General features: G+C 37.9%; 1 protein-coding gene across 2 annotated transcripts; it reads right to left on the bottom strand.

Moving 5' to 3' along the window:
• Positions 1-2,728: 2,728 nt before the first annotated feature.
• LOC110672318 (5-oxoprolinase 1) lies at positions 2,729-7,309 on the bottom strand. Of its 2 annotated transcripts, none has more exons than XM_058135781.1 (2): positions 7,037-7,309; positions 2,729-6,840 (listed from the first exon to the last, which is right to left on the bottom strand). In XM_058135781.1, exon 2 carries the CDS (start codon positions 6,798-6,800, stop codon positions 2,994-2,996), a length of 3,807 nt encoding a protein of 1,268 aa, XP_057991764.1. In that variant the 5' UTR covers positions 6,801-6,840; positions 7,037-7,309; the 3' UTR covers positions 2,729-2,993. The 2 variants fall into 2 exon arrangements, with proteins under 2 accessions (XP_057991764.1, XP_021690750.2); XM_021835058.2 differs by having other exon boundaries at positions 2,729-6,828.
• Between the last annotated feature and the right edge of the window lie 136,870 nt (positions 7,310-144,179).

Genomic DNA, 144,179 nt, shown 5'->3' with positions numbered 1-144,179 from the left:
TTTCAAAAAATTACAAAACTGCCCCTGGTCACTTCTATATAAGGGGGCACCTATCCAAGGCAAGGGGAAGCCACTTTAAACCATTCTTCAAGCTTCTTGAGCCCAAGCTTCTCCCCTTCAAGCTTCTAAAGCCAAGAGAATCCGAAGAAGGTTCTGAAGGAGTTTCACCCCAAGGTAAAGAAAAGAGCAAGAAGGTTACTTCCCATTCTGCCCTAACTCTACCTCACCTACAAACCTTGTAACTTCCTTGTAGTAGATCTTAGGAAGCTCATATTGAGCAACCTTTGTAAGTCTACCCGGAATTACATCTCCAAAACCTTTGTACAAATCTTACAAAATTTATAAGATTTTGAAGTAAGTTTTCTTCAATTTCTTTTACAAAATTTCAAATTTATTTTGCATGCATATGGTCGGTTCAATCGCCTGATCTGCATAACATAAATATATATATATATATATATATATATATATATATATATATATATATATATATATATATATATATATATATTCACAACGGACTGGCTCTGCCGCCTATTGAATATATACATGTATATTCATATTTAATTTTCAAGCTTAATTTTTATTTTGTTAAGTATATATATTCTTAATGGACTGGCTCTGCCGCCTATAGAATATATATATTTAATCTTTAATTTTTATTTCTGAAGTTCCTTTATTTGTGCATTTTGTTTATTTCTTTAATTATTTATATTGTTCAAGATCTAGATTGTTGCTTCTTCCCTGTTAGCTCATCCCTTTTCGATCCCGGTGCATCCTTGGTATCATATATATATCTCCTTTTAATAAATGGTTTCATTTTTGGGATTATGTCAGGTAATTTAGCTAATTTCTTCCTTTATGATGAAGTAAATAGACTCCATGTGCGTTCTGCATACTGCAAAATCATTAGTGCAATGTCGTGCAACTCCGTTCACCCTTGTGATTAATTCAGTGTATGAATCTTATCAACTGAGCTAGTGGATGGATATGCAATTACAATACAGATTAATGATTCAGGAATTATTCAAGGAGACGAGAGTTGTCACCATGCTTAATTAGTAGTATTGTTCTAGTTTGTGGAATGAGCTAAGTTTTGGCTACACAATCCAAATTTTTGTATATTTATTTTTATATATTTTATTTTATTTTATTTTACGAAAGAAAGGATTTCATGAACTAACAGGTACCTGATACCTCATCAAGAATCTTATTCCTATAAACATGATCTGTAGCGAGAGGATGAGAATGCAATGCAAGAAGATGAGCTACCTTATTACTACCAGACAACATAAGAACTTCAAAATAAAGAGCCATCCCTTCTGCAATTTAGATATCCACTGCAACTTTAAGATGTCTACATGCAGAGAGCAAGATACGTCTAGATAAATCCCTAATCACTATTAAAGCATAGCATTGGTCCCTAATCTCTGGCTACCACAACTAGACTTGCATTGGTTGGTAGGTTGGATGCCAAAACTCTTTTTCATGATAAAAGCATTGATGTTGAAAAATAAATTAAAAAAAAAATTATTTTGCTTCTCTAGTATTATTATGATTAAAATTTATTAAATTTAATTTTTAATTTATTTTTTAATATTTTCTAACTAATATATTTAAAAAAGGGTTTTCTCAATATGCTAAACAAGTCTTAAATATTTTTATTTTTATTTTGATGCGTACATTTTTAATATATTTAGATAATGAATGAACTAAATTAATTTTATGGTTGTTATGAAATGATTTCTAAAATTTAAGCATTGATTTTGTTGGACAATATTTAAAAAAAAAAAAAGAGCTTTTGCATAAATTAGATATTTTTGTTGTCTGTAAACAGAGAAAAAAAAAAAGTGAAGTATGTGGCTTGAGAGCACTACGACATTAAGCCCCGTAAATGCCAAAAAACGGAGAATAAGAAAATGAATTGCATATCTTGATAGACATTATTGGTTTTATTTATAGGACAAAGAATAATACATTTCCACACCACTCGGGATTTTACATTTATATCTAGTTATTTTCTTTTGTATATTACATAAACGTGACACACTATTTAATAACATTTTTGACGAAAATATAACAAATCCCAATAGCTTATATCTGATTGCTAAGGTAATATTTTCTTATTCCTGTATCTTATTCGAATACCTTGTATTTTATCTATAAACCCTTTTGATTTCAGATTTTGGGGCGCACTATATCAAATACATTTTTTTTTAATGTCAAGCGATTTAAAAGATGTGCAGGCTTTGAAATAGTTAATACATAAATGGATATTGATCGAATCCTCATCTTAATCTTTTTGGGATGCCAAATTAGAGTCATCGTTCCTATCTTTATCCTTATCCTTATTTTTTAAAATAATAAAAATAATCAATTAATTAATTAAAAATAACAATTAAACTAAAATGAAATAACAATTAATAACATAAAAATAAATTATTCCTACTGAAACTGAAAATCCAGTCGTCTGACCTCCTTGATGCCTCCCATGGTTAAATCGTCTACATTATTGCTTTTAAATGGGTACTTTTATTTGCCATTCACAGCACAAAACCTAAATAAAAATATCCAGAGAACAAATGGGGACGTTAAATGAAATGCAGTTGTAGCCACTCCGTTGAAGAAATACAGTGAGTTTTTGATGATCCTTAGTCACTCTGTAGAAGAAATCCATGCAACAACTTTAACTCCAATGTCACTGTCCAACTATAATAGCAATGCCAAGTTTAGTTTCAGAAAACTCATCATATCTTTTATTTCTTAAAACACTAGGATACATTATGCCAAGCAAAGTTTAAGCACAGAAATGAACATAATGTAGTAATAAAGAAACGAAAATTTTGATCTTTTATTTGTTTACCCGAGAACATGCATACGATGTAATAACTCCCAAAACTCCAGACAGCCAGTTCTGCCACCACCAAGACCACCATAAAAGCGAATTCAGCAGAAAGATAATACTCATAATGCAGCACTTTGCCGCAACATAATCAAGAACCCCATCCACCACCACCTGGAGTTAAAATCTGAAGAATTTCCCCAGCCTGCACCTCAACTGTGTTCTTACCTCCAAGGTAAACTCTGCGTTTATCTTTTGTAATCAGGTAATTAGCCCCACGTGCACCGTCTTTTCCTCCTTTTAAACCTCTTGGTGCGTGAACTCGCCTCTCTGAAAGAATGCTCACTACAACTGGTCGTCTGAACTCTATCTCCCTTATGAGCCCATCACCACCTTTATTAAGTCCACTTCCCCCACTGTTCTCTCTAAGTCCAAATTTATGCAAAAGAACGGGACACCTCTGCTCAAAAATTTCTGGATCAGTCATACGGGTATTAGTCATATGGCACTGGACTCCACTCGTCCCATCCCAGCTTGGACCAGCCCCACTTCCACCCCCAATTGTTTCATAATAACCGAAAGTATTATCCCCAAAAGTGAGATTATTCATGCAACCCTGAGAGCAAGCACAGGCCTGAAATGCAGTAAGTACAACATCAGTTACTCTTTGAGATGTGAGAACATTACCTCCAACCACAGCAGCCTTCTCACTTGGAGAGAGGAATGATCCTGGAGGAATATAGATTTTAACAGGGGCTAAGCAACCCTGGTTGAGAGGAATATCAACATCCACCAAACAGCGAAGGCAGTATATGACTGATGCAGCTGTTACTGCCTCTGGCGCATTCCAATTGCCATACACCTCGGGGCTAGTCCCACTAAAATCAAAAACTGCTTCCCCTCTCTCTGAATCAATAGTAAGTTTTAGATGTATCACAGACCCATCATCCATGTAATCATCTTCCTCGATGGTTACAGAAGTATTCTCTTCAAATCTAGCTGATTGAGACGAAACTCTAGCAGCAACTGACTTGAGCATTTCTCTCACTGCTGCTTCTGCATTAAGCTGCACATAGGTCATGTATGCCTGAACAGTGTCCAAACCATACTGCTCAATTAGTTCTTTGATAAGGGAAATTCCCCTCTGGTTTGCAGCCACTTGTGCATGTAGATCTGATAGATTATCTTGAAGGCGGCGGCTTCCTGGGATTTTACGAGCTGATTCATCAGAACATGGGAACTTCAGAAGTTTGATGATTCCTTCCTCTTGAAAAACTCCTCTTTCCACAAGCTTAAATGCTTTAATTGCAGCTCCTTCTTCCCATATAGACTTTGAAAATGGAGGCATACTTCCCGGAGTAATACCCCCAATCTCTGCATGATGCCCTCTACTTGCAACAAAAAAAACCAGTTTACCCTTATCAAAAACCGGCGTGATGACAGTTATGTCTGGAAGATGGCTTCCTCCAGCACAAGGATGATTCGTAACCAACACATCACCTTCATTCAGATTTTCACCCCAGTAATTGAGTTGCCATCGAACTGTACTTGACATAGCTCCAAGGTGCACAGGTACATGGGGAGCGTTAGCAACTAGTCCCCCATCAGGACCAAAAAGAGCACAAGAAAAATCTAGCCTTTCCTTGATATTTGTTGAAATGGAAGTCCTCTGCAAAGTCCGTCCCATTTGCTCAGCTATCCCCATAAACCTGTGATTGAAAATTGAGAGCTGTACAACATCTGCAACTTTTTCAGATATTTTCACAGTGCTTATATTAGATTCAATTTCAATTTTAATGTTTCCATATTTGGTTATAATAGCTTTGCAATTGGGCTCTACTATGACAGTACTATTTCCATTCATGATGATTGCAGGGCCAGGAATAATATGTCCAGGCCCCAGATTTTCAAGCTTGAATAGAGGCGCAAGGTGCCATCCCTTCCCAAAGTAAACGTTGTAGTGACCTTCCACTCTTGGGGAACCAGAAATTGGTTCCAAGACCTGCGGCTTCAATATGTTAGTGACACCAACACCACGAACTCTTACATCACAGATAAGAATATTCCTGTTTTGCAGTTTGAATCCATATTCCTGCTGGAATAACTTTACAAATTCCACAGCATAGTCACATACAGATCCATCTTTGTTTACATGTCCCCTTACCATGATGGAAGTATCAGTACCTTCATACCTCAAATTTAGATACGTCTCTGTTGTAATGTTTGCCTCTCTGAATCCTTGAGCTTGCAACTTCTGCTTTACTTGCTTCAATAACATATCTTTTCTGTGAGACGCCTCCAAGACAGATTCAGGACCATAGACAGCAGAATATGGTTCTTGTGCCTCTTCTACAACATCTGCTAATCCCATACCATACGCACTTAAGATCCCACAGAACTTGTGAATGAGAACTTCTTTCATACCCAATGACCTTGCAATGGCACAAGCATGCTGTGGACCAGCACCTCCAAAGCAAGCAAGAGCATGGTTCCGTGTCTCATGTCCTTTCATCTCAGTTAACTGCCGTATCGGACGGCACATTGTTTCATTTGCGACATTGACAAATCCCAGTGCAACATCTTCCACTGTCATGTCCTTTGCAGATGGATCCTGGCTCTTCCTATATGAATTTATTTGCTTTGCAAGCTTCTCAAATTCTTCCCTAGTTGCCTTAATATCTAGAGGCTGATCTTCGTTGGGGCCAAAAATGGATGGGAAATAATCAGGAATAACAAATCCTAGAATAAGGTTAGCATCAGTAACTGCCAATTCCCCTCCTTTCCGATAACAAACGGGCCCTGGGTGGGCACCCACTGATTCTGGTCCTACCCGGAAAGCACCAAATTGGAACTTCAACTTTGATCCACCACCAGCAGCAACAGTATTTATATCAAGCTGAGGTGCTTGTATTATGGCGCCAGCAATCTGGGTTTCAATAACTTGTTCATAAATCCCAGCATATCGGCTTACATCAGTAGATGTACCACCCATATCAAACCCAATAAGGGGCTTTTCTGTTTCAAGTCCGAAAAGAGTCTGTGAGTAACCAACAACTCCACCTGCAGGACCTGATAAAACGGCTTTATGTCCTGAAAATCTACTTTCAGGTGCAAGTCCTCCATCTGATTGCATAAATAGAACATTCACCTTCCCCAGCCCGTCATCAAATCTAGAAATGAACCCTGATAAGTACTCTTTGATGACAGGGGTCAAGTAAGCATCCACACTAGCTGTTAGACCCCTAGGAACAGCTCGAACCATAGGGCTCAAAGCTGAAGACAAGGAAACATGTCTGAAACCCAAACTCACGGCTAAATTTTCCACAGCTATTTCATGCTGTGGAAAAGTGTAAGAATGCAACAATACAACGGCCAAACAGCTAATCCCCTTCTCCAATAAGCCTTCCAGCAGAGGTTTCAAAGCTTTTTCATCAAGGGGTTTCACAACCCTGACAAGCTCACCAGACACTCCTTTAACTACTGATGCTGAAAAAGAATTTTGGTCAACTAGCTCCTCATTGAGAACAAGTTGAACTCTTTCATCAACCTCTACAATCTCCTCATAAAGATTCGAGGGTTTTGATACAGTGAGGTCAAAGATATTGGGTCGGGCCTGATTACCAATCTGAAGCAGATCCTTGAACCCACGAGTCACACAAAGTGCAATCCTTTCACCTTTTCTTTCCAAGAGAGCATTAGTGGCCACAGTAGTACCCATCCTTATCCAATCAATCTTATCAGTGGGAATCTTTGAAGTTCTTGGAATTTTCTCTCCAGTATACTCTTCAAGAATCCTACGAATCCCTTCTACTGGAGCATCATCATAATTTGATGGGTCAACAGACAAGAGTTTCAAAACTCGGCCATCGGGATGGCCAGGGATTTCAGCATATACATCAGTGAAGGTACCTCCTCTGTCAATGCAAAATCTGAGCCTTTCTTCATTGACACTTCCCATATCTAGGTGTATCCGATTAAAATCAAATCTTCAAATCAACATGAAAACCCAAACAGATAAAAACATCATTTTAGTAAGCCAGCCAATCAAATGACCTGATTTTGTGCATCAAATCTAAGTGAAGACCCTGATCATATAACACAAAGTTGGATTTTCTAGCCTTTACTGTGAAGTCCTATCCAGAAAAAGGATTAACGATTTTTCTTTTGAACATAAAATAAGATAAGAAACCGTACCTGGGTTCACGTCGATGACGGCGACCGCCGCTCGAGTAAAGTGAGCTCGATGAAGGAAGCAAGGGTGTGAGCAAGCGCGTGAAAGGGAATGGAAGACATTGACATCACAAGCGATAAGAATTATTTATTATTATCTGTTCTTTATTCAACTTTGAAGATAGGTGCGCAAGGACAGACTCCAAGCGTGGAAGATTTGTCGTGATCGTGGAGGTTGCACTCCTGCGGCGATGCTGCGACGTCGTTGCTTCTTTTGACACCGCAGCATGTTTCCTTGAATTGATTTTTGTTTTTTAAGCAAATTGATTTTATATTTTATTAAAACTAGAATCGCGCTGCACATATATTAAATAAAAAAATAATATTTAATTTTACAGTATATATAATTTATTATTATAAATATACCATATATATTACTTGTTTACTTTTTTTTTTGTTTTGAAGATAAAAGATAATGCATTCACCAAAGCAAATTCAAATTCAAATACAAAGCATGAGAAATAAATGAAAGACGGATAAGATCTTACTCTTTCAGACCAGGCTTAGAATGAACTGTCATAGCAAACAAATGAGTAACAGTATTCGCTGTTCTTCTAGCAAAAAGAACTAAACAAATTGATAATTCCTTCAACAACATGTGACTTTCCTCCACCACCTATAAAATAAATGTTGTCAAAAGAAAAAGCATTTAACACTTGCACTAATAGTAACAAATCCATCTCTACTATGACATTAGAAAGAGCGATAGCTTTAATCCAACTTAATGCTTCCTTCAAACTCAATGCTTTAGCAACCTTCGGATCTAAAGGACCACAGATGAGTTTTTGACAAGCTGAAACAAATGAACCATCTACCCTTTATAACACCCAACCAGCACTTATCCTTTGCACAAAAGAGACTAATGCAGCATCAACATTACATTTTAAGAAATGCATAGGCAGGCATTCCCACTTGACCTCACGTTGTTGGGAAATCTCAACCTACTAAACCCCTCCCGACTGCTTAGGAGACTTTAATTGAGCTCCTAGCCACTAGTTAAAAAAAGATGAAGCTCCACCAACAATATATTTGACAGTAAATTGAGAACGATGCCCAACAACATCATTACTATACTTCCAAAGCATCAAAAACATCATGCAACACATTTGAATTTCCTCCATGGAACACGAGGAAAATTGTAACACCTCCTTATCCATTCTACAATGTAGCCGAGCAAAGGAATGTCACATTCGGTGTCAAAGCACCTAGTCTTATCTTATTCAATTTATTGCTCGATTTCATTTTATTATGATTTAATTTAAGAAATTTTAAATGGAAAAACTGCAAGGGTTTTCCTACTTTAATAATGTTTGATCTGTTAAATCTTTAACCTATTTAAAGAATCTCAAATAGTATAATTGCAATTGCATCAATCCAATATCTTAACTACATTCAATTCCATCATCATAATTTATATTTCCATTCACTTCCATTTTCAAACATAATTTTCTTTTATTTCATTCATTTATAAATATACACATTGGTCCTACAAACCAAAAACTAATTACATCTTTATTAAATTACATCATACAAAAGTATGCTATTGCTATGGGCCATCATCCATACCAAATGTAGTGTGGAGGTGACACGAACCACTACTGTAGATCTACATAGAATCCCTGCAGACACCTATTGAGTCTTATCACCCTGACCTGTGCGAGGAAAACCCATCGTGCTAAGCATTTCTGCTTATTGATGCAATAATAGAAGGAAAGTATAATATACAACTAAAAGTAATATTTTTCATACTTAATTAATATAAGAAAATACACACTTAATTTAACAATGAATCATTTGAAAGAAATAAAGAACTTGTAAAGTCAATGTTTTGTTATTTAGGCACTTGATGATTTTAAGTATTTTTCACCATGTTTAGACATTTTTGTGATCTTTGGAAGCACTTATGTCTTTGGGATCTTTCTTTTCTTTATTTGACATTCAACTACTTAAATTATTTCAATGCCCAAGAAACCTTTTATTAGCCTGTTTGGACTGGATATGCGGGTTATACTGGCGTTGGACACTCGGTGTCTCAGGCTGTCATACCGTCAAACACATCAGTGCCTACCGGGTATACTATGTAATTGGGCATAAAAGCCATTAAGTAAACATGAACAAAGGATAACCACATCGGACACTTGGTGCCTGCCAATGGTATCCAGGCATAAAAGCTAGATACAGTACTGCTAATCTAATCCCTTCTTGGCATGCCAATCTATTCAACCCTTACACTACTGTCTAGGCATACTCGGGCAGGTTATCATTGTTAACAATTCAACATTCTCAACATTTTATCATTATGTCATCATTTCATTCATTGTGAGAGCATGAGTCCCAAACACAATTCCACAAGTCATTCATGCCAATCATGTCATTGGCATTAAGTACCATTCACAATTTAAGCCATTATGTTGATATTTCGTAGTTTTCAGATTTATTGGTTTAACTTCATTAATAATTTTGACCAAGGTATAGCAGGAATTAGGCCATACCTTCTTCATGAGATTTGTAGATCTATATTTTAGATTTATTTTGGCTTTGAAATCACTGAATTTGCATATGTGTAGTTCAAGTTATAGCTATTTTACCAAAACTGGTCAAGTGACCAATTTCCAGTTTCAGGTATTCCAGAATCCAGGCAGATTCTGGACTCATTTTGTCAAGCCATTTTGGATAGGTTACAGTCATAATTTTGTGACACCTCTCACTCGTCTACAGTGCAGCCGAGCAAAATATGCCACACAGTGTGCGGAGCACCATAACTTATTTCATAACAATTTACCCTCCATAATTTATTTATTTATTATTCACCAAGTGCAAAATTTACCAATTATATCATTTATTTACAAATTTGATTAATCAGAATTTTTCATAAATTTTTATAGAAAATCTGGCAGAGTACAGGCTATAAATTGGAAAACAGTTCTTCTGAACCTGTTAAAAAGACACTTCCAATATGGTTTTCAGATCCAGAACTCCAGTATACATCCATATCAACTCAATCTCCAAATCTCAACACAATTTTCAAAATTTTTGTTCACATCACAATTTGAATTAATTTCATGAATAACTCCTCAACATTTTACTTTTCAACAAAATATACTGATAATTACAATAACATGAAATTTCATATATTTACATTATCATATGATTTCATAAGTTTGTAATTACAATCAAAACTAGTACAAAATGCAAAGTACAAAATACAACCCAAAATCCTAATATCCTACCAAGTACACTGCAGATATGAGGTGACTCTAGACTCTGTGCAGATCTGACAAATCACCCGGTCTGAGGTTTGCTGGACTCCCCAGCTATGTCTCCAGTACCTGCGCGTGACAAAAGCGACGCGCTAAGCAATTTTGCTTAGTGGTGCCAATATAAAATAAAATAACTAAAATAAAATGGATATGCAGAATGCATACTGACATTTTATGTAGACTAAATTCCTGGCAATTATTGTAGGATTATTTAATTGAAATTTGATAAGATTTATTTTGATTGCCCGAGTAACCTATACTAGTCGACTAGACTGGATAAACGGGTAAACTGGCACTGGATACCAAGTACCTCTGGCCATCACACCATCGGTCACATTGTGTCTCTCGGTGTGCAATAGAACAACTAATAAGCTGTAACAAACATTGGGCATAAGGCCAAGTATCACACTAATATCAGAATGACTAAAAGCCATAAAATCACAGAATGGCATAATGCCATATACAGTACTGCTAACTAAACCCTATTGGCATGTCAACCTATCCAAATCAATCATTCTAGGCATACTAGGACATTTTACATAGTTAATGATTTAATTATTTATTTTTGTAATGTAGAGGTCACTATTTACTTGGCTAATTTTACTCAAAGGTTGACTTTTTGATTTATAATAGATTTGTTGAACCTAAGTTCACCAAGATACCATATTTTGGTTTATAAAATTATTGGCATTAGTTGCCAAACAATACTTAAAACCAATGGAGAATAATTCAGAAATTTCAGTTTTGAGTGTTATAATTCACTGTTCCATTAGGCCATTCTACAATGAGAATTTGGCCAAATGTTCTTCATAAAAATTGTTCCTTATTGTGTCTAGTTATATTTCTTTTTTTGAATCACTCTATTTGGAGTTTTTTAGCTCAAGTTATGGCCTAAACACCATAACTGTCCAGATTGCAATTTTTCCAGAATTTCTGGGCAGAATTAATTCTATAGTTTTTGTATACTGATAGCAGGTCAGTTTTTGGATATGTTATGGTCAAAATTTGAGTTTTTTTTTCTTCATGAAAGTTGTAGGGCTATGTCTCAGCTTTCTACTAGTAAAATTTCAGGTCAATTGAACTTTTCTACACTGAGTTATGACCATTTGAACAAATACTATTTATTTGGTCATTTTTCAGGGGTAGCATGTTGGTCACTCGGATTAGGGTAGTTTTTAGGTCAACTTAGTTTGGTTTTATGGGCAGGGTTTCTTCACCAAAGTTGTGCAATTATGTGACACCCCTTACCCGTCTACAGTGTAGCCGAGCAAGATATGTCACACAGTGTACCGGAACACCCTATTTTAATTCAATCATTTTTATTCTTCCTAATTTATTTTTTTTTTCATAGTTATAGAGTACAATTTGTGAAATATAATTCATTTTAGTTATTTATTGAAATCATAAATTTATTGAGGTTCCGCAAATTTTATAGAAAATCCAGCAGAGTACCGGCTAAAAATGGAGAAACAGTTCTTCGGAACCTGTGAAAAACACTTCCAATATTTTCAATCAATCCCAAACTCTATTTCATCAACAAAATCCCAATACTTTTTTTTTTCAACAACATTTTCATTCCTCAATCATTCATCTCATATGATAATCATGTAAAAGTCATAAATAAATATTCACTTTTTCATTCATAAACACAATTTCCACTATTTACATTAATACCAAAATACATTACATAAGTTTCAATTACATATGAGAAAATAAAAGTTAATTACAAAATACCCAAAATGAAACCTAGTGTCCTACCAATGCACTGACGTCGGTGATGTGACACGGATACTATGCAGAGCTGCAGAAGGTCTCACCCAGTCTGTGGTCTACTAGGCTCTCAATCGGTCTCTCCAGAACCTACGCGTGGCAAAAGCAACGCGCTAAGCAATAATGCTTAGTGGTGCCAACAATAAAATAAAAAGAAATAACAAAAATAAATATGCAGTGAATGTATTGATGTCTCATTGCAAATAAATTTTCGATGAGTATTTGTAGTCTTACTTATTTTGTACTTGTTATATTCATTATTTCATTAAATTTATCCACTTTCATTTTTGGTTGCCCAAGTAACCTATACTGAATGACTGGACTGGATAAACGGGTAAACTGGCACTGGGTATCAAGTACCTCGGGTCGTTACACCATCGGTCACACATGTGTCTCCCGGTGTGCAACAGAACAGCTAATAAGTTGTAATAACATTAGGCACAAGGCCAAGTATCAACATAATGTCAGAATGGCTAAAAGCCATGAAATCACAGAATGGCATAATGCCATGTGCAGTACTGCTAACTGAACTCTATTGGCATGCTAACCTATCCAAACCAATCACATTAGGCCTACTAGGGCATTTTGCACTTTTAAGTTTCACAATTTTTGAATTTCAAGTTTGAATGTTACTATTCATTTCATTAGTCAACTAAAATGTTGACTTTTGCATAGACAATAGGTACATTGATTTTAATACTCCCAACATACCACATTTTGCATTCAAAATTTGTTGGTATTGGTTGCCAATACCATTTCTAAGCTTAATGTTAATTGGACAAAATTTTCAGTTTTCATGCTTTGTTTTTACTGTTCCATTAGTCATTTTTGCAGTGGGAATTTGGTCAAACGATCAACATAAAAGTTGTTCCTTATTTTGTCTAGTTGAATTTCCTTTTTTGAATCACTCCATTTGGAGTTTTGTAGCTCAAGTTATGGTCTAAAAACCACAATTGGCCGGATTGAAATTTTTCTGGACTGATCATATCTACAGTGCAGTGAACAGTAACTGTAACTCACTTGTTGGATAGGTTCTGGTCATAATTTGGATTAGGTTTCTTCATGAAAGTTGTTGGTCTATATCTCAGCTTGTGTTTGGTAAAATTTCAGGTCAATTGGACCATTCTACACTGAGTTATGGCCAAATGACCAAACACTGTTCATTTGGTCATTCTGCAGAAATAGACTGCAGGTCACCGGGATTGGGGCAAGCTTTTGGTCCACTTGGTTTGGTCTTATGGGCATGGTTTCTTCACCAAAGTTGTGCCATTATGTGTCTAGTTTCATGTCCAATTGGCCTTGCACCAATTAAACTCTACAATTCAAGTTATGGCTGTCCAAACCTGCTGGACTCATGTCCAATTCTGCAGGTCACCTAGGGCAGCCACACTAAACCCAAATCCCATCACTAAACACACTTCATTTCTTGTTTACCCATAACCAAATGGTCACTAATTGACCATTAAAACTTACTTTCATCATTACATGATCAAAGTCTCAATTTCATGCTCAAACCCTAACTCCAATTTCCAATTCATGGCATACACACACCAAACTCATACCAAATCACTTTATCCATCATCTATACTCATCAATAACATAATTAAGCCACTTAATTTCATCAAAAACCAACAATCCTTAAACTTTCTCATGGCTTCCAAATTTAGAGATTTCATTTACTCAAGTTTTTTTTTTAATTTCACACAATTTCTACTTGATTTAGCATGCTTACAAGATTAAAGAAAGAAAAGAAATTGTTTAGTGCACTAACCTTTGTGAGATTCACTTAACCTTGATTAAACCTCCCTAATCTCTTCTTATTTGGCTGCTAATAGCTTTTTCTAGGTGAAAGATCAAATTTTTGTGAAGGGACTTGGCAATTTTGGTGAAGAAATGGAGAGGAAATTCAAGCTTTTAAGCTTGAAAATGGTGTAACCTCTTCTCTCTCTCTCTCTCTCAACGTTTTTGGCTGCCCAAAGGTTGAAGATGCAGATTGGTTTTTCAAATTTTTGGTCTCTTTTATCTCTTTTAATAAGTTTAACAAATTGTGATTGGTGGAGGAAATTTAAATGACATCATATGATGTCATAATTAACATTTTCTTTCATTTTCTTTTCTTCTCTTCTCTACTCATTTTCAATTTAATTTTCAGCAATATTTATTCTTATTTTAGATCATAATAATTATTTGCTTAACTAGACAAGTCGGCCAAAAATCATCTCTGAAGACGAAATGACCAAAATGCCATCCGTTTGGCTTAACGGGCCAAAATTATCTGTACCGATTGAAAAATTTTTCTAAGTATTTTCTTGGCATTTTAATGCCATAAGAACCTCAATGACCCTTCTCTGGAGTCCCAAAAATTATTTTATAATTTTTCCCTCGAGTCTAGGGCTCCTAGTTGCGAGAACCGCAACTTTTCACTAGGTTACCCATCGCTAGGGCACCGGCTCATTTAACTTGGTTGTATTTTATTTCTAAAATTTTTCCTAAATTTTTGTTATTAATATTTGAGTTAATTATGGTTCCTCACTTTAGTTTAAATATTTTTCCAGACGTTCTAGCTGTCCGGACCGACACTGATCACCGAAACAGTAGAATGTGCGAAATTGCTACAGGGAGGGTGTTACAACTCTTCTCCTCTAATTTAAATTTCGTCCTCGAAATTTACCTGATGCAAACAGTTGAGGGAACTGTTGCCTCATCGTCTCTTCACTTTCCCAAGTTGCCTCCTCAGTGTTGTGGTGCTTCCAAAGCACTTTCACCAGTGGAATCTGCTTATTCCTCAACTCTTTCACTTCCCGAGCCAGGATCCGTATGGGTTCTTCTTCATATGTCAAATCCAGTTGTACTTCAATTTCTTCCATGGAGATGACATGTGAAGGATCTGAGCGGTATCCTCTTAGCATAGATATGTGGAACACATTGTGGATCTTGTCCAGCTCTGGTGGTAAAGCTAGCCTATAGGCCACTGGACCCACACGTTCAATAACTTCATATGGGCCAATGAACCTAGGGCTTAACTTACCTTTTCTTCCAAACCTCAGTGCCTTCTTCCACGGTGACACCTTGAGGAACACTTTGTCACCAACCGCATATTCTATTTCTTTTCTCTTCAAGTCGGCATAGGATTTCTGTCTGTCTGAGGCAACCTTCAGATTGGCTTTGATTAGTTTTACCTTCTCCTCAGTCTGTTTCACCAGGTCTGACACTACTAGTTTATCTTCGCCCAATTCAGTCCAGCACACTGAAGTTCTACATTTCCTCCCATACAGTGCTTCATACGGGGCCATTTGGATACTAGCTTGGTAGCTATTGTTGTATGCAAATACTGCCAGTGGAAGGTATCTATCCCAACTTCCCACAAACTCAATGACACAACTCCTCAGCATATCCTCAAGAACCTGACATATATTTCACATTATTATAACTATTTCAGTTCAATATGTGTATTAGTTTAATTGGTTTCAATTGTTTACCTGGATTACTCTTTCTGATTGCCATCCGTCTGAGGATGAAAAGCTGTGCTGAAGTGGAGTTGTGTACCCAAGGACTCATGCAACTTCTTCCAGAATCTCGATGTAAACCTTGGGTATCGATCAGATATGATAGAAAGTGGAATTCCATGCAATCTAACTATCTCACTGATATACAATTCTGCTAATTTCTCTAGTGAGTAGTCAGTCCTAACTAGCAGAAAGTGTGCTGACTTCGTCAATCTATCTACTATCACCCATACTGCATCATGCTTCTTTTGGGTGAGAGGTAGACCACTTACAAAATCCATGGTGACCCGATCCCATTTCCATTCAGGTATGCGTATAGGCTATAACAAACTTGATGGAACTTGATGTTCTGCTTTGACTTGCTGACATGTCAAGTATTTAGTCACATAGTCAGCTATGTCCTTCTTCATACCAGGCCACCAATACTGAAGCTTCAGATCATGATACATTTTTGTACTTCCTGGGTGCATAGCATACACACTGATGTGTGCCTCTTTTAGAATACTGGCCTTCAATTCCCCATCATCTGGTACACACAGTCTTCCTTTGTAGTACAGACACCCATCTGTTTTCACTTCATAGTCAGTTTCTTTCCCTTCTAGGATTTTTCTCATAATAGCCTTTAGCTTCTCATCTACCTTCTGCCCATCTAACATCTGCTGTAACAGGTTTGGCCTCACTTGCAACTCAGCCAAAATAGCTCCATCTTGAACCAGAGATAGACGGGCATTTAATGATCTCAAAGCTGTGATGGATTTTCTGCTCAAAGCATCAGCAACTACATTTGCCTTCCCAGGATGGTAGTCAATTACACAATCATAGTCCTTCAGGAACTCAATCCATCGCCTCTGTCTAAGGTTGAGCTCCTTCTGAGTTGGCAAATATTTTAGACTTTTGTGGTCTGTGTAAATGTAGCACTTTTCACCATATAAGTAGTGCCTCCATATCTTCAAGTACAAGATAATTGCTACAAGCTCTAGATCATGGGTAGGGTAATTGCTCATGTGGCCTTAGTGCACTGGAAGCATAAGCGACCACCTTCCCCTCTTGCATCAATACACACCCTAACCCATTATGAGAGGCATCACGTAGACCACAAAGTCCTTTCTCGACCTTTGGTGTGTTAACACTGGTGCCTCTGTCAACATAGCCTTCAACTTCTTAAAACTGATCTGACACTTATCATTCCAGTCAAATCTGACATTCTTGTGTAACAACTTGGTCATTGGAGCAGCTATTAAGGAAAATCCCTTCACAAATCTTCTGTAATACCCAGCTAGCCCCAAGAAACTTCTGACCTTAGTTGTATTCCTGGGAGGCTTCCATTCCATCACTGCTTCTATTTTCTTGGGATCCACTCTAATCCCATCAGCTGACACTATGTGTGTCCAAGGAATGCAATTTCATTTAACCAGAAGTCACACTTTGACAACTTAGCATACAGCTTCTTTTCTCTCAGAGTTTGCAAAACAATCCTCAAATGTTCATCATGTTCTTCCCTGGTCTTGGAATACACCAAAATATCATCAATAAAGACCACTACGAACCGATCTAGGCATGGATGGAAGATACGATTCATAAGGTCCATGAATGCCGCTAGTGCATTTGTTAGGCCAAAGGGCATCACCAGAAACTCATAATGCCCATACCGGGTCTTGAATGCAGTCTTTGGCACATCTGCATCCTTCACCCTCAACTGATGATACCCTGATCTGAGATCAATTTTAGAAAATACTCCTGCTCCCTTCAACTGATCAAACAGATCATCAATTCTAGGCAACAGATATTTATTCTTCACAGTTACTTTATTCAACTGCCGGTAATCAATGCATAACCTCAAAGTCCCATCCTTCTTCTTTACAAACAGCACTGGAGCTCCCCATGGTGACACACTGGGGCGTATGAACCCCTTATCCAGTAACTCCTGTAACTGAATTTTCAATTCTTTCAATTCTGTGGGTGCCATCCTATAAGGAGAAATAGAGATTGGTGTTGTACCCGGCAGTATCTTAATAGCAAATTCGACTTCCCTTTCTGGCGGTAAGCCAGGCAATTCTTCAAGGAACACATGTGGGAAGTCTTTTACTGTGGGTATGTCACACAGATCTGGCTTAGCCTACCTAGTATCCACCACATGTGCTAGGTAGGCTTCACAGCCTTTTCTCATCAGTTTTCTTGCAACTGTGGCTGAGATGACATTGGACAAGAAATTTATCCTTTTCCCCATAACTGTAATCTGATTACCCTCAGGAGTTTTCAAAGAAATCCTCTTCAGTTTACAATCAACCATTGCCTGATGATGTGACAACCAGTCCATTCCTAAAATCACGTCAAACTCATGGAAAGGCAACTCAATCAAGTCTGCCAAGAATTCATACCCCTGAATCCTTAACGGGCAACCCTTGTACACTTTGTTCACCACTACACTGTGGCCCAATGGATTAGTGACCAGAATGTCTTGGTCACTCTCCCCTACTAGTATCCCCCTTTCTACGGGTAGGTTGATGTAGATGTATGAATGAGTGGATCCTGGATCCACCAATGCATGCACAGATGTATTGTAGAGGGAGAACGTATCCCTGATAACGTCCGGGGCATCTTGCTCCTCCTGAGCTCTCATGGCATAGGCTCTGGCAGGTGGTCTGCCCTCAAGCCTCTCTGTTGGCTCAGATGCAGGCCTCTGTGATGGTCCCACTGCCTCAGAGTTGCCAGATTTCCTACCCCTTTATGGTGCAGGCAGGTCTGTCTGCTTGTGTTGGAGCAGCTATAGTAGTTTTGCGTGGACAGTTCCTCAACTGATGCTCTGTCGACCCACACCTTAAGCAGGCACCAGTCACTCTCCAACACTCCCCCTTATGCCACTTCAGACAATGTGGACATGCAGAAGATGCTGGGGCTGGTCCCCTGAACCCCATCCCTGGAGAGCTGCCCATTGATGGTGTGGACTGACCTTTCCTAGGGGTGAACTGTGGCCTAGGCCCTTGGGTCTGTCCCTGACCTTGTGGTTGACTTGAACTCTGTGCAGGTGGACCTTTGAACTTCTTCCAAGGTGCAGGAGATGAACTAGACTGACCCGGGCCCCTCTTCTGCTGTCTCTCTCTTCTGGACTGCTCACTTATTCTAACCTTTTCAACTTTTATTGCAGCTTCCACTAACTTGGTGAAGTATGTGATTCCCAAGGCAGTAATCATGATCTTATGTTATCATTTAATACCTCTTCAAATCTCTTACACCTTTCGGCCTTATTAGGGACTATCTCCCTTCCGCAGCGGCTCAATCTGACAAATTCCTTTTCATACTCGGCCACTGTCAGCTGTCTCTGCCTCAGGTTAATGAACTCTCTTCTTCTCTCTTCCAGGTATACACTACCCACATATTTCTTCTTGAATTCTGAGAGGAAGAAGTCCCAAGTTATTACTTCTGGTTGCACTTCACTAGACACCGTATCCCACCATTCATATGCATCATCTTGCAACAGAGATATGGCAGCTTCTAGGTTTTGCTCTGGAGTGCAGTGGAGTTGTTTTAAAACCCTTCCTGTTCTGTTCAACCAATTTTCACCGCAATGTAATCATCTTCTCTCTTGCCAAAGAAATCCCTTTGCTCCAAATTTTCTTAGTCTTTCAGTGTGATTTACTGTGGAGGTGGTGGTGGTGGTGGCATTACCCGACCATTTGTCTCAAGAATTTGGCCATTCTTTGAAACATGGCTGTGGAGGTGGCGAGCTCTGCTGGAACTGGTGGAGCAGGTTCTTCCCTACCCCCAGTCTCAGCTACTGCAGCCACTTCCTCCTCAACTGCCCTCTGAGATGTGGGGTCCATATCCTAATCAAAATAACAAAGACAAACAGATCTGCATTAGTGTCACCTCGACTCTTACAAAGGCAATGCATGGTATGGACTCAATCTAGGCCCAGAAACGCCTAAACCATGCTTTGATACCACTAAATGTGACACCCCTTACCCGTCTACAGTGTAGCCGAACAAGATATGCCACACAGTATACCGGAACACCCTATTTTAATTCAATCATTTTTATTCTTCCTAATTTATTTTTTTTTCATAGTTATGGAGTACAATTTGTGAAATATAATTCATTTTAGTCATTTATTGAAATCATAAATTTATTGAGGTTCTGCAAATTTTATAGAAAATCCGGCAGAGTACCGGCTAAAAATGGAGAAAACAGTTCTTCGGAACCTGTGAAAAACACTTCCAATATTTTCAATCAATCCCAAACTCTATTTCATCAACAAAATCCCAATACTTTTTTTTTCAACAACATTTTCGTTCCTCAATCATTCATTTCATATGATAATAATGTAAAATTCATAAATAAATATTCACTTTTTCATTCATAAACACAATTTCCACTATTTACATTAATACCAAAATACATTACATAAGTTTCAATTACATATGAGAAAATAAAAGTTAATTACAAAATACCCAAAATGAAACCTAGTGTCCTACCAATGCACTGACGTCGGTGAGGTGACACGGATACTATGCAGAGCTGCAGAAGGTCTCACCCAGTCTGTGGTCTACTGGGCTCTCGATCAGTCTCTCTAGAACCTACGCGTGGCAAAAGCAATGCGCTAAGCAATAATGCTTAGTGGTGCCAATAATAAAATAAAAAGAAATAACAGAAAATAAATATGCAGTGAATGTATTGATGTCTCATTGCAAATAAATTTTCAATGAGTATTTGTAGTCTTACTTATTTTGTACTTGTTATATTCATTATTTCATTAAATTTATCCACTTTCATTTTTGGTTGCCCAAGTAACCTATACTGGACGACTGGACTGGATAAACAGGTAAACTGGCACTGGGTATTAAGTACCTCGAGCCGTCACACCATCGGTCACATATGTGTCTCCTGGTGTGCAACAGAACAGTTAATAAGTTGTAATAACATTAGGCACAAGGCCAAGTATCAACATAATGTCAGAATGGCTAAAAGCCATGAAATCACAGAATGGCATAATGCCATGTGCGATCGCTAATCGAACCCTATTGGCATGCCAACCTATCCAAACCAATCACATTAGGCCTACTAGGGCATTTTGCACTTTTAAGTTTCATAATTTTTGAATTTCAAGTTTGAATGTTACTATTCATTTCATTAGTCAACTAAAATGTTGACTTTTGAATAGACAATAGGTACATTGGTTTTAATACTCCCAACATACCACATTTTGCATTCAAAATTTGTTGGTATTGGTTGCCAATACCATTTCTAAGCTTAATGTTAATTGGATAAAATTTTCAGTTTTCATGCTTTGTCTTTACTGTTCCATTAGTTATTTTTGCAGTGGGAATTTGGAAAAATGATCAACATGAAAGTTGTTCCTTATTTTGTCTAGTTGAATTTCCTTTTTTGAAACACTCCATTTGGAGTTTTGTAGCTCAAGTTATGGTCTAAAAACCACAACTGGCCGGATTGAAATTTTTCTGGACTGACCATATCTATAGTGTAGTGAATAGTGATTGCAACTCACTTGTTGGATAGGTTCTGGTCATACTTTCTTCATGAAAGTTGTTGGTCTATATCTCAGCTTGTTGTTGGTAAAATTTCAGGTCAATTGGACCATTCTACACTGAGTTATGGCCAAATGACCAAACACTGTTCATTTGATCATTTTGCAGAAATAGACTGCAGGTCACCCGGATTGGGGCAAGCTTTTGGTCCACTTGGTTTGGTCTTATGGGCATGGTTTCTTCACCAAAGTTGTGCCATTATGTGTCTAGTTTCATGTCCAATTGGCCTTGCACCAATTGAACCTCTACAATTCAAGTTATGGCTACCCAAACCTGCTGGACTCATGTCTAATTCTGCAGGTCACCTAGGGCAGCCACACTAAACCCAAATCCCATCACTAAACACACTTCATTTCTTGTTTACCCATAACCAAATGGTCACTAATTGACCATTAAAACTCACTTTCATCATTACATAATCAAAGTCTCAATTTCATGCTCAAACCCTAACTCCAATTTCCAATTCATGGCATACACACACCAAACTCATTCCAAATCACTTTATCCATCATCTATACTCATCAATAACATAATTAAGCTACTTAATTTCATCAAAAACCAACAACCCTTAAAATTTCTCATGGCTACCAAATTTAGAGATTTCATTTACTTTAGTTTTTCTTTTAATTTCACACAATTTCTACTTGATTTAGCATGCTTACAAGATTAAAGAAAGAAAAGAAATTGTTTAGTGCACTAACCTTTTTGAGATTCACTTAACCTTGATTAAACCTCCCTAATCTCTTCTTCTTTGGCTGCTAATAGCTTTTCTAGGTGAAAGATCAAATTTTTGTGAAGGGACTTGGCAATTTTGGTGAAGAAATGGAGAGGAAATTCAAGCTTTTAAGCTTGAAAATGGTGGAACCTCTTCTCTCTCTCTCTCTCAACGTTTTTGGCTGCCCAAAGGTTGAAGATGCAGATTGGTTTTTCAAATTTTTGGTCTCTTTTATCTCTTTTAATAAGTTTAACAAATTGTGATTGGTGGAGGAAATTTAAATGACATCATATGATGTCATAATTAGCATTTTCTTTCATTTTCTTTTCTTCTCTTCTCTACTCATTTTCAATTTAATTTTTTACAATATTTATTAATATTTTAGATCATAATAATTATTTGATTAACTGGACAAGTCGGCCAAAAATCATCTCTGAAGACGAAATAACCAAAATGCCTTCCGTTTGGCTTAACAGGCCAAAATTGTCTGTACCGATTGAAAAATTTTTCTAAGTATTTTCTTGGCATTCTAATGCCATAAGAACCTCAATGACCCTTCTCTGGAGTCCCAAAAATTATTTTATAATTTTTCCCTCGGGTCTAGGGCTCCTAGTTGCGAGAACCACAACTTCTCACTAGGTTACCTATCGCTAGGGCACCGGCTCATTTAACTTGGTTGTATTTTATTTCTAAAATTTTTCCTAAATTTTTGTTATTAATATTTGAGTTAATTATGGTTCCTCACTTTAGTTTAAATATTTTTCCAGACGTTCTAGCTGTCCGGACCGACACCGATCACCGGAACAGTAGAATGTGCAGAATTGCTACAGGGAGGGTGTTACAAATTATGTGTCTAGTTTCATGTCCAATTGGCCTTGCACCAATTGAACCTACACAAATCCAGTTATAGCTGCCCAAACCTGCTGAACTCACACCCAGTCTTGCAGGTCACCAAGGGCAGCATGCTTAAGCTCAATTCCATTGTCCTAACTCACTTCAATTACTCCTCACACATAGTCAAATGGTCACTAATTGATCATTAAAATGTTCATATACCATTACATGAGCAAACCCTAATTTTGTTTAAGTGTCCAAGTTTTCAAGTTCCATTCATGCATTACACTTGCATTACACTTACACTTAAATGTTCAATCACTCATCTCATGCCAAGGGCAGCTCATAAACTATTTTGCTTGAAGAAAATTCATCAACCCTAACCATCCCTAAGCTGCCGAAATTGTAGGGATGAATACACATAAATTTTATTTTGTTTTTCTTACAATTTCCACTTATCTCATGGCATTAAACATGAATTGAGTAAGAGAGGTAGGAGATTGGACACTAACCTTTAATGGAATTAATCTCGAGCTTGTAAAAGCTCTTCCTTTTTACTTCTTTTTGCTCCCAAAAGCTTCACTAAGATGAAAGAGTAAGGTTTTGTGTTGGGAACTTAGGGTTTGGTTGAAGAAAAATCATGGAAATGAAGCTTTCCAAAGCTTGGCAATGAAGAAGAGTATAACACCCCTATTTGTATAGCCTGGTATATTTCACTGTTCCGGTGACCGGTGTCGGTCCGAACAGTTAAGGGGATTAGAACCACACTTAAGACAACTAGAGAAGCCATAAACACAAATAATTAGTAATTGTCAATTAGTTAAGTATAAATAAGAAAAACAGAACATAAGAAGTTAAACGAGCCGAGAGTTACAGCGATGGGTGACCTTCTCGGGAACGACTATGAAGTCGATTTAAACTCAAATTTTGAACCGTAAAATGTGACGCCGCGGTCCTTAGGACTATTACGAACAGAGTGGAAAAGAGAAAATCACGAAAAAGAATTGTTAAGTCAGTCAAATAATTAGGTCAGGGATCCGAAAGAAATATTGAATTATTTACAAACCGGGTTGAACCGGCGAGGGGCAATTTGGTCAATTGACCCCGAGAGCTGACTCCTGACCTAACTGTCAAATAAAATCGGAGAAAAGAAAATTTCGGAGTCGGAAATTAAATTAAAGAACTAATAGAAAAATAAATAAATAAAAAAAAGAGAAAATGAAAAAGGTGTAGGGAGATGACATCATGCATGACATCATGCATGATGCCATAAAGATTATAATTAATAAATTTAATTAAATTGATTTTTGGGTCTTCCATAAGAAAAAAGACATAAAGAAAGAAAAAAAAAATCCAAAATCTTCTTTTTTGCCTAGTTGCCGTCTCCCATTTCTCTCTCCCTCTCCATTGTTAAACCTCCATTAAAGCTTGAGTTCAAGCTTTTAAATCCCTACTAAACCCCAATTTCTTCCATAATTATTCCATAAAAACTTGTTTTAGTCACTTGAGAAGAGGATTGATCATCAAAGAAAGAAGAAAAGAAGAAGGAAATTAGAGAATTCAAGTTATAGTGGAGGTAAGCACCCTAATTTGAAAATTTCAGATTTATTAGTTGTGTTTATAGCCTAATTAACTAAGAAATAAACTTAAAATGAAATAAAAACATTGTTGAGGGACCAAGCTGAATTTCAGTCAACTAGGATTTGGTATATGTATGCATGAATTTGGTGGATTTAAAGGTGTATGTGAGCTTATTGGTGTTGAATGATTATGATTGAATGTCTTGAATTAGGTAAATGCAAGGAATTGGTGTGGTTAGGGTTGGACACTTAGGGTTTAGAGATAAAAATGTGAAAAATTGGTAAATGATGTCTTGGACCTAGTTTGAAGGGAGAAATGGTCAATTGTGACCAAATGGAATGTGTTAGAAGTATTTGAACCAAAATCAAATTCGGATTCAATGTGGTCATGCTACTGGCAGCATGACCAAGGTCCCTTTGAGGGACCAAAAATGAAAATTTATAAGTCCAATTGATATGAGACCAATTGGGAATGAAAATAGACACTAAATGACACAATTTTCATTAGGAAGCATGCCCAAAAAGTGACCAAAACCTGGTGAACAAATTGACCAAACTTGGAAAATCTCAGTCTGTCCTGTACAAACTGACCAAATGAACAGTGTTTGTTCATTTGGCTATAACTCGAGTTAGGCAGGTCTAAATGACCTGAAATTTTACCAGTGGACAGTTGAGGTATAGACCTAAAACTTTCATGAAGAACACCAACCCAAATTATGCCATTAACCAAGTCATTTGGCCACCCAAATTTGGTGACCTAAAACTGCCAGAACCAAAATTTGCCTAGAAAATCTGGGTTAAGTCAAATCCGGCAGCCATGGTTCAAATGGCTATAAATTGAGCTACAAAACTCCAATTGGAGTGATTCAAAAAGGAGAATAAACTTAAGACAATAAGGAACATTTTATGTGGAGAAACTTTTGCCAAATTCTAACAGTAAAGTGACCAATGGAATAGTGCAACTTAAGACACCAAAACTAAAAATTTGCAAATTTGCCTAAAAGACTTAGAATTTGAGTAAACAACCAAAACCAACAAATTTAGTGACCAAAATGTGGTATGTGGGTGAAGTTGGAGTTCCCATACCTATTAAGCCTTAGAAAGTCAACAAATTGACTTGAATAGTGTAGTGAATAGTAACCCGAAACACAAAAATTAAAGAACGTCAAGATTAGCATATTAAAGCTAGGTAAAAGTGAATTTGAATTTATTTTTGGATTTACAATGAGTTATGATACTGAAACACTATGGAACTGTGTGTTTCAGTGGAAAAGAATACTGGAAAGGAACCCGAGGAATCGAGTCAAGGCCAAGAGGCGACTCGTTTATGGTTTGTGCACAACTAACTCTTTTGTTATTTTTCAATTCCAAATTGATTTGAAATAAAGTTATGGTATGATTTATGATTTTTGTTGTGTTTAGAATTTTAACTTATTGAAAAAAATTGTATAATTTGAATATAAATTTTCTTATGCATTTAAGGATTTATTGCATTGTTTTGAGGATTGTAAATTTAAGTTTGATGTGTTGCCAACCTTGAGCATGAATTTATGATGATTAAATATGTTGATTTGTGAACATTTTGTGATTAGAAATTGTTTTGAATATGATTTGAAACCACAGTTGACATGGCAAAATTTGTTGTGAATTCTCATTAGCTTGTCTAGTGAGATATCTCCTCCACTAGATGGGGCGAGTTACTTCCTCTCTGGCTTGCCAGTTGGGGAAGAATTTGAATAAGTACTCATATATACTAGCTAGTCTTTGTTTCTCCCTTTTAGCCTCGGTTATTGGGAGAATGTGAAATGTCGTGGTGTATAACACGGCATCTATTTGAATTTTGGGCCATGAGATAAACTGTGTGAATTGTTGGCAACACCCTTTAAATTATACATAATTTGATAAATTGTGATTGAAATAAATGATTTGTCAGTGATTCAAAATATTTTTGTATTGTTTCGGAATTTTAAAGAAATGTAAATAAATAGTTATAAATTGATCAAAATATTATTCAAATGAATAATTTGCATGAATGAAAATAATGATTTTTGTATGTCATGGATTTTGAAGAATTTAGAAATTTTAAATTTTTATTCATTATGAATTGTTAAGAATAATTTGTATTAAGTTTTAAATTATTAGTTTGTGCACCACTGAGTTCACCACTCAGCGATAGCTTTGTATGCTGTCGCAGATATAGAGACTAGAGGAGCAGCAGATTGAGCTGCTGAGGACAGGAGAGCTACCTGCTCGAAGTTATCGGGTATAATTTATACCCTAACTGTAAATATTCATTTTGATGTATGTATTGCACGTAATTGTATGGATATGTAAAATCGGTCTTGAGCAGCTTGTATAAAGTTTGTATAAAGTAGTAATAAATTTTAGTTTGGATTTTCTTAATGTAAATTTCTACTATGATGTGTGTATATATATATATATATATATATATATATAATTTTATCATTAATGAAATATGATTGGTAGTATTTTATTTTAAATTGAATGAAATTCATTAATGGTATTTTGATAATTGTTGAATATTGGAAATGGTGAATTTGAATTTTGGAAGTTGATAAATGTGTTGAAATTGATTGAGATGATTGTGACTTTTGAAGAAGTTATTGAGAAAAAATTATTGGAAGTTCTTTTTACAGGAATTTGAAGAACTATTTTCTCAAAATACAAACAGTACTCTGCCGAAATTTTTGTAAAAGTTACGGAGATTTTAAATATCTAAAAATTTAATTTATGTTTGGACTTTAAATAAAGGTTTTTAATATCTGAGAAAATTTTACCCACCAATTTAAAAATGAACGAAAATTATTTTAAAATCCTTTATAGTATATTTAATGGGTTACCGGTAGGAGAAGTACAGTAATTCATTAGGTGTACTATGGGAGCATGTTACATCTTACGAGAAGTAGGGTGTGACAGAGAGAGGTAAGGGATGTGGTGCGGCTTGGAGAGGAGGATGAAGGCAGATGGGTTGTTCCAGAATTTTGACTTGTTTTCTTTATTTTTAATGTATTATAATTGTATTTCTTGATTTTTGATTGGCCAAAGTTTTTAAATGACCTCATGCTTGCACAATAAATCAATATTTTATTTATTTCTTCTCTTCTTTTTACTACTCATTTTTAATTTCATTTTTAGCAATGTTTATTCATATTTGATATCATATAATTTATATACTTAATTGGACAAGTTGGTCAAAAATCATCTCTGAAGACGAAATAATCAAAATGCCCTCCGTTTGGCTTAACGAGCTAAAATTGTATGTACCGATTGATTAAATTTTCCTTATGTTTTCTTAACATTTTATTATCATTAAAACCCCAATAATACTTTCCTGAGGTCCCAAAAATTATTTCATGAAGTTTTCCTCGGGTTTAGGGCTTCTAGCTGCGAAGACCGCAACTTCCCACTGGGTTACCCATCACTAGGGCTCCGGCTCATTTAACTTGGTTGTATTTTATTTCTAAAATTTTTTCTACATTTTTCTTATTAATATTTGAGTTAATTATGGCTCCTCACTTTAGTCTAAATATTTTTCCCGATATTCTAGCTGTTCGGACTGACACTAGTCACCTGAACAGTTGAATGAACAGAATTGCTACAGTAAGGGTGTTACAACTTTTTCCCTCTAATTTAAATTTCGTCCTCGAAATTTACCTGATGCAAACAGTTAAGGAAACTGTTGCCTCATCGTCTCTTCACTTTTCCAAGTTGCCTCCTCGGTATTATGGTGCCTCCAAAGTACTTTTACCAGTGAAATTTGTTTATTTCTCAGTTCCTTCACCTCCCGAGCCAGTATCCGTATGGGTTCTTCTGTATATATCAAGTCCAGTTGGATTTCAATCTCTTCCATGGAGATGACATGTGAAGGGTCTGAGCGATATCTTCTTAGCATAGAAACATGGAATACATTATGGATCTTATCCAGTTCTGATGGTAAAGCTAGCCGATAGGCCACTGGTCCCACACGTTCAATGACTTCATATGGGCCAATGAATCTAGGGCTTAACTTACCCTTTCTTCTAAACCTCAGTACCTTCTTCCACGGTGAGACTTTGATAAACACTTTGTCGCTAACTACATACTCTATCTCTTTTCTCTTTGAGTCGGCATAAGATTTTTGTCTATCTGAGATAACCTTTAAATTAGCTTTGATTTTCTTTACTTTCTTCTCAATTTGTTTCACCAGGTCTAGTCCTACTAGCTTATCTTCGCCTAATTCAGTCCAACATACTAGGGTTCTACACTTCCTCTCATGCAGTGCTTCATACGGGGCTATTTGAACGCTAGCTTAGTAGCTATTGTTATATGCGAATTCTGCCAGTGGGAGATATCTATCCCAACTTCCCTCGAACTCAATGACACAACTCCTCAGCATATCCTCAAGGACCTATCACATAATTCATGTTGTTACTATCATTTCAATTTATTAGTTGTAAGAATTCAATTAGTTTTTAGGTTTATCTGGATTACTCATTCCGACTGCCCATCCGTTTGAGGATGAAAAGCCGTGCTAAAGTGGAATTGTGTGCCCAAGGCTTCTTACAACTTCTTGCAAAATCTCAATGTAAACCTTGGGTCTCGATCAGATATGATGGAAAGTGGGATTCCATGTAGTCTAACTATCTCACTGATATACAATTCTGCTAGCTTCTCCAAAGGAGTAGTCACCCTAATCGGCGTAAAATGTGCTGACTTTGTCAATCTATCCACTATCACCCATACTGCATCATGCTTCTTTTGGGTGAAAGGTAGACCACTGACAAAATTCATAGTAACTTGGTCCCATTTCCATTCAGGTATGCTTATAGGCTGTAGCAATCTTGATGGAACTTGATGTTCTGCTTTAACTTGCTGACATGTCAAGCACTTAGTAACATAGTCAGCTATATCCTTTTTCATACCAGGCCACCAATAATGAGGCTTCAGATCATTATACATTTTTGTGCTTCCCGGGTGCGTAGTATAAACACTGGTATGTGCTTCTTTCAGAATACTAGTATTCAATTCTCCATTATCTGGTACACACACTCTTCCTTTGTAGTACAAACACCCATCTGCTTTCACCTCATAATCAGTTTCCTTCCCCTTTGAGATTTTACCCACAATAGCCATTAATTTTTCATCTGCTTTCTGCCCATCTTGTATCTGCTGTAGCAGGTTTGGCCTCGCTTGTAACTTAGCCAAAATAGCTCCATCTTGAGCTAAAGATAGACGGGCATTTAGTGATCTTAAAGCTGTGATGGACTTCCTGCTCAAGGCATCAGCAACCGCATTTGCCTTCCCAAGATGGTAGTCTATCACACAATCATAGTCCTTTAGGAATTCAATCCATCGCCTCTGTCTAAGATTGAGCTCCTTCTGGGTCAGCAAGTATTTTAAACTTTTGTGGTCTGTATAGATATAACACTTTTCACCATACAAATAATGCCTCCATATCTTCAGTGCGAAGATAATTACTGCTAGCTCCAGATCATGAGTAGGGTAGTTCTGTTCATGTGGCCTTAACTGCCTGGAAGCATAAGCGACCACTTTCCCCTCTTGCATCAGTATACACCCTAACTCATTATGCGAGGCATCACTATAGACCACAAAGTCCTTTCCCGTCACTAGCTGTGTTAACGCTGGTGCCTCTGTCAACATAGCCTTCAGCCTCTCAAAACTAGCTTGGCACTTGTTTTTCCAGCTAAATTTCACATTCTTGTGTAACAACTTGGTCATTGGAGCAGCTATAAGAGAGAACCCCTTCACAAATCTTCTGTAATACCCAGCTAGCCCCAAGAAACTTCTGACCTTAGTTGTATTTCTGGGAGGCTTCCATTCCATCACTGCTTCTATCTTCTTGGGATCCACTCTAATCCCCTCAGCTGATACTATGTGTCCAAGGAAGGAAATCTCACTCATCCAGAAGTCACACTTAGATAGCTTAGCATATAGTTTCTTTTTTTGCAGGGTTTGCAGAATAATTCTCAAATGTTCATCGTGTTCTTCCTGGTCTTAGAATACACCAGAATATCATCAATAAAGACCACTACAAACCAATCTAAATATGGATGGAAGATATGATTCATAAGGTCCATGAACGCTGTTGGTGCATTTGTTAACCCAAATGGCATCACTAAGAATTCATAATGCCCATACTGGGTTCTGAATGCAGTTTTTGACACATTTGCATCCTTGACCCTCAGTTGATGATACCCTGATCTGAGATCAATTTTTGAAAATACACCGGCTCCCTTCAACTGATTAAATAGATCTTCAATTCTGGGCAACAGATATTTATTCTTCACAGTTACTTTGTTTAACTGCCGGTAATTAATGTACAATCTTAAGGTTCCATCATTCTTCTTCACAAACAGCACTGGAGCTCCCCATGGTGACACATTGGGGCATATGAACCCCTTATCTAATAACTCCTGCAACTGAATTTTCAGCTCCTTCAATTCAGTGGGTGCCATCCTATAAAGAGCAATAGAAATTGGTGCTGTGCCCGGCATTACCTCAATAGCAAATTCGACTTCCCTTTCTGGTGGTAAACCAGGCAATTCTTCAGAAAACACATCTAGGAAGTCTCTTACTGTGGGTATATTACACAGGTTTGACTTAGCCTGCCTACTATCAACCACGTGTGCTAGGTAAGCTTCACATCCTTTTCTCATCAATCTTCTTGCAACTGTGGCCGAGATAACATTGGACAGGAAATTTATCCTTTCACCCACAACTGTAATCTCATTACCCTCAGGAGTTTTTAGACAAATCCTCTTCAGTTTGCAATTAACTATTACCTGATGATGTGACAACCATTCCATTCCCAAAATCACGTTAAACTCGTGGAAGGGTAATTCAATTAGGTTTGCCGAGAATTCATGCCCCTGAATCCTCAACGGACAACCTTTATACACCTTATTCACTACCACACTGTGGCCTAGAGGATTTGTGATCAGAATGTCTTGATCACTCTCCTCTACTGAAACTCCCCTCTCTACGGGTAACTTGATGCAGATATATGAATGGGTAGATCCTAGATCCACCAATGCATGCACAGGTAAAGTGTAGAGGAAGAACATACCCTTGATAACATCTGAGGCATCTTACTCCTCCTGGGCTCTCATAGCATAGGCTCTGGCAGGTACTCTGGCCTCTGGCCTCTCAGCTAACTCAGATGTAGGCCTCAGTGATGGACCAGCTGCTTCAGATTTACCAGGCTTCCTACCCCTTTGAGGTGCAGGGGCAGGAATATCTGTTTGTGCTGGAGCAACTGTAACAGTCCTCTTCGTGCAATTTTTGATCTGATGTTCTATAGACCCACACCGTAAGCATGCACCAGTCACTCGCAAACACTCCCCCTTATGCCACTTCGCAAGATGGACAGTGTAAGATGCCGGGCTGGTCCTCGAATACCGCCCCCGAGAGCTGCCCACTGATGGTGTGGACTGGCCTCTCCTAGGTGTGAACTGTGGTCTGGGCCCCTAGGACTGACCCTGACCTTGTGGTTGTCCCAAACTCTGAGCAGGAGGACCCTTAAACTTCTTACTAGGAGCATAGAATGAACTGGACTGACTTGGACCCCTCTTCTGCTGTCTTTCCCTTCTGTTTTGCTCATTTATTCTGACTCTTTCTACTTTCAATGCAGTATCAACTAATTTGGCAAAATCCGTAATCTCCAATGCTATTATCATGACCTTTATATTATCATTTAGCCCTTCTTCAAATCTTCTGCACCTTTTAGCCTCTGTAGGGACTATCTCCCTCCCATACGGGCTCAGTCTGACGAATTCACCCTTATATTCTACCACTGATAGTTGCCGCTGTCTCAGACTAATAAATTCTCTTCTTCTCTCTTCTAAATACAATTTATTGATATACTTCTTCCTGAACTCTATGAGAAAGAAATCCCAGGTGATCTTATCCGGTTGCACCTCACTGGATACGGTGTCCCACCACTGGTATGCATCATCTTGAAGTAGGGACACATCACCCTCCAAGTTCTGCTCGGGGTGTAATGAAGCTGTTTCAACACTCTTACTGTTCTATCCAACCAATTTTCAGCTGTCATGGGGTCATCCTCCTTCTTCCCAAAGAAATCTATAGCCCCATGTTTTCATAGTTTTTCCATATGGGACTTTTGTGGTGCTGGTGGAGGTTGTGGCTGTGGTTGTAGTGGTGGAATTGCCCCCATCATTTGCCAGTAAAATTCAGTCATCTGCTGAAATAACGCAAACTGAGGTTAGGCAGGTGCCTCAGCTGCTAGTGGAGCAGTTTCTCCCCTGCCTCCATATTCAGCCCTTGGTGGAGCACGACTCTCCACTTCTTCATCAATTACTCTTTGAGAAGCAGGATCCATATCCTAATCAAAATAAGAAAACAAACAGATCTGCATTAGTGTTACCTCAACACTTACAAATGCAATACAATGGTATACACTCTATCTAGGCTCAGAAACGCCTAAACCGATGCTCTGATATCACTAAATGTGACAACCCTCACTCGTCTACAGTGTAGCCGAGCAAAATAAGCTACACAATGTGCGGAGCACCATAACTTATTTCATAACAATTTACCCTCCATAATTTATTTATTTATTATTCACCAAGTGCAAAATTTACCAATTATATCATTTATTTATAAATTTGATTAATCAGAATTTTTCATAAATTTTTATAGAAAATCCGGTAGAGTGCCAGCTGTAAATTGAAAAACATTTCTTCTGAACCTGTTAAAAAGACACTTCCAATATGGTTTTCAGATCCAGAACTCCAGTATACATCCATATCAACTCAATCTCCAAATCTCAACACAATTTTCAAAATTTTTGTTCACATCACAATTTGAATTAATTTCATGAATAACTCCTCAACATTTTACTTTTCAACAAAATATACTGATAATTAGAATAATATACTGATAATTACAATAACATGAAATTTCATATATTTACATTATCATATGATTTCATAAGTTTGTAATTACAATCAAAACTAGTACAAAATGCAAAGTACAAAATACAATCCAAAATCCTAATATCCTACCAAGTGCACTGCAGATATGAGGTGACTCTGGACTCTATACAGATCTGATAAATCACCCGGTCTGAGGTCTACTGGACTCCCCAACTATGTATCCAGTACCTGCGCGTGGCAAAAGTGACACGCTAAGCAATTCTCCTTAGTGGTGCCAATATAAAATAAAATAACTAAAATAAAATAGATATGCAGAATGTATATTGACATTTTATGTAGACTAAATTCCTGGCAATTATTGTAGTATTATTTGATTGAAATTTGATAAGATTTATTTTGATTGCTTGAGTAACCTATACTAGTTGACTGGACTGGATAAACGGGTAAACTGGCACTGGGTACCAAGTACCTCGGGCCATCACACCATCAGTCACATTGTGTTTCCCAGTGTGCAATAGAACAGCTAATAAGCCGTAATAAACATTGGGCTCAAGGCCAAGTATCACACTGATATCTAAATGGCTAAAAGCCATAAAATCATAGAATGACATAATGCCATGTGTAGTACTGCTAATTGAACCCTATTGGCATGCCAACTTATCCAAACCAATCATTCTAGGCATACTAGGGCATTTTACACAATTAATGATTTAATTATTTATTTTTGTAATGTAAAGGTCACTATTTACTTGGCTAATTTTACTCAAAGGTTGACTTTTTGATTTATAATAGATTTGTTGAACCTAAGTTCATCAAGATACCACATTTTGGTTTACAAAAGTGTTGGCATTAGTTGCCAAACAATACTTAAAACCAATGGAGAATAATTCAAAAATTTCAGTTTTGAGTGTTATAATTCACTGTTCCATTAAGCCATTCTACAGTGAGAATTTGGCCAAACGTTCTTCATAAAAATTGTTCCTTATTGTGTCTAGTTACATTTCTTTTTTTTTTTTAATCACTCTATTTGGAGTTTTGTAGCTCAAGTTATGGCCTAAACACCATAACTGGCCGGATTATAATTTTTCTAGAATTTCTGGGCAGAATTAATTCTATAGTTTTTGTACACTGAATGTAGGTCAGTTTTTGGATATGTTATGGTCAAAATTTGGGTTTGTTTTCTTCATGAAAGTTGTAGGGCTATGTATTAGCTTTCTACTGGTAAAATTTCTGGTCAATTGAACTTTTCTACACTGAGTTATGACCATTTGAACAAACACTGTTCATTTGGTCATTTTCCAGGGACAGCATGTTGGTCACCCGGATTAGGATAGTTTTTAGGTCAACTTGATTTGGTTTTCTGGGCAGGGTTTCTTCACCAAAGTTGTGCCATTATGTGTCTAGTTTCATATCCAATTGGCCTTGCACCAATTGACCTACACAACTCCAGTTATAACTACCCAAACCTACTGGACTCACACCCAGTCTTGCAAGTCACCAAGGGCAGCATGCCTAAGCTCAATTGCATTGTCCTAACTCACTTCAATTCCTCCTCACACATAGTCAAATGGTCACCGATTGACCATTACAATGTTCATATACCATTATATGAGCAAACCCTAATTTTGTTCAAGTGTCCAAATTTTCAAGTTCCATTCATGCATTACACTTGCATTACACTTACACTTAAATGTTCAATCACTCATCTCATGCCAAGGGCAGCTCATAAATCACTTTGCTTCAAGAAAATTCATCAACCTAACCATCCCTAAGCTGCCGAAATTGTAGGGATGAATACACATAAATTTTAATTTTTTTTTTCTTACAATTTCCACTTATCTCATGGCATTAAACATGAATTGAGTGAGAGAGGTAGGAGATTGGACACTAACCTTTAATGGAATTAATCCCAAGCTTATAAAAGCTCTTCCTTTTTACTTCTTTTTACTCCCAAAAGCTTCACTAAGATGAAAGAGTAAGGTTTTGTGTTGGGAACTTAGGGTTTGGTTGAAGAAAAACCATGGAAATGAAGCTTTCCAAAGCTTGGCAATGGAGGAGAGAGGTAAGGGATGTGCTGCGGCTTGGAGAGAAGGATGAGGGCAGATGGGTTATTCCAGAATTTTGACTTCTTTTCTTTATTTTTAATGTATTATAATTGTATTTCTTGATTTTTGATTGGCCAAAGTTTTTAAATGACCTCATGCTTACACAATAAATCAATATTATCTTTATTTCTTCTCTTCTTTTTACCACTCATTTTTAATTTCATTTTTAGCAATGTTTATTCATATTTGATATCATATAATTTATATATTTAATTGGACAAGTTGGTAAAAAATCATCTCTGAAGACGAAATGACCAAAATGCCCTCCATTTGGCTTAACGATCTAAAATTGTGTGTACCGATTGATTAAATTTTCCTTGTTTTTTTTAACATTTTATTGTCATTGAAACCTCAATAATCCTTCCCTGAGGTCCCAAAAATTATTTCATGAAGTTTTCCTCAGGTTTAGGGCTTCTAGCTGCGAAGACCGCAACTTTCCACTGGGTTACCCATCACTAGGGCCCCGGCTCATTTAACTTGGTTATATTTTATTTCTAAAAATTTTTCTACATTTTTCTTATTAATAGTTGAGTTAATTATGGCTCCTCACTTTAGTCTAAATATTTTTCCTGATGTTCTAGCTGTCCGGACTGACACTGGTCACTTGAACAGTAGAATATACAGAATTGCTGCAGTAAGGGTGTTACAAATTTGACATTACATTCTTCATATAAATTGTTCCCCTATGTCTCAGGGTTTCATAGGTTCAAGAATCACTCAATTTGGTGTTTTATAGAGTGAGTTATGGCTAAAAGATCAACCCTGGTTCACGGATGTAATACCCTGCAGATTCCAAGTTTTCAGGTTTTCAAGTCAATTTTACACATAATATTCAATTATTTTATACCCAGAATCTAAGCAAGGTTTCTAAGACAAAGTTGTAGGCCTATGTCTTAGGTTTTTAGATCATTTTGAATAATCTCAATTGGATTTATACAATGAAAGTTATGCCCTGATTACTACACGAGGGTCACAGGGCATTTAGCTAGAATTGCAAGGAATTTTAATTTCAAGCATGCAGACTTACTCAAGGAATTTGACCTATTTACAATTAGAACTGGGCAGTTTGTTCTTCATGAAAGTTGTTCTATTATGTCTCAACTTTCCAATAAAGCAAAAATTACCTCATTTGGAGTTTTCTAGTACAAGTTATAAGCATTTGAACTCACTGGACTCAGGCTGTCCAGAAACAGTTTGAATCCAGCACTTTATGTTCACTCAATTGGGTTGACATTTCATCAAACCTAATTTGTACAAACCCTAACTCAATTTGTAGAAACATTCAAAATTCATGAAAATCTTAGCATTAACCTTAATCACAAGCTTTAATAAACTCCTAATCAACCTTCAAACCAACTAAAACTTGGTCTTCCACTTGAATTCACCTTTGACCAAAAACCCTAATTCAGTTTCACCCATGATCCAAGTCAATTTCCATAAGAAATTTCATAATCACATCTAATTCTATTAGCTAAGCTATTTAAGCTCAAAACACAACTTACCTTGATTTGGCCAAATCCCCCTTTCACAAATCCTTCCAAATTCTTTGAGCTTCTTGTTGGTTTTCTTCAATTCAAGGCTCACTTTGATGTTTTCTCTCAATTTTCTAAAGAAAACATGGAAGAAAGCAAGTGGATTAAAGCTTGGGATAAGCTTTAATGGAGGAATTTTGAGAGAAAGAGAGAGAGAGCAAAAGGGATGGCACTTGGAAGAAGAAATGCACAGATTTCTTTTTTTCATTTATTGATATTTGTATTAATTAAATGTATAATGGCAATTTTGTAATTAAATGGAATGGCAAAATTGTGAATAAGTTGAAGTTCCAAATCATTATAACTTGACTTTTTATTAATTATGTTTAATTTTACTAATCTTAGTCAATTTAATTTATCTACCTTCATTAACTTATTTTATCTCACTTTTGGTCAATTTTGAGCTCTTAAATTTGATTAACTAAAATTTTCTATTACTAGATTTATGTTCATCTTTTCTCAGTGAGTTACCCATTGCTGTGTCTGGTGCTCATTTAATCTATTTATACTCCACTTCTTTTATTTTTCTTCAACCTTAATTGAGCTTTATTTAATTTAATTATGACTCATCACTCTAGTTTAAATGTGATTCCAGACATTTTAACTGTCCGGATAGACTTTAGTCGCCGGAATAGTGGAATGTACGGAACTACCTATAGTGAGGATGTTACAAAAATACCTGGCAAAGCCATTGGCATACCTATTATAGATCAAAAGATAAGAAAACTGATGAACAAGACTCCTAACATGCTCTCGCAAAACTACAAGTCAAGAATATATGCTCCAGAGTTTCATCCCCATCCTTGCACATAAGACATCCCATCTCAACATTTACATGATAGCATCTCAAAGCATCCATCATGGGAATACAATTATTACAAACATGCCATATTAGGTTCTTTACCTTTGGGGGCAAATTTAGAGTCCACAACTTCTTCCAAAATGCTATCACAAAATTATCTTGCTTAAATAGCAAGCCACTGGTTAGCTTACGATATGCAGTCTCTGTCGACACCATATTTTGGTCGATCCTTGAAATTAAAAGACTTAGAAATCGATCTCCAATGTTAAATCCACATGTCGTTCAATCACACTTTCGATCTCTTTTTGCCAGACAACCACATTTCTGATCTCTCTTCAAAAAGGATCGAATCCATACTAAGTCCCCACATCAGTTAAAGCCTCACCGGTCTCTCAAATCAATTACCGAGTTCTTTGGCCAAGTCAATCACATTTTCGATCTCTTGTTTGACAAAACCAAACCAACGTCAGGTCTTATTGCCGATCTCCCTTTTAAAAGTTTGGGGATAATCGTTTGATAAAGTTAAGGTTCCAATCCGGTTTAATGATGATTCCGATCTTAAGTGTTCAAATCAAGTTTCCAATTTTAATCAAGTCCCGTTTGGTGTTTGTTTTCAGCCGATCTCATTCTTACAATGTTTTCCGACCTCTTACACTTAGATTAATAATCACTTTTAGTTGTCGTAATATGGTCATACAATCAAGTGCTTATGCAACCAAGATACTTTCCGATCCCATCCAATCATTGAACATAAAGGAATTTCATTTCATTTCAAATTGAAATATATACAAGTCATTCGGCTGGAGGATCACCTCCAGCCTGTTCTACATTTTGCTCATCCCCTCTCTCACCCTCGGCCTCCTCCTCGCTATCCTCTTCGTCCTGGGGAGCCAGGTCCACCATCCAGGAGAAGTCCTCCTCAGGATAACGCTTCCTGAGCTAGGCCAAAAGGTCCCTATGGGCGTTCACATAAGCGCCGGCCTCCCTTGTCATCGCCTCTTTTTCTTTTGTTTTAAGTTCGTCAGTGAGGTGAGCGACATCGGCTTGGAGTGCTCGAGCCTCTTCAAGAACATGAGCTTGCTCAGCCAGCTTGTCTTCATAGAATTTCATCTGCCCTTCAATTTCAGATATGTAGTTTTGGGCGGACGAAAGTTGGGATCGGAGAGAAGCTGCTTCATGACCCACCTTCTTAAGCTCTTGCCTCATGCGATGAGCCTTTTCCCGGACAATATGTTGGTTCACCAGGCTCTCCACACTCAGGCTCATGGTTTGGGTCAGGATATCATCAATATTGTTCGGGGATAGCCTATCCCGATCCTCCCGAAGGCAGATGGAGGACCCCAAGACCTTAGCAAAGCCCGGATTCTCTCAAACCGTGCGGTTCTTCTCCAGCGAGTGGATCAGTATTTGAGTGCCGCGAGAAAGGGTCCTCACAGGTGGTTGGGAAGGACCCCCTTCCACACTTGAAGCAATCGGAGGAGGTGGTGGCGGCTCTTCTTGACGAGGAGGAGACCAGACCACTTCAATGTCGGGGATCGGTTGTCCCGAGGGTTGAGACGAGCCTCCTTGCATTTCCCCGGGATTGTGCCTGGGTGTCTGAAGAGCCTCAGCCCGCTTTATCTCCCGCACCTTCCGGGAGATCTCTCTTTTCCACTTTCGGCTCTCTTTGGAACCCTCACAGCCCGCCATACCTGCGCAAAGGAAAAGTTAGTGAGTTCGCTAAGGGTTCAGAGATCAGAGATATAGAAAGTACCGAAGCCAAGGTCAGAGAGCTGAAGCCCGCGTTCTTGGTCGGTGACCACAGATAGTCCAATGATGCGCTCGCCACATCGCATCTAAATAAGAGAACTTCTGTCGGGCCGCCTGATCTTTCAGTTCCATCACCATTAGGCCCTCTTCCCTATTCAGGGTGATCCGCTTCGAAAGCAAGGGACCCTGATGCAGCTAGCTGTGTGGGAAACGCTCATAGCCGTTCGGAATTTTGCTCCTCATAATAAAGAAGCGGTTCTTCCAATTCTTCAGGGAGGAGGGTAGATCGGTAAAAAGCCCGCAATGTGGCTTCGCCTGAAAGAACCAGTACTCATCGTCCTCTCGGTGAGTCAGCCTGTGTAGTTCGGCGAATACCTTCACCATTGGACTGAGCCCCTTTGCCCGGCAGAGTCCTCTGAAGGCTACTAGGATCTGCCATGAGTTCGGGTGGACTTGGGCTATGCACACTTGGTGAAATTTTAGAACTTTCTTGAAGAAGTAGTCAAGAGGGAACCGCAGCCCGGCTTTTAATTGTTCTTCATATACCATGATCATATCATTCTCTTCAAAGAAGTGATCAGCTCGGAGATCGCCGTGACACTTAATGAGTTCGTATGAATCGGGCTGAATGTTATACTCTTAACTGAACAACTGTAGGTCGGTTTCTTGAAGGATGGAGGGCAGCTCATCCATGGGGAGGTTTTCTCTCCCTGAAGAATGTGTTTGCCTCGAGGAAGCTGTTTGACCACGGGCTGGAATGGAGGTCCTAGGAGGTTCAGGTCGCCCGCTCAGTTCGACCACTTCTACTTCATCTAACGACCACGAGATCTGAACGGAAGGGGGGCTTGCCGCTCTCTGACCCTCGGTGCAGCTCATTTTCAAAGAAAAGAGAAAATTTAAACTGAAAGAAAGATTAAAACCCTTACCGGAGTCTGATCGGTGTCGGAAGAACTTGAAAAAATGAGAGAATTTTTGGAATTGCTCGCAAGAGGCCGAAAATGACATAAGGAAGCAAATAGCTGACCCATCCCCTATTTATACCCGTCCGAGCATTTAATGCTCACGGTGTCCCAAGCGGCGCATCGGTTAGCGGGATTCGCCAGCCTTTTCTGACACGTCTCACGAATATTCCGGAGATTCCCTAAGGAGATCGGGTAGTTAGAGATCGGCAGATTGAGACAGATATTTTGAATTACAGATCGGTTAAGGGTCATTTAAATTAAGAGCTGGATCGGGTAAATACTCCAGAGATCGAAAAATAACCAATGCAATAATAATAAAATGATAGTTGTCAAAATGAAATTTTATTTCCAAAAGATCGGATTACATAATTTGGGCGATCTCTAGAGATCAGATTATATTAAATGTCGGATTACATCACTTGGGCGATCTCTAGGGATAGGATTACATTAAAAGTCGGATTACATCACTTGGGCGATCTCTAGAGATCGGATTACATTAAAGGTCTGATTACATCATAGGGGCGATCTTTAGAGATCGGTGGAACATCCTATCTAATGAAGGCTTATGTCAAAGCCTAGTCTCGTGGCTGAATCAAAAGATGTGTTTGATCAGGAGACCGGCCATCGACATCGGATAGATGTACAGCTCAGATGGGGGGACTATGACTCTCATGAGAATGAGAGAGGTCATCATCAATGTTATCGCTCGGAACCGAGCCGTTGTCGGGACACCCAATGTGGTGAGAAGCCAAATAAACTCTGAAGGGCAGTCACCAAAGATCGGAGGAATATTAGCAGTCTTCTCGTTCGAAATCAGTTTGCCGATTATATCAGTCGAACGATTTGAGATCAACGCGATCGAGGTCCTTGATCCAGGTCGGCAAATTAGTCCGGTTCTCTCACTGTCATCAAATGAGGTTATCATAATTCTCCGATCACCGGGATCGTAAATTTTCAGTTGAGGAATAAAGAGGATAATCGAAAAAAGATCAAAAGCAACTATCATGGCCGAGATTATTGCCGGAGCGGCTAGAACAGGAAATGTGAGAAGGAAAGAGGAGAAAATCAAATGTGGAGGGGTTTCCCATTGAAGGTATATATAGGAAAAGTCTGAGCATTTATTGCTAGCAGAAAATGAAGCGGACGCTTCGAAAATCGAAGGAATAAATGCTTTGATTGGACCGGACCAGATAAAGGAGAAGACCGGAGTGATAGAGATAGGGAGAGGGAAGGCCGGCATGAAAGATCGAAAAAGGAGCGTGTTAGGAAGACCGGAAAGGAGGGGAGGTCGGAGAGCAAAGAGAATAAGACAACTTCCGCTAACTATCGTCATAATCAGAGCCGAGGTAGTTAAAGCGTTACAGAAGAGATCTCCACCGCACGCCTCAGAATCGCCCACATTATTGACAGGTGCCAGAGTATGTCATGACAGTCCTATACATCCCAATCTCCACCGTTGGTCTTATTTGTAAGGACGAGCCCGAAGCCCTTGGATCAAAGAAGAAGACGAGAAGACCAGCGCCTTTTATTCCCAGCCCTTGGATCGCCTTGGACAAGAAAATTTGAGACCGTCAGATTAGAAGAGAAAAAGGACAAATATTCTGAAAAGGATCTCAGCCGTTCATTCTGATTCTCTTTAATTCCCAAGCATCAAATCATGTCCTTTAAAATCCAAACCTTCCATCTCCCTCAAAGGAAATCCTGACCCTTCATTGGGAGCACCAGGTCCCTATAAATACCTGCATGAAAACTATAGTGGGGGACGAAAAAAAAAGGTGGTGAATATAGTGGAAAGACTCTGAAAATTGATTCAGCTTTGCTACTCTGCTATTTTTAAGCTTTCGAAATAGGAATACTTCAGAAACCAGTTTTCTAAAGCATTTTCTTTGAAGGAGTGTTGGACGCTGAAACCCTTTATTTTCAGTTTGTTCATTGCTCTGCGATACTCTCTTAGCTTCAGTTCTATTTTCATCATCTTCATATTCACTCTTCTCTTACAAGCTCAATCTCATTTAAGCCTGGCTACTGTCATTTTGGTTTCAACTGCGTTCTAATTTGGCGCTCTTCATTATAAGGCAAACATTAGTCCCCAGACTATTAGCGCACAGCCCTACTATATTCGTGACTCCATAGTTAGTTCAGTAGATTCAACTCCCTGCAGGTAAGTGTTTAGACCATTGCTTTATCAAGTGCATCATTTTCTTTATATTTATTTTCTTTATTTTCATGCTCATAATTTTCGTCAAGTTTATGTTATGTTGAAAACCCCACGAAGGTGGTTATCCTCTTGAGTTTCCTTTTTGTTCATCCGCACATGTTATTTATCTTTTTCTTAGCCTTTATTACCCTCAAACGTGGGTGTTTTGGTCTCGAGTAACGTATAGGTAGCTTGATAAAGTGTTGGTAGTAGTATCTTAACATAAGAGTTTTTTTTAATAAACGTTCGGATAATAAATCAGAAAGTTATGAAGTCGAACCATTAGACTAGCTCGAGAAGATGACTGGGTAAGGTGGAGAGTCAGAGTAAAATCAGATTTCAGGATAACAAATGAAATAGAGCAAATGTTGCTTGTCGAAAGGAATTGGTGAGCCTATCACGAAAGAGATCGGTAAAATTTAGTTCGGTATTCCCTAATAGACACAAGGCACCAATGAGTTAAAAAAAGCTTAATCCGGGTTCCCATTGTCTTCGGATGTCAAAACCCTTAGCCTAAGGTCCTCACACGATACGATTGTAATTAAATTTAAAGAGATCGGAGGAGAGTTCTTATCCGATTCTCACTCAAAATTTTTAATAAATACCTGAAAGAGATCGGAGGAGAGTTCTTATCCGATTCTCAATCTAAATTTATAACAAATACCTAAAAGAGATCGGAGGAGAGTTCTTATCCGATTCTCAATCTAAATTTTTAATAAATACCTAAAAGAGATCGAAGGAGAGTTCTTATCCGATTCTCAATCCTAATTATAATCAAATACTTAAAAAAGATCGGAAGAGAGTTCTTATCCGATTCTCAAATCGAATTTTAACAAATACGCAAAATAATCCCATAAGTGAAAAACCGCTACGTGACATCAATTCACTAAGGTTGTCTCATTTACTCATGCATCTGGGTAATCCGAATTAGTGAAAAATCAAATATTCCCTTTTATCAAAAAAGATTAACATCTCCATCCAAACCCCCCTAACTATCGATTTTAGTTTATAAAGAACGTAAGATTAAATTTCCTCACTCTCATTGAGGGACGAGGTGGGGTGCCTAACACCTTCCCTGCCCGTATACGTACCCCGAACCTAGAATCTCTGTTTTCGAAGTGGTTTTATTTAAATTTGTTGTCATGAATGGTTTCCTTTAATTTCCCTCAAAATTAAAGTGGCGACTCCTCACTCTTTCCCATTTCGGTGAGTGTTCGTCCAGGCGACCGCAAAACACCTTGCGACAGCTTGGCGACTCCACTGGGGAGAATCAGTCTTTAACCTCGGTCTAGAGGTCCAAAAGCAGATTTAATTTTACGATCCAATCATAGTTAGGTGGGCTCAGTTTGCAAGACTCCTTATGTTAGTTATTGTTATTTTTGCTAACTGTTTTGCTTGTTTTATTCCCTACAGCATTCTTCGTCTAAAAAGTAAAAAATAAAAAACTCCCCCTATACTGGGAAGAGGTAAAGGTGTCCCTTCACACACTGAACACTTACACGATGTCCTCACACACTTCGGCCCTATACCCGGGCCTTCTTATCCCATTTAGGAAAATAGGAGGGAGTCATGTAGCGGTACCCGCCGGTTTTACCTCTTTAGTATCCGTGAAGGCTTCTGCTCAGATTGAAACTCGTTTTATTTACTGTGATACCCATGGAACTTTCCCGACAGTATCATGGGGATAGAATGGGGCCCTACTGTCTACAGTAGGGGCAATTTGGGAACCGGTGGCTTTTAGAAAATTAGACCTTGAGCTAAACTATCACAATAGCTGAAAGCCGTAGCAAGCTACCTTATAAGATAGAACTATCCAATTAGGTAGCACCTATCCGGTACCAACACTTTCCCTATTTTAGGACAAAAGGGGGCATACTTACTCTTACCCTATTATGCTTATGTTTTATTTTTATTTTTGAGGGTAATCTTGAATTATACTATTAAGAAAACCTACACACTTTCCTACTTTGATAAATGTGTGGGTGTCACTCTGCCAACAGTATAATTCAAAATTACCTGAATTTACCCTGCTAACAAGTTTTTCCTACAGGCATCGCCCAATTAAGGTCTGTAAAAGGATAAGCATCATTTTTAACATGGTGTCCTCGAGTCAGTCGGCAGAAGAAGTTCTTAAACCAGAACAGAATGCTAAACCGTGGCCCGAACCTCCTCATAGTTCAGTGCCCCCACGAAGCAATGTCACCAGGGGACATACTAGCTTATTACCTCCATTGGACCTGAGCAAAGTTAAGGTCAGAATGGACAGTCTCGAGGGTCTGTTTAATAATTGGAGGTCACTTCCCGATCAGGTCAAGGCACGATTTGAGGAGAAATATGGGAGGATTGCAACCTTGATGAGAGTCAAAGTCCAAGTCCCGGCATTAAAGGCCATGTTGTCAGTTTGGAATCCTAAGTATGGGGTGTTCTCTTTCAACGATATCGATACTACTCCCACTATGGAAGAATATCAGGCATTGCTAGAAATTCCTTATGCAACGCAGAATCGGATCTACCTGCACCTTGAGCATAGGCAAACCTGGAAACAGTTCGCACATATGTTGGAAATTCCCCCGGAAGAAGCAAAGGTTAGGGAAACTGTCAAAGGGAACACGCATGGATGGTATTAGACCTACCTCAAGAAGTGGTTGGATCGATACATCCAGGGTAAACAGTGGGAACAAGCTTCATTGGCACTTGCTTTGGAGGTCTATGGCCTGATTTTGTTCCCTGGACCTCCGGGAATCATAACCTGCAGCGTTGCGGAGATATTTTGGGCAGTAGAAAAACAAAAGGTCAATCCAGTACCGACTATTCTTGCCGAGACTTTCTTAACCCTTACTTACTGCCGATAACAAGGCAAGGGGTCCATCAAGTATTGTTCTCAATTATTGTACCTCTGGATCATCAGTCACATATGTCCTGTGGAGACAAAGGGGTTAACTTGGTATCTTGATCAACGTCTTATCGAAAAGATGACCAGATTAGTAATCAGCCCAAAGGATGAGCAGCAATGGCGAGAACGGATTTTGAGCTTCAACAGCCATGATTACTATTGGAGGAAATTGTGGACATCGTGTCAACCCATTTTGTTCAGCACGGGATGTAATCAATTAGTATCCCTAATCGGGGTGACCGGATACACAAGTTATACTCTAGCATTAGTAATGAGGCAGTTCGGCTCAACTCAGTCCACAATCGGTATTGAAGAATACCACCGAGGTCATTTTTATCATGAGCTTGATAATGAAGAAGAATTGAAAGTGGCTCGCAAATCCTGGGAAAACATCACTATGATGGAAAGATCTCCTAAAGGTTTGAGCGTCACGAGCGATTATCTCAAATGGAGGGTTAGTAGGGATCAAGGACACTTAACTGCAGGCCCAACCAAATTCGAAGGCAGTAATCCCCGCCAAAACATCCTTTCAGAAGAAGCTAGTGCTTGTTTGGCCGACTCTCTACAAAAGGTGAATACCGAAAACTCGTAATTGCAAGAACAAATAAAACGGTTAGAGGACCAACAGCAGATCCTCAAAAGGAAAGTAAGAAGGCTTAGGGAGGAGGCAAGAATCGAAAAGATGGGGTTTGAAGAGCAATGGGAAAGGGAACAGAGCTCTCTCCAAGCTGCAATAAAAGAAGCAGAAATACAGAATGGCAAGCTTCAAGAGAAAATGAAATACCAGGAGATACTCGTAGAGGAGTATAAACAAGAAAGCAAAAAGAAGAAGCTTGAACTGAAGGAGCAAGTACAGCTTATCAATGATATCCTAAGAGAATGTGCTAAAGAAAGGAAGGAAAAAGAAAGACAAGTCACTCTTTATCAGGAGCTTAAAGAAAATGTTGACCAGCTGGAAAGAATGATAGCACAGGGGAAACAAGAACTCCTACCTGAATTTGAGTATGCCCTGAAAGTGTTCAACCCTGCCAGACAAGAAGAAAGGCTATATGAATATCTCAGGAAATGTCATTACATTATAAAGAACCTCCCTGAGCCTAGGCCAATGTAAAGAATGCTGTGTATGAATTATTCAATTAATGGAACAACTTTTGGGCCATTGTTTAGCAAAATTGTGAATGAATAGTATGACTCCCATAGGAACCCCCTCGCTAGGGTTATGCGAAAAATTGGATGCGCCATATGGACAGGTACCATAAAGGCGCATTCAATCCAGTCATTCACCGTCGGACTATCGAACCATGCCATGATAAAAGTGATGCAATTATCCTTCTGCAGATTTCATTTCTGGCTCTCAGATGCCACCGTATCCTTTGTCCACATCAGGACCCTTTTAATTTTAATCAAAATTCACTAAAATTTTTTTCCTTTTTTACTCCCTGCAGAAAATCAATATTGCTTCAAACAAAGCAAGCCTGACCAAACAAGCGGTTCAACCGAGACGAGTGTACTTAACGCGATCACGAACAAAGAAGATAATGGAAGATCAGGAACAAGTCCAGAACCTATAAGGATAAGTGTCCGAACTGAAAGACCAAGTCTCAGAGCTCATGAGACTAATGAGGGAAATGTCCCATAATAAGCCTACTTCAGAGCCTAACTTGCCACTACCTCCCCCACCTCCTACAACGGTTGATTCTCACCATGCTTCAACCTCTTTCACCTTCCAGCCAGCAATCCCGGATCCGACAATCACCGTCAATCTGGCCCCACTGAATAATGACCCACCTTTCTCTTATTATCCGGCTATCTCGAATGCCGAACCATACCCTTCAGTCCTGATCCCTCCAATTCATTCCACCCCTCATTTCCCAACTGGGGGAGTATCTCTTGCAGTGGGAGGAGAAAATAAAACGAGAGAAAATGAGAAGCTATCCGCTCTAGAAGAGAGACTAAGAGAAATAGAGGGACTGAACATGTATGGTTCAGTTGATGTGGCGTCACTAAGATTGGTGCCTGATGTGGTGGTGCCGCCTAAGTTTAAGGTCCCGGACTTTGACAAATACACTGGGAATTCAGACCCTCGCATTCACCTGGCCACCTACATTGCCAAAATGTCCACCCTGATAGAGGACGGTCGACTTCTAGTTCACTTCTTCCACGAGAGTCTCTCCGGGGCCGCTCTAAGATGGTGTATTCAGTTGGACAGGAGCAAATTGCGTTCCTGGAAAGATTTGGCAGATGCTTTCCTAAAGCAATACAAGTTCAACTGTGATGTGGCCCCCACAAGGAGAGACCTCCAAAATTTGGTGCAGAGGGATAGGGAAAGCTTCAAAGAATATGCCTAGAGATGGAGAGAGAAAGCGGCGGAAGTATATCCACCAATTACTGATAATGAGCTTTGCTCTCTGTTCATTGAGACATTGAAGGCTCCATACTTCAACCTGATGATTGGAAACACTTCCAACAGCTTCTCAGACATCATCCAAGCTGGTGAGAGGATAGAAGCTAATTTAAGGATGGGACGACTGCAGGAGTTGATTGAGAATCCTGCAAAGAAGACTGCCAGTTTTGGCAAAAAGAAGGAGGGTGATGTGCATTCCATCACCCGGAAAAACAATCACTCCCCACTTCCTCCAAATAACTACCAGCCATATCCTACCCCTCATTGCCCAACCATTGCAAACATTCCACTCCCTTTTCCAAATTATCCTCACCTGCGCCTATAATATCCGCCACCGACAAACTACCAACCCAGACCACCTCCTCCACCTACTCAACATAGACCACCTCAAAATAACCCGAGACCACTAAGAAATCCTGATCCACCTCTTTCCCTGCCACTTAGCGAAATATACCGATACCTCGTCGATATAAACTAAATAGTGCCGATTCTCCTTGACCCAATTCAGCCGCCATACCCCAGGTGGTATGATGCCACTGCCCGGTGTGAGTATCATGGAGGGGCACAGGGGCACTCGACCAACAATTGTGGGGCACTCAGAGGGAGAGTGCACACCCTAATCAGGAATGGGTGGTTGAAGATTGAAGGAATGGTTCTCTCCCCAATGTTACCTCAAACCCGTTGCCCAATCATAATACGGGCAATGGCGTAAACATGATAGAGTCAGACGGAGAAGGATCGACACCGGAGATAGATGAGCTGATTCCACACTTTGAGGCAATTTTCAGAATGGTAGTAAGAGAAGGTTACCTCTACCCTCAAGCATCAGAGCTTGGAGATAATGTGGGATGCCCCTATCACGGAAGAGCAGCTAACCACGAGCTACAAAATTGTGAAGAGTTCAAGAGAGAGGTCCAGAACTTACTGTCCCTCAAAGTTCTGAGATGCCAATCAAGGTCGAAGATGGAGGGGGGAGTGAACACAGCTCGATTCGGCCAAAATACCTCCACCTCTAAACACAGAATCACCTTCTCACCCCCAACATCATCACCACCAGTGACAATTATTCGAACCCTGCCTCAGCTCCCAGTCGCAAACACCTATGCTGTACCTTGGAACTATAACTTCCAAGTCTTCACCCAAGGAGCAGTGAGCAGTACACCAGCTCCTAGCCTTGCCTCACCTTCAATACCACCTAAAATGTGTTTCGCTCCTCACGAACACTTCAAGATGACTTACGCTGGACCTTCTGATAATGCTACTCCCTAATCTAACCCTCAGCCCGTCACTACCACAAAATCACCCCCACTTGAGCAAGAAATTGAGTTTATAACCTGAAGTGGGAGATGCTACGGGGGTGAAGAGAAAGAAAAGAAGAGAGGGAAAGTAAAAATGGGAGAGCCACGAGAAAATACGGAAGAGGAGGCCGAGAAAGTGGAGAAAGAAGAACCTGCCGGACCAAAAGAAGAGGAGGAACTGTTGCTTCAAATAATGAAGCAAAGTGAGTACGACGTGGTGGAACAGTTAAGGAAGACACCTGCTCGAATTTCACTGCTGTCCCTAATTCTGAGCTCAGAGGTGCACCGTCAAGCCCAGCAGAAAATTCTGGATCAGGCCTTTGTGAACCCCGACATCACATCGGGGCAGTTCGAAAAGATAGTAGGACAAATTCAGGCATCCAGCTTTGTCACTTTTTCAGAAGAAGAGATAGACCCGGTAGGCTTAACACACACTAAGGCTCTGCATGTGACAGTGAAATGCAAAGGTTGCATAGTTGCCAAGTTCCTTATTGATAATGGATCTGCGCTCAATGTACTACCTAATGCCACCTTGGCCAGGCTGCCAATCGACCGGTCGAACATGCGTCAAAGTGCTATGGTGGTAAGGGCTTTTGACGGTACAAGGAGGGAGGTGCTGGGAAACATTGACTTGCCTCTCCAAATCGGTGCATGTACTTTCACCGTCACGTTCCAGGTGATGAACATTGAACCTGCATACACTATGTTGCTGGGGAGGCCTTGGATCCATTCAACAAATGCCGTTCCTTTGACTTTGCACTAGAAGATCAAATACATTATGGACGGCAAAATCATAACTGTGAAAGGGGAAGAAGCCATGCTGGTCACCAAGCCGCAATCACTTCCTTATGTGGAAGCAGCTAAGGAGTCATTGGAAAGCTCTTTCCAGGCTCTTGAATTACAAGAAACCATCTCAAGGAATGAAGGGGCTACAGCTATGGTGGCAAAGATAATGCTGAAGAGCGGTTATGAAGAGGGCAAGGGGTTAGGCGCCACATTGTAAGGGATTGTCGAGCCTATACCGGCTATCCAGAAGGTTGGTTGTTGTGGTTTGGGTTACGAGAAAGATGCCCTCATGGATGGACAATTCTGGATGAGAAGTATGCTTCGGGATCAAAGATTTGATCAGAAAATCGGGAAAATGAAAGTAGTCCCGAAAATCACGGAGATATTCACCAAGCTGGTCATCGAAAATCCAGCGAAAGCTGAAGAATCACCCGATGAACCATCCATCGACGTCATCCATCTTGATTCCTTGTATGAGGCTTTAGTCTCGCCAATAGCTGAAGGGCAAGAACTGGACAACTGGACGGCAGAAGACATCCCTGCACTCAATTTCGAGACCATTCATCAATTAACGCCTAATAATTCAATAGACTCAAAAATTCCTCCAGTTAATTTTGAAATCCCTATAACTGCCATTACTTCAAGTGATTCTGAGGGAGAACTCATAGAAGAAAGAGATGAAAAAGATAAACCTTCCCTAGTGCCTTGTGGAGATGAAACGCACACCATAAACTTAGGCACGGAGGAAGTAAAAAAGGAACTTAAGGTTGTGGAGAGTGAAGAATTGGGAGATATGGTCAGTTGCTCAAAGAATTCCTGGATGTATTTTCATGGAGCTATGACGATATGACTGGCTTGGACCCTCATATAGTGACGCACAAAATTCCCCTAATTCCGGGGACAATCCCGATAAAGCAAAAGCTAAGAAGAATGAACCCTGACACACTACTCAAAGTTAGGGATGAAGTCAAGAAGCAATATGATGCTGGGTTTCTGGAAGTGGTCAAATATCCCCAATGGATAGCTAACGTTGTCCCCGTGATGAAAAAGGACGGGAGAGTCAGGGTGTGCGTTGATTACAGGGATCTTAATAAGGCGAGCTTGAAAGATGATTTCCCTCTCCCTCACATAGATGTGTTAGTAGACAATGCTGCGGGCTTGGGTAGGTGTTCATGTATCGATGGGGCATCTAGGTACAACCAAATCCCAATGGATGAAGAGGACAAGGAAAAAACTGCTTTTATCACTCAATAGGGAGTATTTTGCTACCGGGTCATGCCTTTTGGGTTAAAGAAAGATGGCGCTACCTACCAGAGTGCTATGGTCACATTATTCCACGATATGATGCACAAAGAAGTGGAGGTGTACGTGGATGATATGATCATCAAATTCAGGGGAGGAGAGAGACATGTGCAGGCGCTGAGGAAAGTATTCGAAAGACTCAGGAAATACCAGTTGAAACTGAACCCTGCCAAATGCATATTCGGGGCTAGATCTGGGAAGTTGTTGGGATTCATAGTGAGTGACAAGGGAATAGAAGTTGATCCATACAAAGTTCGAGCTATTCAAGAAATGCCATCCCCAAAAACAAAAAGGGAGGTGCGCAGTTTCCTGGGGAAGTTGAACTACATATCGAGATTTATTTCCAACCTCACCGCTAAAGCTGAACCTATTTTCAGACTACTCCGGAAGAACAACACCACTCAATGGGATTCCGTTTGTCAAGAGGCTTTCGAGAAAATTAAGCAGTATCTGTCAAACCCACCAGTATTAGTTCCGCCAGTGGCTGGAAGGCCGCTGATTCTTTACATGGCGGCCCAACAGAGCTCAATGGGATGTGTTTTGAGGCAGCATGATGATACTGGTCGAAAGGAAAGAGCCATCTACTACTTGAGTAAGAAGTTCAATGATTGTGAATCAAGGTACTCTTTCCTGGAGAAAACCTATTGCGCGTTAGCCTGGACGGCAAATCGGCTTAAACACTACATGTTGAATCATAAGACATGGCTAATCTCTAGGATGGATCCTATTAAGTATGTATTCGAAACCCATTCGTGCCTGGAAGGATAGCAAAATGACAGGTTATACTCTCCCAATATGACATTGTCTACATGACCCGGAAGGCAGTGAAAGGTAGCATAATCGCTGATCTCCTGGCAGCAAAACCCCATCCAAGATTATGAAGCCTTGGATTTTGAATTCCCTGATGAGCATGTTAATGAAGTGGAAAGCGAGGAAAAAGAATTCGCTGATGTATGGGAAATGTATTTTGACGGAGCTGTCAATTTATCCGGTAATGGGATTGGACCTGTATTGGTATCCCCGGAGGGGAAGCACTTCCCGATAGCTATCAAATTGAGGTTTGACTGTACCAACAACGTTACAGAGTACGAAGCTTGTGTGATGGGTTTACAGGCTGCCATTAAAATGAAAGTTAAGAAGCTGGAAGTATATGGGGATTCAGCCCTGATCATTTATCAAGTCAAGGGATAATGGCAAACCAAGGATCCGAAGTTAATCCCATATCAGAAGTACTTACTGGAGCTGATTAAGAAATTTGAACAAATCTCTTTCACTCACCTCAGTCGAGACAAGAATCAATTTGCAGATGCCTTAGCCACCCTGGCTATCATGGCTCAAATGGAAGAAGGGCAGACGACTCAGGTATTAAAGATTAAGGCAAGGAGTGAACCAGCATACTGCTTCATGATCGAGGAAGAACCTGATGGTAAACCCTGGTATCATGACATCCTGGTCTACATCAGAACCGGAGAATTCCCTCCAGGGGCAAGCAGAAACGAAAGGAGAATGATCCGGAGATTAGCATTGGGATACTTCCCCAGTGGAGAAATTCTATACAAGAGGAGCTCCAACGGCGAATTGTTGAGATGTGTGGATGCAAAAGAAGCAAAGAGGATCCTTTTCGAGACTCATGAGGGAAATTGCGCAACCCATGCCAATGGGCATATGATGGCCAAACAAATCATGAGACGGGGATACTTTTGGACTACCATGGAGAAGGATTGCATTGAATACTTTCGAAAGTGCCATAAGTGTCAGATCTACGTGGATCCGATAAATGTTCCGCCTCACCAATTGTTCAACCTCGTCTCACCATGGCCTTTCGCAATGTGGGGCATCGATGTGATAGGTCCCACCAACCCTAAGGCGTCCAACGAGCATAGATTTATCTTGGTAGCTATCGACTATTTTTCTAAATGGGTCGAGGCGACATCATATGCTCACATCACACAGAACACGTTCCTCAAATTCCTCAGAAATAATATCATTTGCCGACATGGCCTCCCCAGTGAAATTGTCACTAACAATGCCAAAAATCTGAATGCTCCGAAGATCCAGAGGTTATGTGATCAATACAGGATTCGACATCTTAATTCCTCCCCATACCGCCCCTAGATGAATGGAGCAGTGGAAGCTGCAAACAAAAATCTCAAGAGAATAATCCGGAAAATGACGGTCACTTATAGGGATTGGCATGATATGCTTCCCTACGCCCTTCACGCATACCAGACTTCCATGAGGACGTCAACTGGGGCAACCCCATACTCACTGGTTTACGGGATGGAAGCAGTACTGTTTATTGAAGTTGAAATTCCTTCTCTAAGGATTCTGAAGGAATCAGGGATCGACGAGTCGGAGTGGACCCAATCAAGGTTGGACCAATTAAATTTGCTAGATGAGAAAAGGCTAGCGGCAGCATGTCATGGGCAATTATATCAGATATCGCAAGGGATTTTGCGGTCGCCTGAACGAACCCTCACCGAAGTGGGAAAGAGTGAAGAGTCGCCACCTTAGTTTTGAGGGAAACTAAAGAAAACCATTTATGAAAATAAATTGAAATGAAACCACTTCAAGACAGAGATTCTAGGTTCGGGGTCCGTAAACGGGTGGGGAAAGTGTTAGGCACCCCACCTCGTCCCTTAATAAGGGTAAGTAGATTTAACTTTGTATTAGTTAGGAGGGCTTAAATGGACATGTTAATCCTTTTGTCAAAAGGAGATTTTAATTTTTCACTAAATTCGGATCACCCAGATACATAAGTAAATGAGACAACCTTAGTGAATTGACGTCGCATATCATTTTTGGTTTAGGGTTTGTTTTGCGTGTAGGTTAAAATTAGGTGTGAGAATCGAATAAGAACTCTCCTCCGATCTCTCTTAAATTCTGAGAGGAGATCGGATAAGAATCCTCCTCCGGTCTCTTTTGGGGTATTTAAAATTTAGGATTGAGGATCGGATAAGAACTCTCCTCCGATCTCTTTTAAGTATTCATTAAAATTTTAGCTCAGGGATCGGATAAGAATTTTCCTCCAATTTCTATTTAATGTTTATTAAAATTTTGAGTTGAGACCGGATAAGAACTCTCCTCCAATCTCTATTTAATATTTATTAAAATTTTGAGTTGAGACCGGATAAGAAATCTCCTCCGATCTCTATTAAGTGTTTATTTTAAATTTTGAGTTAAGAATCGGATAAGAACTCTCTTCCGATCTCTATTAAGTATTTATTTAAAATTTTGATTTGAGACCGGATAAGAACTCTCCTCCGATCTCTATTTAATTAAAGTTTTGAGTTGAGAATCGGATAAGAACCCTCTTCCGATCTCCTTTTAAATTAACAGGGACCTTAACGGGATCTTTCCGATCTCCCAAATTTTAATTTCAGCTACATGTCATAAGGTCCTAAAGCTAAGGATTACGACGTTCTAAGGTGTGGGGTAAGGCTTCTAATTGATATTTTGTGACTAAATAAGAGAAGCTGGACTGAATTTTGCTGACTTCCCCTAAGGTCACTTTACCAGTACCTATTAATGTCCGATCTATTCTGTTTCGTTTACTTTGGTTTTATTCCACTTTATGGCATCTTGCCGAATTGCCGTTTACGTCAGCCTAATAGTTTGGCTATTTTCCTGACGTGTTATTCAGGTTCTCTCTCTTAAAAGAGACCCTTAAGTTTCAGTTACCTACGTTTTACCCAACCACTTACACGCTACTAGGAGATAGAAAACTTGCATTCAGAAATGACGAAGATTAATAAAATGATGGACTAATCACTAAAGAGATAACTCGAGAGTAACATTCTTTGGGGTTCTTTTGCACAAAATGAACTTGGAGAAAATCGCATACGTAAGAAGAACAAAGAAAGTGCGAAAAGTAAACGTAAACACTTAATAAAACAAAGAATATGAGCTCTACCGTAAGGAGCCAAATCTATTGAAATAACTACGGGGTGACAAATGGTGATAAGACAGCGGACTGATTAGCCTGAGGGCTGATGTTCGTCGTGAACTGAAGGGTGCTTAGCTAAAATGTAATCAGATTAAGATAAAAACCGAGTGGAATGAAGTTGAGCTTGGACAATGGGAATGAAAACAGAGATGATAAAGGGCTGAAAGTGAGAGTGTGACCAGATAATGAACAAACTGAAAATGTAGAGTTTCAGTATTCAGAATCCTTTTCAAGAAAACACTTCCGAAAACTAGTTTCAAAAGTCTTTCTAATCAACACTTCTAAGTAGCAGAGTAACAAACTGAATGAAATTTCAGAGTTCTTCTGCTATAATAACTACCTTTCTTTTTTGCTCGTCCCTTGAACAGTTTTTCATGCAGGTATTTATAGGAATCGGGTGCTCCCCATGAAGGGTCAGGATTTATTTTGAGGGAGATGGAGGGTCAAGATTTTGAAGGACATGATTGGATGCTTGAGAATTAAAGAGAACCAAAATGAACGGCTGAGATTATCCTTCAGAATATTTGTCCTTTTCTTCTTTCAATCTGTCGGTCTCAAATCCTCTTGTCCGGAGCGATCTGAGGGCTAAGAGCGAAAGGCGCTGGTCTTGTCGTCTCCTCTCTTGATCCAAGGGCTCCGGGTTCGTCCTTACAAGTGAAATCAACGGTGGAGATTGGGATGTACAGGATCACATGACATACCCCGCACTGTCGGATTACGGGCGATTCTTAGGCGTGCGGTGGAGATCTCGTCTGCCACGCTTTAACTACCTCAGCTCTGATTCTGACGATGGTTATTTGGGATTTGTCTTATTCTTTTTGCCTTCCGATCCCTCCCACGCTCCTATTCCGATCTCTCATGCTGATCTCCCATCTTCCGATCTCTATTATTCAGATCCCTTAATCGCACTGGTCCAAGCATTAATTCCTCGATTCCCAAGCGTCCCGCTTTACGCTAGCAATAAATGCCCGATTTTCCCTATATATACCCCATGTAAAGAACCCCTCATTCGATTTTCCATTCTTGCTTTTTCTTTCTTGTTTTAACTGCTCCATAGAATTCCGCCACGATCGTGGCTTTTGATCCTTTCCGATGGACTTCTTTACCCACCGATCAAAATTTACGATCCTTGATCGAATAATCGTGAAAACCTTAATCGATGATGGTGAGAGAACGAATCGATTGACCGACTGGTTGCGGACTTCGATCTTGCCTAAATCGAGTCAATCAACTGGAATAATCAGCGAACCGATTTCGGCTAAGCAGATTGATAATGTTCGTACGATCCCAGGCGATCGAACTTTCGAGCTTATTCGCTTCACCACATTGTGTTCCGACAATGTTTCCCTCCACATTGGGTGTTCCGACAATGGTTAAGCTCGATCGGCGACACCCTGTGGATCAGTCACAATGTTGGCTATTGACATAGGCCTCTTTAGATAGGATGTTCCGCTGATCTTTAGAGGTCGGCCTTTTGATGTAATCAGATGTAATCCGACCTTGAGATTGCCCAAATGATGTAATCTGACTTTTGGAAATGTATTCCAATCTCTTGAGATCGCCCAAATGATGTAATCCGATCTTTTGGAAATAAAGATTTTATTTTGTCAATTATCATCTTATTAATTATTTTTCGAGCTCTAATATGATTATCCGATCTGATTCTTTACCTGAATGACACTTATCCGATCTGTAATTCGAAACACCTAGATCTATCGCTCTATAATTAACCGATCTCTTTATGGAATCTTGGGAATATTTGTGAGACGTGTCAGAACAGCTGGCGAGTCCCGTTAACCGATGCGCTGCCTGGAACCTCGTGAGCATTAAATGCTCGGATGAGTATAAATAGGGATGAGGGGTTAGCCATTTGCTCCTGTATGTCATTTTCAATCTCTCTCTCACAACCTCAAAGTTCTCTCGTTTACTCAAGTTCTTCCGACGCCGATCAGACTCCGGTAAGGGCTTTGATCTTCTTTTTAGTTTAAGTTCTTTATTTCCTTTGAAAATGAGCGGTGCCGAGGGTCAGAGAGCGGCGAGCCCTCCTTCCATTCAGTTCTCGTGGTCGTCTGACGAAGAAGAGGTGGTCGGGCCAAGCTCGCAACCAGAACCTCCTAGGGTCTCTGTTCCAGCTCGGGGGCGGATCGGACCATCAAGGCACGCACCTTCTTCAGGGAGGGAGAATCTCCCTATGGACGAGCTGCCATCGATCTTGCAAGAATCCGACCGCAATGCTTAGCCAGGAGTACAATATTCGTCCTAATTCGTACGAACTTATCCGGTGTCACGGCGATCACCGAGCCGATCACTTCTTTGAAGAGAATGACATGGTTATGGTATACGAGGAATAGTTAAAGGCCGGTCTTCGGTTCCCTCTGGATGACTTCTTCAAGGAGGTCCTAAAACTTCATCGAGTGTGCATTGCTCAAGTTCACCCTAACTCGTGGCGGATCTTAGTAGCCTTTCGAGGCCTATGCCGAGCTAAGGGAATCAGACCTACGGCTAAGGTGTTCGCCGAACTGCACAGGCTAACTCGCCGAACTGCACGAGCACTGGTTCTTTCAGGCGAAGCCTCATTGCCGGCTCTTCACCGATCTGCCCTCCTCCCTTAAAAATTGGAAGAACAGCTTCTTTATTCTGAGGAGCAAAAATCCGACCTGCTTTGAGGACTTCCCCGGTAGGTGGCACCAGGCCCTTGCTTCAAGCGCATTACCTGAACCAGAGGAAAGCTTAATAGTGATGGATCTCAAGAATCAGCCGCCACTCAAAAGTATTCTGTTTAGATGCGGTGATTGTCGAGCCGCACCATTGGACCATACAATGCTCACCGCCAAGATCGCGAACTTCCGCTCTCGACTCGATCGGTATTTTCTACATCTCGGATCTCAGACCTTAGCGATCTCACTGACCTCTTCTTTGTGCAGGTATGGCGGGTGATGAGGGTTCCAGGAAGCAGAAGAAAGAAAGAGAGATCTCTCGGAAAATAAAGGAGATGAAGCGTTCGGAAATGCTTCGAACACCCGGTCATGAACCTAGGGAGGTACAAGGGGACCCGCCCCGACCTTCGGGGCCGCCGATCACCGGGCCGTCCGATCTCCTCCTCAACAGAAGAGCCTCCACCACTTCCATTTGCTCCAAGCACAGAAAGGGGTCCTTCTCAATCTTCTGTGAGAGCCTCTTCTCGTAGCGCTCAAACGTTGATCGAGTCCCTGAAGAATAACCGGACTGTTCGGGAGAACCCCGGTTTTGCCAAAGTCTTGGGGTCTTCCATCTGCCTTCGGGAGGATCGGGATAGGCTATCCCCGGACAGCCTTGACGATATCTTGACTCGATCCATGAGCTCGAGCGTGGAGTGTCCGTGAACTAGACCATAGTTCGGGAAAAGGCTCATCGCCTGGGCAAGGAGGTCGAGAAGAAGAATCAGGAAGTGACTTCCCTCCGATCCCAACTCGCATCCGCTCAGGATTACATATCTCAAGTTGAGGGGCGGGCAAAGTTCTATGAAGACAAGCTGGCCGAACAGAATCATGTTCTGGCTGAAAGGGATCCTGCTCTCGGGGAAGTCCGGGCGCTCCGGGCTAGCGAAGCTTCTCAGGTCGCTCAACTTATCGAGGAGCTTAAGGCGAAAGACGAAGAAATGGTGACAGGGATAGCTGGTGCCTATGTGAATGCTCACAAGGACCTCTTGGCCGAACTCGAGCGTTACCTAAGAGGACTTCTCTTGGATGGCCGACTGCTCCGGGCGAGGGTGAGGATAGTGAAGAGGAGGGAGAGGATGAGCGAAATGTAGATCAGGCTGGGGGTGATCCCCCAGCCGAATAACTTGTACAAATTTTGCAATGAAATGAAATAGAATGCCTTTTTGTTAGATGAATGGTTGTGATCGGAAAATTTCTAAACCCTTGTTTGTCTGAGTATATTGAAATAACTGGAAGCGATTATTATCCTAAGTGTGAGAGATCGGAAAACACAATATGCATGAGATTGGTAAAGAACCAACGTTAAACAGAACTTAATTGAAAATTTGGCTTGAACATCTAAGATCGGGATCTTCATTAAACCGAATTAGAAGCTTAGCTCGATTATTCCTAAACTTTTAAAAGGGAGGTCGACCATGAATACCGCAAGGATCTAGTGTTAATTCAATCTTGTCCGACAAGAGAGATCGGAATATAGTTAATCGGTCGATATTCGACAATTGGCTTGAGAGATCGGTGAATGATTTGAGAGACCGTAAGGCTTTAATGATACGAGAGCTTAGCATTGACTCAACTCTCTGTGAAGAGAGATCGGAACTGTGATTAGATGGCAAGGAGAGACTTAGTGCTAGGGATCGGTTTCGAAGTTTGTTGATTCTGGGGATCGGCCAAAATATGGTGTCGACAGCTGCCCCTCTTTACATAATTTCTATTAAAGGGAAAATTTCCGGTGTAGGAATTATGTAAAGATTCAGACTCATATTTTGGACGATCAAGTGTTCGAAGTTAGGGAGCTAAAGCACACTTAAGTTGGTGGCCTAGGAATTCGCAAATGGTTGAATCAAAGCAACTTGGATCAAAGAACCAGAAACATAGGGAATGATAGCAAGAAAGTAAAATTGCAAGAAATTAAAGTTGGCAGAAAATTTAAAATTGCTGGAAATTAAAATCAACTTAGATCAAGGAACCAGAGGTTGATAACAGGAAATGTAAATTGCTGGAAATTAAAAATCAACTTAGATCAAGAAACCAGAGGTTGATAACAGGAAATGTAAATTGCTGGAAATTAAAATCAACTTAGATCAAGGAACCAGAGGTTGATAACAGGAAATGTAAATTGCAGGTAATTAAAATCAACTTAGATCAAGGAACCAGAGGTTGATAACAGGAAATTTAAATTGCAGGAAATTAAAATCAACTTAGATCAAGGAACCAGAGGTTGATAATAGGAAATTTAAATTGCAGGAAATTAAAATCAACTTAGTTCAAGGAACCAGAGGTTGATAACAGGAAATGTAAATTGCAGGTAATTAAAATCAACTTAGATCAAGGAACCAGAGGTTGATAACAGGAAATGTAAATTGCAGGAAATTAAAATCAACTTAGATCAAGGAACCAGAGGTTGATAACAGGAAATTTAAATTGCAGGAAAATTAAAATCAACTTAGATCATGGAACCAGAGGTTGATGACAGGAAATGTAAATTGCAGGAAATTAAAATCAACTTAGATCAAGGAACCAGAGGTTGACAACAGGAAATATAAATTGCAGGAAATTAAAATCAACTTAGATCAAGGAACCAGAGGTTGATAACAGGAAATTTAAATTGCAGGTAATTAAAATCAACTTAGATCAAGGAACCAGAGGTTGATAACAGGAAATGTAAATTGCAGGTAATTAAAATCAACTTAGATCAAGGAACCAGAGGTTGATAACAGGAAATGTAAATTGCAGGTAATTAAAATCAACTTAGATCAAGGAACCAGAGGTTGATAACAGGAAATGTAAATTGCTGGAAATTAAAATCAACTTAGATCAAGGAACCAGAGGTTGATAACAGGAAATGTAAATTGTAAGAAAATTAAAATCAACTTAGATCAAGGAACCAGAGGTTGATAACAGGAAATGCAAATGCATGAAATTAAAATCAACTTAGATCAAGGAACCAGAGGTTGATAACAGGAAATGTAAATTGTAGAAAATTAAAATCAACTTAGATCAAGGAACCAGAGGTTGATAACTGGAAATGTAAATTGCACTTACAAAGCAAGCCTAATCCGAACAAAAGAAGTTCTTCCCCAATGAAGTGTACTTAACAGAAACCCGAATTCCAATGATTAATGGAGGACAAGTTACAAGACTTAACCTACGACTTCATTTCTTCAGATGCCCCTTTTCCGTTCTTGACTTTCTCCTTACTTTTCGAAAAGCGCGCTTGCGGGTTTTCACTTTCCGTCCATTTGACTAGAAGCGCCCTTCCAGGTTTTCACCTCTTTTTTTTTTTTTTTTTTTTTTTTTTTTTTTTTTTTTATAGCTCACTTTTTCAGGATTCCCTTTCGGATTTTCATCCTTCACTCATTTTGCAAAAGGCGCCCTCTCGGGTTTTCACCCTCTTTCACACATTTTGCTAGGAGCGCCCTTTCAGGTTTTCACTCCTACATTTTCTTCTTCTTCTTCTTTTTTTTTTTTTTTTTTTTGTTCAAGTCCCAACTTCCCATATCAATAGGTTGTGTGTTCACTGCTTAGTCATTCCCTATAATTCTCAATGCAATGTATATAAAGTTACCTGTGTTTAAATTCTTAACTCATAATAAAGCATTAACAAGTTAACAGCGCATGTTCCAAGGTAAATGGGCTAATGGAATATGAGAAAAATATGGTTTTTAATAACAAAGAATAAGAATATGAATTTGGAAGAAAGAGAAATCTCACGAATTCCTTTATTAACTTTTCTAGACCCTTTACTGCCCCAAATACTAATAGTCTGAGAAGAATCCTTGTGCCATGGTCACTTGCTACCTTTTGACTCCATTTTACATTCTCAATAAGGCTTCATGTTGCTAGGCGCATCCTTTGAGGTTTTCAATCCCGATAACTCACTTTTTCAGGATGCTCTCTCGAGTTTTCATCCTTCACTCATTTTGCAGAAGGCGCCCTCTCGGGTTTTCACCCTCTTTCCCTCATTTTACTAGGAGCGCCCTTATAAATTTTCACCCTTCTTTTTTTTTTTTTTTTTTTTTTAGGTTCAAGTCCCACATTTTGTAGTATTTTCCTTCGATATAAGATCTCTTGGTTGGAGCTCTCGAGATTGTTCATTCTTATTCAAGCACCCTGGCCTTTCTTCTTTGGTATAACCGTCCATGGTAGATTTCGAATCTTGTTTTGACCTATTCGATTTCATCTAGCTCTGTTCTCCATTAAGATTCACAGAGAAGGAATTTCCATCTTTATTGGCAAAACTGCTTCCATGCCATATACTAACGAATATGGAGTTGCTCTAATCAGTCATCTTTTCGATCATTCATTTGAGATTCTTGTTTACAGTTTCCATGGCATTGTTCATTTGGGGCCGATAAGGTGATGAATTAAGATGAATCACCCCGGAGGCTTCCAATGACATCGATGCCCCGCATTGCAATCGATCATGGACGCGTTTTCCACCAAAGATATGTACAAAGACTTGTGACATTTTTAAACATATTCAATACAGTTTCTCCTTCCAAAGTAATCTAATAATATCTCTGTCGTAAGATTTTCTTAGCCATCATGTGTTCGTTAGCTTGCGTGGCATAGTGCCCCTTCATCAAAATCACTAGTATTCAGGGCAATTATTGGTCCTTCAAAGTTAACTTCATGAATATCATAGTTAATTGAATCATTAGGTATTGGTTGATTATTATTCTTGAAGAAAATGGAAATGGGGCAGTTACAAGAGGAGAATTAAGTGGTTTTATTAAGCAAAGAAAGGGCTAAACAAAAGAAGTAATCGGATATGAAAATTTGGAAAAATGCGCTATTAACTTACTAATACTTAATCATGAGAGAAGGTCCATTCACAATCTACTTGACACCATGGACAAAGTGGTCAAGTGTTGGTAACCAAATATTCATTACTCAGAGAAAAGTATAAGGATATCCTTTGCCCCCCAAGTATCAAGCTCTTGATTTCCTTTTATTTGCACAATCAGCATTTCTGGTTCCAACGCATCCCTTATGCATTCTATTATGTGCACATTGCCTCTTTTACCAGTTTCGTGGTTAGGCAATGGATTAATTTCAACATTAGGAATTGCACTTTCACTTTCCATCTCCAACCACCCATTTCTGATAAGGGACTGTACCTTACCTTTGAAAGCTCCACAATTGTATGTTGAGTGACCAATTGCCCCCCCTATAATATTCACAATGAGCATTTGGATCACACCTCATTGGATATAGGGATTGTAAAAGGTCGAGTGGTATGGGGGCTATCTGGTTTCTGCTCAAAAGGTAGCAATAAATCTTGCTTAAGGGCATAGGCAGTGGTGGGTCAGGATTGGGGAGTGGGTGATTTAGATGAACTAATTTGTTTGAGTCGGCAAACGTGAAGTGTAAGCAATTGGTTATGGGACCTATTGTGGTTGTGACAAGAAGAAATTGTGGTGGAAAATTGGCTACCATTGGGTTTTGGGAAGGAAATCGAGAACGGAAGGTGTTTTGTGGGGGGGCATGGTTGATAGGCTTGTTACATCACATTGTGCACCTCCCCTTCCATTTTCTCCTCAGAATTTATCGTACTTTTCACTGAACTTTCTCTTACCACTTCCTGTAACCTCCCCTAGTCTCAAATTTGCCTCAATTCTCTCCCCAGTCTGTATAATGTTAGCAAAGTTGTTGGAGGTATTCCCGATCATCAAATAGAAATAAGGAGCTTTCAAGGTCTCAATGAAGAGAGAGCAAAGCTCATTGTCAATAACTGGAGGGTATATCTCCGCTACTTTCTCTCTCCATCTCTGAGCATATTCTTTGAAGCTTTCCCTGTCCCTCTGCACCAAGTTTTGGAGATCTCTCCTTGTGGGGACCACGTCACAGTTGAACTTGTATTGTTTTAGGAAAGCGTCAGCCAAATCCTTTCAAGAGCGCAATTTGCTCTTGTCCAACTGAATGCACCACCTCAGGGCTGCTCCGGAGAGGCTCTCGTGAAAGAAGTGAATGAGAAGCCTGTCATCTTCTGTTAGGGCAGACATTTTGGCAATATAGGTTACCAGGTGAATACGGGGATCTGAGTTCCCGGTGTACTTGTCGAAATCAGGGACTTTGAACTTGGGCGGCACTACCACATCAGGAACCAATCTAAGCGATGCCACATCGATTGAACCATACATATTCAGTCCTTCGATTGCTCTCAATCTCTCTTCTAGAGCAGATAGTTTCTCGTTTTCTCTCATCTTATTTTCTCCTCCCACTGCATGAAATGCTCCCCCAGCTGGGAGATGAAGGGTGGAGTGAACTGGAGGGATTAGAATTGAAGGGTATGGATCAGTGTTTGAAACAGTTGGGTAATGAGAGTAAGGTAGGTCATTATTCATGGTAGCCGGATTGACAGTGATTGTCGGGTCCGGAATAGGTGACTGAAAGGTAAAAGAAGTTGAAGCTTGGTGCGGATCATTTGTTGTAGGTGGTGGTGGAGGTAATGGTAAGTTTGGTTCTGAAGCATGTTTATTCTGGGACATTTCCCTCATTAGTCTCATAAGTTCTGAGACCTGATCTTTCAATTTGGAAACCTGCCCTTGTAGGTTTTGTACTTGTTCCTGATCTTCCATTATCTTCTTTGTTCGGGACCTTGTTAAGTACACTCGCTTGGGTTGTACCGTGTGCTTGGTCAGACTTGCCTTGTTTGAAGCAATGTTGATTTCCTGTAAGGAGTCGAAAAAAGAAATTTTTAGTGAATTTTGATCAAAATTAAATAGGGTCCTGATGTGGACGAAGGATACGGTGGCATTTGAGAGCCAGAAATGAAATCTGTTGAAGGATAACTGCATCACTTTTACAGACTTTTGGTTTGACGATGCCTGCGGAAAGACTCGTTAGCAAGATAAATTTGGGTAATTTTGAATCATATTGTTGGCAGGGTGACACATACACATTTATCAAAGTAGGAAAATGTGTAGGTGTTTCAGTAGAATTCAAGATTACCCTCACAAAAACGAACAAAAGGAAATTAAAGCAGCACAGGGTAAGAGTAAGTATGCCCCTTTTGTCCTAGCATAGGGAGACTCCTTATACCGGATGAGTGCTACCTAATTGGATAGTTCTATCTTATAAGGTAGTTTACTACGGCTTTCAGCTATTGTGATAGTTTAGCTCAGGATCTAATTTTCTAAAAGCCACAGGTTCCCAAATTGCCCCTCATCAGAACAAGAGAGCCCCATTCTACCCCCATGATATTGTCGGGAAAATTCCACGGGTATCACGGTGAATAGAACGAGTTTCAATTTGAGCAGAAGCCTTCACGGATACTAATGGGGTAGAACACACGGGTACCGCTACATGACTCCCTCCTAATTTCCTAAAAGGGTAAGAAAGCCCGGGTATAGGGCCAAAGTGTGTGAGGACATCGTGTGAGTGTTTAGTGTGTGAAGGGACACCTTTACCTCTTCCCAATTCAGGGGATTTTATTTTTCCATTTTTCCCTTTTTTTCTTTTTTTTTTTTTGAAACGAAGAGCACTGTAGGAAATAAAACAGGCAAAACAAGCAAAATAGTTAGCAGCAATAACAATAATTAACGTATAAAACACCGCCGAATGAGCCCATCTAACTATAATTTGATCGGACAAAATTAAGTCTACTTTTGGACCACTAGACCGGGGTTAAGTCAGTCTTTGATACTTCCCCAGTGGAGTCGCCAAGCTGTCGCAAGGGATTTTGCGGTCGCCTGAACGAACCCTCACCGAAGTGGGAAAGAGTGAGGAGTCGCCACCTTAGTTTTGAGGGAAACTAAAGAAAACCATTTATGAAAATAAATTGAAATGAAACCACTTCAAGACAGAGATTCTAGGTTCGGGGTCCGCAAACGGGTGGGGAAGGTGTTAGGCACCCCACCTCTTCCCTTAATAAGGGTAAGTAGATTTAACTTTGTATTAGTTAGGAGGGCTTAAATGGACATGTTAATCCTTTTGTCAAAAGGAGATTTTAATTTTTCACTAAATTCGGATCACCCAGATACATAAGTAAATGAGACAACCTTAGTGAATTGACGTCGCATATCATTTTTGGTTTTGGGTTTGTTTTGCGTGTAGGTTAAAATTAGGTGTGAGAATCGGATAAGAACTCTCCTCCGATCTCTCTTAAATTCTGAGAGGAGATAGGATAAGAATCCTCCTCCGGTCTCTTTTGGGGTATTTAAAATTTAGGATTGAGGATCGGATAAAAACTCTCCTCCGATCTCTTTTAAGTATTCATTAAAATTTTAGCTCAGGGATCGGATAAGAATTTTCCTCCAATTTCTATTTAATGTTTATTAAAATTTTGAGTTGAGACCGGATAAGAACTCTCCTCCGATCTCTATTTAATATTTATTAAAATTTTGAGTTGAGACTGGATAAGAAATCTCCTCCGATCTCTATTAAGTGTTTATTTTAAATTTTGAGTTGAGAATCGGATAAGAACTCTCTTCCGATCTCTATTAAGTATTTATTTAAAATTTTGATTTGAGACCGGATAAGAACTCTCCTCCGATCTCTATTTAATTAAAGTTTTGAGTTGAGAATCGGATAAGAACCCTCTTCCGATCTCCTTTTAAATTAACAGGGACCTTAACGGGATCTTTCCGATCTCCCAAATTTTAATTTCAGCTACATGTCATAAGGTCCTAAAGCTAAGGATTCTGACGTTCTAAGGTGCTGGGGGTAAGGCTTCTAATTGATATTTTGTGACTAAATAAGAGAAGCTGGACTGAATTTTGCTGACTTCCCCTAAGGTCACTTTACCAGTACCTATTAATGTCCGATCTATTCTGTTTCGTTTACTTTGGTTTTATTCCACTTTATGGCATCTTGCCGAATTGCCGTTTACGTCAGCCTAATAGTTTGGCTATTTTCCTGACGTGTTATTCAGGCTCTCTCTCTTAAAAGAGACCCTTAAGTTGCAGTTACCTACGTTTTACCCAACCACTTACACGCTACTAGGAGATAGAAAACTTGCATTCAGAAATGACGAAGATTAATAAAATGATGGACTAATCACTAAAGAGATAACTCGAGAGTAACATTCTTTGGGGTTCTTTTGCACAAAATGAACTTGGAGAAAATCGCATACGTAAGAAGAACAAAGAAAGTGCGAAAAGTAAACGTAAACACTTAATAAAACAGCAATATGAGCTCTTACCTGTAAGGAGCCAAATCTATTGAAATAACTACGGGGTGACAAATGGTGATAAGACAGCGGACTGATTAGCCTGAGGGCTGATGTTCGTCGTGAACTGAAGGGTGCTTAGCTAAAATGTAATCAGATTAAGATAAAAACCGAGTGGAATGAAGTTGAGCTTGGACAATGGGAATGAAAACAGAGATGATAAAGGGCTGAAAGTGAGAGTGTGACCAGATAATGAACAAACTGAAAATGTAGAGTTCCAGTATTCAGAATCCTTTTCAAGAAAACACTTCCGAAAACTAGTTTCAAAAGTCTTTCTAATCAACACTTCTAAGTAGCAGAGTAAAAAACTGAATGAAATTTCAGAGTTCTTCCACTATAATAACTACCTTTCTTTTTTGCCCGTCCCTTGAACAGTTTTTCATGCAGGTATTTATAGGAATCGGGTGCTCCCCATGAAGGGTCAGGATTTATTTTGAGGGAGATGGAGGGTCAAGATTTTGAAGGACATGATTGGATGTTTGAGAATTAAAGAGAACCAAAATGAACGGCTGAGATTATCCTTCAGAATATTTGTCCTTTTCTTCTTTCAATCTGTCGGTCTCAAATCCTCTTGTCCGGAGCGATCTGAGGGCTAAGAGTGAAAGGCGCTGGTCTTGTCGTCTCCTCTCTTGATCCAAGGGCTCCGGGTTCGTCCTTACAAGTGAAATCAACGGTGGAGATTGGGATGTACAGATCACATGACATACCTCGCACTGTCGGCATTATGGCGATTCTTAGGCGTCGGTGGAGATCTCGCTCGCCACGCTTTAACTACCTCTACCCGATTCTCGACGGTTATTTGGGATTTGTCTTATTCTTTTGCCTTTCGATCCCTCCCACGCTCCTATTCCGATCTCTCATGCCGATCTCCCATCTTCCGATCTCTATTCTTCGATCCCTTAATCACTGTCCGGTCAAGCATTAATTCCTTCGATTCCCGGTTGCCCGCTTGCTCGCTAGCAATAAATGCCCGATTTTCCCCTATATATACCCCTGACAGAAAGAACCCCCCCTCATTCGATTTTCCTTTCTTGCTTTTTCTTTCTTGTTTTAACTGTTCCGGCAGTAATTCCGGCTACGACTGTGGCTTTTGATCCTTTTCCGATGGACTTCTTTACCCACCGACTGAAAATTTACGATCCCGGTGATCGAATAATCGTGAAAACCTTAACTGATGATGGTGAGAGAACTGAATCGATTGACCGATCTGGGTTGCTGACTTCGATCATGCCAATCTCGATCGCTCAACTGGAATAATCAGCGAACCGATTTCGGCTGAGCAGATTGCTAATGTTCGGCCGATCCCTGGCGATCGCTCTTTCGAGCTTATTCGGCTTCTCACCACATTGGGTGTTCCGACAATGTTTCTCCACATTGGGTGTTCCGACAATGCTAAGCTCCGTTGGCGACACTCGTGGATCGGGCCACAATGTTGGCTATTGACATAGGCCTCTTTAGATAGGATGTTCCGCTGATCTTTAGAGGTCGGCCTTTTGATGTAATCAGATGTAATCCGACCTTGAGATCGCCCAAATGATGTAATTTGACTTTTGGAAATGTATTTCGATCTCTTGAGATCACCCAAATGATGTAATCCGATCTTTTGGAAATAAAGATTTTATTTTGTCAATTATTATCTTATTAATTATTTTTCGAGCTCTAATATGATTATCCGATCTGATTCTTTACCTGAATGACACTTATCCGATTTGTAATTCGAAACACCTGGATCTACCGCTCTATAATTAACCGATCTCTTTATGGAATCTTGGGAATATTCGTGAGACGTGTCAGAACAGCTGGCGAGTCCCGCTAACCGATGCGCTGCCTGGAACCTCGTGAGCATTAAATGCTCGGATGAGTATAAATAGGGGTGAGGGGTTAGCCATTTGCTCCTGTATGTCATTTTCAATCTCTCGCTCACAACCTCAAAGTTCTCTCGTTTACTCAAGTTCTTCCGACGCCGATCAGACTCCGGTAAGGGCTTTGATCTTCTTTTTATTTTAAGTTCTTTATTTCCTTTCAAAATGAGCGGTGCCGAGGGTCAGAGAGCGGCGAGCCCTCCTTCCATTCAGTTCTCATGGTCGTCTGACGAAGAAGAGGTGGTCGGGCCAAGCTCGCAACCAGAACCTCCTAGGGTCTTTGTTCCAGCTCGGGGGCGGATCAGACCATCAAGGCACGCACCTTCTTCAGGGAGGGAGAATCTCCCTATGGACGAGCTGCCATCGATCTTGCAAGAATCCGATCTGCGATGCTTAGCCGTATACAATATTCGCCCCGATTCGCATTTAACTTATCCGGTGTCACGGCGATCACCGAGCCGATCACTTCTTTGAAGAGAATGACATGGTTATGGTATACGAGGAACAGTTAAAGGCCGGTCTTCGGTTCCCTCTGGATGACTTCTTCAAGGAGGTCCTAAAACTTCACCGAGTGTGCATTGCTCAAGTTCACCCTAACTCGTGGCGGATCTTAGTAGCTTTCCGAGGCCTATGCTGAGCTAAGGGAATCAGACCTACGGCTAAGGTGTTCGCCGAACTGCACAGGCTAACTCGCCAAAAGGACGATGAGCACTGGTTCTTTCAGGCGAAGCCTCATTGCGGGCTCTTCACCGATCTGCCCTCCTCCCTTAAAAATTGGAAGAACAGCTTCTTTATTCTGAGGAGCAAAAATCCGACCTGCTTTGAGGACTTCCCCCGTAGCTGGTGGCACCAGGGGCCCTTGCTTCCGAAGCGCATTACCCTGAACCAGAAGGAAAGCTTAATAGTGATGGATCTGAAGAATCAGGCTGCCACTCAAAAGTATTCCTGTTTAGATGCGGTGACTGCCGAGCTGCACCATTAGACCATACAGCTGCTCACCGGCCAAGATCGCGAACTTCCGCTCTCTGACCTCGGCACTGGTATTTTCTACATCTCAGATCTCAGGACCTTAGTGCTCCCACTGACCTCTTCTTTGTGCAGGTATGGTGGGTGATGAGGGTTCCAGGAAGCGGAAGAAAGAAAGAGAGATCTCCCGGAAAATAAAGGAGATGAAGCGTTTGGAAATGCTTCGAACACCCGGTCATGAACCTAGGGAGGTACAAGGGGACCCGCCCCGACCTTCGGGGCCGCCGATCACTGAAGCTGTCCGATCTCCTCCTCAACAGGAAGAGCCGCCTCCACCTCCTCTAGTTGCTCCAAGCACAGAAAGGGGTCCTTCTCAATCTTCTGTGAGAGCCTCTTCTCGTGGCGCTCAAACGTTGATCGAGTCCCTGAAGAATAACCGGACTGTTCGGGAGAACCTCGGTTTTGCCAAAGTCTTGGGGTCTTCCATCTGCCTTCGGGAGGATCGGGACAGGCTATCCCCGGACAGCCTTGACGATATCTTGACTCGATCCATGAGCCTGAACGTCGAGTGTCTGATGAACCAGACCATAGTTCGGGAAAAGGCTCATCGCCTGGGCAAGGAGGTCGAGAAGAAGAATCAGGAAGTGACTTCCCTCCGATCCCAACTCGCATCCGCTCAGGATTACATATCTCAAGTTGAGGGGCAGGCGAAGTTCTATGAAGACAGTGGCCAATGTAATCATGTTCTCGCCGAAAGGGATCGTGCTCGGGAAGTCCGGCGCCCGCCAACGAAGCTTCTCAGGTCGCTCAACTTATCGAGGAGCTTAAGGCGAAAGACGAAGAAATGGTGACAGGGATAGCTGGTGCCTATATGAATGCTCACAAGGACCTCTTGGCCGAACTCCAGAAGCGTTACCCAGAAGAGGACTTCTCTTGGATGGCCGACCTGGCTTCCGGGGGCGAGGGTGAGGATAGTGAAGAGGAGGGAGAGGATGAGCGAAATGTAGATCAGGCTGGGGGTGATCCCCCAGCCGAATAACTTGTACAAATTTTGCAATGAAATGAAATAGAATGCCTTTTTGTTCGATGAATGGTTGTGATCGGAAAATTTCTAAACCCTTGTTTGTCTGAGTATATTGAAATAACTGGAAGCGATTATTATCCTAAGTGTGAGAGATCGGAAAACACAATATGCATGAGATTGGTAAAGAACCAACGTTAAACAGAACTTAATTAAAAATTTGGCTTGAACATCTAAGATCAGGATCTTCATTAAACCGAATTAGAAGCTTAGCTCGATTATTCCTAAACTTTTAAAAGGGAGGTCGACCATGAATACTGGCAGCAAGGATCTAGTGTTAATTCAATCTTGTCTGACAAGAGAGATCGGGAATATAGTTAACTGGTCAGGATATTCGACAATTGGCTTGAGAGATCGGTGAATGATTTGAGAGACCGGTAAGGCTTTAACAGATACGAGAGCTTAGCATTGACTCAACTCTCTGTGAAGAGAGATCGGAACTGTGATTAGATGGCAAGGAGAGACTTAGTGCTAGGGATCGGTTTCGAAGTTTGTTGATTCTGGGGATCGGCCAAAATATGGTGTCGACAGCTGCCCCTCTTTACATAGTTTCTATTAAAGGGAAAATTTCCGGTGTAGGAATTATGTAAAGATTCAGACTCATATTTTGGACGATCAGGTGTTCGAAGTTAGGGAGCTAAAGCACACTTAAGTTGGTGGCCTAGGAATTCGCAACAGAAGTTGAACTGAAAACAACTGAAAACAACAGAAGTTGGCCTAGGCATTTGACAAAGGTGTCTGCCCACGTGAATTTCAACCAGGGGACCTAGTCCTGAAGAAAGTACTCCTGAATCAAAATGATCCCCGAGGTAAATGGTCGCCGACCCATGAGGGACCCTATGTGGTTAAAAAGGCGTTTTCTGGTGGAGCCCTGATCCTGACCCACATGGACAGCGAAGAACTTCCAAGACCCATGAATGCCGACGCCATCAAAAGATACTATGCCTAAAAAAAAAAAATGTGAGAGAAGGCGAAAACCCGCAAGGGCGCTTTCTGTAAAATGAGTAAAGGGTGAAAACCCTGAAGGGCGCCCTGAAAAGTGAGCAAAAATCTAAAGGTGAAAACCCGAAAGGGCGCCTTTAGAACCAGAAAATGGAGAAATAAGGAAGAAAATATGGGACCAAGGAAGAAGAATAAACCATCACGACGTGATTCTCCGGCAGTTGAATACCAGAAATAACGGCGGTTAAGGGATTTCAAAGCTAACCACAAGGAATCTGTGAGATCTATCTTTGTACCCTTTTCCTTTGAGACTGTACATTTATTTTCCAAACCATAATAAAGTCATGTTGATATGTTTTCTTTGTATTTGTCTTTTTGCTTTTACCTTTCCCGTATACTCACTCTTTAATATTGTCCTCTTTCAACCCCCTTACCTAATGCGCTATTAATCTGTTAAAATTTTGTCATAAGATTAGGATTCGAATATTGATAACCTTATGTACTTTGCTATGAGATTTGCAGGGAATGACAAAAAAAAAAAAAAAAAAAAAACTAGAGGTGAAAACCTGGAAGGGCGCATCTAGTCAGATAGGTAAAAGGGAAAGTGAAAACCCACAAGGGCGCTTTTCGCAAAATAAGAGGGAAGTCGAGAACAGAAAAGGGGCATCCGAAGAAGCGAGTAAGGAAAAGAGAGTTGAAGGTCAAGTCTTGTAACTCATCCTCCATTCATCTTTGACCCTCGGGATCCTGTTAAGTACACTTCGCCGTGGAAGAACTTCTCGCGTCAGGTTAGGCTTACTTTGTAAGCATTCTAATTTTCAGTAGTTAAATTTCCTGCTATCAACCTTTAGTTCCTTGATCTAAGTTGATTTTAATTTTCAGCATTTAAATTTCCTACTATCAACCTCTGGGTCCTTGATCTAAGTTGATTTTAATTTTCAGCATTTAAATTTCCTACTATCAACCTCTGGGTCCTTGACCTAAGTTGATTTTAATTTTCAGCATTTAAATTTCCTGCTATCAACCTCTGGTTCCTTGACCTAAGTTGATTTTAATTTTCAGCATTTAAATTTCTTGCTATCAACCTTTGGTTCCTTGATCTAAGTTAATTTTAAATTTCAGCATTTAAATTTCCTACTATCAACCTCTGGTTCCTGGTTCCTTGATCTAAGTTGATTTTAATTTTCAGCATTTAAATTTCCTGTTATCAACCTCTGGTTCCTTGATCCAAGTTGATTTTAATTTTCAGCATTTAAATTTCCTGTTATCAACCTCTGGTTTCTTGATCCAAGTTGATTTTAATTTTCAGCATTTAAATTTCCTGTTAATCAACCTCTAGTTCCTTGATCCAAGTTGATTTTAATTTTCAGCATTTAAATTTCCTATTAATCAACCTCTGGTTCCTTGATCTAAGTTGATTTTAATTTTCAGCATTTAAATTTTCTACTATCAACCTCTGGGTCCTTGACCTAAGTTGATTTTAATTTTCAGTATTTAAATTTCCTGCTATCAACCTCTGGTTCCTTGATCTAAGTTGATTTTAAATTTCAGCATTTAAATTTCCTGCTATCAACCTCTGGGTCCTTGACCTAAGTTGATTTTAAATTCAGCATTTAAATTTCCTACTATCAACCTCTGGTTCCTTGATATAAGTTGATTTTAATTTTCAGCATTTAAATTTCCTGTTATCAACCTCTGGTTCCTTGATCCAAGTTGATTTTAATTTTCAGCATTTAAATTTCCTACTATCAACCTCTGGTTCCTTGATCTAAGTTGATTTTAATTTTCAGCATTTAAATTTCCTGTTATCAATCTCTGGTTCCTTGATCTAAGTTGATTTTAATTTTCAGCATTTAAATTTCCTGTTATCAACCTCTGGTTCCTTGATCCAAGTTGATTTTAATTTTCAGTATTTAAATTTCCTGTTAATCAACCTCTGGTTCCTTGATCCAAGTTGATTTTAATTTTCAGCATTTAAATTTCCTGTTAATCAACCTCTGGTTCCTTGATCTAAGTTGATTTTAATTTTCAGCATTTAAATTTCCTGTTATCAACCTCTGGTTCCTTGATCTAAGTTGATTTTAATTTTCAGCATTTAAATTTCCTGTAATCAACCTCTGGTTCCTTGATCTAAGTTGATTTTAATTTTCAGCATTTAAATTTCCTGTTATCAACCTCTGGTTCCTTGATCCAAGTTGATTTTAATTTTCAGCATTTAAATTTCCTGTTATCAACCTCTGGTTCCTTGATCCAAGTTGATTTTAATTTTCAGCATTTAAATTTCCTGTTATCAACCTCTGGTTCCTTGATCCAAGTTGATTTTAATTTTCAGCATTTAAATTTCCTGTTATCAACCTCTGGTTCCTTGATCTAAGTTGATTTTAATTGTCAGCATTTAAATTTCCTGTTAATCAACCTCTGGTTCCTTGATCCAAGTTGATTTTAATTTTTTAGCATTTTAAATTCCTGTTACCAATCTCTAAGTCACTAACCTAAGTAGGTTTTAGTTTCCTAACCTTGTTTTTGAATTTCAACGCTTCAATTCCCAAATCGCCCAAAATATGGGTCGAAAATCTTTACATAATTCCTACATGGGAAAATTTTTCCCTTCAATAGAAATTATGTAAAGAGGGGCAGCTGTCGACACCATATTTTGGTCGATCCCTGAAATCAAAAGACTTAGAAATCGATCTCCAACGTCAAATCCACATGTCGTTCAATCACACTTCCGATCTCTTTTTGCCAGACAACCACATTTCCGATCTCTCTTCAAAAAGGATCGAATCCATACTAAGTCCCCACATCAGTTAAAGCCTCACCGGTCTCTCAAATCAATTACCGAGTTCTTTCGCCAAGTCAATCACATTTTCGATCTCTTGTTTGACGAAACCAAACCAACGTCAAGTCTTATTGCCTATCTCCCTTTTAAAAGTTTGGGGATAATCGTTTGATAAAGTTAAGGTTCCAATCCAGTTTAATTATGATTCCGATCTTAAGTGTTCAAATCAAGTTTCCAATTTTAATCAAGTCCCGTTCGGCATTTGTTTTCAGCCGATCTCATGCTTACAATGTTTTCCGACCTCTTACACTTAGATTAATAATCACTTTTAGTTGTCGTAATATGGTCATACAATCAAGTGCTTATGCAAACAAGATACTTTCCGATCCCATCCAATCATTGAACAAAAAGGAATTTCATTTCATTTCAAATTGAAATATATACAAGTCATTCGACTGGAGGATCACCTCCAGCCTGTTCTACATTTTGCTCATCCCCTCTCTCACCCTCGACCTCCTCCTCGCTATCCTCTTCGTCCTGGGGAGCCAGGTCCACCATCCAGGAGAAGTCCTCCTCGGGATAACGCTTCCTGAACTCGGCCAAAAGGTCCCTATGGGCGTTCACATAAGCACCGACCTCCCTTGTCATCTCCTCTTCTTCTTTTGTTTTAAGTTCGTCAGTGAGGTGAGCGACATCGGCTCGGAGTGCTCGAGCCTCTTCAAGAACATGAGCTTGCTCGGCCAGCTTGTCTTTGTAGAATTTCATCCGCCCCTCAATTTCAGATATGTAGTTTTGGGAGGACGAAAGTTGGGATCGGAGAGAAGCTGCTTCATGACCCACCTTCTCGAGCTCCTGCCTCATGCGATGAGCCTTTTCCCGGACAATATGTTGGCTCACCAGGCTCTCCACACTTAGGCTCATGGTTTGGGTCAGGATATCATCAATATTGTTCGGGGATAGCCTATATCGATCCTCTCGAAGGCAAGACCTTAGCAAAGCCTGGATTCTCTCGAACCGTGCGGTTCTTCTCGAGTGGATCAGTATTTGAGTGCCGCAGGAAAGGGTCCTCACAGTTGGTTGGGAAGGACCCCCTTCCACACTTGAAGCAACCGGAGGAGGTGGTGGCGGCTCTTCTTGACGAGGAGGAGACTGGACCACTTCAATGTCGAGGATCGGTTGTCCTGAGGGTTGAGAGGAGCCTCCTTGCATTTCCCTGGGATCGTGCCTGGGTGTCTGAAGAGCCTCATCCTGCTTCATCTCTCGCACCTTCCGGGAGATCTCTCTCTTTCCGGCTCTCTTTGGAACCCTCACCGCCCGCCATACCTGCGCAAAGGAAAAGTCAGTGAGTTCACTAAGGGTTCAGAGATCAGAGATATAGAAAGTACCGAAGCCGAGGTCAGAGAGCTGAAGCCCGCGTTCTTGGCCAGTGACCAGCTGCATAGTCCAATGATGCAGTTCGGCCGTCACTGCATCTAAACAAGAGAACTTCCATCGGGCCGCCTGATCTTTCAGTTCCATCACCATTAGGCCCTCTTCCCTATTCAGGGTGATCCGCTTTGAAAGCAAGGGACCCTGATGCAGCCAGCTGTGTGGGAAACGCTCAAAGTCGTTCGAAATTTTGCTCCTCATAATAAAGAAGCGGTTCTTCCAATTCTTCAGGGAGGAGTGCAGATCGGTAAAAAGCCTGCAATGTGGCTTTGCCTGAAAGAACCAGTACTCATCGTCCTTTCGGCGAGTCAGCCTGTGTAGTTCGGCGAATACCTTCACCGTTGGACTGAGCCCCTTTGCCCGGCAGAGTCCTCTGAAGGCTACTAGGATCTGCCATGAGTTCGGGTGGACTTGGGCTATGCACACTTGGTGAAATTTTAGAACTTTCTTGAAGAAGTAGTCAAGAGGGAACCGCAGCCCGACTTTTAATTATTCTTCATATACCATGATCATATCATTCTCTTCGAAGAAGTGATCAGCTCGGAGATTGCCGTGACACTTAATGAGTTCGTATGAATCGGGCTGAATGTTATACTCTTAACTGAACAACTGTAGGTCGGTTTCTTGAAGGATGGAGGGCAGCTCGTCCATGGGGAGGTTTTCTCTCCCTGAAGAATGTGTTTGCCTCGAGGAAGCTATTTGACCATGGGCTGGAATGGAGGTCCTAGGAGGTTCAGGTCGCCCGCTCAGTCCGACCACTTCTACTTCATCTGACGACCACGAGATTTGAACGGAAGGAGGGCTTTCTGCTCTCTGACCCTCGGCGCCGCTCATTTTCAAAGAAAAGAGAAAATTTAAACTGAAAGAAAGATCAAAACCCTTACAGGAGTCTGATCGGTGTCGGAAGAACTTGAAAAAATGAGAGAATTTTTAGAATTGCTAGCGAGAGGCCGAAAATGACATAAGGAAGCAAATGGCTGACCCATCCCCTATTTATACCCGTCCGAGCATTTAATGCTCACGGTGTCCCAAGCGGCGCATCGGTTAGCGGGATTCGCCAGCCTTTTCTGACACGTCTCACGAATATTCTAGAGATTCCCTAAGGAGATCGGCTAGTTAGAGATCGACAAATTGAGACAGATATTTTGAATTACAGATCGGTTAAGGGTCATTCAAATTAAGAGCTGGATCGGGTAAATACTCCAGAGATCAAAAAATAATCAATGCAATAATAATAAAATGATAGTTGTCAAAATGAAATTTTATTTCCAAAAGATCGAATTACATCATTTGGGCGATCTCTAGAGATCGGATTACATTAAAAGTCGGATTAAATCACTTGGGCGATCTCTAGAGATCGGATTACATTAAAAGTCGGATTACATCACTTGGGCGATCTCTAGATATCGGATTACATTAAAGGTCTGATTACATCATAGGGGCGATCTTTAGAGATCGGTGGAACATCCTATCTAATGAAGGCTTATGTCAAAGCCTAGTCTCGTGGCTGAATCAAAAGATGTGTTTGATCAAGAGAGCGGCCGTCAACATCGGATAGATGTACAGCTCAGATGGGGGGACTATGACTCTCATGAGAATGAGAGAGGTCGTCATCAATGTTATCGCTCGGAACCGAGCCGCTGTCAGGACACCCAATGTGGTGAGAAGCCAAATGAACTCTGAAGGGCAGTCACCAAAGATCAGAGGAATATTAGCAGTCTTCTCGCCCAAAATCAGTTCGCCGATTATATCGGTCGAACGATTCGAGGTCAACGCGATCGAGGTCCTCGATCCAGGTCGGCAAATTAGTCCGGTTCTCTCACTGTCATCAAATGAGGTTATCATAATTCTCCGATCACCGGGATCATAAATTTTCAGTTGAGGAATAAAGAGGACAATCGGAAAAAGATCAAAAGCAACTATCATGGCCGAGATTATTGCCGGAGCGGCTAGAACAGGAAATGTGAGAAGGAAAGAGGAGAAAATCAAATGTGGAGGGGTTTCCCATTGAAGGTATATATAGGGAAAGTTTGAGCATTTATTGCTAGCAGAAAAGGAAGTGGACGCCTCGGAAATCGAAGGAATAAATGCTTTGACTAGACCGGACCAGATAAAGGAGAAGACCGGAGTGATAGAGATTGGGAGAGGGAAGGTCGGCATGAAAGATTGGAAAAGGAGCATGTTAGGAAGACCAGAAAGGAGGGGAGGTCGGAGAGCAAAGAGAATAAGACAACTTCCGCTAACTGTCGTCATAATCAGAGCCGAGGTAGTTAAAGCGTTGCAGACGAGATCTCCACCGCACGCCTCAGAATCGCCCACATTACTGACAGGTGCCAGAGTATGTCATGACAGTCCTGTACATCCCAATCTCCACCGTTGGTCTTATTTGTAAGAACGAGCCCGGAGCCCTTGGATCAAAGAAGAAGACGATAAGACCAGCGCCTTTTATTCCCAGCCCTTGGATTGCCCTGGACAAGAAAATTTGAGACCGTCAGATTAGAAGAGAAAAAGGACAAATATTCTGAAAAGGATCTCAGCCGTTCATTCTGATTCTCTTTAATTCCCAAGCATCAGATCATGTCCTTTAAAATCCAAACCTTCCATCTCCCTCAAAGGAAATCCTGACCCTTCATTGGGAGCATCCAGTTCCTATAAATACCTGCATGAAAACTGTAGCGGGGGACGAAAAAAAAAGGTGATGAATATAGTGGAAAGACTCTGAAAATTGATTCAGCTTTGCTACTCTGCTATTTTTAAGCTTTCGAAATAGGAATACTTCAGAAACCAGTTTTCTAAAGTATTTTCTTTGAAGGAGTGTTAGACGCTGAAACCCTTTATTTTCAGTTTGTTCATTGCTCTGCGATACTCTCTTAGCTTCAGTTCTATTTTCATCACTTCATATTCACTCTTCTTTTACAAGCTCAATCTCATTTAAGCCCGGCTACTGTCATTTTGGTTTCAACTGCATTCTAATTTGGCGCTTTTCATTATAAGGCAAACATTAGTCCCCAGACTATTAGCGCACAGCCCTACTATATTCGTGACTCCATAGTTAGTTCAGTAGATTCAACTCCCTCCAGGTAAGTGTTTAGACCATTGCTTTATCAAGTGCATCATTTTCTTTATATTTATTTTCTTTATTTTCATGCTCGTAATTTTCGTCAAGTTTATGATATGTTGAAAACCCCACGAAGGTGGTTATCCTCTTGAGTTTCCTTTTTGTTCATCCGCACATGTTATTTATCTTTTTCTTAGCCTTTATTACCCTCAAACGTGGGTGTTTTGGTCTCGAGTAATGTATAGGTAGCTTGATAAAGTGTTGGTAGTAGTATCTTAACATAAGAGTTTTTTTTAATAAACGTTCGGATAATAAATCAGAAAGTTATGAAGTCGAACCACTAGACTAGCTCGAGAAGATGACTGGGTAAGGTGGAGAGTCAGAGTAAAATCAGATTTCAGGATAACAAATGAAATAGAGCAAATGTTGCTTGTCGAAAGGAACTGGTGAGCCGATCACGAAAGAGATCAGTAAAATTTAGTCCGATATTCCCTAATAGACACAAGGCACCAATGAGTTAAAAGAAGCTTAATCCGGGTTCCCATTGTCTTCGGATGTCAAAACCCTTAGCCTAAGGTCCTCACACGATACGATTGTAATTAAATTTAAAGAGATCGGAGGAGAGTTCTTTTCCGATTCTCACTCAAAATTTTTAATAAATACCTAAAAGAGATCGGAGGAGAGTTCTTATCCGATTCTCAATCTAAATTTCTAACAAATACTTAAAAGAGATCGGAGGAGAGTTCTTATCTGATTCGATCAGAGGAGAGTTCTTATCCGATTCTCAATCTAAATTTTTAATAAATACCTAAAAGAGATCGGAGGAGAGTTCTTATCCGATTCTCAATCCTAATTATAATCAAATACTTAAAAGAGATCGGAGGAGAGTTCTTATCCAATTCTCAAATCGAATTTTAACAAATACGCAAAATAATCCCATAAGTGAAAAACCGCTACGTGACATCAATTCACTAAGGTTGTCTCATTTACTCATGTATCTGGGTAATCCGAATTAGTGAAAAATCAAATATTTCCTTTTATCAAAAGGATTAACATCTCCATCCAAACCCCCCTAACTATCGATTTTAGTTTATAAAGAACGTAAGATTAAATCTGCTCACTCTCATTGAGGGACGAGGTGGGGTGCCTAACACCTTCTCTGCCCGTATACGGACCCCGAACCTAGAATCTCTGTTTTCGAAGTGGTTTTATTTAAATTTGTTGTCATAAATGGTTTCCTTTAATTTCCCTCAAAATTAAAGTGGCGACTCCTCACTCTTTCTCACTTCGGTGAGTGTTCGTCCAGGCGACAGCAAAACACCTTGCGACAGTCTCAATAGTATATACACCCTTACCATCAGCCAACCACTACCAAACATCCCTAGAATGTCTAAAGGACAAAGGAATTGGCAGAATAAACTCCTTATCCCTGACCAAGAACAACTTCTCAAGCCAATGAGTCTTCCATGACATTGTGCCTTCATAAATTAAATTACAAACTTTAAGCTCCTTTAACCTTGTAGGATATGGACTCAACACTCTAAGCTACTTAGAATCAGGAAGCCATAGATTCAGCCATATAGATTTAGAAGTACCCACACCCATTTGTTGCCTACATCCCTCACGCGTTATAGGAATAGTAGCATGAACACTTCTCCAAATATAGCTTAAATTATCCCCTAACAAAGCATCAAATATATGGTAGTTAGGAAAATAATGGGCTTTATAAATTTTGGCAACCAAGGAATCTAGAACATTCAACATCCGCTGTATAATTTTCCTAAGTATAAGCAAATTGAACTCATGAATCTTATGGAAACTTAACCCACCTACCACCATATGCCTACATAAAATGTTTTATCTTTACCATCTTATCCTTTCTGCACACCATTTCAATGTCTCCACCAATCCCATTCATCATCTATTTTATTTCCAAACACAAAACAGGACACAATAAACACATACTCATCACATAAGTTGGAATGGCTTACACAACAGACTTCAACATCACCTCCTTCCCAGCCCTTGATAACATATGCCCATTCCAACTATTCAATCGAGTTCCAAAGTCTGTCTTTCATATAAGCAAAAATTGCTCTTTTATTCCTACCAATAGTGGAAGGTAGCCCTAATTAGAAACCCAGTTCTGAAACCTCCCTCACTAATAAACACTGCTGGACCCTTACTTTATTCACATTAGAGGTGTTTAAACTAAAAGCCAAGAAAGATTTCTGATAATTGATAAGTTGCTTTGATGCTGCCCCATGAACCTTAAGGCATTGTTTCACAGTAGCAATTTCACTAGAATTGGCCATGAAGAATAAGAAGCTGTCATTCACAAAGAAAATTACATTATTTTTAAAATAATAAAAATAAATGCATATATTGATTTTAATTTTGATTCTTTTAGTCAGTAGGCCCAATAACAAGGCAAAGAAGTAAGCTTGTTATTTTGCTAACTTTTTTTCGAGAATAAAAGAAGTATATGCATATGGATTTGTGTTTAATGGGTTGTATTATATTTAATTAATTTTAGAGAGGCCCATATCCAATGTAAGCATTTAGCGTGGGAGGTTTGGCTTTCAAACAAGCACTTTTTCGCAAAGGAGGGTTAGAAGAATCAAATCAAATTTCAAGAAGCACTTTTTGAGAAAGTAAGCTTGACTTTTCAAGATCACTCTTTCTTTCTCCAAATTTAGCCAACATATTTCTAAAGCCACAAGGATTATTTTCCTATGATTCAAGAAAGTTTCTCTTCATTCCTATATGAAGAATTCAACCAGCAGCTATTTTGGAAGCTATAAGTTTTGTTTTTTCTTCTTTAATTTTCTTTACTTATTGTAATAGGATTTCTAAAGTTCCTAATTAGAGTGTTTAGCTTCTTTCTTATTTAATTTATGTAACTTTGCCTATAAAAGGCCACCTTATGTAAACATTGAAGAGTTTTTTAGATCAATAAAATCTAAGCTTTATGCTTGTTTTCTCCTATACTTTTCTATTTAATCGTGTTTCTTTAAGTCTTATCACCTTTGGTGTGGCGACTTGCAATGTTCTTCTTTCTTTGTGGTGTTTAGCTTATTAAAGATTAGAGTGCAAGACCCTTATTGTGTTCTTGGTGGTATGCTTACTTATCCAAGGAGACTTCAAGTTACTTTTCTATTATTTTACCTTTCTTTGAACTTCTATTGCAACCTTAGCTTGGAGAATTTCAGTTTTGGTTTGTTCTTCAATTGGCATACTTCAATTCCAACCAAAGCATTAGTTTGCTAATTGTTTCGATACTAGTTTGCTATTTGATCGACCTTATTATTATTTGGTTTGCTAATTACAGCATCAGTTTCATTCAAGTGGCACAACTCAATCTGGGCGCACACATTGTTTCATTTTTTCAATTGTATTTCTTTTACTTTGTTTAAGTTTCTTAGGAATTTTTATTGAGTTATTGGCATGCCTTAGGTCCTTAGGAGGGTGCTTATTGTTACAATTTTATGTTACAAATTTGGCTTGTTCTTAGCTTAGGCCAAATTGCATTCTAGTTTCTATGTAATCTCTAACTTCTTTGTAATTGTAACATTAAAGCACATTAGTTTGGTATCAAAGTAAAATGGTTTCCAGTAATTCCTCATTGTGTTTAAAGGTTCAACCTTGCCAAAGCCTGCACACTCTACAAGATGAGGAGTAATGAGAGAACATTTTTCATACAAGGTGCACCATTCAAAACAAAGTGTGCTTGTTGATTATTGATGAAGGGAGTTACACCAATGTGGCGTCTACAACAATGGTGGAGAAACTAAATCTCACTACTTTGCCACATCCTAATCCTTACAAATTGCAATGGTTGAATAATGATAGGAATGTTGAAGTTGCAAAGCAAGTCTTGGTACCATTCTCCATTGGTAAGAATTACAAAGAGGGGGTGTTGTATGATGTTTTTCTATTATTGCAAGCCATATGTTATTGGGCAGACCATGGTAATATAATAGACAAACCATACATAACGATTATAAGAATACTTATTCTTTTGTAAAGGATGGTAAGAAGATCACATTAACACCAACGAACCCTCAATAAGTGCAACAAGACCAAGTTAAAATTGGTAGAAAGCAAAAGGAGGATTTGTCCCTCAACAAGGGAGACATGATGCATGCTTTAACTAATGATAACTTTGTGTTTGTGCTTGTAGTAAAAGAAGTGACGTCCCATGCAAATATCACAATTCCTCTTTTAGTCACTAACTTGTTGAAGGAATTTAGAGATGTGTTTCCTGAAGAACTATCACTTGGACTACCACCTGTTCATGGCATTGAACATCGAAGTGATCTTATTCCTATAGCTTCTTTGCTAAAACATCTAGCCTATATAAGCAACATGGAAGAAGCTAAAGAGTTGCATAGGCAAGTAATCGAATTGCTTAAAAAGGGATATGTTCGTGAATATATGAGTCCTTATTCTATTCTAGCCCTATTGGTACCAAAGAAGGATGGCATAATGAGAATGTGTATGGATAGTAGAGCTATCAACAAGATCACTATAAAGTATTATTATCCTATTCCTCGACTTGATAATATGCTTGATAAGTTGTATGGTGCTTCTATTTCTCAAAAATTGCCTAAAAAGTAGTTACTACCAAATTTGCATGCAGGAAGGTGATGAGTGGAAAAAAACCATTAAACCTAAATTTGGCCTATATGAATGGATGATTATGCCATTAGGGTTAACTAATGTTCTTAGTACTTTTATGAATCATGTATTAAGGAGATTCATTGGTAACTTTTGTATTTTCTATTTTGATGATATTTTGGTGCATAGCAAGTCACTTGATGATCATTTAAAGCACTTAAAATTTGTTTTTAAGGTGTTTTTTATGCAAAATCTTATAAGTGTACAAGTCGTTAATAAGTAATAAAGTGATGAGTAGAGTATCATTTCCATGAGAATCATGTTGAGTCTCAAACTATAGTGATTTTAGTTATCTAGATGATCAAGTTGTAGAGAAATAGCAATTAAATCTAATTAAGTAAAATAAAATATAAAGGAATTAACTAAACTGAAATACCAATCGATGAAAACATTCAAGAGTTAGGGATTCACACTTTAAGCAACTATAAACCTAATCTAATTCATTTAATAAATAAGAGATTATTATTTTAAAGGAAATTAATTCTAAGTTATCATAAATCCTCTCTTAAGGCAATCAAGTTGTATTTTAATTAATCCAACCTCCACTTTCATGGTGATTGAATCAATTAAAATCCATTAAGTTCTTTGATTAGTTGTTAGATTCATAAAGAATTCAAGCCTATCTCTAGATCAAGAACCCTAAATTCAAAATCCTGTTATTCTAATATTAATCTTCACTTTTCATTTATTCAATTAATATCTAGGGTCAATACTAAGTGGGTACCAACACATAGCATGCATTAAGAATACAAGAGATTGAATAAAAGAATAAAATACCCAATATATTAAATAAAATCAAATCATATCTATAATTAAATTGAAAGTGCTACATCTCTAACCCTAGAATAAAGAAACTACTCACACATGATAAATTTTATAATCAAGTTTATAAAATAATAAAGAGGAGACATGAGAAGAAAATATAATGAAAGAACCTAGATGGAGAATTACAACTTGGACTTTTGGAATTTCAGTTGAAAATCCATTCTTGTAAGCTTGCAGATCTGTTTCTCCTTTGCCTCTTGAAGTTAATGTACACTCTTGAATGTAAATTGATTCCTTCCTTCTTAAGTCCTAACTTATTATATTTATATCTAGCGTAAAAACCCTTTTTTTAAAGTCCTAAATGTCTTAGAAGTCCATTCAGATTGACTAGAAGAAAAAAAAAAATCGAGTTAGAATTGCTGTCTGGGGACATTACATGGGCTATGTAGTGTTACATGGGGTACCCCATGTAATATTTTATGGCTTGAATTTTTTAGTTTTCTTTTGTCTAAAAGGTTGCATGGGGCCTAAAAAGTTACATGGGATAGGTTACATGGCTCGAGTAATTGTTCTGGTCTTCCATTCTTCACTTTTTGACCTTCAGATCCCTTCCAAACTCGTTCTTGGCTCAAGAACCAAATAAAAATACCTGATAAAATATAAAAATCAAAGAATTGGGTTAGATTAATAAGTTTTTTAAAATATTATTAAAAACACTTAAAAATAAACATAAAAGAGACTAAGTGCTAACGAAATGCAATGAATATTAACCCTAAATATCTATGTAATTTGACTTCATTAGTGTTGCAAGAAGAAAAGTTATATGGCAACATCAAAAAGTGTACTTTTTACCAAAATGGAGTTATTTTGCTTGCCTATGTTATGTTCCAGCATGGCGTGAAGGTTGATGAGGAGAAAGTTCAAGCAATTGTGGAGTTGCTAATTCAAACAATGTTTCTAAAGTGAGAAGTTTCCATGGCTTAGCCTTTTTCTATTTGAGGTTTATGAAAAACTTTAGCACTATTTGGCTCCCATCACTGAATGCATCAAAAAGGGAAGAGAGTTCAAATGGAGTGAAACTGCCTAAAGGAGGTTTGGGAAGTTATGTTCAACTCCTATTCTTACCCTACCTAATTTTACAAAAACTTTTGAAGTTGAATGTGATGCTTCTAGAGTTGGTATAAGGGCTATCCTAATGCAAGAAGGAAGGCCCATTACTTATTTTAGCAAAAAAAATAAATGGTGCAAGCTTAAACTACTCCTTTTATGATAAAAAATTATATGCCTTAGTTCATGCATTGGAGACTTGGCAACGCTATGTATTGCCTAAATAATTCATGATTCACATTGATCATGAATCTTTGAATAATTTGAAGGGGCAAAACAAAGTAAGCAAAAGGCATGCCAAGTGGATGGAGTTCCTAGAGTCTTTACCTTATGTGATCTAGTACAAAAAAGGAAACACTAATGTTATGGCCAATGCACTATCAAGAAGGTATACTCTGATTTCCATTATGAATGGTTTTGAATTGTTAAAAGGGAAATACAAAGAAAATCCTTATTTTGCCCCAATTTATGAGGCATATGAAAAGGGAGTTAATGGCTTCTATCAACATGATGGATTCTTGTTTAAGATAGGAAGGCTGTGCATACATAATACTTCCAAGCGAGAGTTTTTAGTGAAAGAGGCATATGGAGGTGGCATGGAGAGGCATTTTGGTGAGAAAAAGACCTTGGAGGTAATTAAAGAATACTTCCATTGGCATGGTATGATAAAATATGTGCATAAAACACTTAAGAGATGTGTGACATGCAGAAAGGCCAAAAGCAAAGAGTTGGTGCAAGGTATGTATATGCCTATACCGATTCCAAATCATCCATGGGAAGATGTGAGCATGGATTTTGTGCTTGGTTTGCCTAGGAAACAAAGGGGCAAGGATTCAATTTTGGTGGTGGTGGACTGTTTCTCTAAAATAGCACCCTTCATTCCTTGCCACAAAACAAATGATGCCTCACTTATTATTGATTTGTTCTTCAAAGAAGTGGTAAGATTGCATGGGGTTCCAAAGAGCATTATTTTATATTAAAACACTAAATTCCTAATCTATTTTTGGAAGACATTGTGGAAGAAGCTTAGGATAAGATTGCTTTTTAGCATTGCTTGCCATCCTCAAACAAATGGGCAAATAGAAGTGGTGAATCACACTTTCTCTATTTTACTTTGAACTGTTGTTAAAAAAAAGAATGAAAGAATTGGGATGGATTTCTTGCTTTTGTTGAGTTTGCATATCCATAATGCCCATAGCACTACCAAGTCTTCTCTTTTTTAGGTATTGTGTATCGTTTAAATCCCATCACACCCCTTGATCTCATTCCAATTCAATACATGAGAGACTTTTCATGGATGGAAAAAAGAAGGCTGATATGGTGAAAACAATGCATGAACAAGTTAAAAAGCTCATTGAAGTAAAGAATGAGCAATATAGAAAAGTTGCCAGCAAGAAGTTGAAGCAACAACTTGGTGATTTAGTGTGGACTCACTTGAGAAAAAAGAGATTTCCTAGCCAAAGAAAGTCTAAGTTGAAGCCAAGAATTGATAGTCCTTTTCGAGTTGTAGAAAGGATCAATGATAATGCCTATAAGGTGGATCTACCTAGAGATTATAATGTTTTTACCACTTTCAATTTAAGGGACCTTTCTCTTACTTGGAAGATGAACTTGATGATGGGGAAGAATTGGATTTAAAGGCAAATCCCAATCAACAAGAGGAAGATGATGTGCCACATTATGGAGATGGGCTTGATATGATATATAAAGGCCCAATGACAAGGTGAAGAAGTAAGCTTGTTATTTTGCTAACTTTTGTTCAAGAATAAAAGAATTATAGGCATGTGGACTTAAGTTTAATGAGCTGGATTATGTTTAATTAATTTTAGAGAGGCCTATATCCAATGTAGGTACGTGGCATGGGAGGATTGACTTTTCAAATTAGCACTTTTTAGTAAAGGAAGATTGGGAGAATCAAATCGGATTTCAAGAATCACTTTTTGAGAAAGTAATTTTGATTTTTCAAGATCACTCTCTCTCTGCCCAAATTCAACCAACATATTCCTAAAGCTATAAGGATTATTTTCTTACAATTCAAGAAAGTTTCTCTTCTATTCCTACATGAAGAATTCGACCATCGATTATTTTAGAAGCTACAAGTTCTATTTTTTCTTCTTTAGTTTTTTATACTTATTGTAATAGGATTTCTATAGTTTCTAATTAGTATGTTTAGTTTCTTTTTAATTTAGTTTATGTAGCTTTGCCTATAAAAGGCCACTTTATGTAAACATTAAAGAGTTTTTGAGATTAATAAAATCTAAGCTTTATGCTTGTTTTCCTGTACACTTATCTCTTTAAGAGTGGAGTGTATCTTTGAGTCTTATCACCTTTGGTGTGGTGACTTGCATTATTCTTCTTTCTTTGTAATGCTTAGCTTATCAAAGATTGGAATGTAAGACCCTTGTTGTGTTTTTCATGGCGTGCATACTTTTCCAAAGAGACTTCAAGTTATTTTTCTGTTATTCTACCTTCCTTTGAACTTCTATTACAACCTTAAGTTGGAGAATTTCTGTTTTGATTTGTTCTTTAATTGGCGTACTTCAAATCCAACCAGAGCTTTAGTTTGCTAATTGTTTCGATATTAATTTGCTAACTGTTCGTCCTTAGTTTGTTATTTGGTTCACTAATTTCTCCATTAGTTCCCTTCAAATGGCGCAACTCAATCTTAGCGTGCACATTGTTTCATTGTTTCAGTTGTATTTCTTTTACTTAGTTTAATTTGGTTGGGAAATTGTATTGAGTTACTAGAGTTGTTGGCGTGCCTTAAGTCCTTGGTAGGGTGCTTATTATTACAATTTTGTGTTACAAATTTGACTTTTTCATAGCTTAGGCCGAATTGCATTCTAGTTTCATTGTGCAATTTCTAACTTATTTGTAATTATAACTTTAAGGCAAATTAAATTCTTAAGTATGAAAATAAATATTCAAACAATACGACTATTTGATAAATTTTTTTTTTCAAACGATGATTGCTTAGCAATTCACAAAATATCATGGGCTATATTGTTTGAGACACTTTTTCGATTGAAAATCAAACATTAAAAAGTATACTTTTTAATTACACATATAATTAATTGATTATGAAAATATTATTATCATAAAAATATTAAAATTTGAAATTCAAAGATGCAGTGATAAATGAAGAATAATGAATGAGAAAATTAATATTCAATTCAAAAAATAATTATATTTTATTATTATTATTACCGCTCAACTTAGAAATATATTATTGTCATTCAACACTAATAATTGATGGTGTTTAATATATTTTAAATTATAAAAATGATGATAAAAATTAAATAATTATATTTTGATTAATATTAATTATTAACAAATTAATAATAAATTATAAATGTATATGCAATGCATCTATTATATACTATAAAGCTTGTGTGAATTTTATTAGAAAATTTTACTCATTATATTATTTTAATTGATGTTGTAATTAGTTTCTTTGAAATTTAGTTTATTCCTATTTTGATTATACTTCTACATTTATCTATATGCCAATGAGGCTAATTTATAGATAAGGGAAAAAAAATTCATCAATTTTTTTTTTTTTTTTACATTTATCTCTTTTATCAAATTTTTCAGCACATTTTTTTTTTTATTTTTACACATTTATCTCTTTTATCATTAATCAAATTTATTATAATTTAAATGGTATTAAGAGTTTGAATTTTAATGACTTTTTATATCTACTAAATAAAAATTTGTTTAATAATAAAAACTAAGATAACATTTTTTTTAAGAAAGGATAAAAATGGCATAATCGTCTAAGAATAATTTGGTATGCATCATGCAAAAATCATTTCATAATATTATATTATTACTTTATAATAATTATACCTTATAAAATAGAGTAATTAATCAACTTTTTATTTTTTTTCTTTAATTTTTAAAGAGAATACTGAAAAATAATAGCGAAATTTTATTAAAAAAAATTTTAAAAAAGGTATTACGGGCCTTGATTAAATTAAAATTAAAATAAGATTAAAATCAAATATAAAAAAATAAAGAAATAATATATTAATAAAAGTTAAATTATAAATTATATAATTAACTTATTAAATTCATTAATAATAATTAAAATCATATATTATTTTATTTATTAATATATGTCCTTAGCATTTATGTTTTTCATAATGAAATAATAAATTTTAATAATTAAGTAAAACAAGGCCTTAAAAGAAAAAATATAAAAAAATAAAATTAACACACTTTGAATTTTATTCAGTATTGATAATTTTTTATTAAAAAAAATTTCTGAACTCATGTTTTTTTAAATCTTCTTTTATGAAAATTATTTTTTTTAAATATGGAAATTACAATTTTAAATTATAAAATTATATAATTAAATTATTAAATTCATTAATAATAATTAAAATCATATATTATTTTATTTATTAATATATGTCCTTAGCATTTATGTTTTTCATGTATTATAATGAAATAATAAATTTTAATAATTAAGTAAAAAAAGGCCTTAAAAGAAAAAATATAAAAAATAAAATTAACACACTTTGAATTTTATTTAGTATTGATAATTTTTTATTAAAAAAAATTTCCGAACTCATGTTTTTTTAAATCTTCTTTTATGAAAATTATTTTTTTTAAATATAGAAATTACAATTTTCTTTTAAAATGATTTTCTAATTTTAATTAATTCTTTTTTATAAATTTTTAATTTGGGTTACAACAAAAGATATTTTTTCATATAATATAATAAAGTAATACATTTTAATGATTAAGTAAAACAAAAGGCCATAGAAGAAAAAAAGGCCATAAAAAATAAAATTAAACACTTTGAGTTTTAATTGATATTGATCAATTTTTAAAATATGAACTTTTTTTTCTAATTCTTTTTGTGAAATCAATATTTTTCTAAACCATGGAAGTTAAGATTTTTTTTAAAAAATGATTTTTTAATTATTTTTTATAAATTTTTATTTAGTTTACAATAAAAAAAATTACTTTTTATATTATAATAAAGTATCAAATTTTAATAATTAAGTAACGAAATTGCCATGGAAGAAAAAAAAGGCCATAAAAAATAAAATTCAAACGATTTGAGTTTTAACGTATTGACGAATTTTTTTTAAAAGTTATAAACTCATTTTTTTTTAAGTTAATTCTTTTTATGAAAATCGGTATTTTTTTTTTAAAACATGAAAGTTAAGATTTTTTTTAAAAATGATTTTTTATTTTATTAATTATTTTTATATTTTTATTTGGAATTACAATAAAAAAAATATTTTTCATATATTATAATAAAGTATTAAATTTTAATAATTAAGTAAAAAAATAGCCTTAGAAGAAAAAATTTAAATTCCTTTGAGTTTTAATTTGCATTGATAATTTTTTTAAAAATTTTTTTAGTTAATTTTTTTTTTATGAAAATCTATAATTATTTTTAAAATATGGAAGTTATGATTTTTTTTAAATGATCTTCTGATTTTAATTAATTATTTTTTATAAATTTTTTTTTTGAATTACGATAAAAAATAATTAAGGAGAAGTTAAATATAAACATGATAAAATATTTTATATTTTTATAATAAATTCTAAAATTAATTTAAATATTAAAGATAATATAATTATAAATAAGATAAAAATTAAATATATTTTTATCCATTCATAAAGTTGCTTCTTAAATTATACTTTTATGTATATTATAGATAGAAAAAATAAAATATTAAATTAATTATATAATTAAGACAATCACATATTTTAAATTGAAATTTGTTTCCCATTTCATATTTGGCTCTGTCACGACTAATGTGAGCTTCTTCATCCGTACTACAATTTTAGTCGGCATAAAGTTCATAATGAGCAAGGTTTTGAAATTCATCTCGGTGATTAAATTAGTGAAAACATATGATTAAAAATTCAAAGTTTAATCAAAATTAAATTAGAATTTAATATATATATATATATATATATATATAAAGTAAAAAGGTATTCTAAAAAAATATTACATATTTTTTTTTTTATAGTATTATCACATGATATTACATATAGCATTCTCTATTATATGGAAGTTATAAATTATTTAATAGGTACCTTATTGATGTTATAATAAGTAGTCATTATTATAAGGTAAATTATAATATATTAATATATATTAATTATATATATTTATATTTATATTATATGTAGATAAATTTTAATGATTCTTATTATGAAATTTTTATTAAAAAACTTTAAGAGATAAAAGAAATAAAAATAAACTTTGAAATAATTAATAAAACAATTAAAATATTATATTATTTTTATGTATTAAAATTAAAAAAAATACAAATTAAAATTATTAATAGTCATGTGCATTAGTATGAACAATTGCCTAGTATTAATATATATTATAAAATTAATAGTTTTCTAAAAAAAATAATGTAGTTTTGCAATTAATAGCTTGATATATTTTATAAATAATAGTTTTATAATAAAAATATTTGCAATAAAATTTTATAATAATCATTTTAATACCAATGAAAAATAAATTTTAGTACATTAGAATTTTATTACATTAGATAAAAACCTATATTCTTTTTGTGATATAAAAAAAAAAAATTGAATAGAATGCCAGATAAATTAACAATAAAATAAATTAGTCCTTTGACTCTTTTGCATAGTCGGCGGGTTCAACCCTTACATGGTAAAGGAGGTTCCTTTTTTTTTTTTTTAAATGAAGAAGAGCTGTGATTTAACCAAACCGGAATGGCCAATAGTCCAGATCATGATTAACTTAGTCTGATTGACTGGTCCGGTTCTGAAACAATGAATTTAAAACAATTTTTTTTATCCACCTTCACATATTATAACAATGACACTTGAAACCAGCAATCACAAATTCATATATATATATATATATATATATATATATATATATATATATATATATATATATATATTCACCAAAAAGGTAATTTTTTTCGTTCAAGTTCATGATTAATTAAATTAGATTTTTTTAAAGCTAATTTAATTAATTATATTCTATTAATTTAATTAAGAGGTCTAGAAAATATTTATTGATTGATTTTGAGTGGTTAGTTAAAGAGTGGAAACTGAAGTAGTGGGGATCTGCTATAGGCAAGTTATAGCCACAAAGGGAAGTTAAGAAGTAACTATAGGTGATGGATGGTAACTGCTGAAAACTGTCAAATGTGGGAAGTGCAGGTTTTAAACACTTCCAGGTTTTCTTTGGCGAAACTATACAAGAATGATGTTGTGCAACAGAGCAAGCCCTCAACCAATCAATCCAACCATGGATTCTAGCTGTCTATCTATCTTTAATTTATTTGTCATTGAATTTCCAACACCTTGCATTTAATTTCTGAGTACCAAACTTTGTACTCAATTTACAAGCAAACAATACAAATTCTCTTAGCTCTTTGTCCACTTTGCTGTGAGATTTTGATGAAATTATATTTAGTACAGTTAAGTTCTTGCAATTGTTTGATAGATAGATACACTTAATATCTGACATGCTCGCATTTTCCTAAGCTGTTAATGAACCAAGTTGTTTGTACAGTGCACAAATTTTGACAGGCTCATTGGGACCAAGGTTTCATTTTAGCATTTGACATTGTGCTTTTTACACGCAACATCATGCCTATAAAAACTAGAAGTAAAGAAACCACTAGGTATTTTAACAAGGAGGGAAGTCCTACTATAGTAGGTCCAAACTTGCAAGTTCTGCCTATGGTGGAATGGTTCAAAAGGCGACCAACGTCACAAGGAGAAGAAGTCCAGATCCCATATGCAATAGAGGCTATACTTACCTTACATGTTGATCCAATTTAGAAGGAGGGTGAAATAGTTAATAATCTTGATATGGAAAAACTGACATCAACCATCACGAATGCTTTGATAAAAGGCATGAACTTATGGGTGGAGAAATCCCATCAAATGTGTGCACTGCTTATTTCTAAAAAATACAACATTCCATATTCTATGTTAATCCTTGATGTTCAAGTTCCAAGGCCATAGGAATTTGATTAAGCATCCAAGAGCGTTAGGGAACTCAGGGATTGTCTCTACCATGAGCTCCCCAGGGTGATACTAATGGAGGTCAGGTCCAAAATGAAGAAAGGTACTAGGGCCTTAAAGGAGAAAGGAATAGGTAGTTAACCAATCTAGAGCATTGGTGGAATCCAGCTGCCCCAGTGATCGGACTATTGCTCCTACCCAGATTCTTAGTAACATTAGTCCTATGACTCACTCAGGTATTTATGACACAGAGGCAATTGCAGGTTCTCAAGTGATACTAATGCCTTAATAGGTGCGTATGCCCCAGGTAACATTTGGCTAGAGGGGCAACAATCACAGAGAAACTAACAAATCTACAGTATAGATTCCTAAAATAGCCGCTCAAGTCCCTCATATGGTGGTACCTATAGTTTTAGTTCCAATGGTGTCAATAGCTTCTTAGGGGACTTAGGTTCCTCAAGTGACTCTAGACTTAGGGGTTAGTGACAGTATTGGAGGAGTTAGTGCTCCTATAGTCCAGGTTCCTTATTTGATAATTCCAATTACTCTAGTTCTTTACCAGTTTTACAAGTCCATAGCCATTGTGCCTGGTAAAATGCCAAAGGGATAACACCAAACAAGCACTTTAGGCCCATTCATGGCCTTCCTAGGGCCAATTCACAACACTAGAGAGAGAGGTGGAGTTTGCTATAGAGGTTATGCCAGGTACTGCACCAATTTCCATTGCTCCATATAAGATGGCACCCACTGAACTGAGAGAGTTGAAAGTTCAGTTACAGGAGTTACTGGACAAGAGTTTCATATGCCCTAGTGTGTCACCCTAGGGAGCATCGGTGTTATTTTTGAAGAAGAAGGACGGTACACTCCGGCTTTGTATAGACTACCGGCAACTGAATAAGGTGACTGTGAAAAACAAATATCCTTTACCATGGATAGATGATCTGTTTGATCAACTGAAGGAAGCCAGTGTATTCTCCAAGATGGATCTCAGATCAGGCTATCACTAGCTGAGGGTAAAGGAGGCAGATGTACCTAAAACTATTTTCAGGACTTGGTATGGACACTATGAGTTCTAGTAATACCATTTGGGCTAATGAATGCACTAACAGCTTTCATGGACCTAATGTAACACCCTCCGTGTAGCAACTCCATACATTCTACTGTTCCGGTGACCAGTGTTGGTTCGGACAGTTAGAACGTCCGGAAAAATATTTAAACTAAATTGAGGAACCATAATTAACTCAAATATTAATAAGAAAAATTTAGAAAAAATTTTAGAAATAAAATACAACCAAGTTAAATGAGCCGATGCCCAAGCGATGGGTAACCCAGTGGGAAGTTGCGGTTCTCGCAACTAGGAGCCCTAGATCCGAGAGAAAATTCATAAAATAATTTTTGGGACTCCAGAGAAGGGTCATTGAGGTTCCTATGGCATTAGAATGCCAAGAAAATATTTAGAAAATTTTTTCAATCGGTACAGACAATTTTGACCCGTTAAGCCAAACGGAGGGCATTTTGGTCATTTCGTCTTCAGAGATGATTTTTGGCCGACTTGTCCAGTTAAGTAAATAATTATTATAACATAAAATATGAATAAATATTACTAAAAATTAAATTAAAAATGAGAAAAAAAGAAAGAAAAAGAAAAATGAAAGTAAATGCTTAAATATGCCATCATGCTTAAGTAAGCATGATGTAATTAAATTTTCCCACCAATTGGAATTTGACAAGCACACATTAAAACAATTAAAAAGGGAAAAAAATTGACAAAAATTCAGTTTCTTCCTCATTTGTTTCAGCTGCCCGTAACCTTCCATTTAAGCCCTCTCCCATTTTTCTTCATCTACCTTAATTCTCTCACTCTACTCACCATATTTCCTCTATATTCCAATATTAAAAATTTCCCTAGACTCTAGCTAAAGTGTTTGGCAGCCAAGAAAACTAAAGAAAGTGAGGGAAAAATCTAAGTTGGGTCAAGAGAAAATTCTGCCACTAAGGTTAGTGCTATATCTCTCCATTTTTCTCTTTAAATTTGAAGTTAGGTATATGGATTTAGTTAGAAATTCATGAAATTAAAAAGAACATATCCATGTATGGACCACTTAAAAATTGTTGGCAGCCTTAGTGATCGAAGTGTTGATGAGTTTTGAATGAATTTAAGTTGTATATGGGTGGTCTTGAACATGAGTATGAGACATAAACATCATTAAGTATGTTGAATTGATGTATGTGCATTAATGGATATTTGAAAATTAGGGTTTTGAGCTATATTAGGGTTTGGCCATATTGATGGTAAATGGAAGTTTTAATGGTCAATTAGTGACCATTTGGTTATGGGTAAACAAGAAATAAAGTGTGTTTAGTGATGGGATTTGGGTTTAGTGTGGCTGCCCTAGGTGACCTGCAAAATTGGACATGAGTCCAGCAGGTTTGGGCAGCCATAACTTGAATTGTAGAGGTTCAATTGGTGTTTGGCCAATTGGACATGAAACTAGACACATAATGGCACAACTTTGGTGAAGAAACCATGCCCATAAGACCAAACCAAGGAGACCAAAAACTTGCCCCAATCCGGGTGTCCTGCAACCTGTTTCTGCAGAATGACCTAATGAACAGTGATTGTTCATTTGGCCATAACTTAGTGTAGAATGGCCCAATTGACCTGAAATTTTACCAGCAACAAGCTAAGATATAGACCAACAACTTTTATGAAGAAACCTACCCCAAATTATGACCAGAACCTATCCAACAAGGGAGTTGCAGTCACTGTTCACTGCACTGTAGATATGGTCAGTCCAGAAAAATTCAAATCCGGCCAGTTGTGGTTTTTGGGCCATAACTTGAGCTACAAAACTCCAAATGGAGTGATTCAAAAAAAGAAATTCAACTAGACAAAATAAGGAAAAACTTTCATGTTTATCATTTTTCTAAATTCCCACTGGAACAGTAACTAATAGAACAGTAAAAATAGGGTATGAAAATTGAAAATTCTGCTCCATTAATTTTAAGCTTAGAAATGGTATTGGTAACCAATACCAACAAATTTTGAATGTAAAATGTGGTATGTTGGGAGTGTTAAAACCAATGTACCTATTTTCTATGCAAAATTCAACATTTTTGTTGACTAATGAAGGGAATAGTAACACAAAAACTTGAAATTCAAAAATTGAAAAATTCAAAAGTGTCAAATGCCCTAGTATACCTAATAAGATTGGTTTGGATTGTTTGGCATGCCAATAGGGTTCAGTTAGCAGTACTGCACATGGTATTATGCCATTCTGTGATTTCATGGCTTTTAGCCATTCTGACATTATGTTGATACTTGGCCTTGTGCTTAATGTTATTACAGCTTATTAGCTGTTTTGTTGCACACCGGGAGACACATATGTGACCGACGGTGTGACGGCCCGAGGTACTTGATACCCAGTGCTAGTTCACCCGTTTATTCAGTCCAGTCGTCCAGTATAGGTTACTTGGGCAACCAAAAATGAAAGTGGATAAATTTAATGAAATAATGAATATAATAAGTACAAAATAAGTAAGACTACAAATACTCATCGAAAATTTATTTGCAATAAGACATCGATACATTCACTGCATATTTATTTTCTGTTATTTTTTTTATTTTATTATTGGCACCACTAAGCATTATTGCTTAGCGCGTTGCTTTTGCCACGCGTAGGTTCTGGAGATACTGACCGAGAGCCCAGTAGACCACAGACTGGGTGAGACCTCTTGCAGCTCTGCATAGTGTCCGTGTCACCTCACCGTCATCAGTGCATTGGTAGGACACTAGGTTTTATTTTGATATTTTGTGATTAACTTTTATTTTCTCATATGTAATTGAAACTTATGTAATGTATTTTGGTATTAATGTAAATAGTAGAAATTGTGTTTATGAATGAAAAAGTGAACATTTATTTATGACTTTTACATGATTATCATATGAGATGAATGATTGAGAAATGGAATTGTTGTTGAAAAACATATTGAGATTTTGTTGATGAAATGGAGTTTGGGATTGATTGAAAATATTGGAAGTGTTTTTCACAGGTTTCGAAGAACTGTTTTCTCCATTTTTAGCCGGTACTCTGCCGGATTTTCTATAAAATTTTTGGAACCTCAAATAAATTATAATTTCAATAAATGACTTAAATGAATTATATTTCACAAGTTATATTCAAAACTATGATAAAAATTAATTAAGGAAGAATAAAAAAATGATTAAGATAAAATAGAGTGTTCCGGTACACTGTGTGACATATTTTACTCGGATATACTGTAGACGGGTAAGGGGTGTCACACCTAATAAACCGTATATTTCATCCCTACTTGGATCGATTCATCGTGGTCTTTATAGATAATATTTTGGTGTATTCTAAGAATCGGGAGGGGCATGATGAACACCTAAGAGTGGTACTACAGACACTGCAGGAAATTATATCAGCACATGAGATTAGGGTTGATCCAAAGAAGAATGAAGCAATAGTTGAGTGGAAGCCTCCTAGAAATGTAAAAGAGGTCATAAGCTTCTTGGGGTTAGCTGGTTACTATAGAAGATTTGAGAAGGGATTTTCCCTTATAGTTACTTCACTGACCAAGTTGCTACACAAGAATGTCAAATTTGACTGGAATGGCAAGTGTCAAACTAGCTTTGAAAAGCTAAAGGCTATGCCCACAAAGGCTCCAGCGTTAACACAGCCTGAGTCAGGGAAAGACTATGTGATCTATAGTGATGCCTCTCACAATGGGCTTGGGTGTGTTCTAATGCAAGAAGGGAAAGTAGTTGCCTATGCTTCCAGAAAGATAAGGCTACATGAAAAGAACTACCCAACACATGATTTAGAATTGGCGGCAATCATATTTGCACTGAAGATATGGAGGCACTACCTGTATGGTGAGAAGTGCTACATCTACACTTATCACAAGAGTCTGAAATATTTGCCAACCCAAAAGGAACTCAATCTGAGACAAAGGAGATGGATTGAATTCCTTAAGGATTATGACTGTGTGATTAACTATCACTCTGGGAAGGCAAATGTAGTGGCTGATGCACTGAGCAGGAAGTCTATAATGGCTTTGAGAGCACTGAATGCTCGATTGTCCTTAGCACAAGATGGGGCTCTTTTGGCTGAGTTGCATGTAAAGCCAAGATTGCTACAGCAAAAACAAGAAGCATAGATAAGGGATGAAAGGTTGATAACTATTATGGGCAGAATTAAAGAGGGGAAGGAGACTAATTATAATCTGAAAGAAGATGGGTTCCTACATTATAAAGGCAGAATCTGTGTACCAGGAGATGAAAAACTGAAGAAGAGTATGCTGAAAGAGGCACACAGTAGCTTCCATGTTATGCACCTAGAAAGTACCAAAATGTATCATGACCTGAAGGCACGTTATTGGTAGCCTGGAATGAAGAAAGAGATTGGTGATTTTGTAACAAGATTTTTGATATGCCAGCAGGTTAAGACTGAACATCAGGTTCCATCAGGGTTATTGCAACCCATATCCATACCAGAGTGGAAATGGGACCACATCACCATGGATTTTATCACTGGGCTACCATTGACACTGAAGAAGCATGATACAATATGGGTGATTGTTGATAGATTGATTAAGTCAATTCACTTCCTACCAATTAGAGCCGACTACTCACTAGAGAGGTTAGCAGAGATCTACATAGCTGAGATAGTCCGGCTACATAGAGTGCCAACATCGATCATATCTGACCAAGACCCGAGATTTACTTCGAGGTTTTGAAAGAAGCTACAGGAGTCGTTAGGCACTTAACTACACTTTAGTATGGCTTTTCATCCATAGACGGATGGACAGTCAGAACGGGTGATTCAGGTAACCCTTAGAACTCAGTAAATTGTTATAGATGTTGAAGAAATGATAGTAATGGCATGACATGAATATGATATGATAGGTGTTGGAGGATATGCTTCGGAGCTGTATCATTGATTTTGAAGGAAGTTGGGAGAAGTACCTTCCTCTGGTAGAATTTGCCTACAATAATAGCTACCAAGCCAGCATAAAAATGGCTTCGTATGAAGCATTATATGGGAGGAGATGTAGGACTCCCTTATGCTGGACAAAGTTAGGTGAGGATAAGATAATGGGCCCAAACTTGGTGAGACAAACAGAGGAAAAGGTGAAGCTCATCAGAGATAACCTAAAAGCCGCCTCAGATAGACAGAAGTCATATGCTGATTTAAGGAGGAAAGACATAGAGTATGAGGTTGGTGATAAGGTGTTCCTTAAAGTGTCACCTTGGAAGAAAGTGCTAAGATTCGGCAAGAAGGGTAAGTTAAGCTCTAGGTTTATTAGTCCATACGAGGTCATTGAATGTGTGCGTCCAATAGCCTATAGGCTAGCCTTACCACCTGAGCTGGATAAGATCCACAATATATTCCATGTGTCGATGTTCAGGAGATACAGATCAGATCCTTCACATGTCATATCAGCAGAAGAGATAATTGTGCAACCTGATTTGACATATGAAGAAGAACTAATTAGAATCTTGGCACGAAAGATCAAAGAACTCAAAAACAAGAGGATCCCATTAGTGAAAGTTTTATGGAGACACCATAACACAGAAGAGGTGACATGGGAGAGCAAGGAGATGATGAGGTAGCAGTTTCCTCAGCTCTTCACATCAGGTAAATTTCGAAGATGAAATTTTTATTTAGAGGGGAAGAATTGTAACGCTCTCACTTTAGGTAGTCCATACATTCTACCATTCCGATGACTAATGTCTGTTCGGACAGCTGGGATGTCTGGAACTACACTTAAACTAGGGTGAGGAGACATAAATTGATAAAATAAAGACCAAGTAAAATTAAGCAAAAGCAAAGGAATGAAATGCCACTAGGTTAAAGGAGCCGGGACTATGGCGATGGATAATCGTATCGGGAAGCGACTGTGAAGACAGTTGCCAACCCTAGACCCGCGAGGAACCCTATGAAATAAATTTTTGGGACTAAATTGAAGGCTCTATGAGATTTAAATGACCTTAAAAATGCCAAAGAAAATTCAAAAAAATTAAGTCAATCAGTAGAGGAAATCATAACCCAATAAGCACAATGAAGAGCATTTTGATCATCTCATCCTCAAAGTTGACCTTTGACCAAAATATCAATTTAATTAAGTGAGATTAAGGTAATAAAACCTAAAGAAATATCGATAAAAATTTAATTAGAAATGAGTAGAGAAAAGAAGAAAGAAATAAGAATTAAAATCTCTATTTATTACTTAAGCATGACATCATGGATGATGTCATTAAAATTTACACTAATTAAAATTTATATATGATGTAAGTGGATAAATATTTAAAGAAGAGACAAATTTAACTATTGAAGATTAGCTACATCTTCTTCTTCTTCTTTCTATTTGGCCGAACCTCCGTGGCCACTCCTTCCACCATTTTTTTTCAAGCTTCAAGCTTGAATTTCTATCTATCCATCCACTAAAATCCTTAAGTCCCTTCACTAAAAACAACTTATCCCACACCTTAAGAAAGCTTTAGGCAGCCAAAGAAGAGAGAAATATTGAAGTTTTCACAAGCTTGGAACTTTCTTGATCAAGGTTAGTGCTTAATCTCTCTTCCTCCCATCATTAAACTTTAAATTAAAGCTAAGATGAGTTGATTGTGCATGGAAAATTAAGAAAATAATGAACTTGTGAGGTGACCAAATTTTCGACAGTCTTGAGACATGAGGATATAATGAATTTAATTGATATTAAATTTGACTATAGATGGTGTTTGATATATATAATTGATAGCCATGATGATTAGATGTGATGTCACACCCTACTCCTCGTAAGATGTAATATGCTCCCGTAGTACACCTAATGAATTACCGTACTTCGCCTACCGATAACCCATTAAATATACTACAAGGGATTTTAAAACAATTTTTGTTCATTTTTAAATTGGTGGGTAAAATTTTTTTTTTTCCAGATATTAAAAACCTTTATTTAAAGCCCAAACATAAATCAAATTTTTAGATATTTCAAATCTCTGCAATTTTTACAAAAATTTTGGGCAGAGTGCCGTCTGTATTTTGAGAAAACGGTTCTTCAAAACCTGAAAATGAAGACACTCCCAATATATTTCTCAATCCCAACTCCATTATTCAATCTCATTTCACAAATCCGCATAAACAACTCAATACACAGCTTAAATTAAATCAAATATTAAAACATCTCATTAAGGTAACAAAATTAATATTTACATTCATGGGAGCAGTAAAAATTTAGTAGTACAAAAGTTTATAAGTACATAAAATCTCAAAATAATATTACAATAATTTGTATTTGATTACAGTCCAAAAACATATTACAAGAAAGTTGGTACAACTGCTCAAAGGAAATTTCATACATATAATTACAGAATTACATCAAAATCTAAAGTACAAGGGTATACCTATGATATACCTGAAGATAGAGTCACTATGTCTTTTCGGTAATCTTGCTCAGCTGCTTTAATAACTTCTTTCACCTGCAACAGCATATAAAGCTATCGTTGAGTGGTGAACTCAGTAGTGCACAAACTAATAATTTAAAACTTACTACAAGTTATGCTTTAACAATTCATAACAAATAAAAATTTAAAATTTTTAAATTCTTCAAAATCCATAACATTTAGAAATCAATATTTTTATTCATGCAAATTATTCATTTGAATAACATTTTGATCAAATAGTAACTATTTATGCACATTTTTTTTAAATCCCGAAATAATACAAAAATATTTTGAATTACTGATAAATGATTTATTTCAACCACAATTTATCAAACTATGTATAATTTAAAGGGCGTTGCCAATAATTCACACAGTTGAACCTATGACCCAAAATTCAAATAGATGCCGTATTGTATACCACGACATTTCAAACTCTCCCCATAAATGAGACTAAAAGGGAGGAACAAAGACTAGCTAGTATATATGAGTACTCATTCAAACTCTTCCCCAACTGGCAAGCCAGAGAGGAAGGAACTCGCCCCATCTAGTGGAGGAGATATCTCACTAGACAAGCCAATGAGAATTCACAACATATATTGCCATGTCAACTGTGGTTTCAAATCATATTCAAAACGATTTCTATTTACAAAGTGTTTACAAACCATCAAAATATTTAATCATCATAAATTCATACACAAGGCTGGCAACACATCAAACTTAAAATTTACAATACTCAAAACCATGTAATAAATCCTTAAATGCATAAGAAAATTTATATTTAAATTATACAATTTCATTCAATAAGTTAAAATTCTCAACACAACAAAATCATAAGTCATAAAATAAACTTGTTCAAATCAATGTAGAAGTAAAAAGTAACAAAATAGTTAATTGTGCACAAACTTTATACTAGTCGCCTCTTGGCCTTGACTCGATGTCTTGGGTTCTTTCTCAGTATTCTTTTCCACTAAAACACAGTTTCACAGTGTTTCAGTATCACAATTTATCATAACTCTAAAAATAAATTCAAATCTACTTATACCTAGTTTTAATATACTAAACTTGACGTTCTTTAAAATTTGTATTTCGGGGTTACTATTCATGATACTATTCAAGTCAATTTGTTGACTTTCTAAGGCTTAATAGATATGTGAATTCTAATTTCACCAAGATACCACATTTTTGGTTACCTAAATTGTTGGTTTTAGTTCTTTTCTCAAAACTTGAGTCTTTTAGGCGCAAATTTCAAATTCTCAATTTTGGTGTCCTATTTTGCACTATTCCATTGGTCATATTGCTGTTAGAATTTGGCTTAGTTTTCTTCATAGAAGTTGTTCCTTATTGTCTTAACTTTATTTTCATTTTTGAATCACTCCATTTGGAGTTTTGTAGCTCAAGTTATAGCCATTTGAACATGGCTGGCCGGATTGGTCTAGCCCAGATTTTCTGGGCAACTAATTTGGTTCTGGCAGTTTTAGGTCACTAAATTTGGGTGGCTAAATAACTTAGTTAAGGGCATAATTTGGATTTGTGTTATTCATAAAAGTTGTCGTACTATGTCGTACCTTTCTAATGCCACAAAAATCAGGTCATTTGGACCTGCCTAGCCCAAGTTATGGCTAAATGAACAAACACTGTTCATTTGGTCATTTTTATACAGGACAGTGTGCCCTGATATGGATTTAGCCAATTTGTTCACTATGCTATGGTCACTTTCTGGGCATGATTCCAAAATGAAAAATGTGTCATTTTGTGTCTAGTTTCATTCTCAATTGGTCTCACACCAATTGGGTTGGTAAATTTTCAGTTTTGGTCCCTAAAAGGGACCTTGGTCATGCTACCTGCAGAATGACCATATCCAATCCAAATTCAAACTTAATTCCAACACTTCCAACACACCCTAATTGGTCATACATGACCATTTCTCAACTCCAGCAAGGTCAAACATATCATTTAACTAATCCTCACATTTTTCCTCCCAAAACCCTAGGTCAAGAACCCTAATTTTGCATTTACCACATTTCATGAAATCTAAACATACCAATCATCTATCCTTAGTCCCTTAAGCCTAATTACACATTTAATTCTACTAAAACACCATAAACCCCACTATTCCCATGGCTGCCAAATTTTCTATAAGTCCATACATGAGTAAATTTCCAAGTTTCTTTACATAATTTCATCAATTTCAATTATATTTCATGTATAGACCATGCATATGGTGAGAAAATTGGCTTACCTTATTCAAGCAATTTTTCTTCTTCTCCAATCTTCAATTTCCTTCTTCCTTTTTATTCCCAAGTGATGTATCTAGGTCTAAGAGTGTGATTTTGTATTGGAGTTTAAGAAATTTATGGGAAGAAACTAGAGAAAATCAAGCTTTCTAAGTCCAAAAATGGTGGAAATGAAGAGAAAATGAGAGAGAGAAATGGGAGAGAGGGAGTGACAGGTGAAGAAGAAGAAAATTTGAGTTTTTACTTTTTTTTTTATCCTTTAATTTTAATTGGTCTCTTTTGTATTGTATTTATCCCATAATTTCCTAAATTTTAATTATAGCTTTATGATGTCATGCATGATGTCATTAATCCTTATTTTCTTTTCTCTTTTTTTTTTTCTTTTATTTATTTTTTTTATGTAATTATTTGGCTATTTGACTTGGTCAAAAGGTTGGAAAATTAAAATTAATTTTGACATCATATATGATGTCATCATCATGATGTAATAAGTCCCATTTTTATTCTTTTTCTTTTTCTTTAATTTTTCAATAGTTCTTTAATTTAATTTTCGAAACCGAAATTTTCATTTCTTCGATTTTATTGGACAGTTAGGTCAGAAGTCACCTCTAGGGGTGAATTGACCAAATCGCCCATTGCCGGTTCAATCCGGTTTGCAAGTTATTCGATATTTCTTCCGGATCCCTGACCTTATTATTTGACTTGCTTAACCATTCTTTTCTGTGATTTTCTCTTTTCCATTGTGTTCGCAATAGTCCTAAGGACCGTAGCGTCACATTTTATTATTCGAAATTTGAGTTTAGACTGACTTCACAGTCACTTCCCGCGAAGGTCACCCGTCGTTGTGACTCCCAACTCATTTAACCTTTCATATTTTGTTTTTCTTATTTTTACTTTTCTATCTGGTAATCACTATTTATTTTCGATCAGGGCTTTTCTAGGTATCTTAAACATAGTTCTAATCCTCTTAATTATCTGGACCGATACCGGTCACCGGAACAGTGACATATACCAGCCTATACAAATAGGGGTGTTACAATTCTTCCTCCCTTAAAATAATTTCGTCCTCGAAATTTTACTTAGTATCAGTCTCTGAATAGTTGTAGGTATTGTCTCCTCATGTCCTATTCATGCTCCCAAGTAGCTTCCTGGCTTGAATGATGGTTCCTTAGCACTTTAACCAATACTATTTACTCATCGATTGCTCACATCGTGTGCCAAGTTTCTTATGAGCTTCTATCATAAGTTAGATTCAAATTCTTTTCAATTTTAGAGGTAAGCAAATCTGTGTGCTAGTGGATCCACTCTTTCTAGGACCTCGTACGATCCTATGGGTGAGAACTTAGTTTTACTCTTTTCTTATCAAATCTCTTGATCATTTGATGCAACCTTCAGTTTAGTTTAGAATATTTTCGTCTTTTCTTGTTTTTGTTTCAACAATTATTTTCCTTTGTAGTTTTTTTTTTTAAAATGACCTTGTTGGTCATATATGAATTGCTTATCTCTTTATTGGCCATAGGTCCATAACCATTATCTTACCATCTCCATTTATGACTAAGGCATAGTTACCATTTTGCACTATCTTGTTTGCTTTTGTTTAACTTATTTCTTTCTTGATAAAATAGTTAGGGATATCGTTACGCGTCTTAGGTAAGTTATTTGCCTTGGTGGCAATTTGTCATCTAGTGTTTTTCTCATTTCTTACTGTTTTATTTGTTTCTTTTTATTCAACAACTTAACTTTAATTATTTTATTCCTCAATCTTATCTTCTTCCTTAACTTGATTGTCGAGTCGTAATTTAGCATCTCTTATCGTCCCTAATAAATCCACTATACTTCAATATTACTTTGATTTGGTCCTCTGACCATTCTAGTCAATACTTTAACTAATATTCATAACGTTTCTTTATTACATTTGCACCAACTATTCTAATTTTTACTTCTATATTTTCTTTTATCTATCGATATCCTATAGCTTATTTTCTGCTGGTTTGCGATCATTACCCCTTTTTTTTTTTGAACCATAAACAATTCTTTAACCTTAAGAAGGGAGTCTACCGGACTCTCCTTTTTCCCATGCTATTCAAAAGTTTCGCTTTAATTCTAATATAATCCTTATGATCCGCATAATAAAATTGTGCTCTTCCTAAAGAATACCTGACCAACTAGTTCCTATCGAATTACTGTTATCAGTAGAACATCATTTTTTAACTGTTTTATAAGTTATAATTATTATCCATAGCATCCTATCTCTTCCAGGGGAAACAAAATCATATTTTGTGTTTTACTGCTACACAAATAGAATACTGTTCCTTACTAAACTTTGAGCAAAAGATCCATTGCAATACCAAAACAACTATAAACCCCATATCGGAGACTGGATGACTTAGCCCTATAGGTGTTATTTTTAAATTTTGACCCTACTAAAATTTCTAGTCTCATAACAATTCCTGATGTACTATAATTCATGCTAGGGTAACGGAGTCGTTGACTCTCACTACATGGCAACAATGATATTTTAATATTCTAATTATAGAGTTTTAAATCCCAAAATAGGATTTTCAAACTCAGTTCTAGTAATAAAACTCTATTTTGGTATATTTATACCAGAGCGAAAGCCATTTGTAACTATTCTTATCCTTGCGTACTATTGAGTAGTACGTAGCTCTACACAATAAATCTCAAGTCAGTACTGTAATCTGCAGCTTGCAGCACAAACATTAAGAATATTGCATAGTTACTACGATACATCCCAATAGATCAAACTTCCCTATATCTTATTTCTTTTAAATCTACTAATATCTTAAACTTATTTTGATTATGGTATCTACTGACATCTATCAGCAGTAATACCTTTACCCACATCTATGGTAGCTATATTACTATAACTTACTTTTAGGTCCTCTTGCCTTACTTAATTAGGCTTACTAATTAACTTTATAATTTATCGTAGTCTAGGAGATGTCTCTCACTAGAAACTTTTCCAAAATTAATTCCAATCACGCTTATTATCACAATTCTTATCCTAAAAGACTAATTACTAACACATCAAAATTTATTTCCATACAAGGGAATAGCAGTAGAATATATAATTCTAGCATTAGCATATAAATAAGTAGAGTCGGAATCAAATAGTACATAATTATTCCTTTCAAAAGTTAAGAACATACCGATAACTACATCTGAAGTCTCTGTTTTTTCCCCTCGATGCATGGTGTTCCCTCTTTCTAGTGTAGTCCTCTGCTCGGGTTGGTCCATTGTGCTAAGATTACCCGAAGTGTTATCTCTACTTCTGCCTCTGCCCCTACTAACTATTAATGAGCCTCTAAAATCAGAACCTTGGACTGATTCTTCTGGTGTAGTATGTGGCTAGTATAATCTAGGACGAAATGTCTGATTCCACCACAATTGAAGCAAGCTCCAGTGACCCTATAGCAAATACCCCCATGTAATTTTTCATAAACGTCACAGATACAGATAGGGTAGGAACTTCTGGTTCTTTGACGAATTGCTCTTGATTGCTTCCGCTCTGAAGATCCGCCTCTGTCATACTTAGGAGCTCGGGGTCCCTCAAAATCCTTTCTCTTTTTTAAATTACTACTCGAACTTTGACCGATAGGTTTCCCGTTTTTCTCTTTTTCATGCTGCTCTTGAGGGGGTTGGGTTTGTACTTGGGCCTGGGCTAACAGATTATCAGCGATTTGCTGAAAGAACATGGCCATCTGTTGGGCCATTTCTGTAATAATTTGTATAGGAGGGACTAGTACAGCTGGACCACCAACGCTCTGCGGAACTGGGGCCTCTCCTTATATGTCAGCTGTATCAGACTGCTTTACTGTTTTATCCCCCTTGTCCATATCTATTCACAGGATTTTTTTTTCTATTTCCTGTACAACCAACACAAGGAGATTTCTCACCGTTAGTTCATATTTATGATGTAAATGTACTATATGTATCAAACATTCGAGCAGTTGTACTTATTAAAAAATATTTCAAATTTACAGTTCAAAATTTACTTTAAAAACTAGCTCTGATACCACTAAAACATGTCACACCCTACTCCTCGTAAGATGTAACATGCTTTTGTAGTACACCTAATGAATTACCATACTTCGGCTACCGATAACTCATTAAATATACTATAAGGGATTTTAAAACAATTTCTGTTCATTTTTAAATTGGTGGGTAAAATTTTTTTTTTCAGATATTAAAAATCTTTATTTAAAGCCCAAACATAAATCAAATTTTTAGATATTTTAAATCTCCGCAATTTTTACAAAAATTTCGGTAGAGTGCCATCTGTATTTTGAGAAAACAGTTCTTCAAAACCTGAAAATGAAGACACTCCCAATATATTTCTCAATCCCAACTCCATTATTCAATATCATTTCACAAATCCGCATAAACAACTCAATACACAGTTTAAATTAAATCAAATATTAAAACTTCTCATTAAGGTAACAAAATTAATATTTACATTCATGAGAGCAGTAAAAATTTAGTACTACAAAAGTTTATAAGTACATAAAATCTCAAAATAATATTACAATCATTTGTATTTGATTACAGTCCAAAAATATATTACAAGAAAGTTGGTACAACTGCTCAAAGGAAATTTCATACATATAATTACAGAACTACATCAAAATCTAAAGTACAAGGGTATACCTATGATATACCCGAAGATAGTGTCACTATGTCTTTTCGGTAATCTTGCTCAGCTGCTTTAATAACTTCTTTCACCTGCGACAGCATACAAAGCTATCGCTGAGTGGTGAACTCAGTGGTGCACAAACTAATAATTTAAAACTTAATACAAGTTATGCTTTAACAATTCATAACAAATAAAAATTTAAAATTTCTAAATTCTTCAAAATTCATAACATTCAGAAATCAATATTTTTATTCATGCAAATTATTCATTTGAATAAAATTTTGATCAAATAGTAACTATTTATGCACATTTCTTTTAAATCCCGAAACAATATAAAAATATTTTGAATCACTGACAAATGATTTATTTCAACCACAATTTATCAAACTATGTATAATTTAAAGGGCATTGCCAACAATTCACACAGTTGAACTAATGACCCAAAATTCAAATAGATGCCGTATTGTACACCACGACATTTCAAACTCTCCCAATAAACGAGGCTAAAAGTGAGGAACAAAGACTAGCTAGTATATATGAGTACTCATTCAAATTCTTCCCCAACTGGCAAGCCAGAGAGGAAGGAACTCGCCCCATCTAGTAGAGGAGATATCTCACTGGACAAGCCAATGAGAATTCACAACATATATTGCCATGTCAACTGTGGTTTCAAATCATATTCAAAACGATTTCTATTTACAAAGTGTTTACAAACCATCAACATATTTAATCATCATAAATTCATGCTCAATGTTGGCAACACATTAAACTTAAAATTTACAATACTCTAAACCATGCAATAAATCCTTAAATGCATAAGAAAATTTACATTTAAATTATACAATTTCATTCAATAAGTTAAAATTCTCAACACAACAAAATCATAAGTTATAAAATAAATTTGTTCAAATCAATTTAGAAGTAAAAAGTAACAAAATAGTTAGTTGTGCACAAACCTTATATGAGTCGCCCCTTGGCCTTGACTCGATGTCTCGGGTTCTTTCTCGGTATTCTTTTCCATTGAAACACACAGTTTCACAGTGTTTCAGTATCACAATTTATCATAACTCCAGAAATAAATTCAAATCTACTTGTACCTAACTTTAATATACTAAACTTGATGTTCTTTAAAATTTGTATTTCGGGGTTATTATTCACGATACTATTCAAGTCAATTTGTTGACTTTCTAAGGCTTAATAGATATGGGAATTCTAATTTCACCCATATACCACATTTTGGTTACCTAAATTCTTGGTTTTGGTTCTTTTCTCAAAACTTGAGTCTTTTAGGCACAAATTTCAAATTCTCAGTTTTGGTGTCCTATTTTGCACTATCCCATTGGTCATGTTGTTATTAGAATTTGGCTTAGTTTTCTCCATAGAAGTTGTTTCTTATTGTCTTAACTTTATTTTTATTTTTGAATCACTCCATTTGGAGTTTTGTAGCTCAAGTTATAGCCATTTGAACATGGCTGGCCAAATTGGTCTAACCTAGATTTTTTGGGCAACTAATTTGGTTTTGGAAGTTTTGGGTCACTAACTTTGGGTGGCTAAATAACTTAGTTAAGGGTATAATTTGGGTTTATGTTCTTCATGAAAGTTGTAGTACTATGTCATAACTTTCTAATGCCACAAAAATCAGGTCATTTGGTCCTGCCTAGCCCATGTTATGGCCAAATGAACAAACACTGTTCATTTGATCATTTTTGTACAGGGCAGTGTGCCCTAATCCGGATTTGGCCAATTTGTTCACTATGCTATGGTCACTTTCTGAGCATGATTCCTGAATGAAAAATGTGCTATTTTGTGTCTAGTTTCATTCCCAATTGGCCTCACACCAATTGGATGGGTAAATTTTCAGTTTTGGTCCCTGAAAGGGACCTTGGTCATGCTGCCTATAGAATGACCATATCCAATCCGAATTCAAACTTAATTCCAACACTTCCAACACACCCCAATTGGTCATACATAAACATTTCTCAACTCTAGCAAGGTCAAACACATCATTTAACTAACTCTCACATTTTTCCTCCCAAAACCCTAGGTCAAGAACCCTAATTTTGCATTTACCACATTTCATGAAATCTAAACATACCAATCATTTATCCTTAGTCCCTTAAGCCTAATTACACATTTAATTCTACTAAAACAGCATAAACCTCACTATTCCCATGGCTGCAAAATTTCCCATAAGTCTATACATGAATAAATTTCCAAGTTTCTTGACATAATTTCATTAAATTTCAATTAAATTTAATGTATAGACCATGCATATGGTGAGAAAATTGGCTTACCTTATTCAAGCAATTTTTCTTCTTCTCCAATCTTCAATTTCCTTCTTCCTTTTTATTCCCAAGTGATGTATCTAGGTCTAAGAGTGTGATTTTGTATTGGAGTTTAAGAAATTTATTGGAAGAAACTAGAGAAAATCAAGCTTTTTAAGTCCAAAAATGGTGGAAATAGAGAAAATGAGAGAGAGAAATGGGAGAGAGGGAGTGACAGGTGAAGAAGAAGAAAATTTGAGTTTTTACTTTTTTTTTTTTATCCTTTAATTTTAATTGGTCCCTTTTGTATTGTATTTATTCCATAATTTCCTAAATTTTAATTATAGCTTTATGATGTCATGCATGATGTCATTAATCCTTATTTTCTTTTCTCTTTTTTTTTTTCTTTTTTTTTTATGTAATTATTTGGTTATTTGACTTGGTCAAAAAGGTTGGAAAATTAAAATTAATTTTGACATCATATATGATGTCATCATCATGATGTAATAAGTCCCATTTTTATTCTTTTTCTTTTTCTTTAATTTTTCAATAGTTCTTTAATTTAATTTTCGATTCTAAAATTTTCGTTTCTTCGATTTTATTGGACAGTTAGGTCAGGAGTCACCTCTAGGGTTGAATTGACCAAATCGTCCCTCGTCGGTTCAATCCGGTTTGCAAGTTATTTGATATTTCTTTTGGATCCCTGACCTAATTATTTGACCTGCTTAGCCATTCTTTTCTTTGATTTTTTCTTTTCCACTGTGTTCGCAATAGTCCTAAGGACCACAGCGTCACATTTTATGATTCGAAATTTGAGTTTAGACTGACCTCGTAGTCACTTAACGCGAAGGTCACCCATCGTTGTGACTCCCGACTCATTTAACCTTTTATATTATGTTTTTCTTATTTTTACTTTTCTATATGGTAATCACTATTTATTTTCGATCAGGGCTTTTCTAGGTGTCTTAAACATAGTTCTAATCCTCTTAATTTTCCGGATCGATATCGGTCACCTAAACAGTAATATATACCAGGCTATGTAAATAGGAGTATTACATGTGAGTTATATGAATTGAGTAATGTTAAGTTAGGGTTTTAACCAAACCTTGGAACTTTTATGTTATGGCTTGAAATTGAGAATGTTGAGATGACTTGTTGCCTATTAGAAATGCTATGAATGCCAATTGAAGTTTGGGAGTTGGAGGAATTGAAAATTTGGGAGTGAAACCAATGAGTCCAGTGTGAATATTGAGCTATAAATAGAGTTGTGTTGCTCCAATTGGTATGAGGCTAATTGGAGATGAAATTAGGATCAAAATGCCCCATTTTTCATGAAGAAACCATGCCCAAAAACTGTCTCCAAATTGGGCTAAAAACTACTTGAATTCTGATGACCATACCCTAAACCTAGAAAAATGACTTCATTTGGCCATAACTCCCCCTAGAAAGGTCAGAATGACCTGATTTTTATACCATTGGAAATGTTAGACATAGGAGCACAACTTTCATGAAAAACATAAAACCCAGATCTGCCTCTAACTAAATCAATTTGCTAGCACAATTTAGGTCAACAAAACTGTGCAGAACCAAACTGCCCAGAAATTCTGGACTTAGGCCTATCTGACCTGTTTTGGCAAAAATACCATAACTTGGTCCACAAAATTTCAAATGCAATGAAACTAGTGCCAAACTTTTCGTAAGACATAAATCTACAATATTGGTGTTTTGAACAAAACCTAGAATAAAAGGAAACTTGGTCAAATTGCTAGAAAACTTGTAACACCCTAACTGTAGCAATTCCGTACATTCTACTGTTCCGGTGATCGGTGTCGGTCCGGACAGCTAGAACGTCTGGAAAAATAATTAGACTAGAGTGAGGAGTCATAAATAACTCAAATATTAATAAGAAAAATTTAGGAAAAATTTTAGAAATAAAATACAACTAAGTTAAATGAGCCGATGCCCAAGCGATGGGTAACCTAGTGAGAAGTTGCGATTCTCGCAACTAGGAGCCCTAGACCCGGGGAAAAATTATAAAATAATTTTTGGGACTTCAGAGAAGGGTCATTGAGGTTCTTATGGCATTAGAATGCCAAGAAAATACTTAGAAAAATTTTTCAATCGGTACAGATAATTTTGGCCCGTTAAGCCAAACGGAGGGCATTTTGGTCATTTCGCCTTCAGAGACGATTTTTGACCGACTTGTCCAGTTAAGTAAATAATTATTATGATCTAAAATGTGAATAAATATTGTTAAAAATTGAATTGAAAATGAGTAGAAAAGAAAAGAAAAGAAAAATGAAAGAAATTGGGAATTATGACACACATGATGTCATTAACATACCCCCACCCAATCACAATTTGTTAAACTCATTAAAAGAGATAAAAGAGACTAAAAAATTGAAAAGCCAATCTGCATCTTCAACCTTTGGGCAGCCAAAAACGTTGAGAGAGAGAGAGAGAAGAGGTTCTACCATTAAAGCTCCCTTAAGCTTCATTTCTCACTTCAATTCACCTTAAAACCTTATCCTCCCTTCACTAAAAATTATACCCACACCAAGGAGAAGTATTTGGCAGCCAAGAAAGAGTAAGAAAGTGAAGAAAAATTAAAGTCTTGGTTGGCTTGGATTTGAGCTACAAGAGGTTAGTGCCCTAAACAATTTCTTTTCTTTCTTTAATCATGTAAGCATGCTAAATCAAGTAGAAATTGTGTGAAATTAAAAGAAAAACTTGAGTAAATGAAATCTCTAAATTTGGCAGCCATGAGAAAGTTTAAGGATTGTTGGTTTTTGATGAAATTAAGTGGCTTAATTATGTTATTGATGAGTATAGATGATGGATAAAGCGATTTGGTATGAGTTTGGTGTGTGTATGCCATGAATTGGAAATTGGAGTTAGGGTTTGAGCATGAAATTGAGACGTTGATCATGTAATGATGAAAGTGAGTTTTAATGGTCAATTAGTGATCATTTGGTTATTAGTAAACAAGAAATAAAGTGTGTTTAGTGATGGGATTTAGGTTTAGTGTGGCTGCCCTAGGTGACCTGCAGAATTGGACATGAGTCCAGCAGGTTTGGGCAGCCATAACTTGAATTGTAGAGGTTCAATTGGTGTTTGGCCAATTGGAAATGAAACTAGACACATAATGGCACAACTTTAGTGAAGAAACCATGCCCATAAGACCAAACCAAGTGGACCAAAAGCTTTCCCCAATCTGGGTGACCTGCAGTCTGTTTCTGCAGAATGACCAAATGAATAGTATTTGGTCATTTGGCCATAACTCAGTTTAGAATGGTCCAATTGACCTGAAATTTTACCCACAACAAGCTGATATATAGACCAACAACTTTCATGAAGAAACATAACCCAAATTATGACCAGAACCTATCCAACAAGTGAGTTGAAGTTACTGTTCACTGCACTATAGATATAGTCAGTCCAGAAAATTTCAATCCGGCCAGTTGTGGTTTTTGGACCATAACTTGAGCTACAAAACTCCAAATGGAGTGATTCAAAAGAAAAAATTCAACTAGACAAAATAAGGAACAACTTTCATGTTGATCATTTTGCCAAATTCCCACTGCAAAATTGACCAATGGAACAGTAAGCACAAGGCATGAAAACTGAAAATTCTGCCCAATTAACATTAAGCTTGGAAATGGTATTGGCAAACAATACCAATAAATTTTGAATGCAAAATGTGGTATCTTTGAGAACTTAGGTTCAATAAATTTATTATGTATTAAAAAGTCAACAATTTGAGTGAATAGTAGTGTAAATAGTAATACAAAGACACAAAGTATAATAACTAAATTGGTAGAGGAAATTAAGGCATGAAATTTGAAATCCATGAAACATTCATGGATTACTTGAAATAGAAATAGTAATTCACCTAAATGACTTAATGAACATTTAAGTTATGTGAGTATATAGTTAAGATTTATTCCCATTACTAGTAGGTCTAATAAAACATAAATAATACCACTTGAATATGAAATGACATTAACCTAGATGGATTGTTGAGTATAAATGAGATGAGGTTCACATTAGGATTTATGTTTCCATTACAAATAAGATAATAACACCTTGTATGAGTTATGAATTCATATAAATATTGTAATGAATAAATGAATCATATGAAAATATGAATGGAACATTAGTTTTCTTTATAAGAGAAAGGAAAAATATTTTGAGTACAATGGTATATGAATACCATTGTTGTGAATTGTGATCAATAGGAATAATGTAAGGAATGTATGAATATTATGATGAATGTATAAATTATGAAATTTATCATGAAATAATGAAGTTATAAAACACAATAGATAAATATTTAATGATATTATGTGCCCTTGTATTGCCTAGACATGTGTGTCAGATTGGATAGTTTGGCATGCCAATAGGGTATTGTTTTAGCAGTACTGCGAAAGGCTTTATGCCTGTATTCATGGCTTTATGCTTGTATTCATGGCTTTATGCCCGCATTCATAGCTTTATGCCCGCACTCATGGCTTAATGCCCGATTTTGTGTTATCATGGCTTTTTAGCCATACTGAAGAAACCATGCCCATAAGACCAAACCAAGTGGACCAAAAGCTTGCCCCAATCCGGGTGACCTGCAGTCTGTTTCTGCAGAATGACCAAATGAACAGTATTTGGTCATTTGGCCATAACTCAGTTTAGAATGGTCCAATTGACCTGAAATTTTACCCACAACAAGCTGAGATATAGACCAACAACTTTCATGAAGAAACATAACCCAAATTATGACCAGAACCTATCCAACAAGTGAGTTGAAGTTACTGTTCACTGCACTGTAGATATGGTCAGTCCAGAAAATTTCAATCCGGCCAGTTGTGGTTTTTGGACCATAACTTGAGCTAAAAAACTCCAAATGGAGTGATTCAAAAGAAGAAATTCAACTAGACAAAATAAGGAACAACTTTCATGTTGATCATTTTTCCAAATTCCCACTGCAAAATTGACCAATGGAACAGTAAACACAAGGCATGAAAACTGAAAATTCTGCCCAATTAACATTAAGCTTGGAAATGGTATTGGCAAACAATACCAACAAATTTTGAATGCAAAATGTGGTATCTTTGAGAACTTAGGTTCAATAAATTTATTATGTATTAAAAAGTCAACAATTTGAGTGAATAGTAGTGTAAATAGTAATACAAAGACACAAAGTATAATAACTAAATTGGTAGAGGAAATTAAGGTATGAAATTTGGAATCCATGAAACATTCATGGATTACTTGAAATAGAAATAGTAATTCACCTAAATGACTTAATGAACATTTAAGTTATGTGAGTATATAGTTAAGATTTATTCCCATTACTAGTAGGTCTAATAAAACATAAATAATACCACTTGAATATGAAATGACATTAACCTAGATGGATTGTTGAGTATAAATGGGATGAGGTTCACATTAGGATTTATGTTTCCATTACAAATAAGATAATAACACCTTGTATGAGTTATGAATTCATATAAATATTATAATGAATAAATGAATCATATGAAAATATGAATGGAACATTAGTTTTCTTTATAAGAGAAAGGAAAAATATTTTGAGTACAATGGTATATGAATACCATTGTTGTGAATTGAGATCAATAGGAATAATGTAAGGAATGTATGAATATTATGATGAATGTATAAATTATGAAATTTATCATGAAATAATGAAGTTATAAAACACAATAGATAAATATTTAATGATATTATGTGCCCTTGTATTGCCTAGACATGTGTGTCAGATTGGATAGTTTGGCATGCCAATAGGGTATTATTTTAGCAGTACTGCGAAAGGCTTTATGCCTGTATTCATGGCTTTATGCCCGCATTCATAGCTTTATGCCCGCACTCATGGCTTAATGCCCGATTATGTGTTATCATGGCTTTTTAGCCATACTGACTGCATACGTGGTTGACGTTTTGCGTCCCATGGTATGACGGCCCAAGGCACCGCGGTGTCCAGTGCCAACGACCCGTTATCCAGTTTAGTCAACCTGTCATAGGTTACTTGGGCAGTGAAATTTATTGAAATAAGTTAAGAATATTAGTAATTAAAAATATTAGAAATTAAATAAATGAGTAAGATGACCTAAAATAAATTAGAATAGTTATTTATTAGAAAAATTGAAATGAACTGGACCGATATTAAAAATTTACTTATTATGAAATAATCTGAGACAAACTAGAAAGTATTGAGAAAATGCTAAAAGATTAGCAAAGAAAATTATAATATACATAAACATTGCAAATGTGACTTATATAATAATATAAACATAAATTTATTATTTTTAGATCATTTTTCTTTGTACATTATTACTATACATTGGCGAAATAAATACTTCCAAAGAAGACTAAATTAGGATAAAATATATTAAATTTTAGAATCGCATGTGAAGTATAAATAAATCTTAATTATTTAAATTATGTTTTATTTCTATCTTTATTTGTATATTATTTCCTTGTTATATTATTGCACCACTAAGCAGCAATGCTTAGCGCGATGGAATTATTTCCTCGCGCAGTCTTGAGATTAAAGCCAGAATACTAAACAGAGATTTTAGAGTTCTGATCTGCAGAGCGTTCAAGGTTGTCACCTCCTCAGCAATGCATGTAGATAGGGCTCACATTAAGCATATCATGTATTTTGTGTATGTTATTTATTTCTTATATTGTAATATAAATTAGCAAATTGTAATTAATTTGTATATCATGTAAATTAAGGATTTATTTAATTATTGCAAATAATGTAAATTAATGCAAATTTGATAATTTTGCTATAAGAATGGAGCATGAATGAATTTGTACAAATGAGTATAGATTTGAATTACATAATGATTTTTCAAATGATGATATGAGTATGGAAATTATTATAAAATTAAAATGTATGGATGAGATTTGAAATATGAGAAAATTATGAGAATGATTGATGAGATAATTATGATTAGCATGGATGAGATTTTTTTTATTTTAAAATATTGTTGAATTTCAAACAGGTGAATATTGAAATACGCCAAACGATAATAAAATAGGGAAACTCCACTGGTTTCTCCGTCAAAAAAATAATTAATATTAAATTAAACGAATTGAAAATTATTAAAAAAATAAAGTAAGATAAGTTAGGGTGTTCCGGCACCGATTGTAGCACGCTTTGCTCAGCTACACTGTAGTCGGGTGAGGGGTGTTACAAAACTTCAACACACCAAAACCTAGAATTGGACTAAACTATCACTTGATCCCAGAATAGTTTTTAGACCATATCTTCCACTAGGAAACTCCAATTGGGATGAGCCAAATTGTTCTAGAAACCTAAGAAATAGGGCTTCAACTTTGGTTAGAAACTTTCCTCAGATTGTGAGTGTAAGAACCCTAAAATGAGAGTCAAAGCCACTGACCTGAACCTGGAATCCAGTAGACACAGGGTACGTGAGTCCAGGCCAGTTAGTTTATCATAATTAATTCTACAAAACTTGAAAAATTGTAATTCAAAAATCTGAGTGATCCTAAGATATAGGGTAACAAATTCTATGAAGAATATTAGGCCTAAAAGTGGCTGTAACGTGTCTAATTAATTAGACAAAATTGACTTCATAACCCACCTAATTCTAGACCCAGAAAGAGACAATGAACCAATTGTGGTTGTTTGTCCATAACTTGAGTTCTAAAACTCCGAATAACATGTTTCAAAAAGGAAAACAAAGAAAAGACATAGAAGGAGAACTTCCATGAAGGAAGTGTGGCCAAATAGCGGCCACATCTTGACCAATTTGCTAGGTAAATACAGTACACCAAATCTAGACTTAAAGAAAGGTTTAAGAAATTATTTAATACATAAAATGTAAATTAACTACTTGAATTACCAAATTCATAAATTACATGAAAATGTATGTGGGACCTACTTCCCACTACAAAATTGACATAAAATTTATAAAGTAATTAATAATACTAATTTGCCCAAAGTATACCTAGACTTATGTATATAGCTTGGATACCAATTAAGACTACAGATTGCAGTACTGCTCACATGAATGATCATTGATAGACAACATATGTTTGAGATGGTTGTTCCACTAACTTTATGCCTGTCCATTGGCCATAGTGCCTATTATCATTTCTTGCTTTATGCTTGCCTGTTGGCCTTGTGCCTAACATTACCGATGTATACTTGATAGACATATGATGTCCAACTAGTATACTCTTGGGTATTCAGCCTTTATAATCTGTTATAGGTTACTAGGACACTGATATGAATTTAATTAGACAGAATATGATAGGAATAAATATAAAAGATACTAATAAATTTAATTATTCCCAAAGTCTAATAACTATGTAAATGACCAAAAATTTATGCAATTATACATAGATTAATTATGCTAGATTATTTTGTTACTTTTATTTTAAATTATGTATCACTAAGCAATTCGCTTAGTGTGTTGGTTTTCCATCGCGTAAGTACTGGAGACCACCAGTAACTGTAGCAGTAGTGCTCTGATATAGTTTTGACCAGATCTGCCATTATTTGAGAGTCACCTCTGTATTTTGTTTTGGTAGGGCCTGTCGCAAGGGGTTTTGCGGTCGCCTGGACGAACACTCACCGAAGTGGGAAAGAGTGAGGAGTCGCCACTTTAATTTTAAGGGAAATTAAAGAAAACCATTTGTGAAAATAAATTAAAATGAAACCACTTCAAAGGCAGATATTCTAGGCTCGGGGTCCGTAAACGGGTGGGGAAGGTGTTAGGCACCCCACCTCGTCCCTCAATGAGGGTGAGCAGATTTAACCTTACGCTCTTTATAAATTAAAATCGATAGTTAGGGGGGGGGGGGTTCGAATGGAGATGTTAATCCTTTTGATGAAAGGGAATATTTGATTTTTCACTAATTCGGGTTACCCAGATACACAAATAAATGAGACAACCCTTAGTGAGTTGATGTCGTGTAGTGATTTTGTTTAGAGACTTACTTCGCACATTGTGTTATCCACGTCCGGATTTGAGGGGATGTCACACCTTACCCCTCTGTAAGGCGTAACATGATCCCGTAGAATACTTAATGAACTACCGAACTTCACCTACCGATAACTCATTAAGTACCCTACAAGGGATTTTAAAACAATTTTCTTACATTTTGGAAGTGGTGAGCATTTTGGTAGGAATTAAAAACTATTTAATTCAAAGTTTAAATACTAGTAAAAATTTTTGTCCAATTTAATTTTGCCGCAAATTTTATAAAAATTTTGACAGAGTTCCGTTTGTAATTAGAGAAAATAGTTCTTCAAATACCTGCGAAAAACACTTCCAAAAATTTTTCACAACTCCCATCCTCCAATAAATCTCAAATCAACTCAATTCAAATCACTTCAAAATAAATCCATAATTAAATCAAAATTTATCATCACAAAATATTTAATAATTTCATTCACATGGCATAAGGTATGAAATTCACAAGTACAATTATGAATTTACAGAAGGAAATCCAAAAAAAATAATATTATTACAATTTATTTACAACTGGTCAACTTACATTGATACATACAACATTTCTATATTTACATCAAAATTATCTACAAGGGTATAAAATAATACCCGTACAAAATGATCGATGTGGTCCACAATTCGATAGCAGCTCACTCTGCTGCTTTCTCCTTGCTCTTATCTGCGACAGCAAAATAAGCTATCGCTGAGTATAAACATACTCAGTGGTGCACAATGAAAATTTAAAATGCAATACATAAATCATTCATTGATGAAACACAATTTGAATACTTCTCAATCACATTTCACAGATATCAAAATTCATAACAACTCCATTTAGTCAAGTAATTTATTAAACACAGTGTTGCCAAAATCATACACAACTTAAGCCATGACACAAAATCTCCGATCAATGCCGTGTTGTACACCACGACAAAGCAATCTACAACCCCATTAATCGAAATCAATGAGGGAGGTGGCTAGCTAGCTAATGAGTACTTATCCGATCTCAACCTCAACTGGCAAGCCAGAGAGGAAGGAAAATAAACGATCTCAACCCCACAAATGGAGGAGGAATAATGTGATACTGTCATGCTAAGTGTGAACATAAAATCAATTCAAAACAATTTATTCAAACAATTTATGAGAAATCTGATCAATTTCTAAAGTCACATTTTCAATTATAAAATGGCAACACAGTACATAATTAATCAAAGAAGTCAAATTTTTGAGAATAAAATATTTAAACAAGTATTATTTAAATAAGTACTATTTACTACACTATTCAAGTCAAATTGTTGACTTTTTAAGGCTTAATAGGTATGGGAACTCCAACTTCACCCACATACCACATTTTGGTCATTAAATTTGTTGGTTTTGGTCATTTTCTCAAAGCTTAAGTCCTTCAAGCAAAATTGTCAAATTTTCAGTTTTGGTACTCCTAGTTGCACTGTTCCATTGGTCAATCTACTGTTAGAATTTGGCAAACCTTCCTTCATAAAAAATGTTCCTTATTGTCTTAAGTTTATTCTCATTTTTGGATCACCCCAATTGGAGTTTTGTAGCTCAAGTTATGGCCATTTGAACTAGGGCTGCCGGATTGGAAACAACCCAGATTTTCTGGGCAATTTTGGTGCTGGCAGATTTGGGTCACCAACTTGGGGTGGCCAAATGGCTTGGTTGCTGGCAGAATTTGGACTTGTGTTCTTCATGAAAGTTTTATGTCTATATCTCATCTAACCACTGGTAAAATTTCAGGTCAATTTGACCTACCTAGCTCGAGTTATGACCAAATGAATAAACACTGTTCATTTGGTCAGTTTGTACAGTGGCAGACTGCACTTATCCAACTTTGGTCAATTTGTTCACTAGGTTTTTGGTCAGTTTTTGGGCATGGTTCCTAAATGAAAATTATGTCATTTTATGTCTAGTTTCATCCCCAATTGGTGCCATATCAATTGGACTTGTAAAATTTCATTTTTGGTCCTTCAAAGTTGACTTGGTCATACTGCCAGCAGCATGACCATACACCCTCCGAATTCAACTTAATTTCCAACGATTTCCACCCAACTCATTTGGTCATAATTGACCATTTTTCACTTCACAATAGGTCAAAGACATCACTTATTCATTTCTCCAAATTTTTGCCTCAAAGCCCTAGGTCTCAAACTCTAACCACACTAATTTATTGCATTTAATCACAATTAAGCATTTCAATCTTACTACCACTTTCATACAACCTTACTAACAATTTTAATTCATTCAAAACACATCATATTCTCATACATCCATGGCTGGCTAAAATTTCCTTTGGTCCTCTACAATTGTTTTCTTTTAATTTTAATTAAATTTCTAGGTTACTCAAACCATAAACATAACCAATAAACTAAAATTTTCAATTTAGATTGCTTACCTCACTTTGATATCCAATCTTCAATTTTTTTCTCCTCTTTTCTTCTTTCTTTCTTGTTAATTTTCTTTCTCAAGGGAAGGGAATAAGGTTTTATGAAGTGATTATGGAAAAAATTTGGGATTTGGTAAGGGTTTCAAAGCTTGAAGACAAGCTTTAATGGAGGTTCATCAATGGTGAGGGAGAGGGAAATGGGAGGCGGCAATAAGGAAAAAAAGATGACCCAAAATGATTTTTTTTTTCTTTTTATTTCTTTTATGTATTTTAGCTTATGGAAGACTCCAAAAAAAAATCAATTTAATTAATTATTAATTATAACACTTATGGCATCATGCATGATGTCATGCATGATGTCATCTCCCTACACCTTTTTACTTTTTCATTTCCCCTTCTTTTTTTTTTTTAATTAGTTCTTTAATTTAATTCTCGATTTTGAAATTTTCTTTTCTCCGATTTTATTTGACAGTTAGGTCAGGAGTCAGCTCTCAGGGTCAATTGACCAAATTGCCCCTCGCCAGTTCATCCCGGTTTGTAAATAATCCAATATTTCTTTCGGCTCCATGACCTAATTATTTGACCGACTTAACAGTTCTTTTTCGTGATTTTCTCTTTTCCACTGTGTTTATAATGGTCCTAAGGACCGCAGCGTCACATTTTACGGTTCGAAATTTGAGTTTAAAACGACTTCGCAGTCGTTCCCGAGAAGGTCACCCATTGCTGTGACTCTCGGCTCGTTTAATTTCTTATGTTCTGTTTTTCTTATTTATACTTAACTAATTGGCAATTACTAATTATTTGTGTTTATGGCTTCTCTAGTTGTCTTAAGTATGGTTCTAATCCCCTTAATTGTCCGGACCGAGTCCGGTCACCGGAACAGTGAAATATACCAGGCTATACAAATAGGGGTGTTACAATTCCTCCCCCCCCCCCCCCTCGAAATTTTACCTAGTATCAATCTCTGAATAGCTGTGGGTGTTGTCTCCTCATGTCCTCCTCTCGTTCCCAAGTAGCTTCTTGGCCCGAATGATGGTTCCACAGCACTTTTACCAACGGTATCTGCTTGTTCCGTAGCTGCTTCACTTCATAAGCCAGAATCTTTATGGGTTCTTCCTCATATGTGAGGTCTGGATTCACTTCAATTTTTTCTATTGGTAGTACATGAGATGGGTCTGATCGATACCTCCTCAGCATAGACACATGGAAGACATTATGTATCTTCTCCAACTCTGGAGGTAGTGCCAAACGATAAGCCAAAGGACCCACTCTTTTCAGAACCTCATATGGCCCAATAAAACGAGGACTTAGTTTCCCATTTCTGCCGAATCTCATAATTCTCTTCCAAGGAGAAACCTTGAAGAAAACTTTCTCACCCACTGCATACTCAATATCTCTTCTTTTCAAATCAATGTAGGACTTATGACGGTCTGATGCAGTCTTAAGTCGGCCTCTGATCACCCTAATTTTCTCTTCAGTCTGTTGAACAATTTCGGGTCCAATCATTTTTCTTTCACCCACGTCATCCTAACACAATGGGGTTCTACATTTTCTGCCATACAAAGCTTCATATGGAGGCATCCTAATGCTTGATTGGTAGCTGTTGTTATAAGTAAACTCAATCAAAGGCAAGTGTGTATCCCAACTACCCTCGAACTCAATCACACAAGCCCGTAGCATGTCCTCCAAGATCTGAATTACTCTCTCAGACTGGCCATCTGTCTGTGGGTGGAATGCAGTACTGAAGTTCAATCTAGTTCCTAGGGCTCTCTGAAGACTACCCCAGAATCTAGAAGTGAACCTAGGATCTCTGTCTGATACGATGGATACTGGCACTCCATGAAGTCTCACAATCTCATCGATGTACAACCTGGCCAATCTGTCCAAACTGTAGTCCATTCGGACTGGCAGAAAATGAGCAGACTTAGTCAGTTTATCAACAATGACCCATACTGCATCATGACTCTTCTGTGTCTTTGGAAGTCCTATCACAAAATCCATTGTTATTCTCTCCCATTTCCATTCTGGCACTGGTAGTGGATGTAATAACCCAGTGGGTACTTGATGCTCTGCCTTTACTTGCTGACAAGTTAGGCATTTGGATACAAACTCTGCCACATCTCTCTTCATACCCATCCACCAGTAATGCTCCTTTAGCCCTCTATACATTTTTATACCACCAGGGTGCATGGCAAAAGGAGACTCATGCGCTTCCTTCAAAATGATCAGCCTCAAATCAACATCATTAGGAACACACATTCTGCCCTGGTGTAGTAGTAAACCATCATCTTTGATTGAGAACTCTGGTTTCTTACCCTGCCGGACTTCTTCCATCAGCTTCTGATACTTCTGATCATTCTGAGCAGACATTCTAATCTGATCAATCAACACTGGCTATACATGCCATGCAACTAGTGTCTGCGCATCATCATTAATCTCTAAACTGGCATGTAATGATCTCAACTCATGTACCAAAGACAAAGGAGTAACCCGTAGACTTGCCATAGTCTTGCGACTTAGGGCATCAGCCACAACATTAGCTTTCCCTGGCTGTTAGTCTATCAGACAATCATAGTCTTTTATCAACTCTAACCATCTCCTCTGTCTCAAATTAAGCTCTTTTTGGGTGCCCAAATACTTCAAACTCTTATGATCTGTGTAGATGTAACACTTTTCCCCATACAAATAATGTCTCCAGATCTTAAGAGCAAACACAATAGCTGCAAGCTCCAAATCATGTGTTGGATAATTCCTCTCATGCGGTTTCAGCTGGCATGATGCATAGGCAATGACATTTCGATCTTGCATTAACACACAACCTAACCCAATGTGAGAAGCATCGCTGTAAACTGTATATTTTTTACCCGGTGTAGGTAAAGTCAGGACTGGAGCCTTTGTCAAACATCTTTTTAATTCATCAAAACTTTGCTGGCATTTATCCGTCCACTGAAATTTCACATCCTTTCTAAGCAGCTTGGTCAATGGAGATGCCAACATGGAGAATCCCTTCACAAATCGACGATAGTATCCAGCTAACCCCAGAAAACTGAGAATCTCTGTAACATTTCTGGGTGGCTTCCAATTAAGGACAGCTTCAATCTTGCTAGGGTCTACCTTAATACCCTCTGCTGATACTATGTGCCCCAAAAAGGATATCTCCTTCAGCCAAAATTCACATTTTGATAATTTGGCGTATAGCTGTTTCTCCCTCAAAGTCTGCAGTACAATCCGCAGATGTCTATCATGCTCTTCTGCATTCCTCGAATAGACTAATATATCATCGATAAATACCACAACAAACTGGTCGAGGTATGGTCTGAAGATAGTGTTCATCAGATCCATAAAAGCAGTCGGAGCATTAGTTAACCCGAATGGCATGACCAAGAACTCATAATGGCCATAGCGGGTTCTGAAGGCAATTTTAGGAATACTCTGCTCTTGTACTTTCAGCTGATAATAACCTGATCTCAGGTCAATTTTGGAGAACACAGCTGCACCTCTCAACTGATCAAATAAGTCATCAATGCGGGGCAATGGGTATCTGTTCTTTATTGTCACCTTATTCAACTGCCGATAGTCAATGCATAACCGAAGGGTGCCATCTTTCTTCTTTACAAACAACACTGACGCTGCCCAAGGTGACACACTAGGGTAGATGAAGCCCTTGTCAAGCAATTCTTGCAATTGCACTTTCAACTCCTTCAATTCTGCAGGTGCCATTTTGTATGGCGTTATGGAGATTGGGTCCACACCAGGCATAACATCAATTTCAAACTGCACCTCTCTTTTTGGAGGTAATCCTGGCAATTCATCAGGGAATACATCCGAAAAGTCACATACAGTAGGAATGTCCTCCAGTGCTGGACTCCCCACATGGGTGTCTATCACATGTGCCAAGTACACCTCACACCCTTTTCTAATCATTTTTCTGGCCAGTGCAGCTGAAATGATGTTTGAAGGCAATAACTGCCTCTCCCCATGTATTACTACATCACCATACTGAGGGAGACCAAAAGTGACTGTATTCAGTCTACAGTCAATCATGGCGTGATGCCTGGCTAACCAATCCATGCCCAAGATAATGTCATAATCTCGGAAGGGCATTTCAATTAAATCAGATAGAAAAGTGTGTCCTTGGATCACCAAAGGACAGTCCCTATAAAGCCTATTTACCCTGACCTCCTGGCTTAATGGACTAGTTACTAGCACATCATAGTCCATTAGTACACACTGAATAGCAGTAGAACACATCACACTAGCACTAACATACGAATGTGTGGAGCCAGGATCAAACAACACATGTACATCTTGGTCAAGGATGGAGAAAATACCAGCTACTACGTTTGATGTTTCAGCCTCCTCCCTCTGACGCATGGTATACACTCGATAGTGCGCCAGTCTGGTGGCCGTTAATGATGCTTTGACTTCCAGGAGTGTTACCAGGACCCCTACCTCTGCCTCTACCTCTAGCAGCTGGCTGTGACCCTCTAGGTGTAGAGACTTGGGCTGATCCTTCAGATGTAGCAGAAGGTCTAGATCGGCGCGGACTAGTGCAATCCTTAGCGAAATGTCCGCTCCCTCCATAATTAAAACATGCACCGGTGGCCTTGAAACAAACCCCACCATGAGTTCTACCACAAGTTTCACACTGTCGTACTGATAGAGCTCCTCGGGATGATTGCTGGGTCTGCTGACCAGACCGGGGTGGTCATTGGCCAGAAAATCTGCCTCTGCTAGATCTACGGGAGCTGGATCCCCCAAACTATTTTCTCTTTCCAGAACCACTCTCAGGTGCTTGTCCAGTAGTCTTTTCAGTCTTCTCTTTCTCTTGTATACCCTTCTTTACTGCCCCTTCTGATTCTATCCTTTCCAGTTCTAGGGCTTGTGAGATCAACTCAGCAAAATTCTGAAGTCGAAACCCACGACTTGCATCCTCAAATTCGGCCTTAACCTAGACTCAAACCTCTTACATCTATCTCTGGGTGTGGAGACTAAGCTTCCAGCATAGTGGCTTAGCCTTGAGAAGTCTCTCTCATACTCTGCTATGGTTCGGTCCCCTTGTTTCAAAATCAAAAATTCTTGTAATCTCATATCCATATATGCATCGGGAATCCACTTCTGTCGAAACTCCCTCAGAAAGTATGACCAGGTTAATACGGGTGGCTTAACCAGGCTGTGGGGGATGGTCTTCCACCATTCATATGCATCCCCTTGGAGAAGAGATATTGAATACTCGAACTTCAGCTCTTCCGTACACTGCAGCTTTCTAAAAACTCGTTCCATTCTTTCCAACCATTGTTCTGCCTCCAGCGGATCCACAGTGCCTTTAAACTCAGTGGCCCCGAATTTCATCAATTTTTCATATTACCGAGCTGAGGGCTGTGGTTGTGCTACAGGTGCTTGCATCTGAGCTTGGGGTGGCACATTACCCGCCATTTGCTGGAAAAACGCAGCCATCTGCTGTACAAATTGAGCAGGGAACTGCGGTGCTAGAGTAGGAGCTAGAGTGGCTGACCCACTCACGTTCTGGAGTGCTGGGGCTTCCCCTTGAACCTCAGCCTCAACAGACTGTTCCACAGAATGATCTCCTTCTTCCATTCCGTTTTCCCAAAATTTCTACTTCCTGAGATCAAACACAAGGAGGTTGACCTCCGTTAGTGCATATTCGTGATGTAAATATGTCACATGTATCAATTAAAGACACTTGAGCAGTTGTACTTATCAAAGAAATATTCACATGCATAGTCAAAATTTATTGAAAAACCATGCTCTGATACCACTAAAACATGTCACACCTTAACCCTCTGTAAGGCGTAACATGATCCCGTAGAATACTTAATAAACTACCGAACTTCACCTACCGATAACTCATTAAGTACCCTACAAGGGATTTTAAAACAATTTTCTTACATTTTGGAAGTGGTGAGCATTTTGGTAGGAATTAAAAACCATTTAATTCAAAGTTTAAATACTAGTAAAAATTTTTGTCCAATTTAATTTTGCCGCAAATTTTATAAAAATTTTGACAGAGTTTCGTTTGTAATTAGAGAAAACAGTTCTTCAAATACCTGCGAAAAACACTTCCAAAAATTTTTCACAACTCCCATCCTCCAATAAATCTCAAATCAACTCAATTCAAATCACTTCAAAATAAATCCATAATTAAATCAAAATTTATCATCACAAAATATTTAATAATTTCATTCACATGGCATAAGGTATGAAATTCACAAGTACAATTATGAATTTACAGAAGGAAATCCAAAAAAAAATAATATTATTACAATTTATTTACAACTGCTCAACTTACATTGATACATACAACATTTCTATATTTACATCAAAATTATCTACAAGGGTATAAAATAATACCCGTACAAAATGATCGATGTGGTCCACAATTCGATAGCAGCTCACTCTGCTACTTTCTCCTTGCTCTTATCTGCGACAGCAAAATAAGCTATCGCTGAGTATAAACATACTCAGTGGTGCACAATAAAAATTTAAAATGCAATACATAAATCATTCATTGATGAAACACAATTTGAATACTTCTCAATCACATTTCACAGATATCAAAATTCATAACAACTCTATTTAGTCAAATAATTTATTAAACACAGTGTTGCCAAAATCATACACAACTTAAGCCATGACACAAAATCTCCGATCAATGCCGTGTTGTACACCACGACAAAGCAATCTACAACCCCACTAATCGAAATCAATGAGGGAGGTGGCTAGCTAGCTAATGAGTACTCATCCGATCTCAACCTCAACTGGCAAGCCAGAGAGGGAGGAAAATAAACGATCTCAACCCCACAAATGGAGGAGGAATAATGTGATACTGTCATGCTAAGTGTGAACATAAAATCAATTCAAAACAATTTATTCAAACAATTTATGAGAAATCTGATCAATTTCTAAAGTCACATTTTCGATTATAAAATGGCAACACAGTACATAATTAATCAAAGAAGTCAAATTTTTGAGAATAAAATATTTAAACAAGTATTGTTATGCACAGACTTGACGTGGATCGCCTCGAGGTCTTGACTCAGTCTCTCCGAGTTTCCAAGTCTTTTTCAGCTGAAACACACAATTTCACAGTATTTCAGTACCATAACTTAGCAGAAATCCAAAAATAAATTTCACTTCATTTTTACCTAGCTTTAATGAGCTAATTTCGACGTTCTCGAAGTTTTTGTGCTTCGGGTTACTATTTACTACACTATTCAAGTCAAATTGTTGACTATTTAAGGCTTAATAGGTATGGGAACTCCAACTTCACCCACATACCACATTTTGGTCATTAAATTTGTTGGTTTTGGTCATTTTCTCAAAGCTTAAGTCCTTCAAGCAAAATTGTCAAATTTTCAGTTTTGGTACTCCTAGTTGCACTGTTCCATTGGTCAATCTACTGTTAGAATTTGGCAAACCTTCCTTCATAAAAAATGTTCCTTATTGTCTTAAGTTTATTCTCATTTTTGGATCACCCCAATTGGAGTTTTGTAGCTCAAGTTATGGCCATTTGAACTAGGGCTGCCGGATTGGAAACAACCTAGATTTTCTGGGCAATTTTGGTGCTGGCAGATTTGGGTCACCAACTTGGGGTGGCCAAATGGCTTGGTTTCTGGCAGAATTTGGACTTGTGTTCTTCATGAAAGTTTTAGGTCTATATCTCATCTAACCACTGGTAAAATTTTAGGTCAATTTGATCTGCCTAGCTAGAGTTATGACCAAATGAATAAACACTGTTCATTTGGTCAGTTTGTACAGTGGCAGACTGCACTTATCCAACTTTGGTCAATTTGTTCACTAGGTTTTGGTCAGTTTTTGGGCATGGTTCCTAAATGAAAATTGTGTCATTTTATGTCTATTTTCATCCCCAATTGGTGCCATATCAATTGGACTTATAAAATTTCATTTTTGGTCCTTCAAAGTTGACTTGGTCATGCTGCCAGCAGCATGACCATACACCCTCCGAATTCAACTTAATTTCCAATGATTTCCACACAACTCATTTGGTCATAATTGACCATTTTTCACTTCACAATAGGTCAAAGACATCACTTATTCACTTCTCTAAATTTTTGCCTCAAAACCCTAGGTCTCAAACTCTAACCACACTAATTTATTGCATTTAATCACAATTAAGCATTTCAATCTTACTACCACTTTCATACAACCTTACTAACAATTTTAATTCATTCAAAACACATCATATTCTCATACATCCATGGCTGGCTAAAATTTCCTTTGGTCCTCTACAATTGTTTTCTTTTAATTTTAATTAAATTTCTAGGTTACTCAAACCATAAACATAACCAATAAACTAAAATTTTCAATTTAGATTGCTTACCTCACTTTGATATCCAATCTTCAATTTTTTTTTCTCCTCTTTTCTTCTTTCTTTCTTGTTAATTTTCTTTCTCAAGGGAAGGGAATAAGGTTTTATGAAGTGATTATGGAAAAAATTTGGGATTTGGTAAGGGTTTCAAAGCTTGAAGACAAGCTTTAATGGAGGTTCATCAATGGTGAGGGAGAGGGAAATGGGAGGCGGCAATAAGGAAAAAAAGATGACCCAAAATGATTTTTTTTTTCTTTTTATTTCTTTTATGTATTTTAGCTTATGGAAGACTCCAAAAAAAAATCAATTTAATTAATTATTAATTATAACACTTACGGCATCATGCATGATGTCATGCATGATGTTATCTCCCTACACCTTTTTACTTTTTCATTTCCCCTTCTTTTTTTTTTTAATTAGTTCTTTAATTTAATTCTCGATTCCGAAATTTTCTTTTCTCCGATTTTATTTGACAGTTAGGTCATGAGTCAGCTCTTGGGGTCAATTGACCAAATTGCCCCTCGCCGATTCATCTCAGTTTGAAAATAATCCAATATTTCATTTGGCTCCCTGACCTAATTATTTGACTGATTTAACAGTTCTTTTTCGTGATTTTCTCTTTTCCACTGTATTTATAATGGTCCTAAGGACCGCAGCGTCACATTTTATGGTTCAAAATTTGAGTTTAAAACGACTTCGCAGTCGTTCCCGAGGAGGTCACCCATCGCTGTGACTCTCGGCTCGTTTAACTTCTTATGTTCTGTTTTTCTTATTTATACTTAACTAATTGGCAATTACTAATTATTTGTGTTTATGGCTTCTCTAGTTGTCTTAAATATGGTTGTAATCCCCTTAATTGTTCGGACCGAGTCCGGTCACCGGAACAGTGAAATATACCAGGCTATACAAATAGGGGTGTTACAGGGGACCCGGGTAAAAACTTTTCCGGATCTCTGGGGATAATCTGTTTAATATTTAGATGGGGAATCCCGGATAAGAACTCTCCTCCGGTCTTCCCATGTTAAAGTCTGAATGAGAATCGGATAAGAACCCTCCTCCGATCTCTTTTAATTGTATTGAAATTATTGAAGACCGGATAAGAACTCTCCTCCGATCTCTTTTAATATTTATGATTTTTGTTGAGAATCGGATAAGAACTCTCCTCCGATCTCTTTTAATATTTATGATTTTTGTTGAGAATCGGATAAGAACTCTCCTCCGATCTCTTTTAATATTTATTGGGATTTTGATTGAAGACCGGATAAGAACTCTCCTCCGATCTCCTATCTTCTTTGGATGAGGATCAGGTAAGAACTCTCCCCTAACCTCTTGTAATTTAGTTACTATCGTATCTCGCGAGGACCTTTAGCTAATGACCCCGGTGTCCGAAGACACTGGAACCCGAATTAGATTTCTTTTGACCCATTGGTACCTTACGACCGAATAAGGGATACCAGACTGAATTTCTACCGATCTCTTATATGATCGCCTTATCAGTATCATTCGGCAGGTGATACCCGATCTATTCCATTTGCTTATTTGAGATTCGGTTTCACTCCGCCTTGCGACGTCTTACCCAATCATCTTCCGAGCTAGTCTAGTGGTTCAACTTCACAATTTTCCCCTACTTATTATTCAGACTTTTTATTATTTTAAAGAAACTCTTAAGATACAGCTACCTACATTTTATCAAACTACTTATACGTTACTCGGGACTAGAACACCTACATTTGGAAGTAACAAAGGTCAACAAAAAGAATGGACTAATAAACGAAAAGTAAACTCGAGAATAACCTTCTTCGCGGTTTTTAACACAATATAAACTTGGTGAAAATTACGAGCATGAAAACGAAGGAAATACGTAAAATAAAAACGAGCACTTGATAAAGCAGCGGTATAGACACTCACCTTTAGGGAGTCGAATCTATTGAACTATGGAGTCTTAAAAACGTAGAAAAACATGCGAGCTGATAGCCCGAGGGCTAAGGTTCGCCTTGAAATGAAGGATACCTCATTAAAATGCAGTCAAGTCAAAATAATAACCGGATTTGAATGAGGTTGAGCTTGGACAATGGGAGTGGAAATCAAGATAACGAAGACAGAACTGAAAGTGAGAGGGTGTCACAGAGTAATGAACGAACTAAAAATGGAGAGTTTCAGTATTCAAAACCCCTTCAAAGAAAATACTTGAGAAAACTGGTTTCTAAAGTTTTTTTATTTTTTAAAGCTTAAAAATAGCAGAGTAACGAACTGAATTAAGTTTCAGAGTCCTTCCGCTATAGTCACCACCTTTTCTTCTTCTTCGTCCTCTCCTTTCTACAGTTTCCATGCAGGTATTTATAGGGAACGGGTGCTTCCAATGAAGGGTCAGGATTCTCTTTGAGGGAGATGGAAGGTCTAGATTTTAAAGGACATGATCTGACGCTTGAGAATTGAAGAGAATCAAAATAAGTAGCTGAGATGCTATCCGGAATATTTGTCCTTTCTCTTCTCTGATCTGACGGTTCATAATCCTCTTACCAAGGGAGATCTAAGGGCTGGGAATAAAAGGCGCTGGTCTTGTCGTCTTCTCTTTGATCCAAGGGCTCTGGACTTGTCCTTACAAGTAAGATCAATGGTGGAGATAGGAATGTACAGAACTGTCATGACATACTCTGGCACCTGTCAGTAATGTGGGCGATTCTGCAAATGAGGCGTGCGGAGGAGATTTGATCTCGTCTGCAACGCTTTAACTACCTTGGCTCTGATTATGACGACAGTCATTGGAAGTTGTCTTATTCTCTTTGCATTCCGATCTCCCCTCCCTTCCAATCTTTCTAATATGATCCTTTTCCGATCTCTCATGCCGGGCCCGCTTCTCTCGATCTTTCCCGCTCCAGTCTTCTCCTTTTGTCCGGGCCGGTTCAGTTAAAGCATTTATTCCTTCAGTTCCCGAGGTGTCCACTTCGTTTTCTGCTAGCAATAAATGCTCAGACCTTCTCTATATATACCTCCGACGGGAAATCCTTTCGCATTTCATTTTTCCCTCTTTCTTTCTCGCTCTTCCTGTTCTAGCTGCTCCAGCAACAATCCCGGTCATGGCGACTACCTTTGATCTTTTTCCGACTGCTCCCTTTGCTTTTCGACTGAAAATTTATGACTCCGGTGATCAGAAATTCACACTGGTCACCTTTGATGACAGTGGGAGAACTGGACTAACTTACCGATCCCGATCGAGAATATCGATCGTGTCGATCTCGAGTCAGTCGACCGAGATAATTGGCGAACCGATTTCGGGTGAGAAGACTACTAATTTCCCTCTTACCATTGGTGACTGCTCTTTGAAGTTCACTCGGCTCCTCACCACATCGAGTGTCCCGACAGCGGCTCGGTTTCGAGCGGTAATATTGATGATGACCTCTCTCATCCTCATGAGAGTCATAGTCCCCCCATCTGAGCTATACATCTATCCGATGTCGATGGCTGGTCTCCTGATCAAATACATCTTTTGATTCAGCCACGGGACTAGGCTTTGACATAGGCCTTTACTAGATGGGATGTACCGCCAATCTCTAAAGATCGCCCCTATAATGTAATGTGACCTTTAATGTAATCCGATCTCTTGAGATCGCCCAAATGAAGTAATCTGACCTTTTGGAAATGTAATCCAATCTCTTGAGATCGCCCAAATGATGTAATCTGACCTTTTGGAAATGAAATTTTATTTTGATAATTATCATTTTATTATTATTGCTTTGGTTATTTTTCGATCTCTATGTGTTTATCCGATCTGACTCCTAGTTGAATGACCCTTAACCGATCTGAAATTCAAAACATCTATCTTAATCTGCCGATCTCTAACTAGCCGATCTCCTTATGGAATTTCTGAAATATTCGTGAGACGTGTCAGAAAAGGCTGGCGAATCCTGCTAATCGATGCGCCGCTTGGGACACCGTGAGCATTAAATGCTTGGACGGGTATAAATAGGGGATAGGTCAGCCAGTTGCTCCCTTATGTCATTTTCGGCCTCTCGCGAGCAATTTCAAAATTCTCTCGTTTTCTTCAAGTTCTTTCGACATCGATCACACTCTGGTAAGGGTTTTGATCCTTCTCTTAGTTTAAATTTTCTCTTTTCTTTGAAAATGAGCGGCGCCGAGGGTCAGAGAGCAGCAAGCCCCCCTTCCGTTCAGATCTCATGGTTATCAGATGAAGTAGAAGTGGTCGAACCAAGCGGGCGATCTGAACCTCCTAGGACCTCCGTTTCAGCCCGGGGTCAAGTGGCACCCTCGAGGCAAGCGCATTCTTCAGGGACAGAAAACCTTCCCGTGGACGAGCTGCCGTCAATCCTTCAAGAAACCGACCTGCAGTCGTTTAACGAAGAGTATAACATTCGGGGCGATTCATACGAACTTATCCGGTGTCATGGCGATCTCCTAGCCGATCACTTCTTCGAAGAGAATGACGTGATTATGGTATACGAAGAGCAATTAAAAGCCGGGTTGCGGTTCCCTCTTGACGACTTCTTCAAGGAAGTTCTAAAATTCCATCAAGTATGCATAGCCCAAGTTCATCTGAACTCATGGCGGATCTTAGTAGCCTTCAGAAGCCTCTGCCGAGCTAAGGGGCTCAGTCCAATGGTGAAGGTATTCGCCGAGCTACATAGGCTAACTCGCTGAAAGGACGACGAGTACTGGTTCTTTCAGGCGAAGCCACATTGTGGGCTTTTCACCGATCTGCCCTCCTCCTTGAAGAATTGGAAGAATCGCTTCTTTATTCTAAGGAGCAAAATCCCGAACGGTTTTGAGGGTTTCCCGCGTAGCTGGCTGCATCTAGGCCCCTCACTTCCGAAGCGCATCACTTTGAATAGGGAAGAGGGCATAATGGTAATGGAGCTGAAAGATCAGGCGGCCACACAGAAGTTCTCTTGTTTAGATGCAGTGACGGCCGAACTGCATCATTGGACAATGGAGCTGATTACCGGCAAAGAACGCGGGCTTCATTTCTCTGACCTCGGCCTCGGTACTTTCTATATCTCTGATCTCTGGGCCTTAGCGAACTCACTGACTTTTCCTTTATGCAGGTATGGTGAGTGGCGAGGCTTCCAAGGATAGCTGGAAGTGGAAGAGAGAGGTCTCCCGGAAAGTGTGGGAGATGAAGCGCGCCGAGGCCTCTCAGACGCCAAGGCACGATCCAGGGGAGATACAAGAAGGCTCGTCTCAACCCTCAGGACCGCCGATCCTTGACATAGAAGTGATTCGGTCTCCTCCTCGTTAAGAAGAGCCGCCACCACCCCCTCCAGTTGCTTCGAGTGCGAAAGGGGGTCCTTCCCAACCTACCTCGAGGACCCTTTCCCGCGGCGCTCAAGTACTGATCCACTCCTTGGAAAAGAACCGAACTGTTCAGGAGAATCCGAGTTTGGCTAAGGTTTTAGGGGCCTCCATCTGCCTTCGGAAGGATCGGGATAGACTAACCCCGAACCATCTCAATGATATCCTAACCCAGACTATGAGCCTGAGCGTGGAGAGCTTAGTGAACCAACACATTGTCAGGGAGAAGGCTCATCGCTTAAGGCAGAAGGTCGAGAAGGTGGGTTAGGAAGCCGCTTCCCTCCGATCCCAACTTTCATCCACCCAAAACTACATATCTGAAATTGAGGGGCGGATGAAATTCTACGGGGATAAACTGGCCGAGCAAGCTCATGTTCTTGAAGAGGTTCAGGCACTCCGAGCCGCTGATGTTGCTCGCCTCACTGAGGAACTCAAAGCAAAAGAAGAGGAGGCAGTGACAAGGGAGGCCGGCGCTTATGTGAATGCCCATGGGGATCTCTTGGCCGAGCTCAAGAAGTGTTAACCCGAGGAGGACTTTTCCTGGATGGTGGACCTGGCTCCGCAAGACGAAGAGGATAGCGAGGAGGAGGCTGAAGGTGATAGAGGGGGCGAACAAAATGTAGAACAGGCTCGGGGTGATCCTCCAGCCGAATGACTTGTATATATTTTCTATTTGAAATGAAATGAAGTTCCTTTTTGTTCAATGACTGGATGAGATCGGAAAGTACCTAAGTTGCATAAGCGCCTGATTGTCTAAACATATTAGAATAACTTGAAAGCAATTATTAATCTATGTATGAGAGATCGGTAAAACATTGTAAACATGAGATTAGCATAAGCCGAGAACAAACACTGAACGGAACTTAAGATTATTAAAATTGGAAACCTGATCCAAACATTTAAGATCGGAAGCACCATTAAACTGGATTAAAACCTTAACTTTATTGAACAACTATCTACAATATTTATGAAAGGGGGATCGGATGGCATGAAGGCCTAATGTTGGCTCAATTTCGTTTGACAAGAGATCGGATGTGTGATTGACTGGCCAGGAAACTTGGTAATTGATTTGAGAGATCGGTAAGGATTTAAATGACATGGAGACTGTATTAGATCGATTCCCTTTGAAGAGAGATCGGAAATGTGATTAACTGGCAAGAAGAGATTAGAAATGACTGGAGACTTGGCGCTGGGGTTCTACTTCAAAGCCTATTGATTTTCGGGAGGTCGGCCAAAATATGGTGTCGACAGCTGCCCCTCTTTACATAATTTCTAGTAAAGGAAAAATTTTCCCGTGTAGGAATTATGTAAAGATTCAGACCCATATTGGATGATTAAAACTTTGAAACTCAAAATTAAAGTTAGGAAACTAAAACCTATCTGGGTCAGCGACCCTAAGGTTAGTAACAGGAATTTAAATGTTGAAAAATTAAGATCAACTTAGATCAAGGAACCAGAGGTTGATTAGTAGGAAATTTAAATGCTGAAAATCAAAAATCAACTTAGATCAAGGAACCAGAGGTTGATTAACAGGAAATTTAAATGCTGAAAAATTAAAAATCAACTTAGATCAAGGAACCAGAGGTTGATTAGTAGGAAATTTAAATGCAGGAAAATTAAAGATCAACTTAGATCAAGGAAACAGAGGTTGATTAACAAGGAATTTAAATGTTGAAAATTAAAAATCAACTTCAAAGCAAGTCTAACCTGACACGAGAAGTCCTTCCGTGACGGAGTGTACTTAACAAGATTGCGAAAGTAGACGATTAATGGAGGACGAGTTGCAAGACTTAACCCCTCATTCTTTGTTACTTACTTCCCATAATTCCTTTCCTGCTCTTGACTTCCTTATTTCGCGAAAAGTGCCCTCACGGGTTTTCACTTTCCCTTTCGCCCATCTGACTAGAAGCGCCTTTCCAGGTTTTCACCTCTAGTTTTTTTTTTTTTTTTTTTTGGGCCATTCCCTGCAAATCTCATAGCAAAGTACATGAGATTATCAATATTCAAATCCTAATCTTATGACAAAATTTTAACAGATTAATAGCGCATTAGATAAAGAGATTGAAAAAGGACAATATTAAAGTGTGAGTATACGGGAAAGATGAAAACAAAAAGACAAATGCGAAGAAAATATATCAGAATGATTTTATTATGGTTTGGAAAATAAAGGTACAGTTTCAAAGAAAAGGGGTACAGGATAGATCTCACAGATTCCTTGTAGTTGACTTTGAAATCTCTTAACTGCCATTACTTTAAATACTCCGGTAGCTAAGATTCATGCAGTGGCGGTTTATTTCCATCCTTGGTTCCATGTCCCCTTCCTTATTTCTTCTTTTTCTGGTTCTAGGGATGCCCTTTCGGGTTTTCACCCCCAGTTTTTTTTTTTTTTTTTTTTTTTTTTACCCTTCGCTCATTTGTCAGGGGCGTCCTTTCGGATTTTCACCCCCTTTCTTATGCATAATATCTTTTGACAGTGTCAACATTCACGGGTCTTGGAAATTTTTCACCGTCCATATGGGTCAGGATCAGGGCTCCACCAGAAAATGCTTTCTTAACCACATAGGGTCTCTCATAGGTTGGTGACCATTTACCCCGGGGATCGTTTTGATTCGGGAGCATCTTTTTTAGGACGAGATCCCCTAGTTGAAATTCACGTGGGCGGACGCCTTTGTCAAATGCCCTAGCCATTCTTCTCTGATATAACTGCCCATGACATGCTGCTGCTAGCCTTTTCTCGTCTAGCAAATTTAATTGGTCCAACCTTGACTGGATCCACTTCGTCTCATCAATCCCTGATTCCTTCAGAATCCTTAGGGAAGGAATTTCAACTTCAATAGGCAGTACAGCTTCCATCCCATAGACCAGTGAGTATGGGGTTGCGCCATTTGACGTCCTTACAAAAGTCCGGTATGCGTGAAGGGCATAGGGAAGCATATCATGCCAATCCCTATAAGTGACCGTCATTTTTCCGATTATTCTCTTGAGATTTTTGTTTGCAGCTTCCACTACTCCATTCATCTGGGGACGGTACGGGGAGGAATTAAGATGTCAAATCCTGTATTGATCACATAACCTCTGGATCTTTGAACCATTCAAATTCTTGGCATTGTTAGTGACAATTTCGCTGGGGAGGCCATATCGGCAGATGACATTATTTCTGAGGAATTTTAGGAACGTGTTCTGTGTGATGTGAGCATATGATGTCGCTTCGACCCATTTAGAAAAATAATCAATAGCTACCAAGATAAATCTATGCCCATTGGATGCCTTAGGGTTGATGGGACCAATCACATCGATGCCCCACATTGCGAAAGGCCATGGTGAGACGAGGTTGAACAATTGGTGAGGTGGAACATTTATCGGATCTGCGTAGATTTGACACTTATGGCACTTTCGAAAGTACTCGATGCAATCCTTTTCCATAGTAGTCCAAAAATATCCCCGTCTCATGATTTGCTTAGCCATCATATGCCCATTGGCATGGGTTGCACAATTTCCCTCATGAGTCTCGAAAAGGATCCTCTTCGCTTCTTTTGCATCCACACATCTCAACAATTCGCCGTTGGAGCTCCTTTTGTATAGAATTTCTCCACTGGGGAAGTATCCCAATGCTAATCTCCGAATCATCCTCCTTTCGTTTCTGCTCGCCCCTGAAGGGAATTCTCTGGTTCTGATGTAGACCAGGATGTCATGATACCAAGGTTTACCATCAGGTTCTTCCTCGATCATGAAGCAGTATGCTGGCTCACTCCTTGCTTTAATCTTTAATACCTGAGTCGTCTGCCCTTCTTCCATTTGAGCCATAACAGCCAGGGTGGCTAAGGCATATGTAAATTGATTCTTGCCTCGACTAAGGTGAGTGAAAGAGATTTCTTCGAATTTCTTAATCAGCTCCAGTAAGTACTTCTGATATGGGATTAACTTCGAATCCTTAGTTTGCCATTCTCCCTTGACTTGATAAATGATCAGGGCTGAATCTCCATATACCTCTAACTTCCTGACTTTCATTTCGATGGCAGCCTGTAGACCCATCACACAAGCTTCATATTCTGCGACGTTGTTAGTGCAGTCAAACCTCAATTTGATAGCTATCGGGAGATGTTTCCCCTCCGGGGATACCAACACAGCTCCAATTCCCTTACCGGACAAATTGGCTGCTCCGTCAAAATACATTTCCCATACATCAGTGGATTCTTTTTCCTCGTTTTCCACTTCGTTAACATGCTCATCAGGGAATTCAAAATCCAAGGCTTCATAATCTTGGATGGGGTTCTCTGCCAGGAGATCAGCGATTATGCTACCTTTTACTGCCTTCCGGGTCATGTAGACAATGTCATATTGGGAGAGTAAGACCTGCCATTTTGCTATCCTTCCTGGCACAAACGGGCTTTCTAATACATACTTAATAGGATCCATCCTAGAGATGAGCCATGTCTTATGATTCAACATGTAGTGTTTAAGCCGATTCGCCATCCAGGCTAACGCGCAACAAGTTTTCTCTAGGAAAGAGTATCTTAACTCACAATCGTTGAACTTCTTGCTCAGGTAATAAATGGCCCTCTCCTTTCAACCGGTATCATCATGTTGCCCCAAAACACATCCCATTGAGCTTTGTTGGACTGCCATGTACATAATCAGTGGCCTTCCTGCCACCGGGGGAACCAATACTGGTGGGTTTGACATGTACTGCTTAATTTTCTCAAAAGCCTCTTGACAAACGGAATCCCATTGAGAGGTGTTGTTCTTCCGGAGTAGTCTAAAAATAGGTTCAGCTTTGGCAGTGAGATTGAAAATAAATCTCGAGATGTAGTTCAACTTCCCCAGGAAACTGCGCACCTCCCTTTCTGTTTTTGGGGATGGAATCTCTTGAATAGCTCGAACCTTGTCTGGATCTACTTCTATTCCTTTCTCACTCACTGTGAATCCCAATAACTTCCCAGATCTAGCTCCGAATATGCATTTGGCAGGGTTCAGTTTCAGCTGATATTTTCTGAGTCTCTCGAATACTTTCCTCAGCACCTGCGCATGGCTTTCTCCTCCCCTGGATTTAATGATCATATCATCCACGTACACCTCCACTTCTTTATGCATCATATCGTGGAATAATGTGACCATAACACGTTGGTAGGTAGCGCTAGCATTCTTTAATCCGAAAGGCATGACCCGGTAACAGAACACCCCCCATTGAGTGATAAAATCAATTTTTTCCTTGTCTTCTACATCCATTGGGATTTGGTTGTATCCAGATGCCCCATCGATACATGAACATCTGCCCAATCCCGCAGCATTGTCTACTAACACATCCATGTGTGGGAGAGGGAAATCATCTTTCAAGCTTGCTTTATTAAGATCCCTGTAATCAACGCACACCCTGACTCTCCCGTCCTTCTTCATTACTGGGACAACGTTAGCTATCCATTGAGGATATTTGACTACTTCCAGAAACCCAGCATCATATTGCTTTTTGACTTCATCCCTAACATTGAGCAGCGTGTCAGGGTTCATTCTTCTTAGTTTCTGCTTTACCGGGATTGTCCCCGGGATTAGGGGAATTTTGTGCATCACTATATGAGGGTCCAAGTCGGTCATATCGTCGTAGCTCCATGAGAATACGTCCACGAATTCTTTAAGCAAACTGACCATATCTTCAAACTCTTCACTTTCCATAACCTTAAGTTCCCTTTTCACTTCTTCCGTGCCTAAATTTATGGTGTGTGTTTCGTCCCCACAAGGCACCAGGGAAGGTTCATCTCTTTTATCACTTTCTTCTACGAGTTCCACCTCGGAATCAGTTGAAGTAATGGCAGTTATGGGGATTTCAAAATTAACCAGAGGAATTTCTGAGTCTATTGAATTATTAGGTGTTAATTGATGAATGGTCCTGAAGAAACAAAAGTGGAATATATTATAAGAATGGATTTCAAAAGGAAAGGGGAAGAGAATTGGATATAAAATGCGCTATTAATTCATTAATATTTATAACATAAGAAAAAGGGTTCATTTACAGTATTACACTTGTCACCATGGACAAAATGAACAAGTGTTGATAACCAAAAGTACTTTACTCGAAATTGAGTACAGGAATGTCCTCCGCCGTCCAGTTGTCCAATTCTTGCCCTTCAGCTATTGGCGAGATTAGAGCTTCGTACAAGGAATCGAGATGGATGACATCGATGGATGGTTCATTGGGTGATTCTTCGATTTTCGCTGGATTTTCAATGACCGGCTTGGTGAAGACCTCTGTGATTTTTGGGACTACCTTCATTTTCCCGATTTTCCTATCAAATCTTTGATCCCAAAGCATACTTCTCATCCAGAATCGTCCATCCATGAGGGCGTCTTCCTCATAACCCAAACCGCAATGGCCAACCTTCTGGATAGCCGGTATAGATTCGACAATCCCTTGCAATGTGGTGCCTAACCCCTTGCCCTTTTCATAACCGCTCTTGAGCATCACCTTGGCGACCATAGCCGTAGCCCCTTAATTTCTTGAGATGGTTTCCTGTAATTCAAGAGCCTGGAAAGAGCTTTCCAATGACTCCTCAGCTGCTTCCACATAAGGAAGTGATTATGGCTTGGTGACCAGCATGGCTTCCTCCCCTTTCACAGTGATGATTTTGCCGTCCATAATGTATTTAATCTTCTGGTGCAAAGTCGAAGGAACGGCATTTGCTGAGTGGATCCAAGGCCTCCCCAACAACATAGTGTATGCAGGCTCAATGTTCATCACTTGGAACGTGACGTTGAAAGTGCATGCGCCAATTTGGAATGGCAAGTCTATGTCTCCCAGCACCTCCCTCCTTGTACCGTCAAAAGCTCTTACCACCATAGCACTTTGACGTATGTTTGACCGGTCAACCGATAGCCTAGCCAAGGTGGCATTAGGCAGTACATTGAGCGCAGATCCATTGTCGATAAGGACCTTAGCGACTATGCAACCTTTACATTTCACCGTCACATGCAGAGCCTTAGTGTGCATTAAGCCTGCAGGGTCTATCTCTTCTTCTGAGAAAGTAACAAAACTGGATGCCTGAATTTGTCCCACTATCTTCTCGAACCGCCCCGGTGTGATGTCGGGGTTCACGAAGGCCTGATCCAGAATTTTCTACAGGGCTTGACGGTGCACCTCTGAGCTCAGAATTAGGGACAATAGTGAAATTCGAGCAGGTGTCTTGATTAACTATTCCACCACATCCTACTCACTTTGCTTCATTATTTGAAGCAACAGTTCTTCCTATTCTTTTGGTTCCAGGGGTTCTTCTTTCTCCGCTTTCTCAGCCTCCTCTTTCGTATTTTCTCGTGGCTCTCCCATTTTTACTTTCCCTCTCTTCTTTTCCTTTTCTTCATTCCCGTAACATCTCCCACTTCGAGTTATAAACTAGACTTCTTGTTCAATTGGGGAGGATTTTGTGGTAGTGACGGGCTGGGGGTTTGATTGGGGAGTAGCACTGCCAGAAGGTCCGGCGTAAGTCATCTTGAAGTGCTCATGAGGAGCGAAGCACGGTTTAGGAGGTACTGAAGGTGAGGCAAGGCTAGGAGCCAGTGTACTGCTTGATGCTCCTTGGGTGAAGACTTGGAGATTATAGTTCCAAGGTACGGCATGGGTGCTTGTGACAGGGAGCTGAGGTAGAGTTTGGATAATTGTTACTGGCGGTGACGATGCTAGGGGTGAGAAGGTGATTCTGTGTTTAGAGGTGGAGGCATTTTGGCTGAATCGGGCTGTGTTTACTCTGCCCTCCATCTTCGACCTTGCTTGGCATCTCAGAACTTTGAGGGACAGTAAGTTTTGGACCTCTCGTTT

This window comes from Hevea brasiliensis, chromosome 14, assembly GCF_030052815.1.
Source record: "Hevea brasiliensis isolate MT/VB/25A 57/8 chromosome 14, ASM3005281v1, whole genome shotgun sequence".
NCBI lineage: Eukaryota > Viridiplantae > Streptophyta > Magnoliopsida > Malpighiales > Euphorbiaceae > Hevea > Hevea brasiliensis.
This window is presented reverse-complemented; position numbering and strand designations above follow the sequence as displayed.

Excerpts from the sequence above, each read along its gene's own strand:
- LOC110672318 (XM_058135781.1), bottom strand. The coding sequence starts at position 6,800 with ATGGGAAGTGTCAATGAAGAAAGGCTCAGATTTTGCATTGACAGAGGA.